This window comes from Felis catus, chromosome X (genome assembly GCF_018350175.1).
Source record: "Felis catus isolate Fca126 chromosome X, F.catus_Fca126_mat1.0, whole genome shotgun sequence".
Taxonomy (NCBI): Eukaryota; Metazoa; Chordata; class Mammalia; order Carnivora; family Felidae; genus Felis; species Felis catus.
The window spans coordinates 114,378,856-114,497,332 of NC_058386.1; the positions used below are offsets into that span (position 1 = coordinate 114,378,856).

Below are 118,477 nucleotides of genomic sequence, written 5' to 3' on the forward strand. Positions count from 1 at the left end.
AAGCAATGGCTTCTGGAACAGGGCCACAGCGTTTTCTCCACACCCTTACAGAACAACAGTAGGATTTCGAATGCCCTGCCAGATCGCTTCACTTCGGTAGGAGTTTTCCCAGTTGGTTGAGAGAAGGGTAGAAATAAGGACAGGGATATTCCTGATTCCAAAGACTTCTTTTCAAAAGGTTGCTTTGTTGCAATGTTAAATATGGGATCTTAATCTATAAAAATTTGCTGAAATAGCAAATCTCCTGGATGCTGTCATTCTTAAACTTTTAAAAATGCAGTCCTCTGTGACTTCTCCAGATCAGTAACTGGGAAGTGGCTTAAGCACCGACCTCATAACGATAAAGTGGTCCCGTGATTTATGCTGTCGAGGGGCTCAAACCCCACGAACCGTGAGATCATGCCCTATTTGTTTCTTAAAGAGACCCAGTTAACATTTACTAACCTACCAATGGGTGCAATCTAATTATTTGACTAAAAAGTCTTCATTTTTACAGTCCTGCTACTCAATTATTGCTGTAAGGGAGCACTAAATAATACTGTGAATTAAAATACAGAAGTTACTTAAGAAAGCATAATATTCACCGAGCTAGAAAGCCTAAAAAATCAGACCTTTAAAATTGTTCTCAGAGAGCAACAGGTACTTTATGTAGTCAAAGAAAACATAACGTTCCTTAAATGCAAATATTTCTCCTATATAACACATTCACACAGTGGTAAGTTGACAAAGGTTTATTCTGTGCTCGCTTTCTGCTGGTACGCTCGCTCACGGTAATTTGTACGATATTTACAAATGGAATAGAGTGGAAAAGAGTTCTTGACAGTTCTTGACAAAGAGAGTTCTCAGCCAGCATGTAAGATTTAAAATAATAATAATAATCCCTGGGGCGCCTGGGTGGCTCAGTCAGTTAAGCGTCTGACTTCAGCTCAGGTCATGATCTTGAGCTTCATGGGTTCACGCCCCACCTTGGGCTCTGTGCTGACAGCTCAGAGCCTGAAGCCTGGTTGGGATTCTGTGTCTGCCTCTCTGCCCCTCCCCCTGCTCATGCTCTTTCTCTCTCTCTCTCTCTCAAAAATAAACATTAATGAAAATTAAAAAAAAAATCTGCACAGGGATGTATGGAACAGAAGTTTGAGGCAGGGCTTCACTACATTTCAGTCATCAGGGGATAAGACATTATATTGCACTTTTTCAGTACTGAATTAAAGTGAGCGTAGTTTTCTACAGCATAAAATGTTTTGGATGCATAAAAATGTATAGAGAATAACATCATGAGCTCCCACGTATGAATACCCATCCATTCCTTCTCTGTCCCCGACCCTCAGCTACCAACCTTAATTTGATGTTCATCATCATCCAGCATATACTTTTACTTTAAATTACCCATTAAAAGTACACATATTTTAAAACTTTATACAAATGGTATCATATTTATCCTGCAGTTTCCTGTGAGATTCATTGATGACAGCATAGCTCTAGATCTTTTATTTTTTAATTTTTTTTAATGGGGGGGGACGTGCGGAGAGAAAGAAAGAGAGAGGGGGAGAGGGAGAATCTCAAGTAGGCTCCACACTCAATCCTACGACTGGGAGATCATGCCCTGAGCAGAAATCAGGGATCATGCCCTGGTCGGATGCTCAACCAACTGAGCCACACAGGTGCCCTGAGCTCTTATATATATATATATTTTAATTTTATTTTAGAGAGAGAGAGAGCATGCAAGTGGGGGGGAGGGGAGAGACAGGCAGAGGGAGGGGGAGAGAGAGAGACAGAGAGAGAGAGAGAGAATCCCAGGCAGGCTACACACAGTGCAGACCCCAACAAAGGGCTCAATCCCAACGCCCCTGATATCATGACCTGAGCTGAAATCAAGGGTCAGACGCTCAACCGACTGAGCCACCCAGGCGCCCCCTCTAGATCTTTCCTTTTAACCTCTACACAGTATTTTGTTGTAGAATATTCCACAATATTCCATTCTGTTCATGGTCATTCCTGTTGTCTCCAAATTTTGTACTGTGCTACTATGAACATTCTGGGACACATCTCGAGCACGCGTGTGTTTCTCTGGGGCAGATATTTAGGAACGGAACTGCTAAGTTATACAGTACTCATTTCAACTTTGCTTACTATTGGAAAATTGTTACCAACATGTTGCACCAGTTTATGCTCCCGGTAGCGCCGTGTCAGAATTCTTGCATCACGTCCCACCCCCTCCCCCGCCCCAGCACTTGGTGTTTTCAGAATCCAGGTAGATTTCTAAGGTACTAATTCCGGTATGTAAGATGGCTGTTTTGCACTGAATTCAGGTATTTTAAAACCAGTTGTAAATGTGCAGGGAGGTATAGCCCTATATCTTCCCCAGCTGCAGTAAAGAGATCATTTTAGCTTCTGAAGATAGATTCCAAGATGTCCACCATGGTGGAAAAGTTACGGTTCCGTTAGTCACTAACGTTTTATTTGTTCTCCTTTGATTTCTCATAGATTGTCATGGAAAAGAGCACATTCACTATCAAACTGCGAGTAAAAGTTAACTGAAGTAGGGGGCACCTGGGTGGCTCAGTGGGTTGAGGTCGAGCGCCCCCGACTTCCGCTCAGGTCATGATCTCACAGTCCGTGAGTTCGAGCCCCACATCGGGCTCACTGCTGTCAGCACAGAGCCCCCTTCAGATCCTCTGTCCCACCCCCGCTTGTGCTCTCCCAAAAAATAAATATTAAAAAAAAAAAAAGTTAATTGAAGTAATCCTAGGCACATCAAGCTCTTTTCATGCTTCAAATCTTTGACTTTCTCTTCTGCTCCATTATGATATTTTAATTGTTCTCCAGCCTGGTTGCATTTCTTTGCTTATTTTGATAGTAATCAAGTTAGTGAGTCTCTCTCACAAATATGCAGATGAAATGTATCTTCGAAATGGTTTATTATTTGATTTTGGTTGGGTTTATGCAAAGTTTCATTTAGCTGAAGGAATACATCTTCATGAAGTCCAATTTCACTGGCTGTTCTCAATACACGTTAATAGTCCTATCTGGAGGTCATATGCTGAAACCATCTCCCCAGAATTTAGTGCGCTAATTTGTACGTGTGAAAATGAGGTGATCAACAAACATCGGATAGGCGCTCGCTAAGTGCAAAGCAAAACTGAAGACCTAAATATATCATGCATGAGCTTTAATATATATAATACATTTTGAACTAAAAAGGAAAGCCTATTGTCACTTCTACTGATTTTCTTTTCAACAGTACAAAGGGTTTAAGTTTTCTCTTTAACACTGGTTCCTTTTTTTTTTTAATGTTTATTATTTATTTTTGAGAGAGAGACAGACAGACAGAGTGTGAGTCGGGGAGGAGCAGAGAGAGAGGGAGACACAGAATCCAAAGCAGGCTCCAGGCTCCGAGCTGTCAACACAGAGCGCAACACGGGCTCGAACCCACCAACTGTGAGATCATGACCTGAGCTGAAGTTCAACACCTAACGGACTGAGCCACCCAGGCGCCCCAACACTGGTTTGTTCCTAAGCGTTTTGCTGGCCTTGGGCAGGCCCCATGAAACCAATTGCAAACTGACCATTTCAAATCAATGTAGGGAAGTGTACCAAAATGTGATAAAAAATAACTTGCTTTGACAATTACTTGCTTGAGACTTGATTCGTTAAGCACTCTCGAGTTTACTGCTCCTAGGGGAAGCAGGTTCCTATGTTCTAATACCTATTAATAATGAGCATTTTTCTCAGAGAAAGTCTATTGAGTGAAACTGGATTGATTTCTGACCAAGCCCCAAACAGAATCACTAATTTCTCTTCCAGTGAAGCATTATACTCCCTTACATTTACAAAAATATACTCAGAAATGTCCTCGCTTCTTAAGAGAATACTAGAGCCCAGATGTCAGGATGGCTCTCATAACAACTCTATGAGATTCATACGCAATTTTGGAAATGTCACCAATAACGTTTACTCTTCAGCCAACATAGGAATAAAAACTGGAATACCCATTTTAATTTTCAAGGAGCTCTTTGGAGATTAGCTTCTTTCTAACTAGTTCACTGAAAGCACTTGCTCAAAAAAAACTCAAAGTAAATTTAAAGGCAAAAGAAATGTTTCATTGTGCGATGGGATGCTCACTGAGGCATCTGAAACATCTCTCAGTTTTTAAAAAACAGAAGATTCAGTTGAACCAACTTGATAGATTTTTGTTCCTTCTCTATATTAAGCCCAAAATTCTGGTTCCCTAGTGGGCTTTGGAAGAGGTGAAGTCTGGTGAACCCAACTAGGTGCCCTTTGCAAAAGCAATGGTTCAGAAAACCATCTCAGAGATCTAGCTGTCTTCCGGGTTTCCTTGGGCTCCATGATACGGAAGCAGATTTTTTTCAGAGTGTAGAAATATCCACTCACCAATGTGGCTATCCATCTAACCCCTGAAACCTCATTTACAGCTATCCTGGGGGAAGAAACTGTTTTTAAGTTTATTTAGTTTGAGAGAGTGACACATTGCAAGTGGGAGAGGGGCAGAGAGAGGGGGGAGACAGAGAGAATACCAAGCAGGCTCCACACCATCAGCACAGAGCCCGATGTGGGGCTCGAACTCATGAACCGTGAGACCACGACCCGAGCCGAAATCAAGAGTCAGACACTTAACCGACTGAGCCACCCAGGAGCCCTAGAAAAAAAAAAAGTCAGTTTTTCTTTATTTAAGTAATCTCTACACCCAACATGGGGCTTGAACTCACGATTCCGAGATCAAGAGTCACATGCTCTTCCGACTGAGCCAGCCAGGCGCCCCTGGATGAAGAAACTTTTTGAGCACAACATTTTATCCTAGTTCTAGTCAGATCTCTCCATCTCTGTCTCTCAGGGAATTATGAAGCAAGGCTCAAGGTAAACATCTATTTTTCCCAATTTTCTTAGCATCGTTTATTAAACAGTCCCCCATCTCCCCACATGCCATGCTACATCCAATAATACAGCAAATTCCATACGTGTAAGACCTTGTTTCTGGTTTCTCTTCTCTGTTCTATTGTATCTGGCTACCATGAGGCTAATTCTCACTGTTTTATTTATTACCGCATTATGACGAACCTGAAGGTCGACATTTAACTCAAAATACCTCTGGTATCTTTCGGGTGTCGCTAATAAAGGAGAGGAAAGGAGGGTTCAACATATAATTGATACTATACTAAACTGAAAAAAATACATGACTAAATTTAAGGTTGAATATTTTTAATGTGGAATTAACACAAGTACATTTACATTGTAAGTACATTTACAATGTAATTAAATTTTGAAGACTTAAAGGGAAATTGCTGCTATGTTTTATAGTAACACACATTTATAGCCCAATAAAATTAATACAGTGCATTTCCATGTACAAATACATATACAAATGTAGCATTCATTGTACAGTGATTAAGACATTAAAAGACTATAACTGTATGTTTGAAACTACAGAACTCAGTATCGTCTTCAAGGATTAAAATCGCTAGTTTAATACCATAAAAATGAAGACGTTTTGTGCAGAGGGGCATCATCAATCAAAAATTTTATCCCCTAGCTGTGTCTTCTAACCACAGGGTCAGCACTCAAGAGAAATGTACTTTAGTCTCATTTTGTTGTTGTTATTGTCATAGAAGCATTAAGCGAAACATCACATTTATGGACATTTTCATGAGCGAGTTATAAATCAATCATCATAAATTCGGCAAATTGGACATTCGAAGACTTATAATTTGCAGGTACCTTTGAATAAAATACAATCGGTTTGTCATACAAACTGTTACATCAAATGATACCACTGGCATTAACTATGATCTTAACATGACACATAAACCTACTTAAAAGATACATTTATGTCTAATATAGTCATTGTGGTGTTTATCGTAAAACCAATAATCAAAAACCATGCGCCTAATGTGCCAACTTGACAGGAAAACTCACAACCCGTGATTCAAAAGGCAGCAATTTCAAACCATTGTCTTCAGTGGTCCGTAAAAGAAAATACTCCAAGCATAAATTCAACACCGCATGCAAAAGCTGGCCCTGGGCTTTAAAGCAAGTGGTCACGCTTTTTACATATTTAGAAGAAAGACATCTCTACACGGATCACCAAAAAAAAAAAAAAAAACAAAAAAACAAAAAAACAAAAAAAAAAAAACCCCTAGGAAGAGACACAATATAACTTAAGAACACCTTTACCAGAACTGTTTTTTCTACAAAACGCAAAAGCAAGTGAAGACACTGGAAACGTAGAGCTTTGTAACAGGAACACCTCTTGTGCAAATAGGAGTCTTTCACTTAAAGCTGTGACACGTGTATCCAAGTTTCAATGCGTAAAATGTAAACTTCAACACATCCTAACTACCGGATTTTTGGCTTTGGATCTTTCCAGAGCCGTAAGACAGCTCTGTCAACCCTAATACCAGTCAAAGTGCAAAAGAGGTCCTTCAGAACACATCCCTTTGGTACGTTAGAGTCCCACAGGTAACAGAAGTAAATAATGAAATAAAACTATCAGCCCACAAAGGGGTTTAAACTCTCTGGTTCTCTCTCTTCTCTCTTTGGAATTTCGTTTTGTTTTGTTACTGAAAAGTTACCCCGAACATTACAGGGAAAGCGTTTTGCCTGGAAATGTTCCGAGTGACTGATCTCTGGGTTTTAGATGGAGTCCGAATGCGTGCCGTGGAAAACCCTACTTGGAAGCGAAGTAACCTGCACTTGTCACCTGAGGGTGGGGGGGGGGGGCGGAAGGTGTGAAGATGGTTCTTGCAAGAATGAGACAAACTGCGAATGACGAAGTCCTTCTCAGTCCTGAGGAAATTCTGTGAATGTCATGGGCAGCACAGATCATCCTGACTCTTGTGCTATGTATCTGTAACACTTTTAAGAAATATAATCTAGTTCACACCTCCAAAGGAAATCTTATTTCGAAAAGTCTATTCATTCTCCTTTCATTCAAGGGGAACTTAGTTTCCTTGTGTTACTCAGAGCAGCAGCTACAAAATAATGAAGAATGATCAACGTGAGGATTCAAAAGGCGCATCCTAAATCCAAAGGTGATGTCTCTTGCTTGTTTATTTCACTATGAAAGGTGTTATTCTGGTACAAGATTATTTCTTGAAGCCATCTAGTTTATGAATGGCATAACTTTACTGGCAGCAAAATAAACAGAATTCACATCTCCTACAACTGGATTTCATAAATATTATATGAGTTATGCTTGTGTGCATATAGATAACAGGAAACATGTTAAGCACGTAAGTATCAAAGAGATGTTTACCCTGTATTTGCCAGACTCCAAATAAGATAGCCTCGTATCTATCTTTAAACCTAAGTGCTGCCGACAGTTGCCTGTGTGGTCAACGGTAATTTCCTAACCCACTAACTGGCACACATTCAATTTTTGTAGGCCACAATACACTATTTTGCTCCATGCGGTGTCATGAGGGTAGATCTCAATCCAGACCACTTGATATTATAGCATTCAACACAAATCTACCAATGAGTATTAATGTGTCAAAGGACTTAAGTCATAAATGCACGTGATGGGAAAGGCATGCATGCTCTCAAAAGGTCTGAAGTCAGAACTTTCTAGAGAATAGGGACCAAGGGGACCTAGAGCCTTGATCCAGTAGCACACCGCGTTGAGGGCACTAAATGCTTTAAGTGCTGGCGATCTATCAATACATTACATTTCTACCCTCCCGATGGCATGAAACAAAGAAAAGGCTATTGGAAAACTATGCGTATGGTAGAAAATTAAAAGAACTAGAAAAGATAATGCGGTTTTTGCCAACTAAAGCGTACACGTTAACAAACACAGAGAAAGCCCTTTGCCGTCTGGGAAACAAGCACTGGCCCAAAGCCAACGTAAGCTGTTTGGCCACGTGCTTTCCAAAGGGTAGTGACGCACACTGAATCTACGGTGATTGGTTACAGTAATGGAATCACTTCAAATTAAAGCTAATCGAATATGTAATTTTACATGTCCCACAGTTCAGTTAGCTGAAATGTAACGTAATTAACTTTGTCCCGAATTAAGTATGAGGGCAATCTGGCTCTACATTTAAAATGATGATACAGATGATGGAAAACCTACCAAGTCTTCCTGTATTATATATATGGAAGCTACATGAACATACTTGGTGTTTTCAGTTTTGAATCTTGGAGACCGGAGCACAAGAAACGCCATTATTTTCCAATACACACATGGCTTTATTGGTTTTTGAACCGCTTCATAAAAAATGATTTATATACGTTACTTTCAACAGCTTCTCCAGCATGTACTTTCAGGGACTCCTGTATTTCTTCTCTCATGAATCATTTATTTTATTTTTTTGAGAGGTAGGGAGAGGGAGAGAGAATCCTAAGCAGGCTCGATCCCATGAACTGGGAGATCATGACCTGAGCCGAAATCAAGAGTCGGACGCTTAACCGACTGAGTGACCCAGGCGCCCCTGTCGTCATTTAAATAAGCATAAAGCAGTTAGCAGAAAGCTGGCCATGTTGATTTTCAAACTTTTCAATGTAGCAGATGGAATCAGTGAAATCTGGGGGGAAATGTGATTCGGCACAACTATCTGGCTTCTGAAAGTGTTTGCTTTAGTATCTTAGATTTTATCTTATTCTAACAGATACAAATTTTTAAAGTTGTATGTGCAACTTTCCATTCAGCATGTGCAAGGTTTCTATTTGACACTTTTCTTTTATAGTTAGTGCTTCTTCTGCCTCGTATAATGCAAGAAAGAAACGGTTAACTACTTGAAGTTATGAAGATATTGTCCTGTGCTTTCAGATTTCAGAAGCTTTTACTCTGGGTTTTATGTTCAGGTCTATGATCCAACTCAAACTGCTTTTTGTATACGGTATGAGATGTACGGATGAAGGTTCATTTCTTCTCCGATACAGATACCCAGTTGCTCAAGCACCGCTTGTTAAAACAACCTGCCTTTCCCCATCCGGCTGGCTCAGTACCTTGATTGAACATTTTTCGATTATGTGCATGTGGATCCATTTTAGAAATCTCTATATCTTTCTACATTTACATCAATACCACATCGCATTTGTTACTATAACCTTATAGTAAGTCCTGAAATCAGATATGTAAGTCCTCCAGAGTTTTGAGATTCTTTTGTTCTGGATTTTTTGCCTTTCCATATGCATTTTTTTTTTATTTGAGAGAGAGAGAGAGCATGAGTGGGGGAGGGGGGGGAGGGAGAAGGAGAGAAAATGAATCTTAACCAGTCTCCACGCTCAGTGTGGAGACTGATGCAGGGCTCGATCTTCGACCATGACATCATGACCTGAGACAAAATCAAGAATCAGACGCTTAACTGACCGAGCCACTCAGTCACCCATCCATATGCATTTTAGAATAAACCTGCATTTTTTTAATACTCAGATTTTGACTGCGTGAACCCTATAGGTCAATTGGGTGACGATGGATTTTTTTAAAGTTTATTTTGACAGAGTGAGAAAGCAAAAGTAGAATAGGGACAGAGAGAGAGAGAGAGAGAGAGAGAGAGAGAGGGAGAGAGAGAGGGAGGGAGAGAGGGAGGGAGAGAGGGAGGGAGAGAGGGAGGGAGAGAGGGAGGGAGAGAGGGAGGGAGGGAGAGGGAGGGAGGGAGAGAGGGAGGGAGGGAGAGGGAGAGGGGGAGGGGGGAAGGGGAGGGGGGAGGGGGAGGGGAGGGGGAGGGGGAGGGGGAGAGGGAGAGGGAGAGGGAGAGGGAGAGGGAGAGGGAGAGGGAGAGGGAGAGAATCCCAAGTAGGCTCTGCACTGTCAGAGCCCCAATGAGGGCTTGAACTCATGAACCGTGAGATTGTGACCTGAGCCAAAACTAAGAGTTGGACACTTAACTGATTGAGCCATGCAGGTGCCCCAGGGGACAATGGATTTCTTAACAACACTGAGATTTCTTAACAACACTGTGATTTCCAATCCTTAAACACGGTATCTCTCCCTCCCCCTTATTAAGTTCTCTTATACATATCTCAGCAGTGATTCGTGGTTGTCAGTATAGAAGGCTTAGACATCTGTTGTTAGATTTATCCCTATTTATTTTACATTTTATATTACTAATGTAAATGGTATTGTTTTTTGAAATCACAGTTTTTTCAATTCTCTATGGCTAGGATCGAGAATTACAGTTTATTTTGTATAATGATTTTGTACACTATGGCCTTATAAAATTTTATTACTTCTACTAGGGTCTTTCTGTGTAGAGGTTCCTCATGGTTTTGTACAAATATGTGATCTGCTCGGCGTGACGGCGCTGCCTCTTCCCTTCATTTTGTTCTCTCTTTATCTTGAGTTATGAAAATGGCTATAATAGAAATGGTGAGAGTGAATATCCTTGGCTTGTTCCCAATCTCAGGGCGAAGGCTTCCAATATTTCACCATTAAGTATGATGTTAGTTGTGGTTCTTCATGAGCGTACATGATCAGATTGAGGAAATTCCCTTTATTCGTCGGGTGAGAGTTTTTATCACGGATGAATATGGACTCTTGTCAGCTATTTAAAGGATGACATAATTTCCCCCTCTGTTACGTTCATATGGTGAATTGCGGTGACTTTTAAGTTTGTAATACAAGTATCTGAACATCCAATTTGAAATAGTTCTAAGTTCTCTTGTGCTCTCTTTTTTGTCCCACGTGTTCTTTGGAGGTGCGTTGCTTACCACCCAGAGATCCACGGACACCCATTTCTAATGCTTTTTAAGACTTTATATGATTACAGTCTTCTGAAATTTATTGGGACTTATTGTAATGACCCAGCATATGATCTATCTTGGTGAATGTTCCATGTACACTGAAAAATAATGGTGTATTCTACAGTCGTTGGGTGCAGGTTTTAAATAAATGTCAACTAGTTCAGATATGTCAGACTCTCCTGATTACTAATTACGTAAATCATTCAATAATTATCTAAATAATTCAACAACCGGTGAGGAAAAACTCTAAAAGGTGACCCAGATTTAGGGTACCTAAAAAAGCAAACAAGAAGTGACCTTTATTCATTTAATCTCTATACCATCTAATCTCTATCCCCAACGTGGGGCTTGAACTCACGACCTTGAGCTCAAGAGTCGCATGCTCTTCTAACTAAGCCAATACAGAATTCTAATACAAGTCCAAAACTAGGAATTCAAAGGAAATATGTGCATATGATAATAATGTTCACAAAAAGTCTGTGTTTTCGTGGGGTTTTTTTGGTGATACCTTTTGATAGATAGCTCAGTATTACTTAGGGGGAAAATGTAAAAGAATACTGGTTTATTTTCAAATACAGAAATTTTATGTATTAAGTGTAGGGTTAATAGAAGGGAATATTAGGTCAGCACTCATTACTTTATGCTACCTTCATATATTACGTCTTGGACACAGACACGAGCGTGTGTGTGTATGTGGCTGAAAGCTAACATAAGGAAACAACATACTCAGAACTGAGTGAAATATACTGGTAAAGCGTTCTTGGACAGTATAAGGCCGGTACTTTAAAAGCACATCATCAGTATTTAGTTCTGAAGGATCTCTTACAAGACACCTTGGTATCTGAGACTCTTCCATACCAGTCAACCTCGTAGGGAAAAGTGTAACATGTTTTAAAAATCTTTCTTCATTATTTTAAAGCTATGAAGGGAAAAAAATAAAATAAAATCCTAGCCAACATAATATGCTTGCAGCTCTATTTCTAAGTACAGAGAAGTTCTTGCCTATGTCGACTGCATCCTTGGTGAAGCTTTAAAACTGTTAGCCTTTAAACAAACAGTATACAGTCTGTTCATATTATACCTGTAACTTTGGCATTCCGAAACCTATAGTCACCAATTAAAATCTGCGAAGTATTCCCGGGAATGAGACCTTCTTTTCTTCTGTTTAGATTTTTCACCAACCTAAACGATAAATGAATTAGTAGCCAACAGTGGTAATATACGGTAACGACAACAACAAAAAACACATGTAATCCAATGACCTTCATGACACTGTGCTTGAGTCCTGTGAGTGACCTACAAGGGACTTAGGTTACTAGCAAAAATGCTGATTACTTTAATGATCCGTCATTACTTTTCACCCTGGCCTGTACTCGTCCACCTTTAGAGTCAAAGTACACACTCCATGTAGCCTTTCAGCTAAAGTCATGGGCACAGTGAAGACAACAATCATTTCATAGCAAAGTTCCAAAAGACTTATGGAAGTTTCGTTCACTCAGTCCTCTCCCAAACAAGATTTCCTTCCTGCTTTGGACTCTCTATAATTACACAGTATATTCGGCAGAACCATCTTGGCAATCGGTGCTAAGTGAAGTCAAATGCATTAGAGTAGAATGGTAGGACTAAAAAGTCAATATGCGAATTGACAAAGAGAAGGTGACTGTGTCGTAAAGTAGCAAAGCATGGTTCCTGGCACACACTGGTAGGCATTCATTAAAAATGAGATGAGTTAATGAGTGACTTCAACGACCAAATGTAGTGGGATCTGTAGCCATTACAAAGCCAGGTCTCTCAGTTGAAATGTCTGGGCCAAGGGTAAACCACAAAAGAGCATGCAGACTCATAGCATTTCATTCTTTCAAAGCATGTTTCACTCACCAAAGGTTAACATTCCTTTCAGTGAGCTATATAGGCATAGCTGAAGCAATGAAAATGAGATACTGATAAGAAATGTGATATTTCTGCTTCTTGGGACTGTATAACAAAGATACAAGTAAAGCGGAACATTTGATTAGATATGCATGTGCCCCCGGCAAAGGTCATCATAAGCACTGAGAACACACTTACCATTGACCTTCGGCATCTTCATGGAGAAACTGAAAGACATCTCCATTTCTGATCAGGAGGTCTTCTGGGCCTCTCTTCCTGCCATCTGCTAGGGCTTTGTAATTGCCTGGAGACTATAAGGTTGTTTTGAAAGATCACATTACAAATTTGACTATAAAACGGCCTGGGTAACTGCATGCACTATGACATAAAGAATTCACTCTTCAGTGGGAATAGTGGTGGCTACAGCAGCCCAGCGGGGATGAGCAAACACGGAACCGTTTGTGATGGGGGAAGAAAAAGCAGAACGTGGGCTTATGGAGCCTGAAGAATTCATTTTTATTTGCAACAAGGAGAAGTAGAGCACGAACTACACAGAAAATAACAGAGCACGATGACTTTAACTTCTATGAATTATAAGCACAAACCCACGGGGCACCTGGGTGGCTCCGTCGGTTAGGCGTCTGGCTCTTGATTTCGGCTCAGGTCGTGATGTCACAGTTTCGTGAGCTCAGGCCCCGCATCGGGCTCTGTGCTGTGAGCCCAGAGCCTGCTTGGGATTCTCTCTGTTCCTCTTTCTCTGCCCCTCCCCCCGCCTCTCTCTCAAAATAAATAAACTTTAAAAAAAAAAAAGCATAAACCCAGAAAAAAACCCAGTGTGAAACTAATTTTTCAATACGGTTACTTGTAAACTGCTCCCATGGAAAATTTATCTAGACACACACAAAAGGCAGCAGCCCTAAGCAAAGACTAACACCCTCAAAAGGATTTCTGAGATTTGTATCATTTTGCACAGGTAAAAGTAATGAACACAGACATTCTGGGTCCAATAAAACCATACCGTTGTGCTTAACTTGGCCTTAATCTTTTGACAGCTATCATGTGAGCTTGATTCATTAAGAAGCTAAATAAATTATCTAAGGCCCACTGATTGCACTTTGCTACAACGTAGAGAGAGACGAAATAATTTTCAAGTCCAGAAGTATTCTTTTTTTAAAGATTTTATTTTTAAGTAATCTCGGGGTGCCCGGGTGGCTCAGTTGGTTAAGCGCCCGACTCTCGATTTCAGCTCAGGTCATGATCTCGTGGTTCGTGGCATCGAGCCTCACGTCAGCGCAGAGCCTGCTTGGGGTTCTGTCTCTCCTCTCTCTCTCTGCTCCTCCCTCGGCTCGTGCTTGCTCTCTCAAAATAAATACATAAATAAATAAACTTACAAAGAAAAAAAAATAATTTATTTTCAAGTAATCTCTTGAATTTTAACCCAGTGCGGAGCTTGAACTCACAACCCCAAGATCAAGAGTCGCGTGCTCCACCGTCGGAGCCTGCCAGGCTCCCCAAGTCCAAAGGTGCCCTGAGATGAGGAATTTTCCAGCACAGCAGCTCACCCATTGAAGACGGGCATTTAAAAAGAGTACCGTAACTAAAAATCTTTTAAATGAAAGAGTCACGTGGTATCGATTCTTTGCACATGCCAAGGAATTAACCTGAAAACAATATCCACATCACTCGGGCCAAACATCTTTTGAGCAGTACTTTTCATCAGCCTAACAGAGCGGCTCATTGCAACCCATTTTACTTTTTGCTCTCTCGTATGTTCTCCTTAGCAGCGCAACTCAGGGAATACCGGCGAGGAGACAGAGCTTACAGGGTCTTCTCCATCCCCATCCCCTGTGATGAAAGTCACGCTGCCTACACGCTTCGTTTTCTGCCACCGTGGCTGGGAAAGCGCTTACTCAGCACCTTGATAGCTCCTGACGAGCCCTTCACAGAGCATCTGCAGAAAACATCTAAACCCGAACTGGCTTCCTCTGAATTTTTGCTCACGTCTGAACTCTCTCTCCCGTCCTCAGATAGTATTTAATTAAGGAAACTCCCGTCCAAATATGTATTACGGTCCCTGTTTCATTCAGAGAAAGACTACTGTTACTTTTTTTGAAGGTTTGATTTATTTTTGAGAGAGAGAGTGAGGCAGCACAGGGGAGACAGAGAGGGAGACAGAGGATCTGAAGCGGGCTCTGCACTGACAGGAGAGAGCCCGATGCGGGGCCCGGACCCACGAACGAGATCATGAGCTGGGCTGAAGTCAGATGCCTAGTCAACCGGGCCACCCAGGCGCCCCTAATTCTGTTACCTTTTTAAAGAAAGCATTCCAGGGTCGGCGCTACGCAGCTCTGTGACTATCCACACCACTAACTCCCTTAGCCCAACATGAGAACGGCCCAACTGCATTTGCTGCTCTGAAGGGCACCGAGGAGAGGTCCGCTCCACAGGAGTGTTCCCACCCTCCAAGCTGCTGACGTCGGAAAACTGTAGACAGAACCCTAAACAGTCCTAACTGCCCCTCTCCTAATAATCGGCTCGGATCCTAACCACAGCACACACTATTTCTTCCAGAAATTACTTTTACTCTAAAACAAACTTTTAGTTTTATGGGGTGCTCCCTTGCTCCGTCAGGCCGATGTGGCACCACTGACACATGTTTTGGCCACCCACAAAAATGTGCTCCCCAGATGTTATCAAAGAGTTTCATACGTGTAAAGTTTATTCCCTAGGTTTTCCAATCTGGAATCGAAACTGATCGTTAAAGTAGACGTGACTCTCTCCTGTGCTCTCTGATTTTATCTCCGCCGCTGCGATTGAAGACGGGGGTGAAGTTCAACGAGAGAGAAAACTGGTCCATGTACAGAGACGCGGAACTGACAGACCAGATGTCCCATCAACCTCAGCAAGAGCGCCACAGGGAGCTCAAACCGGTTCTACCGGCAGAGAGGAGTGCTTACTACTGAATGTTCACGGTAAGACTGGTTTCAAATCTTTTGGCTACGAAATACACCTAACGGCCTCGAGGATCTGGACGGAAGACTGCCCCCACGTGCCTCACTATTGCATCAGTAAAACTGCCCCAACCGTTTTTCTTTATTTATTTACTTGCATATGTCATTACTGACCATTAGGGGCCTTTCTTCTTCTTCATTGTCATCATAAGAAGAATAGAAATAGTTGCTTGACCACTCCTCAGGGTCTTCAGAAATTTCTGCCGGTGATGACATCTGGGTCCAAACTAGAAGAAAAACATGGAGGGGGGGCAGTTCCTTAATGGTGCTGGTCTAACACAGGGAGTGAAGTAAAACTAACTGCAGTCATCAAGGCTATAACCGTCAATGGCCCAGAACAGTATCTTTATATAATAACACCTCCAATTAGACTGTACTAGTTTAGAATTTCTGATATTTCAGAAAGGGCCTGGAATGTCATATACTTCTGTTACTTCCTAGGATGGTTGGTGGGAGAATTATTAAAACTAATAAGTTAAATAACATTCCAGAGAATATTGACCCTTTCAATATAGAGAATATTATAGAGAAGAGAATATAATCCCTGCCAAAGTTGTTTTCTATGGAATTGCTATTGGTCCTACTCAAACAGCACTTACAACATCCTACCTAATAATATTATCTCTGACCTGTCTTACTTCCTTACTAGGCAAAGACTGTGGGTCATACATTGTATATCCGTAAGAGTCCTGCGTGTAAGAGGTGCTTAATTCATAAAATATATCAGGGGCGCCTGGGTGGTGCAGTTGGTTAAGTGTCCGACTTCGGCTCAGGTCATGATCTCACGGTTCGTGAGTTCGAGCCCCGCGTCAGGCTCTGTGCTGACAGCTCGGAGCCTGGAGCGTGCTTCGGATTCTGTGTCTCCCTCTCTCTCTCTACCCCTCCCCCACTCATGAGCGCGCTCTGTCTCTCTCTCTTAAAAATAAATATACATTAAAAGAAAATCAAAGGGGCGCCTGGGTGGCTCAGTTGGTTAAGCATCCAACTTAGGCTCAGGTCATGATCTCGTGGTTTGTGAGTTCGAGCCCGCATCGGGCTCTGTGCTGACAGCATAGAGCCTGCTTCCGATCCTCTGTCCCTCTCTGTCTCCGCCCCTCCCCAGCTCTCACTGTCTCTCTCAAAAAAATAAAATAAATAAAAACATTAAAAAATAAAATAAAAATATATTGAATTGATACAGATTAAATAATCTCATACAGGCAGAGAACTAACAGAATCTCATCTTGGCCACACTAAACTATTCATGTTATCTTGGAAAAATCACGTCAAATTTCTCTAACTTGGTTTCCTCATCTGGCAAATAAAGGCAATGGTACCAGGCCCTCATCCTGACCGTTCAAGGGGCCGCAGCATACATGACCTGAAGGAAGTGACTTTCAGTTGAACAAGGCTGTCATTGCTTGTTTCTCTTCGACTAGGAGAGAACTCGTCCGGACTGAGGACCTTCTTATTTACGTATCAAGTATCAGACATTTGCTAAGCATTTCTCTTAAGCATTTTTCTAGAAAAGTCTATGCTGTTTATCCCAGAGTTGTGTAGATGACCCTGCCAGGTGCTTCTACAGCAATCTATTATATTTCTCTATTGTAACACAGTAATTGCTTCTTAAATGATCGTTCTACCCTCCTGGCTTCATAGGGATGGCAACTGAGTGTATCTTTTTGTTTGTTTGTTTTTTAAAGTAGGTTTCACACCCAGTGCAGGGCCCAGTGTGGGTCTTGAACTCACATCCCTGAGATCAAGACCTGAGCTGAGATCAAGAATCAGAGGCTTAACCGAATGAACTACCCGGGTGCCCCACAACTGAGTGCATCTTAAACAGACTGTATGCCCAAAGCTTTGCACAATTCCTGGCACACAGCCCGGGTTATAGTTGTTGAATTAACCAACTTGTTTGAAATCAGCTTAAATGACACAATTTGCAAAAAAATAAGTAAAGATTCTAGCTGTAAATGACTCTTCTCTATTCATTAAAGCTATGGTGAGTGAAGCATTCCTTGAAGCCAGGAGATGTTTCACTCATCCCTATACTCAGTGGGTTGGGTGGTGATCTTGCGGTTTGTGGGTTCGAGCCCCGCGTCGGGCTCTGTGCTGACGGCTCAGAGCCTGGAGCCTGCTTCCGATTCTGCGTCTCCCTCCCCTACTCGTGCTCTCTCTCTCTGTCTCCCTCTCTCTCAAAAATAAATACACATTCGAAAAAATTAAAAAAAAAAAAAGAAGAAGAACCACATAGAGAACGTGTTAAATCACACATGGCTGGGTCTCACTCCCAGAGTTTCTGACTAAGAAGGTCTGGGGCAGACCCAGAGAGTCTGTCTTCCTTAAAAGTTCCCACGTGATGCTGATGCTACTGGTCCAGGCACAGCTCTGACACCCAAGCGGCAGGGCCCGCCAGCGTTATCTTGCACGTGGAAAACAAAAGGACCTTATGAAAATGGGTTAATTTTGCTTTCTCTACACTAAGGTAGCCATGAGTCTTACCTTCCTACGGCCACTATGCATACCTGTGTTCGCTTCGGCCTGAACCAGGGGGACGGTCTCCCGGACATCCACCACAGCGCCGCTGTGTTCTGATTCAGTCTCCTCGGCACCCATAAAGGATCCGTGTTGCCTTCTGAGACAGTAAGTGTGTAAAAACAAGTGAGCTTTTATATGCTTTACGAGTCACAAGAAATTAAAGATGGACGTTTTCCCACTGATCTCGTGCGTTAGGAACATGCTCTAAGAATCATTCAAACCCAGCTGATCGCCCCCTGAATTTCAGCCCGTGGAATGATAGTAATATCAGAAAAGCTGATCCAAGCCAGCAGGATCTCTCTTTAACACAGAAGGAAAAATGTACTCCCTTCAGGGCCCACGACAGGTATATTGTTTAAAATTCTTATCATGTGCTGTATTATATGATTGAAATTTGCTGAGAGGTAGACCTTTTTTTTTTAATAATTTTTTTAAAGTTTATCTATTTATTTTGAGAGAGAGAGAGAGAGAAAGGTTGATTGATTGAGAATCCCCAGCAGGCTCCATGCCGCCAGCACAGAGCCTGACAACACGGGGCTCGAACTCAAGAACCGTGAGATCATGACCTGAGCCGAAATCAAGAGCAAGATGCCTAACCGACTGAGCCACCCAGGCACCCCTGCTAAGAGGTGGACTTTAATGCTCTCATGACACACACAAAAGGATGGTTGGGGTTAATATTTCACAACGTGTATGTATATCAAGCCAAGTTGTAAATATATATCGTTTTTAATTGTCGACTATAATTCAATACAGTTGGGAAAATGGAAACAAAAAAGTCCCATAAAGGGAGGAATTTATTGGCTCTTGTAACTGAAAGTCTAAGGATTAACACTGGACACATATGGATCCAGGAGCTTAAATAATGTCATCAGGAATCTTTCTATTTCAGCGTGGCTCTTCCTCTGTGCAGCAGTGACTGCCGGTCCTTCGTTACTCTTACAACTCTCTTTCTCCAATCAGATTGAAGGTGACCAAAAATATTTTGAACAGAAAGCCACGAGTGCGGCCATTGTTTGCCAACATGCTACTCCCTCCAGGATATACTGAGGACAAAGCATCTGTAATCATGTTTAAAAATTAGCCCAGGGGCATCTGCGTGCCTCCGTCAGTTAAGCATCTCACTCTTAATTTCGGCTCGGGTCACGATCTCGTGATCGTGGGATCAAGCCCTGCGTCGGCCTCTGTGCCGGGTGTGGAACCAGCCTGAGATTCTCCCTCTCTCTTCGTCTTCCCCTCCTGTGCTCGTGTGCGCACACACATTCTCTCTCTCAATAAACAAACAGGTAGATAGATAGATGAACATCCTGCCAATAAAGAGGTAGATGGATAGATGGAAAGAAGGAATAAAATAAAATAAAAATTAGCCCAAACTCCGGGGCGCCTGGGTGGCTCAGTCGGTTAAGCGTCCGACTTCGGCTCAGGTCATGATCTCACAGTTCGTGAGTTCGAACCCCACGTCGGGCTCTGTGCTGACAGCTCAGAGCCTGGAGCCTGCTTCAGATTCTGTCTGTCTGTCTCTCTCTCTCTCTCTCTCTCTGCTCCTCCCCCACTCATGCTTTCAATCTCTCTCTCCTTCAAAAATAAAGAAACATTTAAAACAATTAGCCCAAACTCTCAATTATTTTTAACATCCAGAGAAACAATAGGATAATATTAAGGACCATTAGGCTCCACGTATAAGGATAGAGCTGAGAAGATGATGTATTTGTGGAATTTGATGAGTTACTCCTAAAAGAGAGGGTAGTTTATGTCAGAGATACTTTATAATAACAGTGTCTCGTGGACATACAGAAAACAGAAGACGGCAGGAGTGATAATTTCTTAAAGAATAATCACTTACGCATCAATCTGCTGAGTAGGAAGCTGATCCTGTTGTGTTAACTGATTGTGTTGCTTTCGTTTTTTAACTGCGAAAGAAAACAAAGCTTATGGGAGCACCATTCACAAGCCGCACTTCTTCCATGAATCATGCACACACATGCACGTACATGTACACACACACACACACACTCCCCATTCCCATTAGAATTAACCTTCACAGACCGGAAATAACCAGGGGAAAAGGCCGGTCTGGATGTGAAATATGGAAAAGGACTGAACTACGTAGTATTTTATCAAGAAATTCAAGTTTATAACTGTAACCATCACCCTGCGAACATTACTTGAGGTCCCTGGCAGAGTTCACTCATGGGAAGGACTTAGAGTTAATACAGTTAGTTTGCTGTGTTACTTCTCAAGCAGTGGAGTTCACTTGCCAGTGTAAAGTTCATTCACCAAGAGAGTTCAAACAACCCCTTGAACCTTGGTCTTCTACTAATTAGTTTAACAAACCGTTTCACTATAAATAGTATAAAGTAAATATCAGCCCCATTCCCGGTACAAATGATCCCAAAACAGGAGTCAATGAGCTGTTACTGTAGTTCTTGTTCTGAAGAATGCAAGCTTGAAATTACCTGTCATAAGTTCCTGTTGCTTCAACAAAATACTTCTTATCTCTTTTAACCATGTCATTTTCACATCGACATTCGGAGCCTAAAGATTTTCAAAAGGGAGGAGGAGAGGACAGGTTTCCTTTGAAAAAGAACGCTTCGCGACAAAACAAATGTAACTAAGTATATCACACATGATCTACATCCCAAACCACCAAATTCAAACTCTACCATTTGATTCTTAAAACTTCTAAGAAGTAGGTAGCCATCAGATGAGATGAGATCGTCAAAACCCTTTTGAAACCGCCCTTAAAAAAATAATGCTCAGGCAAAAAAAAAAAAAAATGCTCAGAGAAAAAGCACAATACAACCTAACTTATTTTTCCTTTGTAGGAGGGTCCTTTTAAAAATATAAACGTTGACGGGAACCCTCTTGCCCTGTTGGTGGGAATGCAAACTGGTGCAGCCGCTCTGGAAAACAGTGTGGAGGTTCCTCAAAAAATTAAAAATAGAACTACCCTAGGACCCAGCAATAGCACTGCTAAGAATTTACCCAAGGGATCCAGGAGGGCTGATGCAGAGGGGCACTTGGACCCCAATGTTTATAGCAGCACTTTCAACAATGGCCAAATAAAGGAAAGAGCCTAAATGTCCATCAACCGATGAATAGGTAAAAAAGTTGTGGTTTATATATACAATGGAATACTACGTGGCAATGAGAAAGAATGAAATATGGCCTTTTGTCGCAACGTGGATGGGACTGGAGAGTGTTATGCTAAGTGAAATAAGTCATACAGAGAAAGACAGATACCATATGTTTTCACTCTTATGTGGATCCTGAGAACCCGAACAGAAGACCGTGGGGGAGGGGAAGGGGAAAAATAGTTTCAAACAGAGAGGGAGGGAGGCAAACCATAAGAGACTCTTAAATACAGAGAACAAACTAAGGGTAGATGGGGGGGTGGGGGAGGTGGGAAATTGGTAATGGGCATTGAGGAGGGCGCTTGTTGGGATGAGCACTGGGTGTTGTATGGAAGCGATGAATCATGGGAATCTACCCCCAAAACCAAGAGCACCCTGTACACACTGTATGTTAGCCAATTTGACAATAAATTATATTTATTAAATAAATAAAATTATATTTATATATACGTGTATATGTATATGTATGTATATGTATATATACACGTATATATAAACACTTTTATGTTTAATTTTGGTAAAAATGAAACAAGTTCTCCTGATTCTGAAAAGACAATCTACTGTAATCTTGATAACTTACAAGATACAATGCATACTAGGACATTAAAGTCTATGAATTCTTATCACCTAATATAGAACTAAAACGAAGAAAAACCACTGAGCAATTTCAACAAATAACAGCACATTCACAGGTCATAAGTCATATACAAATACTTCTCACGATGACAATATCCTCTTGAAATGCTCTCATTCGTCTCCCCTTCCCTGAAACAGGTTGGACCTTATAGTGCATCAGGCCAGGGCTTTAAGCGTATGTTTATTTTTTTCATCATGATAAGGGTAGTCTGAAGCAAATTTTTGAGAGACAATGATCAAATCTGAACTGTCATATCACTGTATCTCACAAATGAGAATACCAAGCCCAAGAAAAACTCATAACCATTCGAAATCTGTAACTCTAGATGCTTGACGGGGACAGAGAAGCCCTGCCAAGTTCTTGGCTATCAGCTCCGGTGGATAAGTATCCTTGTAGTTGTAAAACCTCAAAGCCCTAGAGGGCCACCCGGGTGGTTCAGTCGGCTAAGCGTCCAACTCTTGACCTTGGCTCAGGTCACAGTGCCACAGTTTGTGAGCTCGAGCCCCACGTCGGGCATCTGCACTGATGGCAAGGAGCCTGCTTGGGATTCTGTCTCTCCTTCTCTCTGCCCCTCCCTTGCTTGTGCTCTCTCTCTCTTTCACAATAAATAAACAAAGTTAAAAAAATTCATTTAAAAACTCAAAGCCCGAGAAAGCACCATAGACCCATCTCAAGTTAAAGAAAATATGTGCTACTGAAAAAATGCTTGGTTACACCACAAAAAATATGAAATAATATTTAAGCGACCTAAGTGAGAGGAATGAGAACTTTTATAATGGAACCAAAATTATTTTTGTTTGTTGCAGGTTATGGCTTCTAGAATAATTCTTAAAGGACCAACCTGGACAATATAAACTTCTTCCTTGCCAGCATACCAGATTTCAAACTTGCGGTTATCTCCTTTTACATATTCAGTGATGCCAACTTCATCCATCTAGAATATGTTAGTCAAAATTGTCATGAGGGTTTTATTTGGAATATGAAATTACATTAAATCTACACTCGTCATACTCTAAATGAAACAGAATTTCTCACTGGGCAAAATACACATTTTATATTCAAGAATATGAAATGATAAATACAACCACAGACCTGAGTATTTAAGTGTTTTCACTGAGCCATGCGCTTAGAGTATAGATTACATACTCCATTCCAGTGATGGAAACAAATGTTACAAATCTGAACCCCCAACTAGTCCCCATAAGATCGAATCCCATTACAATTAACTGCACACTATGAAAACAAATTATTGTGTCAAACGCAGAACTAAAAGTAATTAAACATCAATAAAAAAGCTCATCCCAAAGTAATTTAAATGGTTACTTTTAATAATCCTTTGTCAGATAAATTCATCTGACAGATTATTACTTATCTCTATGGAGGCCTTATAAGTGATAAACAACCAATTTATGGGGTGGGGGAAAACCAGCTAGGTACACAAGGGTCCCCTCTATTCCACCAACCTCTCAGCCTCTCTGGAAAACAAATTATCTGTCATAGCAGAGTGAGATCTTCCTGTAGCCAGTGAAATTGTTTTTTTAATGTTTATTTAGTTTTGAGAGAGCGAGAGAGAGAGCACGAGCAGGGTAGGGGCAGAGAGAGAGAGACCGAGAATCCCAAGCAGGCTCCATATTGTCAGTGCAGAGACATGGGGCTCGAACTCATGAATCGTGAGATCACGATCTGATCGAAATCAATTAACCAACAGAGCCACCCAGTCGCCCCAACCAGTGAAGTTTTTGTATGCAATATCCCTTCCTTACCACAATTTTTTCTTCCCTGTATGATTGTGCAAAGCACAAACTTTTCAATTTTCTTTCATCCTGTGCTAATAGCTTGGTTAATTCTATTTTGTGCCATTTCACTCCCTCACACACACATTCTCTTGTAGTTCTCTTCTGCCTTCTGTTTTTGTTCAATTCCCGTCTAATTATCTAAAGGAATATCTCATTCTTTGTTCCATTTATAAGTACCCCAAACAGCGCTGATTAGAGTTGCTAAGCATTAAAAGTACCCCTAGTGAGGTCACCATATCAAGGGAAAGAAAAGGGGGGCACCTGGGTGGCTTAGTTGGTTAAGCATCCGACTTCAGCTCAGGTCATGATCTCATGGTTTATGAGTGAATTCGAGCCCCATTCTCTCTCTCCCTCTCTCTCTGCCTCTCCCTTGTTTGTGCATGTGCTCTCTCTCTCTCTCTCTCTCTCTCTCTCTCTCTCAAAATAAACATACACTGAAAAAAGGGAAAGAAAGGGGATTATGCTTAGAAATGAGATGCATACATACAAGAGTCTCTGATGTCTACCCTGAACGTGGTCCCATGTTACTTCCAGAGTCTCCAAAAATACTTTTTAAGGTTCTTTTTTGAAAGTTTATTTATTTATTTTGAGAGAAAGAAAGAGAATCTCAAGCAGGCTCCATGCCGTCAGTGCTGAGCCTGGTGCGGGTCTTGATCTCACAAACCGTGAGATCATGATCTGAGCGGACATCAAGAGTTGGGATGCTTAACCAACTGAGCCACCCAGGCGCCCCTTCTTTTGAGAGAGAGAGACAGAGAGAGACAGAGAGCGAGCGAGCATGTGCACAAGCAGAGGTGAGGGGCGGAGGGAGAGAAACTTAAACACCGAGCGTGGAAAAATATCTTCATATTCCTACTCAAGCGCCCCAACTAAACGTACTTTGGCTGAAACATCGGGACTTAAGATAAATAATAACCTCGTGTTCAATCTCTATTTAAATTGATTGCATTTCAACACATACTTTTAATCGCTTAAGATGGATCACACCTGGGCTTTGGAGTCTGCGAGGCCCGGGTTGGAATTTCATCTCGTATTATTAAGAGCTATGTGTTCTGATGGAAGTTGCTTAACCTTTCTGAATGGCAGTTTCCTCAACTCTAAAACGGAAAGAATACCTTCTTCACAGGGTAGATTAAAGGATTAAATAGCATGCATTAAATGCTTAGATCGTATAATGAGCTTTTTAAAGTATGAGTTTGCTTTGTAAACTTTCCCTTGTTTGAATTGCAGTTTTGTTATTTTTCACTTCATACCTATAGCATACGTAGCATTACAGATTAAATGAGCTTTTTTTTTATTTGCCCTGGTAATCTAACACATCTCAGTGTGTCAAGTGTTGAGGGCTCCAACTTGTAACCTAATTTTTTGTCATCAAGGTAATGTAAAGATGTCAAATCTTTACATTGTTAAAAGTCATCCAGTGGGTCAAGAACTTGGCAACGATCACCAACAACTACCAAGCTGAAGACATTTATATGTATGGAATAGAATGTATTTACTTCTTGGGTTAGTATAATTTAAAATATTGAGGGCCACCTGGGTGGCTCAGTTCGTTAACCATCCGATTCTTGATATCGGCTCAGGTTGTGATCTCATGGTAGCAGGATCGAGCCCCGCGTGGGGCTCTGCACTGAGCCTGGAGCGTGCTCGGGATTCTCTCTCTCCATCTCTTTCTGTCCCTGACTCACTCGCGCTCTGTCTCTCAAAATTAAATAAGACAGACATTTGTTTTTAAAAAAATTATTTTATTTTTTAATGTTTATTTACCTTTGAGAGAGAGAGAGTGTGTGTGTGCGCACAAGCGGAGGAGGGGCAGAGAGAGGAGGACAGATAATCCAAAACGGGCTCTGTGCTGACAGCAGACAGCCCGACGTGGGGCTCGAACTCACAGACCGTGAGATCGGGCCCTGAGCTGAAGTTGGACACTGAACTGACTGAACCACCCAGGCACCTCAATAAAATAAACATTAAAAAAATTGATCTTGAATCACATTAACAAAAAATGTAGCTAAAATGTAAGTGCTATGAGGCAGGTACAAGGAAGATACTGGGTATAAAACGGTAACATGGCTGTATCTTAAAAACAGTTTCTGAGACCAAAAAGAAGAAGAAAGAAAAAAGAGAATTATAACGGATTATAAGTTATGCAAATTAAACTAGATGCGCACAGAACATCGACACACATTTACCAAAAACACGCAAACTGAAGGATATACATCAAATAAATCAGAATGGTTGCTACAGGGGTAGAGAGGAAATTAAGTGTGGAGAATAGGGAACGAAGGAAGGCATGAAAGAATGAACGAACAAAAAAACAAGGCCTTCCAGCATGGTGCGGTGATTAACAGCATGGACTCTGGAACCATCTACCTGGGTTTGAACCCGTGCTGTGCCGCTTACTAGCTATGTGCCCTTGACCAAATCAGTCGCCTCTCTGGAACTTGGCTTTCCCACCTTCAAAATGGGGCTCATCATAGTTCCTACTTCATCTAAAGTTGCCATCTGGGTTCAGTGAGTTAACAGTGCCATTTATAAACACTTAGATCAGCTTCTAGCAAATAGTAAGCGCTCCATGCAGGGTTATTAAATTAAAAAAAAAATTAGGTGATGATAATAAATGCAGGAACTGAGGAATCTGAACAACTCGAACCTCTCCGTCTGGCTGTGACCTGAGGGCCCTTCCTTTGTACAGAAGCGGCCGGCTTAAAATATAGCATGCAATTGTTAGGCCACGGGATTCTAGCTTGATAGGATGAACTCAAGACAACGGTCCGGGAAAGTGACAGGGAAGTGGCATTCTGCGTCCATCCATCCTCTCTACTAAAGAGAAAACTTGGAAACCGGTAACCCCAATCGTTACGTCACACACCGACTAGTACTGCTAGCGATGATTTAATCCCAGAATCTCACAATAGGAAAGCAAGAAGAAGTAAACAGAGTGAGGCTTGGGAAACAGCCAAACTTGGGGCGCCTGGGTGGCTCAGTCAGTTAAGAGTCTGGCTTTGCTTCAGGTCACGATCTCACAGTTCGTAGGTTTGAGCCCCACGCCAAGCTCTGTGCTGACAGTGCGGAGCCTGCTTGCGACTCTCTCTCTCTCCCTACCCCCCCCCCCCGATTTGTGCTTTCTCTCTCTCTCTCTCCAAATAAATAAACAGACATTAAAAGAAAGAAAGAAAAAAAGAAAGAAAGAAAGAGAGAGAGAGAGAGAGAGAGAAAGAAAGAAAGAAAGAGAAAAGAACTAGCCCAATTTCCATCTTTGTCTGTCAGTGCGATCACCATTTTCCTGGTACTCCTGGCCTAAACCTTTGCAGGCAGCACTGAATAATCTTTTTTATTAAAAATATTAGACATTATCGGGAAACCAAAGAAAAAGGAGACTGATTTTTTTTTTCCCTTCAAATGTCAGGTATTATTTCTTTCCTGTATCTAGTAAGTCACCAAGCCCGTCGGTCTCCTTCCACTGCAATGTTTCTTGCATCTAGCCGACCCTGTTTCCATGGTAACCATTAGAGTTTGAATTCTCATGACTTGGTTCCCGCATACCAGTCCCTCCTCACTCTAATGTACTTCAGAAACATTCTGTTGCCCACCACAGTGACAAATTCAAGTTAAAAAAAAAAAATCGATACAAATCAGAAATACAACATTAGGTACTGGCTAGGTCACTCTACAAATAAAAAGCTAACCAAACGCATTTGGGTCCAACACGCCTATGGAGAGAAAGTCTCATCCCCAGAAATAGGCACAGAGACAGCAAGAGATCTAAACGCCGGCTGAGGTCAACCATAAAATCTTGGTGCTCAATCGATGTTTGTTGGAGACATAAAGGAACACCGGAGATCTGGGGGACGTGGAGGCGGGCTGCTGATGTCAAAAGGGCAACTCGGTGCATTTGCTGTGAAAGCAGCCAGAGTTCAGGAAACTTGTGGCGCTGCTGAGGGTTCAGAGCAAAGCAGGGGAAACTCGACAGTAGGAAGAGGCCCGAATCGGGTCGTAACTCTGGGTAGGAACTCTGTTACCAACAGCCTGGGACTGTCGGCCTTGTGGGGAGAATCAAAAGCAGGGCCTGCTTATCTGGGAGACTCCAGACACAAAACACCTCGGGACACACCGCTTATCCTCTGTCCCTGCTGCTGAAAACGTCGTCAATTTTCAAATGGCTGACAACGAGAAAAGAACATGCTCATAAAAAATGACTCAAGTCAGGGTGGTTGGGGAGGTGAGGCAATAGTTTTCTCCATGTTCCAGTCTTCCCATAACAAATGTTATATTGCCTCTACAATTTTTTTTGAGATTTTATTTTTAAGGAATCTCTACACCCAACGTGGGGCTCGAACGTACAACCCCGAGGTCAAGAGTCACATGCCCCACCGTCTGAGCCAGCCAGGCGCCCCTGCTTGTACAATTTAAAACTTGAGGGGCACCTGGGTGGCTCAGTTACGCGACCAAGACGGTGCTGACAGCTCAGAGCCTGGAGCCTGCTTCAAATTCTGTGTCCCCCTCTCTCTCTCTTGCCCCTCCTCCGCTCATGCTCGCTTGCTCTCTCTCTCTCTCTCTCTCTCTCTGCCTCAAAAATAAGTAAACATTAGAAACAATTTTAAAAAAGACCTCTACTTAAGATTTTGAGGGTTGGGGGAGGACAAAACAGGCAAAGGGAGTTCAAGGGTACAAATTGCTAGTCAGAAAATAAGTAAGTCCTGGAAATGTCATGTACAGCCTGGTGACTGTGGTTAATAATACTCTATTGCACACGTGAAAGTTGCTAAGACAGAAGATGTTAAAAGTTCTTACCGTAAGAAAAAACTTACAACGGTGTGGTAATGGATGTTACCTAGGCTTATCACGATCATTTTGCAACATACACAAATATCACATCATTGTGTTTTACACCCGAAGCCGATATAATGTTATACGTCAATAACGCCTCAATAGAAAGATTTCATTTAAAAAAAGGGATGTGAGGGACACCTGGGGTAACTCACTTGGTCGAGCGTCTGACTCTTGATTTTGGCTCGAGTCATGATCCCAGGGTTGCGGGATCGAGCCCCATGTTGGGCTCCACACTGAGCGTGGGAGCCTGCTTGAGATTCTCTCTCCCTCTCCCTGTCTCTGTCTCTCTGTTCCCCTCCCCTGCTCGCATTCACGCTCAAATAAAAAATAATCAATCGATCAATCAATAAGTAGACAAATAAATAAAGGGATATGCATGTATAAAACCCACTCATTTCACTTGAAAAGGTGCCCAAGCTTTTTTACATATGAAATAATATGACGTTACACAATTTAAATTGTCTTACTTTCAAACAGTGCTTAAAGCTGTACGATGGGTATCTATCAGACCCTTCTCCGCTTTCAACGCGCCTCTTACAAAAGACAATGGCTTTTTCATACAAGAACAGATGCCGCTGCATTGGTTTGAATCTAGCAAAATCCTTCATTTTTGTAGCACCTTTCTTGTGTCCAGTCCAAACACTGAATGCTCCCTGCATTACCATCTTGCCCAGTTCATTCAAGTTTCCCTATGAAGGAAAATCAACACTCATCAGTACAAGGTGGAGCTACATTCGGGCCTCTGACATCAACGTCGTACTGTGTAGGTTGAGCTACTAAATTCCTGCAACACAATTTGTACGGTCTTTAAAATTTCATTCATCACAACTTTACATGAAAACGCGCCATGTGTCACACGGGTACATAATTAGGGCGGGGACAAGAGACAGAAGAAAGCTCCTTTTCGCTGGCTTCCTGTCTCCATGTGGATGTATCTAGGGGAGGCCCCCACCCCCACCCCACCCCCCGCCCATCTTCTCTTCAATCCTGATTGGCGATTGACATCTACCGGTCCTGGGATCCCCACTAGGCAGAGCTAAGTCTAAAGACTTGATTTTTTTTCTTCCGTATCTATCTGGGACTATGCGAGCAGCAGTTCCGGGACAATACATCTCCTTAGAAGACCGAAACATTCCTTCAAACAAGATCTCCCATTCTTCGGCTCTTTTTTATTTCTCAGTTGGTTCCGGGTGGCGACGAAGAAAGAGATCTTAACTTGCTTACCCACAAAACTGCGACAATCATTACAATTTACTTACAATATAGCCATTTATTGCGATCTGATGCATGGAGTCATTAACTGACTTCAGTAAATCCAGCATTGTGTCCAGAGCCTCCTTTAATTGTTCAATCCCTTGGCAGCCGTTGCTATATTTCAGCAGCTCCTGTGATTAGAAGTCAAAAATTAACATTGGGCAGGTATTAATAGCGGCAGAAAATGAATACATTTCTGGCTAACATACTTTCAAGGAGGAGTCCACAGATAATGTCATTTTGTGAGTAATACCTTTCATTTGCTATCCGTCCCATTAGTACTATATTTTAAAAACTGTGTCAAAATTTGGGAAGAAATGGAATAGTGACTAAACGGCATCGAGTCAAGGGCACTCGCCGCTCTTGAAGCTGCAGAAAAACAGCTATTAGGACCCACTAGAGATTTATGTTTAAAGTAATCACACTTTTCTGGCCTTCGACATACAACAATTTGTGTTATTCATTTTGCCTCGACCACAGAACACCGTGAAAACATACTGTCAAATAAGCTCGGTGCTTACACTTAACACAACATTTTTGTAACCTGAGTTTCAACGTGACACGAGGGGTGAGCCTCCTCCAATTTTCATCAAGAAGGCTCCTACGAAATACTGTCTCAAACTCTAAGAAATGTGTGTTTAGTTCTTCTCAACCATAGTAAAAAGATTGGGGCGCCTGGGTGGCTCAGTCAGTTAAGCGTCCAACTTCGGCTCAGGTCATGATCTCGCGGTCCGTGAGTTCGAGCCCCGCGTGGGGCTCTGTGCCGACAGCTCAGAGCCTGGAGTCTGCTTCGGATTCTGTCTCCCTCTCTCTCTCTCTGCCTCTCCCCTGCTCGCTTGATCTTGTGGTCGCTCGTGCTCTCTCTCGAAAATAAACATTAGGGGCACCTGGATGGCTCAGTCAGTTAAGTATCCAACCCTTGATCTCGGCTTGGGTCATGATCTCAAAGTTCATGGGTTTAAGCCCTGCATGGGGCTCTGAGCTGACAGCTCAGAGCCTGGAGCCTGCTTCACATTTTTTGTCTCCCTCTCTCTCTGCCCCTCCCCCGCTCATGCTCTGTCTGTCTCTTTCTCTCTCTCTCTCAAATAAATAAACATTAAAAAAACTGTTTTTAAATAGTAAAAGTTCGGCATTACACATACATCAACATAACTGGTATGGATAATTAACTCAGTATAAAGACTCCAGACAGCCTCAGATTACATCTATGCGTCGGGCACTTTAAGGGCCACAGTGAACCCAGGCCCTGAGCCTACCTATTCCTGGTGCTTCCTAGTCACCTGCTTCCTTTTTAATGGCTTTGATACATTTGACCCACAGAAGGAAGGAAGGAAGGAAGGAAGGAAGGAAGGAAGGAAGGAAGGAAGGAAGGAAGGAAAGAAAGAAAGAAAGAAAGAAAGAAAGAAAGAAAGAAAGAAAGAGAGAGAAAGAAAGGCTTTATGTAATTACCTTTAACAGTAACTGATACTTAGTGATTCGTTGCACGGGTTTGAGTAAATAGGAATCCAGACCAAGCCTGTGTTTTAATTTTCTTTGACATTCCTGTCATTAAAATATAATTATCAATGAATTTAAGACATGCACCCATGAAAATACCAAGCATTCACTGATTAGACCCAATGCATGCAGGTTTCTTACATCTCAAGGGAAATTTACCAGGAAAACCACTGTTACATACGGTGTGGAAATTATAAGCAGCGGTATACGTAAAAAAAACCACTGTAAATGTTGCCTTAAGGATTTGAGAGGTATAAAATGCCAAGATTTCAAATACTAATAAGTTTTTACATAAATTTTGCATTGATGTGGAATGCCTAAAAGATGAGAAAGCAATGAATGACCATAGATGAACATGATTAAACATGAAACATGACTAAAAAAATGTACGTAAGAAAATTTTTAAAGGGCTCAGCTGCACAGGTCAAGGCCAAGAAAAGAAACAGGTTGTACTGAATATAAATCAAACTGGGTATGAGGAGAGGTTTTTTGAACACCATAAGAAAAATGGAGACCTCATCAACTGGTGCTATATTTCATCTGATTATTGGCTCACTGCCACTATAAATATGAGGGTCATGCCTTTGGGTCCTGGGAACATTGTAGGGTCCCTAACTAGGGTGAGATGGGGCTGATTTGGATGAAATGTACATGTAAGCAGTACAGAACACAGAGAGAGTAGGAGAGGCTATATACGTGTAAGATCTGGGACCTGCCTCTGAATATAGATAAAAACCAATATACAATCTAATTCACACAGTTAGCAGCTTATGGTTAAAGATGATGGACCGATACATGCATTTAGCTCCCCTTACTCATGAAACCCAACTGAAATGATTAAAAAAGTAATTTTTACAAGGCAAAACCCAAAGTTACAAAGATGGGAGAGGAAAAACACATCAACCAAATATGGAAACTGAACGCCAAAGTGATAACGTTAGACAACTGTGCACGCTAGAGAAACGTGACTCTCAAGTTGGCAGAGTTTTCGGAAAAGCCAAGGAACAAGTCAGTTTATGTTATAGAACACCTTCCCCCTGCTTCCACAAAGACTCCAGAATTACAGACATCAAGGACCTCTGAAAGGGGGAAAATGAAGGTCAGGTTTCAAAAAATGTGGTTGTTGAAAGTCTGCTTAAGAAGTAAGTAGAGGGGCACCCGGGTGGCTCAGTCGGTTAAGCGTCCGACGCCTGATTTCTGCTCGGGTCATGATCTCACAGTTCGTGGGTTTGAGCCCTGCATCAGGCTGTGCACTGACAGTGCGGCTCCTGCTGGGGTTCTCTCTTTACCCGTCCCCTGCTTGCTCGTACTCTCTCAAAAATCAATAAACTTAAAAAAAAAAGTACATCGAGATACTGGGGTGCCTTAGTGACTCAGTCAGCTAAGCGTCCAAGCCTTGATTTGGGGCTCAGGTCATGACCCCAGATTCATGGGATCAAGCCCGGCATTGGGCTCTAGGCCAAGCATGGAGTCTCCTTAAGATTCTCTCTCACCTTCTACCCCTCCCGCTGCTCGCACATGCTCTAAAAAAAAAAAGCAAATAAATAAATAAATAAATCTATACCTTTAAAAAAAAAAAGTAGACACTAACACACATTGGTGCAAGTGTGCAGTGATCAGGACATCACACACTGCTGGCCGCGATGTAAAATGGTGCAGCAACTTGGAAAACAATCCAACAGTTCTTCAAAAAGCTAGAGAGAGTTACCAAATGACCCAGCAATTTCATACCCAGGTACATGGCCAAGAGAAATGAAAACATATGTCCACAGAAAAACTTGTACGTAAGAGGTGGAAAAGAACCAAATTACCATCAACTGATGAATGGGTACACTGAATGTGGAATACCCAGATAGTGGAGAGAAGAACTCATATCTGCCACCACATGGATGAACCCTGAAAACATCATGCCAAGTGAAATCAGCAAAACACAAAAGATCACATATTTTATGATTCCATTTATATGAAATGTTTAGAACAGGCAAATCTAGAAAGACAGAAAGTAGCTTACCAATCACAGCAGGCTGTTGGATGGGGGGGGTGGGGGGGGCGGGGAATGGGAGGTAATTACTAAAAAGGTATGGGTTTTTTTTTTTGTTTTTGGAGTCATGAAATTGTTCTTAAACTGATTGTAGCGATGGTTGCCCAACATTGTGGACACAGTAAAACTACTTAATTACACATTTGAAAAGGCTGAATTTTATGGAACTTTAATTACATCTCAATAAAGTGGTTACCCCCAAAATTAAATGAGCTGAAAAGTTAAAAAAAAAAAAAAAAAAAAAGGAGAGAAGGCTCAGAGAACCATGCCACCTTGCACAACTAGGTGGATGCCTGTCCCATCGCATAGCAGGAGAATGGATGTTTACCTGACAAAAGTAAAATGGAAGGCCTATGAACTAGGGAATATCTGATCCAGTTGAAGACAGAGTACCATATTGAAAGCAAAGAGATTACTTGACTATTTATGTACCAAATTAAATACTCTCAGCGTTTTCACCTAAGGTGGCTACCAGAATACTGGCAACCAGATCCTTATTCACCAGGTAGTAGACTTAGGAATCTAACCAGCTTGAGAAAGATACAGGTGTGGGGATCCCCTCAAGGAAACACCTTGACACAAATCACTCAATAGTGAGGACCATGGTCAATAAATCCACATATGTGCAGGAAAATTCCAGCGAGCTTTGCATTCTAGTGCTTACTCTCAAGGTAAGTGGCCAAACAAGTGTCACCAGACATTTGTGGGAAGTATCGAATATGAGTGACAGGAACAAAATGAAGAAAAAGAAAAAACAAAAGCAATCTGAAGACAGCAGAAATTATGCAAGGAGAAGAAAACTAGTTTTAAAAGGAAAATCTATTCTTATTACCCTCATAAAGATAAGTGAAGATACTGAATTCATGAAATGAAAACAGGGTTCTATTGAAAGGAACATTGAGGGAGCAAAAAAGGGTAGAGGCTCTACAAAATTAAAAATATAATGGCAGACACAAAACTCTCAATAAAAGGACTGAAAGACAAATTCCAAAAAATAGAGCAAGACAGCCAGAAAATAAAAAGAAAAGATCAGAGAATTAGAGGAATGGTCGAGAATGTCCAACATCTGTACAACAAAAATTCCAGAAAGACAGAATGGAAAAATTGTGCAGAGAAAATCAAAGAAAAAAATCCAAGTAAATTTGGACAAGAGGCTCCAAATTCAAAGGGATCGCCACAAGACTAACATAATGGATGAAAATAGTGCCAATGTCATGGCACTATTTGTGAAATTTCAGAACTCCAAAGATACAAATGTTCCCATAAAGCTTTCAGAGAGAAGACAAAAATAGGTTACACACAAAGGATGGAAAATCAAAATGGTGGGGCACCTGATAGCTCAGTCAGTTAAGCATCTGACTCTTGATTTCAGTTCAGGTCATAATATCATAGTCATGAGAGCGAGCTCTGCATGGGGCATGGAGCCCACTTAAGACTCTCTCTCTCTCCTTCTCCCTCTGCTGCTAGCCCACTTGTGCTCACTTGTGTGTGTGCATGCTCTCTCTCCCTCTCTCGCTCTCTCTCTCTCTCTCTCTCTCTCTCTCAAGAAAATCAATAAATAAAAATAGCATCAGATTTCTTAACAGCAACACTGGAAGCCAGAAAACAGTGTAGCAAATACCTTTAAAATTCTGAGGAAAATTATTTCTTTCTTACTGGGTATAGACTTCTATACCCAGCCAAGCTAGCAATTAAGTGTTAGGGTAGATACACTCAAGACATTTGTAGACATGCAAGTCCTCAAAACTTTTACCTCCCAGTAGACATACAAGCTCTCAAAACTTTTACCTCCCAGGCACACTTTCTCAGTAAAACTGCTGGAGGATATGTTCTACAAAACAAGTGAGTGAAACAAGGAAAAAATATGGCACCTAGGAAACAGGAGAGCCTATGCAAGAGACCATGAACAGAACCCCAAAAGTTATATTCAACAAGATCCCAGGTTGACAGCTGTGCAACAGGTCTAGTGAGCCTTGATGAGCAGATCAAAAAAGTCCAGGAGAGATTAATTCGAAATGAAATTCAGAGAAAAAAGAATATGTTTAAATGTACTAAGAAGAAATTTATGTAACTCTCTTAACTCGGACAGTCTATGGGTAGGTAGAATAGGGAAAAGTATCTAAAAAATTAAGGAAGTAAAAAAGACAATTGCAGGGGGAAAAAGGGGATGGAAATGTAACCATCTTATACCGGAGGATTCGTCTGAACATAGAATTACCTAGTCTTACTAATTTACCACTGTATCTATATAACTAAACTTATAACCATATTGGATGTTTTGGAGGAAAAGAAGTATGTGTATGTATCTGATGGTGAGGCAGGGGCAGTGAAAGAGGGCTAAAGTAGCGATATAAATGTTATTCGCCAACATGGAAGTAAATATCAAAGGAAGCGGCTGAAAGAACCGAAAGTGGTTGCCTCTGGGAAGCAGCATACAGATTTGTGCCCATGTGCGCACGCGTGTGCACGTACACATTGTGTGGCAGGGTCAAATTGTTCTTTGATCTATCTGTATTATATACAACTCACAGTAGGAATGGATTCATAAGTAAGAACTATCCCAGTGTCTTCCGGAAAGAGTATATCCAATACCTGAATAATTACTATACCTGGAAAAAGGCGCATTCTGAATACTTCTTCCAAATTGCCTCTGATCTGGGTTTATTCTGACAGTATTTTGCATACATCTGAAAATCATCTTTCTGTGATAAAAAGCACATTCAAACGTATTATCAATCTGTGAACATGTACTGTTCTTATCAAGAAAGGCTGAGCTAGAATGAGTAGAGCCAAGCATGACACGTGGCCTAAAGAGCCTGCCACACTGGCAGTAAGTCAGGATCCCTCTCTGGAATCCAAGAAAAACAGGCCCACCAGACTGAGCAGAGGAACACATAAGTATCTCAGTAATCTCCCCACCTCCACTTACCAAGTTGGAGAGCTAGGGAAAAGCCTTCTCCGACTGAACTATACAAATAGATGAATTGGTTCACAGCTGTAAGCCAAGAGGGTACCAAGGAACACACCGTCTCCATGCCACCAGCCTCTCAGTTCCCTAGTGAATGAACTTGCGGCTAACTTCCAAGTCCCTTGGCTTGTCACTGGGATATCATCATTGTACCATGACCCCGCTGGGTGTGTGACCATGCTATTCTCTCCCCCTGGAATCGTCTTTCCTGGACCCTCATCTAATGGGCTACCTCCTAGTCACTCTCTAACTCCCACCTCATGAGTCATCTCTTCTGGAAAGCCATCCTTTATACCTCCAATCTATGTCAGATGCCCTTCTTCTTGGCTCTTACGGGATCTTTCGTATATCCCCGATATAGCACAACTCACACTGTATACAATGATTTTCCCCCTGTTCTTCTCTGTGAATATAGTCTTGGTCAAATATAAAATCTCCAACGAGCAGCACAGACATTAAGTACTACATGAGCCCGAAGGAAAAAGACTGGTGTTGCTTAGGGAAGTCAGGGAAGAATCTGGCTACCATTTAAATATGTTTAAAGTCCGAATATATTGAGAGAGGTAAGGACAAACAGTTTTTTCTTAACCATATCATATTCTGAGTCCATTAACGCTTTCTGGGATAAGACATCTCTTTGGAAGCTTTCAATGATCACCGTTATCAAATTGACTCTCAAATCAAGATGGAACTGATTTTTCAGGAAGAGGAGGAAATAGATAAGTAGATAAGCAGAGAATATTCTAAGGAAAATTCTAATGGAGGAGAGTATGATTACAAAGCTTGGGAAGTCCATTGTGCTAAGTATTCTCTTGGGATGTGGAGAAATGAGCCTCCCTGAATGATCTCATAGAATAAAAAGAACAGACAGCCCTCTGTTTTGCAAAGTCCCCATGATAGATGCCCTGGTGTCTGAAAGCCAGACTACGCTTGATTCTAAGACTTTACATGCATTAGAGGGGAATACCAAGGCATCTCTTAGGCTAAAAATTAACCAATCCAAGAATGGTTGAGCTAAGATGATTCCTACTCTCACATCTTCATAGCCAGGCTGGTCCCTGGACTCCTGGGATCACCCAGAGGTCAGTGGGCACAAGCTGAGCCATTGAAGCGTCTGATTCCGTCAGTCTCTGTAACAAAACTGGGTTTACCATTAAATACCTGATGGAGTGATGGGTCTCCTCCCAAAACATAAAGACATAAAAAACAATACCTACTTTGTCTCTAAATCCGGTCCTATACAACGAGCTGCTATTTCAGTGGCCCATATTTATATATTTTTAAATAATAATAAACAAACCCTTTCGAGGAAACAAGGTCCCACTCTCTCTGGAGCGTCAACGCAATTTTCCAGACTGCTCAAGAAAATGCTGTGAAAATGTCAGAGGAAAAAAAAAAAACCACGATATAATTTTACATCAAATACAGTAAATTAGCCTACAGCCCTTTAAATAATACGATGCAAAAGAAACATTCAATTCGGCAATTACATACTCGTTATGGAATTCATAGATTTCTGCCATATTTCCAAAGAGGACATCCTTTTTATTTCTCAGGAGAGGTGGCATAAGATCAAACATCTCAGGATTATCCATCTCCGCTCTGTAGCCCTACCCAAAATAAATACATTTGTTCATTTAAAACACGTTCACGTTAATACTCGGTTGGGCCACCAAAGGGTATAGCTACAACAGAAATGTGTACAGCGAGACTCCTGGGTGAAAGCTGTTTGTAACTCCAACAATCAAATCTTCCAGTACCCGAAGTTACCCATTTACAAAAAATTGTTGTTTTCAGAAAGCCAGACAAGGAAATCATCGTTGCCCGCTTAGCGCGTAGAACAAAGTGACTCTCTTGGCCTTCGGGGTAGCTGATGGTATAGGAAACAAACTAGAAATCAAGCAGGAAAAACTGTATTACAGGTCATTAACCTCTCCTTAAGCTGCCAGTAAGTGTGTGGGTTTTTAGAGCAAATTAATATTATGACAGGTGTATCAAATGAATGGTTTTCTTTTACCTTTAACTCTTTCCAGCACCGTTTCTACACAGCACAATTCTCACTACTGAGGGAGAACCCGAATACGCACATTTAACGCACGGGCAGCCTCAAACAATGGGAGAGACACCTACTGCTGGCACGTGACAAGGAAGGAAAGAGACAGAGAAGACTGTCCTCAGTACTTCCTAATGAAAGTAGCAGGGAGAGCACTGGGGCGAAGGTGGGAAAATAGAATTTGAGTCACTTACCAACAAAACAGTAAACAGCTCGTGAACATAGACCCTCTCTGTCTGTATCAGCTCATTTAGGACGTGGCTAAAGCGAAAAGACAATATTTATCAGTTATTTTGTTGCCTTGGAATTATGATCTTTCAATCGTTATCATCATAAATTGTCTAAGGTAAAAATTGTTAACACCTAGGAACTACCAATGGTTTTGGCTTTATCATCAAAATACGGAGTGAATCGTATAGTCTCTAGAATAAATATCACCCACAAGACGCTTTAAAATATATTGAAAACAGAAAATAAAATATATTGAAAACAGGGGCGGGCACCTGGGTGGCTCAGTTGGTTAAGCTTCCAACTTCAGCTCAAGTAATAATCTCATAGTTCGGGAGTTCGAGCCCCGCATCGGGCTCGGTGCTGACCGATCAGAGCCTGGAGCCTGCTTTGGATAGTCTCCCTCTCTCTCTGTCCGTCCATCCATCTCTCTCTCTCTCTCTCTCTCTCTCTCTCCCCCCCGCCCAAATAAATAAACGTTAAAAAAATTAAAGAATAAAAATAAAATATATTTAAAACAAAGGAAAGGGGACTCAGGACTTATTTTTCAAAATGAAAAAAAAAAGCCCACTTTATTTCTATCTCACTAAGCTTAAGAATCAATTTATTAAAAACTCAAAAATCTATTCCTAAAACTTTGGTTTATTTTGTTGTGGGGGGATAGGGAAAAACACAGTTTCTCTTTCTCCCTCTCCAAAAACATAATGACATTAACATTTAATGCCCGATTTTCCCCTTTCCCAGTAATGTTCTGAAATTTTCCAAGACCTGAAATGGATTTATTTTACTGGTTTTCCTAAATATAGATCATATTTAAACCTTAGTAATTTTGATCTCTTTAAAATAAAATACATTCTTCTTCCAATGTGATTTCTAATTGACACTTTTTTTTTTAAGAGAGGGAGAGGGAGAGGGAGAGAGAGAGAGACAGACAGACAGACAGACAGACAGAGAATCCTAAGCAGGCTCTACACTCAGCAAGGAGTCCAACACAGGGCTTGACCCCAAAACCCTGGGATCATGATCTGAGCCGAAATTAAGAGCTGGACGCTCAACTGACTGAGCCACCCAGGCAACTCAATACCATATTTAAAATCCATTTCCTGGGGCCCCTGGGTGGCTCAGTTGGTTGAGCGTCCAACTTCAGCTCAGGTCATGACCTCCTGGTCCGTGAGTTCAAGCCCCGCATCGGGCTCTGTACAGACAGCTCAGAGCCCGGAGCCTGCTTCAGAATCTGTGTCTCTGTCTCTCACTGCTCCTCCTCTGCTCATGCTGTGTCTCTCTCTCTCACTTTCTCTCTCAAAAATAAATAAACATTAACAAAATAAAACATAAATAATAAATAAAATTCATTTCCTCACTCTCCAATACAGGTAACACATTTAACTTCTACCTTTGACTTTCTTTTATTTTTACATTTATAAGCATTATTTATCTGAATATGTATCGCCACACAACTCTAGGATATAAAATTTTAAAGGTGAATCTTCTTCTTTTGTTTTAATTTTTTTAACGTTTATTTATTTTTGAGAGAGAGAGAGAGAAACAGAGCACAAGGTGGGGAGGGGCACAGAGAGGGCGAGACACGGAATCAGAAGCAGGCTCCAGGCTCTAAGCTGTCCGCACAGAGCCCGATGCAGGGCTCGAACTCACAAACCGCGAGATCGTGATCTGAGCCAAAGTCGGATGCTCCAACCAACTGAGCCGCCCAGGCACCCCCCCAAAAGGTGAATATTCTTATGTCTAAAATAGTAACGTTATAAAAGTGAGCACGCTATTTTTAACATCTCTAAAATAACACTGTATATCTAAATAATCCTTGTAGTTTTTGAAACAGCGACTGTCCCGTTCCCTGTCATCTCTTTTACAATAGAGGAGATGAAGAATCTAGAAAACTCTGGCTAATTTTCAAGTCACACAAACAGAGCACATTCGCCTTGATCACTGAATCAGAGATTCCTACTGGTAGATGCGTATAGAAGTGTATGTCAATAAAGAAACGATACTTCTGTAAAATATCCAAGCTATTGTCATTGTCCAGACTGGAGGATTGACCAGAATTTCTCTGCTCCCGACAATCATGCACCACTTCGATCTGAAATGAAAAGAAGACTTAAATTAGCATCTATGTACGTATAGTTCCTCTTGAAGGAAATCTAGTTCAAACTAAGCTTTCTCTAGGTCCTAACTGTGTACATAACTTGAAAAATAACACTAGGATTTTTTTTTCAGATTTAAGATGCTAATTTGAATTTATTTTACACATTAATGTTTTATTTGGCACTTTGGGGAAGTGAGGTTAATTTATAAAACATTGAATTTCCAGATAACTCAAGTTTATTTACTGAAGAAAAAACCCAGCTTTTTAACCTTAATGATTTTTAATGGAAGCCTTTCTAGGAAATATTACATGAATCCTGGAGTCCTTTAATCAAGGATACACAACATCATTGACTCTCTTTCCAATGATCCAGTGGTATCATCAGGAACATGAATGATGTGATAAAATCCAAGGATAACACTCTGGGGCTAATAACACGTGGGTAACTATTCTTTCTTAAAATGGCCGTAACTTGTTTATTTCTGTCTCCGCTCTCTGCCACATGTCAGTTTTTGCTACAGGTGATTTCTCTGACCCTAAACAACGATCTTATTTCGAAGATTCTACAGTCCTTGAAGAATATCCGATGGAAAAAGAGACAATCTCTTTAACAAATGGCACTGGGAGAACTGGACAGCAACATGCAGAAGAATGAAGCTAGACCACTGTCTTACACCATTCACAAAAATAAACTCAAAATGGATGAAAGACCTGAATGGGAGACAGGAAACCATCAAAACCCTAGAGGAGAAAGCAGGAAAAAACCTCTCTGACCTCAGCCGCAGCAAATTTCTTACATGACACATCTCCAAAGGCAAGGGAATTAAAAGCAAAAATGAACTATTGGGACCTCATCAAGATAAAAAGCTTCTGCACTGCAAAGGAAACAATCCACAAAACTAAAAGGCAACTGACGGAATGGGAAAAGATATTTGCAAATGACATATCAGATAAAGGGTTAGTATCCAAAATCTATAAAGAACTCACCAAACTCCACACCCGAAAAACAAATAATCCAGTGAAGAGATGGGCAGAAGACATGAATAGACACTTCTCTAAAGAAGACATCCAGATGGCCAACAGGCACATGAAAAGATGCTCAACGTCGCTCCTCATCAGGGAAATACAAATCAAAACCACACTCAGATATCACCTCACGCCAGTCAGAGTGGCCAAAATGAACAAATCAGGAGACTATAGATGCTGGAGAGGATGTGGAGAAACGGGAACCCTCTTGCCCTGTTGGTGGGAACGCAAACTGGGGCAGCCGCTCTGGAAAACAGTGTGGAGGCTCCTCAAAAAATTAAAAACAGATCTACCCTATGACCCAGCAATAGCACTGCTAGGAATTTACACAAGAGATCCAGGAGTGCTGATGCAGAGGGGCACTTGTACCCCAATGTTTACAGCAGCACTTTCAACAATAGCCGAATTAGGGGAAGAACCTAAATGTCCATCACCTGATGAATGGATAAAGAAATTGTGGTTTATATACACAATGGAATACTACGTGGCAATGAGAAAGAATGAAATCTGGCTTTTGTAGCAATGTGGATGGGACTGGAGAGTGTTACACTAGGGAAATAAGTCATACAGAGAAAGACAGATACCATATGTTTTCACTCTTATGTGGATCCTGAGAAACCTAACAGGAGACCATGGGCGAGGGGAAGGAAAAAAAAAAAAAAACATTAGAGAGGGAGGGAGGCAAACCACAGAAACTGAGAATAAACTGAGGGTTGATGGGGGCTGGGAGGAAGGGGAAAGTGGGTGATGGGCATGGTAGAGGGCACCTGTGGGGATGGGCACTGGGTGTTGTATGGAGACCAATTTGACAATAAGCTTCTTATTAAAAAAAAAAAATCAATAAAAGTAATGTTAGTTTCAAAAAAAAAAAACCAACTCTACAGTCCTTGGACTGGCCCAGTGAGTCAACTACAGGAGCTCTGCGATGGCTATTTGTTCTTCAGAAGCATTAGAAGTATCTTCCAGGGATCCTGGCTGTACGGGACTTTTGAGCTTGCAAAAATCTCTGAACTCCACGTAAATGTAGCACTAGAACCCAAAAATGAAGTACAAGATCTAGCGGCTAAAAAGCATTTCCACAAAATATGACAAATCCATGTGGAAAGGAACAAACATCTATCGACTACTTCCTATATATTCCTATCTATTGTGCATATATTGTATCCATTCCCCGCCCCCAGCAATTTACCAAGCTACGGCACACTTATCCTCATTTTACATATGGGAAAACTGAGGCTCAGAGGTATAGCAACAGGGCCAAGGTCACATACCTAACAAGTGATGAAAGAGTCAAGCCTGTGATGTGTCACCATTATGCTCCCTCTTTAAGACTATGGTTTGATTTACTCTATCTGAATGTATTAACTGTTACCATTTTCATACACTAAGACTGAAAATACCATGTACGTCACTCATCAGATAGGTAAGCATCATTTACTCCTAACAGGTTTCTGTTCCAAGGTTGGAAAGTTTTGAAACGTAACTTTATACCTTTAAATGCCTAAGGATTGTGCAAAATGGCTAGAATTGGAAGAAGGTGTGCCTTCTGGAACTGGGTCCACCAGCTAGAAATCTCACCAAGAAAATGTACAGAGCCACAGCCTATTTATTCCCTGAGATATGCAAATAAAAAGATCCACATAGAGGAATGTTAAGGTGTCACGAGAGGAACGTGGAACCGTAAGACACGTAAGATGATGGAATTTGGCATTCAGTCCGTTTCTTTCTTGAAAACACAAGCCGTGACCACACAACGTGATAGCCAGGCATGGTATATCAGTATAGGCCATTCACTAGCCTAATAATGGCATCGGACACTTAGAACACTACCGTATGCCACGCATCATTGGAAATACTTCCCAAATATTGTCTCATTTTTACACTAACTCTATGATGAGGGTGTTCTATTATCCCCATTTTATAGATAAAAAACAGGAGTGTGAGAGCATTTACCCGAGGTCATACAGCCAGTGATTGTTGGAGTTGGGATGAAAACCCAGGTAGTCTCTACAATTGCTCAATAATCCGTATCACTGCTATACTGCCTCTCGGAGATAAATGTTCTTGTCCTTACTGACCATCAAGAAGACACAAGGAAAATGTAGGGCCCTACAGTTATGACGAGGCTACTCTCTGCAGGTACCAGAATATCATGGGTAACTGAGAAGGAATCTCGTCTCTATCAAGAAATGAACAGATGTGTGTTTTTTGAGCCCCGAGTATGGACCATTAGAACCTGTCCTCTGTCCGTGTTCCATACTTATGGGAATGTAATCAATTATGAAAGAAATCTTTTGTAGAAAGGTGCAATACTTATTTAAGTTTATTGAAGTGGCATGGGGGAAAGAAAAGCTGGGACTTATAGATGCCTTACAGAAACTAGTTCTGAACTTGAGCCAAGACTTAAGAAACCGCTCATACATCTGGGGATATGTCAGTACCGCAATTAGACACAATGCATCAGTAGCAGCTTTTTCTTTTAGATTAAAGAGGCTTTTGAGCACACAATATTGGTTTAGTGGATTAAAAATATGGTTTGAGCCTCCACACGGATTCTGCAACTACAGCAATAAAGCCAATGTTGAATTAATTAATGATATTTACTTTTAAGTTGCTCTGATTTTGTCTCCAACTCTTCTTCCCTGGTAGAAAAACATGAAAGAAGAATTTCAGACCAGAATGAAAATCAACACTTTTAATTAAAATACACGAATGTTTATTCAGCAATTAGAGACATGGGACTATTCCAACTTATTTATACGAGTACTTTTAAATCACGCTACACGAAACAGTTGACTGGTCAGATTTATCTGTAGGATTTCGACTTCTTCTTCAGCATCATCTTGCTATGTGTTCACCCATTCTCTGACTCATCAAGCATTCCCCTGATTGCCAAGTGACCACGAAGAGTTAGTAACATTTATTTGGCACTTACTGCATGCCAGGTACTGTTCTAAGCCCTACACGGCCATTTTGTTCTTTAATCCTCCAATCGACCCTACCCGAAAGGGACGATTTCTATCCCCACTTTGTAGATAAGTATGGTTAGTGTCTTGTCCAGGAAGCAGAGGTGGTATTCAAATGTGCATAGTCCGCCGTCAGAATATATGTTTCTAACAGCTACATAAAACAACAATTCTGAAGCACAGTAAGATGCTAAAACAACACAACTTTGTCAAAATCCGAGCTTTAATCTTTCTGCTCTTCCTGTTTAATCTCTCCTCTGTCCTCTTTTTAAACACGTTGAAAGGAAAGTCACCTGTATTTTTTTTTAAGTTCATTTCTTCGTTTTTAGTAATCTCTACACCCACCGTGGGGCTCAAACTTATGAGCAGAGATCAAGGGTCGTATGCTCTTCCAACTGAGCCAGCCAGGCTCCCCCCTCCTTTTCTTTCTGTTCTGTTTATGATGGGTAAGCCCCTATATTATTAAGCAAGGAGTCCAAACGTCCCTACAAAGCCCAGGGCACGGTCCAAGTGCAAGACTAGGTTGTTATTTGCAGCTAAAAAGGCTGCCACCCACACAGGCTTCATGGATCTCTTCTCTCTATGGAATATACTTTTTGTCCTTTCCTCCTCGGCAGAAACCACTGCAAGGCAACCTCGGGGAAAGGCCGTGCTGTTTTGTTCTCCAAATTTTATACTTCGCTTTCATTATTTAAAAATATATTTTAGGGGCGCCTGGCTGGCTCAGCTAGTAGAGCATGTGACTTGTGATCTCATGGTTGTGTGTTCAAGCCCCATGTTGAGCAGGGAGCCTACTTAAAATATATACAGATGTAGAATGACTGTGCTGTATGCCTGAAACTAAAGTAGCATTGTGTGTCAACTCTACTCAAATAAAAAAAAAAAATTTAAATATGTATTTTTTAGGGGCGCCTGGGTGGCGCAGTCGGTTAAGCGTCCGACTTCAGCCAGGTCACGATCTCGCAGTCTGTGAGTTCGAGCCCCGCGTCGGGCTCTGGGCTGATGGCTCAGAGCCTGGAGCCTGTTTCCTATTCTGTGTCTCCCTCTCTCTCTGCCCCTCGCCCGTTCATGCTCTGTCTCTCTCTGTCCCAAAAATAAATAAACGTTGAAAAAAAAATGTATTTTTTATATACAAGTTTTACATTTATAGCATCAGCTATATCAATATATAAGTTAGACGTAGTGGCACTTACCACATAAAATCAATTTCTCCATGAACACTGATGTCTACCATTTAAAAGACACCTGATCCACAGAGATCCGAACTTATTTATAAAGGTAACTTAGGGAGCCTCTCTAATTAGCTTTACTAATTGATTCCTTGCAACTGCACTAAGAGATGAAAAAGGAATATACAGAAAACTCATGAGGAATGCATCCTTTTTTCTGAAAAGCAAGGTGGACAAGTTCATTCTCGCAACAACGTAAACGTACGGTCATACCTTGGCTCGCGAGCACGATTCCTTCCAGAAACATGCTTGTCACCCAAAGCATTCATCTATCAGAGCGAATGTTAAGAACCACTGGCTCAGCTGTCACGCCGCGGTCGGCGTCACGTACTCCTCGTAACGGAGGACATCGCTCGGGCACGAAGGTAAAATTTACGGGAAATGTTTGCTCGTCCGGCAGAACACTCGCGGACTAAGTCACTCGCGATCCGAGGTTTTACTGTATCCCTAAAATTATGGAGCACCTAGGGTACGTGCTAGGTTCTGTGTTTGGTGCTGGGGATGCGAACGTGAACTGAGCACCGTCCCTGTCCTTACAGAGTTTACAGGCTGACAAGAGAGATCGAAAAGAGGCAATTACACAAAAGCTGTGAAGACCCAAAGTGGGGGGTTGTTAGCCCACAGCATGAACACCTAAGCGAACTGGGTGCGGGGCGGGGGGGTGGGGGAGGGAGAGAGGCAGGAAAGAAAAGCTTACCTGAAGAGAATGGACTAGAGACAGGAAATCGGCTAGAAGAAGAGGAGCTAGCAAAGGGGAAAGGGAGAGGGAAGGGACTAGCATCCCAGAGAGAGAAGAGTATTGTAAAATCCAACAGGCAAGACAGGTAGGGGCATCTGGGGAGGCAGGGAGACAGCTGCGGTTGTCAAGGCAACAGATGTTAGCCGGGATTAAGGACGCGGCAGTGAGGGCTAACAGTGGGGGTGGAAAGAAGGTTTGCATGTGGAATCTGACTTGCCTATAGGAAATTCAAGGAGGCGAATTGTAAATGCCACGTCCGAAGCGTGTAGACTAGAGCTACAGGTTTTGCAGCTCAAACCGCATGTCACCCCTCACAATGTTCTTCGCTAACTTGTACCCTTTGTAGTAAATCGTTAATTCAACAAACACTTATCGCGTCCTGCTAGGTGCCAGCACTGCGCTAGGTATGGGATCCTGTCTGACGCAAATTAATAAAAATAAACAAAAGCAAACCCCCCCAAAAAACCAGTTTGACGCACTGTATGAAAAACGAACACGACTTGATTGGACCAAATCTTGTATGTTTGGCGTAGCAATGCCCGCAACGTAAATAATGCTTTGATTTCATTTCGAAACCATGATAAATAATGGGTAAAATCACTTATCCATCCATATCATTTATTCGGTAAGCTGCCTTCTTCCTCATAAATACACGAGGCAGTCTTAAGTTGAAGCCGATCTAAGCTGCTCCCAACAGATAGCTGTACTGCGGACGACACCCGAGTCGCTAAAATGAAAGAAACCTTGATTTAACATCGCCGATTGGTTTCCCTGGTTTCTTTTTACGAGCGGTCATTCGATGAAATGGGAGTTTAGAGGCATCATCTACTTTTCATACAGTCGTTTTCCCAGCTAAGTTGAATGCTAAGAGAATAACGGATGCGTGTTATGAAAAACGGGAGAAAGTTAATTGCAGGCAACATTCAAGAATAAATTGCTGCTGGCTTTAGACGTCAAACTGGTTTTTCACGTGTGCACAAACTCAGAAAATGGACCGAAGTAATAAAGATGAGTACCTTTTGAAAAAAGTTTACATGCTTGAAAGAAAGAGTATCCAACTCCCACTGCAGGACAAAAAAAAAAAAAAAGTGTAATGGCATTAAATGAGAATATCAGAAAGAAAAAAATAAATAAAACAGAATGGAAGAGATTGTCTCGTTGCAACCCTTTGAAGGCAGCAGGCGTTATTGTTCCCGTTTTACATACAAGGAAACTGAGGCTGAAGAACGTTCAGCGAATGGCCCGAGGTCACACAGCCAGGAAACAGAGCCCGGAAGTCTAACTGAGGTCTGTCTTCTGCTAAGGAATATCAACGTATTCTATTTTTATTCTCCTAGCGGTAGATGCTTATGCCCTTATTGGTTTTTGGGGTTTTTTTGGGGGGGGGGTTTGTTTTGTTCTGTTTTTTTGCCCAGTATCTTCGTAGCCGACATTATTCATTTGTGAGTATATTTTTATATTTAATAACCATTAGCTACATAGCTTTCATCATCTTAGCTTAGTTACATGCCTACATCACCTCTTTCTCAGATGATCCATGCTGGGACTGCCCTGGGTTTTTATACTCCTTCAAGCTTTCTCTGCATTTCAAAGCATTTCGTACATATATTATTGAAATCTGTGATCCTCTCAGATTAGACAGACCGAATTTAGTCCCATGTTCACCCATTCAACTAACTTAGGGCCCCAAAGGCCAAATTATTCTCCCCAGAGGTCGCGCAAGGGCAGCTTTGGGCAATCGAATCATCTCACTTCCAGATTAGTTCAACACCACCGTCACGATAATTATTTTATCCCACAGAATGCAGAAAGGAAATGGATATTACATGGTTAAAACTCGTCTACAAATATTAAAACAAGAGAACGGACTCCAACAGTTCGTTTCTAGCAGAATCATTCTATTTATCTGCACTTACTTAGAAAAGGCAATCCATTCTGTTATCTGAGCCATTCACTTACTAGAAGCGAATAAGAACCAAGTAATAGTTTATCCATTTAAGTAGTAAATATGTGTGAGCGCGTGCACACGCTTGCGTGTGTAGACCAGATCCATATCCTTTCCTCCACCTGCTCAAGAAAGGGGTGAGTTTGGGACGCCTGGGTGGCGCAGTCGGTTAAGCCTCCGACTTCAGCCAGGTCACGATCTTGCGGTCCATGAGTTCGAGCCCCGTGTCAGGCTCTGGGCTGATGGCTCAGAGCCTGGAGCCTGTTTCTGATTCTGTGTCTCCCTCTCTCTCTGCCCCTCCCCCGTTCATGCTCTGTCTCTCTCTGTCCCAAAAATAAATAAACGTTGAAAAAAAAGAAAGGGGTGAGTCTGATGCTGGTAAAACGTTCATGCTCATTGCAAGGTTGGACTATTCAGTCCACATTTTCATCAGTCCCTACTACGCTGTATTCCTATGCTTTACTGTCGTATGATCCTCTCAGCCGTGACTCCTGCCCTGTGCAACAGAGTTTAAACGTGACCAAAGATGCTTACATAAAATCTCCATCTATCAGGATTGAAGAACGAACTCAGTGTTTACATCAAGAGTAACAAACGACAGCAGGAAAGGAAGAGATGAAAAAAGTGAATGCAAGATACTTTACCATGTTTCTGTGACAAAAAGGGTACTCCGGATCTGATCAAACTGTCAGAAGCAGGTACCACGAACTGGATTGGCTTCACACGCTTGTCCGTCAGGTTCCTGAACCCAGCTTGTTGGTTCTCAAATATACTCCGAATGTTTTCAAGCTTGAGTTGCACTGTCTGCATTTGCACCTACAGGTCGCGTAAGAATTCTATGAAGTGTTTTCTGAACTGGGCTCATTACAAATCTTATTACATTTCTCAGACTCAGTCAAAAAATTAATTTAGAGTTTAAAATGTAACTAGAAAAAATGAGGAAAGTAACAGAAAACAGATGAATGCAATGTCTTCACATGGTTATAAAACCTGAAGCTCTCAACCAAAACAACTTGAAAAAGCAATTTACTGGGGCTCCTGGGTGGCTCAGTCGGTTAAACACCCGACTCTTGATCTCAGCTCAGGTCATGATCTCATGGTTCGTGAGTTCGAGCTGGCAGCACGGAGCCTGCTTGGGATTCTCTCTCTCTGTTTCTCTCTCTGCCCCTCCCCCGCTCTCTCTCTCAAAATAAGTAAACAAACTTTAAAAAATTATTTAAAAAAAAGAGTATAATAAAACAAAGAAATTTATCAAGCAGTCATGAAATCGGTCACTGTATAAAGTGCTTTACCCTTCATGGCTGGAACAAAGCAACGGCTGGAAGAGAAGGCATGTTTAAGCACAAGAAAGCCACCAAGGTAAGCACTGTCTTAGAAGTTTGTTATGTTGTAGCCCGCGGGACATTCTATAGCTCTCTGTGTTGTAAAAAGCTCCTCCTTGACTCTCCTCGATGATCTGAGGCAGTTAGTTTCGCTTGGTGGCTTCCAGAGAAATCACTTGGTTATTGCTATAGGCACGTTTCTGATTTTCTGGGGCATCCCCTAAGATGTGCAGCTAAGCACGGTTTTAGATACTGTTCCAATGAAGAGTCAACTAGGCAGGGGCGCCGGGGTGGCTCAGTTAGGCGTCCGACTCTTGATCTCAGCTCAGGTCGTGATCTCACAGCTCGTGAGATCGAGTCCTACGCTGGGCTCTGCGCTGACGGCACGGAGCCTGCTTGGGATTTCTCTCCCTCTTTCTCTGCCCCTCTCCTGCTCGTGCTCACTTGCTATCTCTCAAAAGTAAACAGTTAAGCTTTAAGAAGTTAAAAAAATTTTTCTTTTAATTAAAAAAAAGATAAAAAAAAAAGGGGGTCGACTATAGTCTGGCCACAAATAGCATCACAAAAGCTCTGAGCTATAGTGTGGTGAGAGGGCTTCACGACATCTCCAACAGGGGGGGCACCGAGCTAATCCACAGGTCTCTGCCTCATTAATACCAACATCTGTTGGCACCCCCTCCCCAAGAAGCTGAGTAGAAGAGCCAGATCTGTGTCCACAGAGCACCCGATGGTGGTCACGGCAGCAGAAAGACAAGACGTTTGCCGTAGAATGCTCTCGACACGGACCCAGTGTTCTCCTAGGACAGCATTGGCCCCGTCTCCAAGGATGCACAAAACAATGGCACGTGAGAGCTCCTCACTCCTCACTCCTCATTACACAGCCAAGCATAAGCCTTTGGATTCTTTCCTTTTTTTAAAAAGTTTGTTTGTTTATTTATTTAAAGTAATCTCTGCGCCCAACATGGGGGTCAAACTCGTGACCCCAAGATCAAGAGTCACATGCTCTTCTGACCGAGCCAGCCAGGCTCCCCAAGCCTTTGGATTCTTTGATGCTTACCCGTGGGACTAAATATCACCCCTCCTCCTTCAGAGAGCCGTGTAACTACAATTTGAATAAAGTGAGCTGTGAACTTGACTGGAATCATAGTTTTTTAAAAATGCGTTTATTTGGGGGAAAAAAAATCACAACAGCCTCCTACCTTAAGCTCGGGTGATAAAATTACATCAAATTCATACTGTAGGGTATCAGGATCGTAATTGATAAAGGGCAGAGCCATTTCAAGAAAATTTTCAATGTCTTGGAGGGCTTTCTGAGCATCTTCTTTAGACTGAAACTTCTCTACTTCTTGGTTAGCTAGAAGGCATTCTCCTTCATCACAGCACTGACGAGCCTGGTGAGCAAAGCACACACGCACGCACACACACAAAACCATGAATGAATAAACAGAAATATGTTCGCCTTTTAGGAGTGTTTAGCAGCCTCTGTGAATCAGAGTTGCTTCCAGAGCTGTTACAAAATAAAGATACCTGGGTGCAGCCCCCAGAAATTCTGATTCAGTAGCTCTGGGCCCTAAGCCAGGCGTTCATAGCTCTGCAGAGCTCCACAGGTATTTCTGATGCACGCATAGCCAAGGCTGAGAAGCACGGTATTTTCTTTCACAACAAGGAATTCATTCTGCAGCGAAGAGTCTGACCATTCTCTCAGCGCTAACACGTCAGCTGCGTGCTATTTGCCCCAAATCAGCAAGTGAAATATGAAACACCTCGCAAAATACATAGTGCCCTATAAATGTGTAGTGACCTGCCAAGGACAAGGATGAAAGTTTCCTTGCCAAAGAAGGAGGGGGGACAGGTTAAACTGTCCATGCTCAGATGCGATGTCTGTAAGTGACACCCCTCGTTTACATTCCACTTCCGAGGCCAGATCTTCCTTTCGCTGCCTCTTTCTGAAAGGGGTCAGACCCACAAGCCAGGGAGGAGTATTTCCCAGTCCCTGTTTCATTTCTTATTGCGGTAACTATGAAATGTGGAAGGAGTTTCTGGCGTTAGCAAAATGCCGCTAGGGCTGTGAAAAGTGTTCCGACTGCAAATTATCACCAGAGGAGAGGATGCAGAGATGTACCCAAAATAGAAAGGAAGCCATCGCGACCGTGATCTCAATGTTCACACCAGAACCCGCAATGCTTACGATACTAGACCTGCCAGGAATACTGCAAAGGTACATGGATTAAGCAAACATCATCAAATTCAATCCTTCCACCCCTTGCACATTCAACTCCGAGGCTATACCAGACCCTCACCCTAGAACGCAAAAGCAAAAACAAACGGTCTTCTTCTGAAGAAATGTATCAGGTCTCACGACACTACCTGCTGCAGGAGTTTATGCATTTTGAAGATCCTGCTGAGCTGTATCCGTTTGGCTTTAATCTCATTAACCAAAATATCGGAAAGGTAACGGAGTTCATTGCACCTCTGGCAGATCAAATCAAGTGCATAATGGTGATTTGAAGCAAGTCTGTGTCCGTGTAATATCACAAAGCGGGCCTTCGCTAACAGATCCTAATTTTAAGAAAGAAGTAAAAAAAGCAGATGATCGCTGTTCAAATAGAGGAGGGGGCAAAAAGAAAGCAACTGAGAAGCAAATTGGCTTAAGCAGGGCGGACGGAGTGCCAAAAATGTGATTGGATGTCATACTTCTGCAGGCTGTCAGAAAGCTCGGGGTTACAAGTAATTAGCTACGGCAGTGACGTCATCAGAAGCCCACGTGTTTCTGGTAACAGAAACAGAAAATGAACCAGCCTGCTCAGAGTGTGGACGAGATTTGCTTCTCCCGGTATGTACAGATTTAGAACAGAACTGCATATGTCAGATGAGGGACACACCAGCCAAACGAAAGCGGACGGATTTCGGGCCATCTCAGCTCTGGAAATCTCGTGAGAGTCAGCACCTGCCCGCCTCCTGGACATCCTGAAGTGAACACCACGGGGCTCTCAAGTCCAAAGGGATCTTGGCGGCCTTGCCTCCACTCTACCAACGACTGGCATCCCGCCCCCCGCACCCTGGTCCCCCGCTTGCTCCCGACCTAGCAACTGAAAGAGCAGGAGGTCAGGAAATATTTGGCGAGGTAAAGTAAGGGGAACTGAAGCCCGGAACGATGAAGTGACTGGCCTACCTAGCCGGGGGGGAAACACAGGATTATAACACGGAGTTATTTTTCTAATGGGTACGGCTTCAGTTTTGCAAGATAAAAAAAGTTCTGGCAATCTGTGGCACCACAATGTGACTATAGTTAACGCTACCGAACCGTGTACTTAAAAATGGTTAAGATGGGGGCGGGGGCGCCCAGGCGGCTCAGTTGGTTAACTGTCCGGCTCTCAGTTTGGGCTCAGGTCATGCTCTCGCAGTTCATGGGTTTGAGCCCCGCGTGGGGCTCTGCGCTGGCAGCTCAGAGCCTGGAGCCTGCTTCGGATTCTGTGTCTCCCTCTCTCTCTCTCCCCCTCCCCGACTTGTGTTCTCTCTCTCTCTCTCTCTCTCTCTCAAAAATAAATAAACATTAAAAAAAAACTAAAAAAAAACCCACAAAAAACAAAAACCAATGGCCTTGCTCTCTCATACAAGACAGAAGAGCAAAGCTAGTTTGTTAACTGTTAAAGCCATGAGTCCAAGCTTTAAGACCAGCAAAGTGATCATCGTTTTGAGTACTTATTATACAACCACACTTCCCGGGTATTGTGCTAAGTGTTTTATCTACAACATCGAAAACAGTCCTCCCCTAATCATTCCGCAAAGTAGGCCACTTTAGCCCCAATTTATAGATGAAGACGTTGAGGCTTAGAACATTTAATCACTTTGCCCAGGGTCATGCAGCTAGTAAGACGAAGCAGATTTATCTGTCTGAATCCATATCTGGTTCAACTGCAGATACCACATGATGGGTATTTAAGAAATTATGCTCTTGTACATTTCTATTGTTCCCAAGTAGCATTCCTGAGAGACATTTTGCTGGCTTCTTCAGAATGCTTTAAGCTTCTGTTCCTATCGGTGGGCCTGAAACCGCTCACACGGTGACCTCAGAGACTGCCCGTTGCAACTACATGACGCGTCGGCAGGGTCACCTCTGGCCCACGTCGATTGGAAAAGAATACAGACCAGTGTTATTAAACCCATTACGTAGGCTGTTACCAGGAAAAGTGAACCGGGAGGGTTCATGCTCCTGAAAAGCATCACAATGAACTATTACAATAGTGACCGTCTGAGATGTCCTCTTACCTGAGAATTTTCATCTAAGTTTTCCAACTTTTTAATTTTTTGTTTTACTTGACCTAGGTTCCCGGTGACGTCTGCCAGCTCTGCTTGTTGGTTTAACAGATGTTCGACTTCACTCACGAGCTGCAAACAGGAAAAAACCAAGGTTTTAAACATACAAATTATTAAGCATTTTTCCTTTGATCATTTTTGTAGGCAGTGTTATTAAATAAGAACAGCGACATGGAAAAATTGCACATGTGGCAAACACTTCTGACATTTTATTCCCAGGAATCGATATAATCTATTAACGCCCAACCTACTAGATATCAGTGTATACTCATGATCTGTAAATATCTCTATGTACATGTGTTGGCATGTATATGTGGGCACGTATGGAAGTCCGTGTACGTACACATACTTGCATATATACTCGCTATGGCGAGTGGTCCCAGGAAAGAAGGTTCCCCCAGTACTAATTAGCAGCATACTTGGAACCCAGATCTTGGTCTTTCCTATCATATCCCAGAAAAAGAAACCAAGGCTCCTCAGGAAAATGGCTGGTTCCACGGCTAAAGCAGAGGAGGTACAAGATGGGCTTGGAACATCTCTTTATGCCAGAAAGTAAAGAAGTGATAACCCGAAAAAAGTCTGGATGTGTCACAAGGGCACAGTAGCCAGTCAGAAACACCAAAATAGTTAAGAACAGTAAAGAATCACAAACCATGAAGAACTTCTGATGAGCAGGAAGATATTTGCATGACCTTAAATTTTCTCCCCACATGTTTCCTACTAGTTACAAGTGGGGGAAAGTCATAGTGGAGAAACTCCACGGAAGCCTGACTGGGTAATCGAAATGCACATCAACGATGAGGGGCAGGTGGACTTCATTAACTCCCTCGGCTGGGGAGGAGAGAAAGATCTGGAAGGGCCAAGAACAATACCCTCGGCAGAACACATCGCTCATAGAGTATTCCTGCTGGTCATACAATGGTTAATCTAATCATAAGAAAACGTCAGACAGGGGTGCCTGGGTGGCTCAGTGGGTTAAGCGTCCGACTTCAGCTCAGGTCACGATCTCACAGTTCGTGGGATCGAGCCCCATGTCAGGCTTCTGTGCTGTGAGTGAGAAGCCTGCCTGGGATTCTCTAGCTCTCTCTCTGCTCCTACACACAGCCCCCCTCTCTCAATAAATAAATAAACTTTAAAAAAAAAAGAGAGAGAGAATGTCAGCCAAATGGAAAATGAGGAACATTTTATATTAAAAAGCACTGTGTTCTTCCGAAATGTCAGTGTCATAAGAGACACAGAAAGGCTATGGAAATGTTTGTTCTAGATTAAAGGTGACTAGACAGGACAACTTATCCAACACCCAACCCTCTAAGACTGAGTCCTGTACTGGAGGGGGGGGGAAATGACATAAATGGCACTATTGAGCCAATTGATAAAACTGGAATACCAATGGTAGGTGATATAAAAGGAATGCATTATTGTTAAATGTCCTAAATTCGATAACTGTCCTGTGATTATGCAAGAGAATATTCCTATCCTGTAGATTCAAAAATATCTCAAGTTTGAGAATATTCAAATTTTTCTGTACATCTGAATTTACGAATAAGACCTTTTTTAAGTGAAGTTCCTAAATACACAGAACCTATCGACAAATCACCATGAGATACAGATCACGTCAGTGAGGTTACGATCCAAGGAAAAGAACAATACCGATTAGAGGCAACAAGGATTTGAAGAAACAGAATATAACTCCAGGTCAAGAATGTAGTATGGATGCAAACTAACACCGGAGTGGAGGGACGACGGGGCACATTCAGGAAGAGTGTTATTCTTACGTGGATTCGGTTGGGGAGGAGGGAAAGATCTGGAAGGACCAAGAGCAACTTGGCCTATTCTTTCTTTAAGGAAGATTTCACAGAGAGCATGGCATTCCAAAATCTGTTTGAGTCACAGGAGAGAAAGGTCTGGCAATCCCGAGCCCTGTGTCCAGAATGCGGCACCCAAACCCAATTCTGCTCACACAGATGAAATACCAAGTAAGTAAGAAAGTCATGGGTAGAAAACAAGCCAGCCACATGTGAGAGAGAAAAGAGATGAGTTTTCTTCGGATCTCCTGGAAAAGTTCTATGAAAGAGACTGTGTTGCTTGACCAAGTGTGATGTATTTTCCAGAAGCATCCAACTAGAATGTACTTTTAGCCTTTCAAATAATGCATAATTGAACACGATTTCATTTCACCCATCAGGCTTTTCATAGAAATAAATTACTGGATCAGAAAAAAAAATGTTTTGGGGTGCCTGGGTGGAAGAGTCGGTTAAGCATCTGACTTCGGCTCAGGTCATGATCTCACGTCACGGTTCGTGGGTTCGAGCCCCACGTCGGGCTCTGAGAGCCCTCTCCCTTTCTCTCTGCCCCTCCCCCACCCATTCATTTTCTCTCTCTCTCTCTCTCTCTCTCTCTCTCTCTCAAAAATAAATAAACATTAAAAAAAAAAGAAAAATGTTTTTGTTAGGTCATATTAAATACGGTCAGTATAAGTATCTGGTATTAAAACAGCAACAACCACAAGAAGGAAGTGGGTATTATTTCCTTGGAAACCTAGTCCATAGCCTGAAAGCAATTTGTATGTAAAATGAGTTTCAAAGATAAACATCAGGGTGGACAGCAACTGAGTCCTCCTTACAAGTTCAGTGCTTTATCCTAGGAGATTAGTAAGCCAGAAAGACATCTTGGCAGGGTTCGCTCACATTTGCTCCCTTTCCATCTCGCTCTGGGTGTCAGTGGGCATCTCGTGAGACTGCACTTCTCATGATCAAGGAGCAAGTAAGAGCCGCTGGCAATAATGAAAAGCCCCGTATAAAGGAATGTTTTAACTGACCTCTTGAAAATCCTGCTCAAACTTCCATAGTTGCAGATACTGCTCCATTTTTAGTTGGTGTTTTTCCCAAAATCCATCAAAAGCTATTTCCATATCATGTACTTGAGTCAGCAATCTTAACAAAGAAAAGTCGTTAGAATTCCTTCACACCAGCAATTTGTTCTGTAGGGAAGTACATAAATCTGGCCTGGACATTAAGAATTATAAGGAGGGGCCCCTGGGTGGCTCAGTCAGTTGAGCGTCCGACTTCGGCTCAGGTCACGATCTCGCGGTTCGTGAGTTCGAGCCCCATGCCTGGCTCCGTGCTGACAGTTCAGAGTCTGGAGCCTGTTTCGGATTCTGCGTGTGTGTGTGTGTGCGTGTGTGTGTGTGTGTGTCTCTCTCTGCCCCTCCCCTGCTTGCGCGCGCTCTCTCTCTCTCTCACTCTCTCTCAAAAATAAATACTAAAAAAAATTTTTTTAAAAAGAACTATAAGGAAAGTCAGGGCACCTGGGTGGCTCAGTCAGTTAAGTGTCTGACTTCAGCTCAGGTCGTGATCTCAGGGTTCGTGAGTTCGAGCCCCACATCAGGCTCTCTGCTGTCACCACAGACCCCACTTTGCATCCTATCTCCCCGTCTCTCTCTGCCCTTCCCCCACTCACGTGTGCCTGCACACATGCGCTCGCTCTCTCTCTCTCTCTCAAAACTAAACATTAAAAAAAAAAGAATTATAAGCAAAGTCAGAGACCATGACACTTGGTCCACGAAGAGCCCATCAATGTCCACAGAACCTCTCCTACAAGCAAACTGATGTCTGTGAGACGAGGGAAGTTGTTCTCAGATTCCCAAAGGTCCAGAAATACTTGCACACTTAAGAGACTGAAGCAAAATTAGAATTCCCATTCAAAAGTGTAAGATAAGTAATTCCAAACCAAAAGGAGAGTACTCACTTATTAACGGTTTGCCAGTCACCATTGATTTGTGGCCGACGTTCAAGTCTTGAACTGACAACATCTTCAATGCTAGGCACTTCCAGACTTGTGAGGAGGATTCTTCCTTCTTTGGTTACAGCTGTAATATCATTCTGGAAAAAGGCACGGTGGGATGAATTAGCCTGCTAGCAACCCATCCCGCATGACTTCACGACAAGGAAGCATACACCTAGAGCACGCTATAGAAGAGAAACGGCAGTTCTAGAACGGCCTCTACTGAATCCAAAACCCGTGAGGATTTCCAAGAAGCCTCTGCCTACTGAGACGGGTGTTGCGATCGCTATTTTTATAAGATCTTTATAGGCAGCAGTCCCTTGTGGTCCAGATGTAGTCTCCTTCTCTTACTGGTAGAAAGTTCTAACTCATTCTACTCTACTAATATTTTTAACGTGCTCTAATAAAGCAGTCGTAGCGTCATGAAGTCTACCACATTGGAAAGCATGCAGTTAACATAATATTTAAAGCACATTCAGGGATAGGGAGGTTGTTATCAACCGCCGCCTGCCATATTATGTTACGTCACATTTGGGTTCATTAATTCCTCACAGAGCATACGCTGCTTTCTATTCAGAAGGTCTTAACCTTGGTGGGTAGATTCTTCGGGCATCTAAGAGTGAGCTATGACTCCCTTCAGGAAATCCAAGGGTCCTCTGAACTGTTAGGCAAAAATGTGGGTGTCCCTGTATTTGTCCGGGAACAGGTTCTAAGCCACCACCAATATAAATAAGAACATAATCACTGAGAACTAATATTTCCGGGGCGCCTGGGTGGCTCCGTCAGTGAAGCGTCCGACTTCGGCTCAGGTCATGATCTCACTGCCCGTAAGTTCGAGCCCCGCGTCGGGCTCTGTGCTGACAGCTCAGAGCCTGGGGCCCGCTTCAGATTCTGTCCCCGTCTCTCTGCCCCTCCCCTGTTCATGTTCTGTCTCTGTCCGTCTCTCTCTCAAATATAAAATAAAACGTTAAATTTTTTTAAAAAAAAGAGCTAATATTGGGGCGCCTGGGTGGCTCAGTCGGTTAGGCGTCCGACTTCGGTTCAGGTCATGATCTCGTGGTCCGTGAGTTTGAGCCCCGCATCGGGCTCTGTGATGACAGCTCAGAGCCTGGAGCCTGTTTCAGATTCTGTGTCTCCCTGTCTCTCTGACCCTCCCCTGTTCGTGCTCTGTCTCTCCCTGTCTCAAAAATAAATAAACGTTAAAAAAAAAATTTAAAAAAAAAGAGCTAATATTTATGAAATAGTGGCTATGTGCCAAACGTGGTTGTACATATATCACTTCCTCCATTTCATCCTCACAACAACCCTACAAGGTACACACATATCGGCATCAACCTCGCTGTGCACGTAGGGCAACCGCAACTCAGAGAGAGGAGGCAAACTGCCCGATCACACAGCTTATGAGGGTCAGAGCTTTCTCTCCTGGAACAGTTTTACTTTGAGATTATGATTCACGAGTTCAGTCTCTCTCCTCTTCATCTACAAACGTCCCCTCAAAAAGCAATTCAAACTAAAACACAGGTGTCGTCTCTACACAGAGCTCGTATCCGAGCGCCGCCTCCCCACCCCCACCCCCCCACCCCCCGCCCCAGAAGGACACGAGTGATAGAGCCTGGTGCTTCTTGAGATCATTCTTCAACTTTCGGGAGAACGTGCTTCTCAAAGTACTTGGTGATTGTCTGAACTGTGACTCAGAATCCTTCACAACCCAACACTCCAGACAACTGGGTAGGAGGGCAAAGTCAACTTGCCATCTAAGGTCTACGGTAGAAAACAACAAAAGCTAGTACTCTGGGGATGCCTGGCCGGCTCAGTCGGTGGAGCGCGTGACGCCTGGTCTCAGGGTCGTGAGCTCAAGCCCCGTGCTGGGCGTGGAGCCTACTTTCAAAAAAGGAAAAAATAAAACTAGCACTCTGTGCAAAAGAAAGCTTGTGATCAATTCAACAATGTTTGCCTTGGTCGCGGGCCCCCTGACTCCTCATCTGGTTCTCCTTCTCCACTTCCCGTCGCACCTGGGGTGGGCGTAAAACTAGAACACCCATCTGCCTTTTGATTCTCCAGCTTTCCAAACGAGGGGGCCTTTTGAAAAGGTAAAGAATCCGTGATAACAAAGAGGACTGTAGACTTCTTATTCTGGGGCAGCGTGGACTCTTCCACTAACAAATAAAGAACTTCTCAAGAGGATGCACCAGTTCCAAGGGGGCCACTTACGTTCAACAGATCCGGGCCGTTTTCCCCTTGTGGGTCCCCCACCCACCAGTCAGTGTGAAATGCACGTGCGCCGTAAAAGAGAGGCCATGGGTCATGGTTGTTTGTTGACGCTTTCAGACATACCTTTAACATGCGATACCTCTCGGCACGAAGCGCAAGGATTTCTTCTATTGAAGGAATATCATCTGGCAGTTCTGTCTCCGCCAGTTCAGTTCCAAAGGACTGTAACATCTGAGCCATTTCCTTCACTGTGAGAGCAAAATTTTCTATAGCCTGCAAAGACCCAGTGATCCTTTTAATTCCATGGAAACTGCCAGCACATCAATACCTAGATCAGTAACTGTACTCACTTTCATCTAGGTATGATAACAAGCACATATACTATGACCTCTCTTCTGCTAAGGAAAGTTGGCATTGCCCTTGGCAATCGACGCTACCTTTGTAGCTAAGCCTCTACGAAACTGACATGAGGTTAAAGAGTCTTCTTGAATGTCTTTTATCTAAACTTCTGTACTCATTTCTTGAACGCCAATGAGAACAATGTCTTTGTTTTAAAGTTTCTTTCTTTTTTTCTAGTAATCTCTACACCCAGCGTGGGGCTCGAACTCACGACCCCAAGACTCGAGAGTCGCGTGCTCCTCCGACGGAGCCAGCCAGGCGCCCCTGAAAACAATTTCTTAAAGATGCCGTGGACTGAGTCATTCGCTTTCTGACTTTGTTTAGGTCTATCCCATTAGACCCTGCAAATGTAAAATCACTTCATACTAACTTTACTTTGGAAGAGAACATCAAAGCCACCGGACATTTGTTATAACTTATGAGCAAGCATTAGCATTCCAACAAAGCAATGCACAAGGGTGATGGGGGAACAAACTGGCCACAACAATTCATTCAGGCACAAGACTTGAAATTGTGATTGCGAAGGTTCGGTCGCCCTCCAATGTCAAGTCGCGTTGCGCTGTTGATTGTTTCCAAAATCAACTGCTCAGGAAAAGAAAAGTTGGGGGGGGGGGCAACCCGTAGAGACCTTATACACCCTCTGCTTACCATGCAGCTCGAGGTGATCTGCTCTTTCGTTTGCAGTTTTAGAGGTTATGAAAGGCTAGACACTAATTTTGACGATACACTTTCGTACGAACAAAAAGAACTGCTGAATGACAAAGATGAGGAAAACAGAATCCTGATTGAATGAGAAATCATTTCCTTCAGAAGGGTTCCCTTATCGCTGGGATCTGGGACAAAGATTCTTCTAGTATAAACTCACATCTGCGAGGCACAGGGTCTTTGCCTATTTGCCAATTTCTAGGACCGAGCGAAACTCTACTGTAATCCTAACTGCCTCAGAAGCATCGCTAGGAACACATGAATCGTATTACTTGGCATGTTTTGAGGGCTTGTCATCTGTTAGGCACTGTGCCACGCGATTTACATTTGTTATCTCATTTAATCTTCCCAATATCCCTATGACGTAAAGTAGTATTATTCCCATTTTATAGTTGGGAAAACTGAGAGCCAGAGAGGCTGTATAGCGTGCACAAGGTTACACAGCTAAAAACCAGCAGTGCTGAGGTCTGAACCCAAAACGCTTTGTTTCTCCAAGTTACTACATGGCCACCGGAGGCAGTGGACAGAGCACGATCGCCTTACTCCCTAGGCCTCTCCTTCAATTGCCATCCTCAGTGCCTCTTCATCATTTCTAGATATTTCCTAGGGAAGAAAATCAAGATGTTGAATTATATGGGTTTGAAAAACAGGAGCCGCAGCAAGCTGTCTTTCCCAAAGAGGAGAACAATGCCGGAACTAGATTTTAAAGGCTAATATGAACTACAGGCTCTACAGTAAGAGCAAAGGCAACATACATTTCTGAAGATGATCCATTCACTGTTGGAGTACTGCAAGGTGCCGCCTAACTCAGGGGTTAACTGCTTGTCATCAATGTATGTCAGCAAATCACTAACTGAGCTCAGCATAACCACCTATATAAATAAGCAAGAGAGATACTGTTAACTGCCCTTCGCGGCATCCCTCCATTCAACTGTACAATGAACTTCAGCATTTCCTTAGCACAAAGTTACCTTTTGCAAATGGTTCTAATAGTTCTCTCCTGTACACCCTCCCCCGCCCACATCCGTCTGCACTACGTTCTTTGGTAATAACAGTTTTCACATACGAAACATTTCTCTGTAAAGCAAAGTTAATCTCCATAGAAACCCAAATCGCTGGTTCTCCCTGATCTAAAATTTTGCATTATTAATGGCCAACCTTCCGAAAGAATGTTATGCCTACAACGGAGGAAAAGGGCTTTCTGTAGTAAGTTATAACTTATCAGGAGGGGCTGATCTTCGCAAAAGTACCATAATTTACGAGACTCTCTCCCTAACCCTAAATAAACGTATAAAAATATATTTTAAAAAAAAGATCATGGTACTATGAACTAGCTCAGGATGCTAAGTTCATGGGAGTTCAAATACGTAAAACACATGCTCATTTTTTCCCTAAAAATAAAACGTCCTGATTTTATACACACACGCACACGTGCATATACACACACATAAATAACGTAGGTGACATATATCTCATTCAACAGGGATTGCTTTGTTACAAATTGACGAAACTCTTCCTTTAGTTTAACAATAGAAACAGAAGACTTTGGGGGATTTCAAGTTTGTAGTTTGGGAAGACAAATTCTATTTCTTTTCTTTCAGATGCTTTGTGAGCACGGGTAAAGCATCAACAGCATGGTACAAAGTCCTCACAAGAATTAAAGAGACAAAACATTTAAACAATATACTCTTACTGGTAACTTCAGCATGAAATCCTCCTGACTAAATCGAAATCCAATGTCCGTGAAAGTCCTTTGAAGAAAACTGCTGGGACGTAGAACCAACACCAAGTGCAAGTTCCCAGGAAAAGAAACCTACGGAAAGGAGAAACGCAGGAAAGGAAGAACAAATCGTCAAAACGTGCACTCGACTGAGCACGTATCAGAAAATACGTAATTAAAGGAAACCGTTTTTAAAGCAATAAAAGCCACTAGAAGGACAAAACTTTAAAAATGGATATTGATACAATCTAAAAACTTGGAAACAGAAACAGAAGTAATGTAAGGTCATCAGATCAGACCCTTGCAATGTTCATGGCGGAGAATTTTCTCACACAAAAGTAGATCCCAAGTTAAGAACAACTATACTTTTTTACAAAATAAATCTAGGTTTTTATTTTATTTATTACTTTTTAAGTTTATTTCTATTTTAGTCATCCCTACACCCAACATGGGTCTTGAATTCACAACCCCGAGATCAAGAGTCACACGCCCTATCGACTGAACCAGCCAGGCACCCCACGAACCATACCCTAAAACTTCATTTAAAAAAATGTTTTTAATGTTTACTTTTGAGGGGGAGGGGGACAGAGAGAGAGAGGAGACACAGAATCCAAAGCAGGATCCAGGCTCCGAAGTGTCAGCAGAGAGCCCGACGCGGGGCTCGAACCCATGAACCGTGAGATCGTGACCTGAGCCAAAGTCGGAGGCTTAACCGACTGAGCCACCCAGGTGCCCCTGAAACGTCATTTTAAAGTTAGTCATTTGTATTTGAATTGCATTTATTCCCTGTGAAACGGAATTAGAACGCAGGTTCCTAGGATAACCCCAAAAGTCAAAGGGAGCTTAAACATTATATACATGTGCTAAGCAATGGAAGAAACCTGTGATATGGAATCATATTTTTATTTTCATCCAAGCAACATTCACAGAGTCTCTTCTACATGTCCATTCCATGTACCTAAGCGAACGACTGTCGCGCACTGTTAGCAGTCGGTGTCCCCAAATTAATAAGATGTAGTCCCTACCCAGTTTGCAAGAAAATCAGTCTAATGGTGCAGTCCATTAGTAATCGTTAACTCTATAGCACAAGTTGATAAGTGAAACAAAGGAAGTAGAATAATCCGCAACAGACGGTCAAAACGGTCTGTTTGAAGCCTAAGAAAAAGGAATTACTTAGATCAGAATGTCATTCTGGTGCACCAATGTTTCCCCCGTTTCCAGAATACGGACATGTAGGTGGTCAAGAAATAGTTGCTGAAAGAAAGACAAGGAGGGTGGGCGCCTGGGTGGCTCAGTCAGTTGAGCGTCTGACTCCTGATTTTCGCTCAGGTCACGATCTCACAGTTCACGGGATCGAGCCCCGCATCAGGGTGTTCGGTGACAGCATAGAGCCTGCTTGGGATTCTCTCCTTCCTTCTCTGCCCCTTACCCACTTGTGCTCTATCTTAAAATAAATAAACATTTTTTAAAAAGATAAGGAGGGGACGATGGAAAATTAGCGAGAGACAGAACAGTATGGCCCAACGTTAATAATGAACTACCATATATCAAATGCTTACAAGGGGCGCCTGGGTGGCGCAGTCGGTTAAGCGTCCGACTTCAGCCAGGTCACGATCTCGCGGTCCGTGAGTTCGAGCCCCGCGTCGGGCTCTGGGCTGATGGCTCAGAGCCTGGAGCCTGTTTCCGATTCTGTGTCTCCCTCTCTCTCTGCCCCTCCCTGTTCATGCTCTGTCTCTCTCTGTCCCAAAAATAACTAAACGTTGAAAAAAAAAATTAAAAAAAAAATGCTTACTCTATGCCAAGTATTTTGCCAACATTATCATAGTTCCTCTTCATAATAACCGTGTGAGGTAGTTAAGCTAGCGTCTTTTACAAATAAAGCAAGCGGGGGCGCCTGGGTGGCTCAGTTGGTTGGGCGTCCAACTTCAGCTCAGGTCATGATCTCATGGTTGGTGAGTTCGATCCCCACATTGGGCTCTGTGCTATCAGCACAGAGCCTGCTTCAGATTCTCTGTCTCTGTCTCTCTTCTTCCCTCCCCTGCTCGCTCTCTCTCTCTCAAAAATAAATAAACATTAAAAAAAAAAAAAAGACAGAAAGAAACTGAGGCTCAGAGAGTTTAACTTGCCCCGGCTGGTGAGGTCTTAATCTATGCCTGCATCAGTGCTCTTTTTTTTTTTTAATGTTTGAGAGAGAGAGAGAGAGAGAGAGGCAAAGAGAGAGGGAGACAGAGAATCTGAAGTGGGCTCCTCACTGACAGAGGCACAGCCCAATATGGGGCTCCAACTCCCCAACCGCGAGATCACGACCTGAGCCGAAGTCGGACGCTTAACCCACTGAGCCACCCAGGTGCCCCGTAAGTCGGGGCTCTTAATCACTGTACGCTTCCCTATCTCTTCTAGACGTCCCGGTCAGGAAAGCTAGAGGAAAATGATGCTCGAGAGTGTAGCAATGGGAGACGGTGCTAGAAAGACAGGTAGATGCCAGATCAGGAAAGACCTTGGCTTTTTCGTGGAGGCAAGGGGAGGCTCTAAGAGGTTTTAGGCAGCAGAGCAACACGATCAGCATTTTAGAGGGATCACTTCAGCTTTAGGAAAGGACTAGATTTGGACAAGAGTGGAGGCAGACAGACGAGCTAGGAGGTGGGTATTAACAAAAAGAGGAACTTTCACTCAGGTTTAAGACCTAGACTCTTGGGAAATACACATTTAAAACTGGGGATACTTTAAATTCAGTTTGAGGGGTGGCTGGCTAGCTTAGTCAGTGGAGCGTGAGACACCTGACGTCGGGGTTGTGAGTTTGAGCCCCACGCTGGGTGTAGAGGTTACTTAAAAATAAAATCCAGGGGCGCCTGGGTGGCGCAGTCGGTTAAGCGTCCGACTTCAGCCAGGTCACGATCTCGCGGTCCGGGAGTTCGAGCCCCGCGTCGGGCTCTGGGCTGATGGCTCAGAGCCTGGAGCCTGTTTCCGATTCTGTGTCTCCTTCTCTCTCTGCCCCTCCCCCATTCATGCTCTGTCTCTCTCTGTCCCAAAAATAAATAAACGTTGAAAAATAAATAAATAAAATAAAATGAAATAAAATAAAATAAAATCCGTAAATACAACTTGAGACGGTGATAAAGCATCAACAGTTAAGTGAAAGAAAAGAAGTCAAAACGACATCAATAAATTAATCAATGATTATAAACAGACACAAATCGGGCTGGCTGTCCAACTCCGAACTCCCCCAGGTGGCCGTGCCTCTGCTACCCTCTCCCTTCAGGAGAGACTTCTTCCCCTCTCTCAGGTACTAAGTGGTTATGTCCCCCAAAGTCTGTGCTGAAACCCAGCCATCATAAGGGGACTAGTGCCCTCTTAAAAGAGACCCCAGAGAGACCCCCCCACCCCTCCTGGAGCCTGCTTCAGATTCTGTGTCTCCCTCTCTCTGCCACCCTCCCCCGCTCCCACCGTGTCTCTCTCAAAAATAAAGATTTAAAAAAAAAAAAAAAGAACTGTGATCTTCCTACATGACCTTGCCCTCCTAACACACAGCGATCAGTGGTGGGATGAAGTCCTGCCCTGGGATTTTTCACACCAGTGTTGAGGGAAGAACACTTTGAGGGTGCGGTTCCAGAGCTGCTGGTCGCCGTGAACCGCTGGAGAAAACTCACTTCAAAGCACACAGCTAACATGCGTATAGGACCAGAAGCAGAGACAGAGTCCCAACGATGCCTCTATGATGTACATAGTGTGTATTTTATGTTAAACATGGCACGTACTTCCTATAGTTATCATAAGAATTAAATTAAATAATGAACACAGAGGAACTTTGTTAAGCCCCCAAAAAAAAGAAGATAGGCTTTAAATTTTACCTTGCATTCTTGGATCTAAAGACAAGTAGGCTTAGGTAGAAAACTTCCAGGATATTGATAAAGGCTTGCTTTTTTTTTTTTTTAATTTGTTTCAATTCAAGTTAGTTAACATACATTTTCGTATTGGGTTCTTTTAAGTTTTTTTATTGACTTAGGGACAGAGGGAGAGAGAGAGAGAGAGCGCGCGCGCGCAGGGGAGGGGCAGAGAGAATCCCAATTCTCCCTCGATGCAGGGCTCGATCCCACGACCTTGGGATCCCAACCTGAACGGAAATCAAGAGTTGGATGCTTAACCGCCTGAGCCACCCAGGGGCTCTGATAAAGGCTTGCTTAAAGGGGAGACTCTGACAGAGCCTTGGGAGAACTCTGGACCTATTTTTAAATTTTTTTAATGTTTATTATTTTTGAGAGAGAGAGACACACACACAGAGCGTGAGCAGGCCAAGGGCAGAGAGGGAGACACAGACTCCAAAGCAGGCTCCGGGCTCCGAGCTGTCAGCACAGAGCCTGACGCAGGGCTTCAACTCACAGACCGTGAGATCATGACCTGAGCTGAAGTTAGTTAGTTGCTTAACCAACTGAGTCACCCAGGTGCCCCTCTGGGCCTATTTTTAGATAGAAAGCATAGATTCTACTTCGATGCCATTTGCTTTAGGAGTTAAGCCTCTCCTTCTTCACACGGGTAAGTTCCCAAAACCATTATACTTTCCTGCCTTGACCCAGCTGCCTTTCCACTTTTTTTTTCTCTTTCAGATGGAACTGAAAGCACCCGACCTCTGTCAACACTTATGGCAAAATGTGTTTTGTTCTTTCATGGACCCTAGGTTGATCTGGTCTCATCATCTTTTTCTCTCGGACTTTCCTTAACACCATAGTCTCTGGTATCACATAGGAAATCTTTAGGTGGCCCTAAGCCTGACCAACTTAAAGCCTGGCAACTCTCTGCCTGGGGTGAAGGCCCTGGTCTCTAGCCTGCCACGCCGGGGAGAGCAAGGTTGTCCCAGCACCTAGGTCCAAGGTCCATCACACGGCAGGGAACAAAGGAGAGAGGAGAGAAAAAGCAGAATCATGGTCTATAGAATCCACAGGGAAGCAAATCCAGGCAGGGTTTGGGGGTGCTCCGCTGCTTAAAAGTCAGGGATGTTATGTAGCTATTATTTTTAACATTTTAACCATCTCATTTAACTGTCTCGTTTACTTATTTACTTCTTCATCTATTTATTTATTTAAGTGATCTCTTACACCCAACGCGGGCCTTGAACTCACGACCCCGAGACCGAGAGTCGCACGCTCTTCCGACTGAGCCAGCCAGGCGCCCCGTTTACGGAATCAGTCATTGCCTATATTTGACAAAGTGGTTTGCCCCAAACATGGGCACCTGGAAAAAAAAATCCTTCTAAAGAGAGTTCTACATTCTAATCATATCATGCTTAAGGAAAACTTCCTGATTATTCTGCCATACGTTGTCCTTCCTTAATTCCTTCAAAATGTTTAGGGATTCACTTGTGGCCAAAAGCCCACAAAAAGTAGCATTTTTAAAGAAAATGCACCATCAAGGATGAAAACTTCAGTTATTGCCTGCATACTTGCATTTACAGTGTTTTTCATGATGGGATAGGTAGAGAATCTTTATTTCGCGACCACACAGATCGTCCTGGAACACACGGGCTCCGTTAAACTAACAGCTACTCTCAAATTTAAAAGCCATTTAGAGGAATAAATCCATCTGACTGGTCGGTTATTTATTTATTTTTTTTAGAAAACGAAATCACACCGTTCAGACCACGTATATGGTTTGTATCCCTCCCACCCATTGAATCCCCTGTGCCAATCGGATAGACTGGAGTTTTTGATCCCGGTCCCATTTACTTTCCCAACCTAAAAAGGTGCTTGCCATATTTGTCTAGTTACAGCAAATCCATAACCTCGCATGAATGACTCCGTTTCATAACTCTCTCGAGCAAACACTTACATACGTGCAGCGCAAAGAATTCCGAAAATGAGATTGTACAGCCTTGTAGGGTAACAGACGGTAGCTACCCTTGCCCCGAGCACAGAACTTATAGAAGCATCCAATCACTGTGTTGCACACCTGAAACTAACATGACACTGTGCGTCAACTATATTCGAACACAAACATTTTTAAACTTTTTTTAAAAGTTTATTTACTTATTTTGAGAGGAGGGGGAGGGGCAGAGAGAGAAGGAGAGAGAGGATCCCAAGCAGGCTCCCCGCTGTCAGCATAGAGGCCGATGCAAGGGCTCGAACTCACACGCCATGAGATCATGCCCTGAACCAATACCAAGAGTCAGACACTTAACCGACTGAGCCACCCAGGCGCCCCAAAACTTTTTAAAGTACACACACACGCACACACACACACACACACACACACACACACACACATATTTATGTATGTTTGGGACCTCTGAAGGCCTTATGGTAAGGGAAAGGAGACTGACTAGCTGGCCATGGGTGAGAATGTCGCTTTTTACTGAAAGCCTTTTACAGGAATCATGATCACCATGAGCATAATTACGATATTGTGCTGAGTGCATACATTAGATTCTATTCTTATCCTTATTTCACAACTGGAGAACTTGCCTGTGGTAGGCTGAATAATCACTCCCCAAAGATGCCCACATCTTAATCCCTGGAACTTGTAAATATATTACCTTATAAAGCAAAAGGGACTTTATAAATATGAGGAAGTTAAGGGTCTTGAGATGGGGAGATAATCCTGGACTCTTGCAGTGGGAACAAGGTAATCACAAAGATCCTTACTAGACGAAGAGGGAGGCAGGAGAGTCAGAGAAGATGTGACGTGAGAAGCCCAGGGCAGGGATGCAGGGCCGAGAGCCAAGGAAGGTGGGCGGTTCTAGAACCTGGAAAAGTCAAGGAAGTGGATTCCCCTCCAGAGTTTCCAGAAGGAACGCTGCCCTACGAACACCTTTCTTTTAGCCCAGTGAGACTCATTTTGGACTTCTGATCCCAGAACTGTTAACAGAATACATTTGTGTTGTTTCGAGCTGCTAAGTTTGTGGTAAGTTGTTACAGCAGCAAAAGGGAAGTAATACACTGAGGTTGTGGGAGGTTAGCAATTTTCCAAAAACTTCTAGCTTGTAAGTGGCAGAATGAAAACCCAGATTCACCTGGGGCACCTGGGTGGCTCAGTGGGTTAAGTGTCTGACTTCGGCTCAGGTCATGGTCTCACGGTCCGTGGGTTCAAGCCCCGCGTCGGCCTCTGTGCTGACAGCTCAGAGCCTGGAGCCTGCTTCGGATTCTGTGTCTCCCTCTCTCTCTGCCCCTTCCCTGTTCACACTCTGTCTCTCTCTGTCTCTCAAAAATAAACAAACATTAGAAATTTAAAAAAATTTAAAAAAAAGAAAAAAACAAACACATTCCCGACTCTTAAACAGGCTATGATTGAAAAATAAAAAGAGTATTTTCATTTCAGCTTTCCTTCCTCTGGAGAAACTCCTAATGGACAGAAAAAGGAGCAACAGGAGGAATCTGGGGAAGCGTGGCAACGATGGTACAAGGATCGGGTTCAAGGTCAAGAGTCTAAACCTGAAACCCAAAACAAAGGTGACCAATGTGAACGCCTACCATGTGTTAGGGGAAGAATGGAAACACGTGAAGTAGGCAGGGTTTCATCAAAACACAGCCTGAAGGAGGTGGAAAATGGCAAATCACACTCTTCCCAGATGATGAGTAGTCACCGGAAATGGGGGGGATTATGGTGAACTGGAGAGCATTGGGGGGGGGGGGAGGGGCACCACTAGTCAGTTTCAGCTAAATGTCAGGTGGAAAGGTGGGCTTTGCCAAATCTTCAATTTCTCAAAAGAAGCCAGAAATCCAGAGTTGTGTGAAACGTCAGGATCTTTAAAGATGGGAAACAAGTTCAAAGTTTGTTGAAACACTGTATGACCTAAACAGAACACATCTTTGGACTACCAGCTTGTGACCTGTGACCTAAAGCTTCATGTCATCTGAACACGGGTAGGTATCAATATATGCTCCTCTCTCTGTGATCGCTGGCTAGGAGAATCTCGACAGGACAGAGCACTCGAGAAATTTTAACCAGAAAGGCCATATGGATTTAAGACCAGGTTGCAGATGTTTGACTATGAGCATACACATAGGGAGAGAGACTGCTTTTTCTCTATACAGTATGCACACATTTGCCTAAAAGTTTCAAGATAATCCATTTTAAAACTATTGTTTATTTTTTAAGTTTATTTTATTTTCAGACAGGGAGCGAGCGCGCACAAGCGGGGGAGGGGCAGAGAGCGAGAGAATCCCAAGGAGGCTCTGCACTGTCAGTGCAGAGCCCGACTGCGGGGCTCAAACTCAGAAACCACAAGATCACGACCGGAGCTCAAATCAAGAGTCGGATGTTTCACTGAGCCCCCCTCCAGGTGCCCCAAAACTAGTGTTTAAATGAACAAACAGCATATCACCTATCACGACTAGTATCAGACGCACATATCTTACAGCAAAGATAACCCAAGACCATTGAGCTTTTCCATTTCTGTTTGGGGATACTACATTTCTAAATTCTTTGGTATGCTGCTTTAAGAATCCCTAATCTTTATGGTTATATAAACATGAAAAAGCACAATTTCTATTTTCTCCACAAACCCCAGATTGTAAAACTATAAATCGTGTTTGAGAGCCTGTCAAAAGAGCAAAGCGATGTGGCCAAAGGTCAGCCTTATTTTATTTTGTTTTTATTTTTATTAAAAAAAAAAAAAAAGCCAGCATGGGAGAGGAAACAGCATTGCTTTTAGCTTCTTGCGGGCATTTTTTTTTTTTTTTTGGAGTTTCAACATGTGACTGCTTAAAGGCACCTCAGTAGAATGAACATGCTGACATTTCTCCAGTCACTATGCGTGACACGCCCCCCTCCCCCCCACCCCCCGCCCCCGCAGCAGATCTCTCTGGTTCTTCCGGTTAATGGGCACAGAATTAGCTCGCTCTCTCTCTCACCTTTCCTTCCTAGAGAAGATCTGCTCCCTTCTCCTCACGCCTACCCTCAAATTCCACAGCTACACAGCCTTATAGCAGTAAGGACAGCAAGAACAACAAAAGGCATACACTTGGACGCATCATCTCGCTCCTGAAGTCTGGAAATCAACCTCGCCTAAATCCTTTGTGTAGTACCAAAGAGAGGCAATTCATACACCCTGTATACACTTGTCTGTGATTCTGTACTTATTTCTTTTAAAATGTTCAGGGGCGCCCGGGGGGGCTCATTCGGTTAAGTATCTGATTCTTGATTGTGGCTCAGGTCATGAACTCACGGTTTGTGGGCTCGAGCCCCGTGTAGGGCTCCACGATGACAGTGCAGAGCCTGCTTGGGATTCTTTCTCTCTCTCTCTCTCTCCTCTTTCCCCTCTCTCTCTTCTCTCTGCCCCTACCTCACTGGTGCTTGCTCTCTTTCTCCCTCTCTTAAATAAACTTGGGGAAAAAAAAATGTTTAAAGTGCGTTATACATCGCAAAAGTTTGGTTACGTTACGATAAAACAACTTCTATTCCTACAGACTTTCTCCGTTTTTTAATCTCTAAGGCAAAGCAACACAGTAACACTAAGACGGAACCCTTGACTGAAAGCCGATTACAGATGTGCGCGGCTTGGTACACACATTACCTGGTGAACCCCCATAACACTGCGGTCAAGTAGCTTTTACGGCCTTTTTTGGATGCACAAACCGAAGCACAGAGCAGTGCAGTAACTTGTCCAGGGTTCAGCCAGTGAGCAGGGGCACCCAGGCCCTGAATCCTCAGGGAGAGCTCTTTCTAAGACACAGAACACTTTTCAGTGTTACACAGGCTGAATGCACACTGACACCTGCTGCCTGGCGTTAAGGAATCACTTGACCCGAACATCTAACAGAATGGGACAAATATTAATGGTCAAAAGAAACTGGGGGAAAGAATCTGGCATCATGGAGCCCATTGAACAGAGGCTGCTCTAATCCAATAGCCTAACAGAATAGAACGCTCAGGCGTGGCCATGTGATTGACCTTGATACGGTCCAAACTACCTCTTCAGAATACACCGAGGACAATTTCATGACTTCAGGTACAGAGAAGAATTTCCAGCGTCATGAACGAATTCCACACTGTTCTCCCATACCGCGCCCTTACAGAGTACAGAAAGTAGGAGTGACTCTGCAGACCTCCAAGTAACTTGCCACATGACCTCAGGGGCAGAAGAGTCGTGGGCAGCAGTCCTTCCTTGACGTCTGTCCTTCTCGTCACTTATCTGTTATCATGCCCTCCCTCCCACTCGGCCACAGTCATTGTAATTTCCACCAAGTAACCCATTTAATCTTCTCTCTGGACTTTAAATCCACTGTCCCATCCTCTCAGGTGCTACTTATATCACAGTCTCCAAAATCAGCCCAACTCCAGAGATCCTGCAAGGTCAAACCGCTGTGTCACCGGTGAGTTTCACATTTTTTACCCTGGTCAAGCCAACCCATGTAAACAGAACAAATGCGACTTCCACTAGAGTTCTGGGCTTCCGACTTAATCCAATAAATTGCATTTCAAGACATTGATCCCTAGGGGCCACTTGAAAGAATTCATTTAAGAGAAGAATGGAGGAGAGAAACAAAGAAAGGTAATAGAAACCTACGTTCTTGCTTAAGGTCCAAACCAATATTCATTTCCTTCATGAAGCCATCCACCTGGAAGTTCTTTGGTAAGAGTTAGTTATGAACATGTCCTCCCTTCTCGAAATAGATTGAGAGCTCTTTCAGTGCAACAGTCACGCCATAGTTACCTTGGCGAAACCTATACTGTGTGTAACGCAGTAGTCTATTGGTCTACTACTAGGTATATGTAGTCAATGAGTGCGCGTGTCCTGAATTCACTTGTGTGTCTATTAACGTAGGTGCGTATACACGAAACTAAATTTGTCACCGACAAAATATCTGTGTACATAAAGGAATCGGGAACTTTCCGGAAGCTTAAGCCAGTTACTTTTGATAACAAAAGTACCGATGCCAGCTGCCCCCAATGCCACGAAGCACGTACAAAGGCATTTCTTGCACACTACAAATTGTTGGGTCTGAAACTATTTATTCCCAAAGTACAAAATCATGTGTAGAGCTAAAGATACACAATTTTGTCAAAATAGAAAGATTCATAACCTAAACTATAATTTAAACTACATCTTTCTGTGCTAAGACCTTGAGTAGAAAATAAAGCATTTACTCACCCATTGAAGTTAACACTCCTTCAACCACAATAAAACTCCTACTGGTTTAGTTTCCTTATCTTACTTTTGATTCCAGATGTCATTTTTTTTCCTAAGGCTGATTTTTACTTTCTCATGTTTGTGTGTGTTGTCTTGATTTTTTTCAACGAGCAAGGATTGTATTTTAAATCCTAACATCGATAACATTAACTTTTCAAAGAAAAAGAGTGACATTTAAAACCTTGTTGATGACCAGATATTAGTGTTATTTCACACACCCCCAAAATACATCTAAATGTCACTTAAGAAATTTGCTGGGAATTTAGTACACAAGTGAACCAATGAAGGGAAAAATTTACTTAGAAAAGTGTTTGAAACCTATTGAATGGAAAGATTTCTAAATTCTAGTCTATAATAAAAATCAAGTCACTTCTTTCCCTTAAAAAAAAAAGTTGTCAACAGACTAGAATTCTGCATCTTTAAAGTTTGAATTTGGAAGACAATTGCAATCAGAAAGATTTCAAGTCATCAGACTTTTAAAATTTTTCACTGGAACAGTAAGTAACACCCAGGAAGGGCTGCCTTTTCAAACGGCTGATGAAGTCAGCTCCAGACCTGTCCATGATATCACACTCTACTTGACCATGGTGAAAGGATGAATCCTTTTGTTAGATATTATCTTAACTCGCGATTTAAAGCTACTCTGCCAAACGATTCAAAACTGCTCACATGGCCTTCGACAAATAACACGCCTGACGATGTTTCCTCATAAACTTGATCACATTTAGATTTTGAAATTGCATTCAACCTCCTTGACTCCTTTACGTTTCCCTATGTCAAGATCACAGTGATCGCATCAATGCAATTCATGCAAACACAAGTCTCCATTCTCTCTCCATCTGTCCTTTAAAAGCCTCATTCGGCAGCAGTTTGTGCTATAGCACCATGCCGCAGCATCCCTGCACTTGAACTTGGGAATATAGGCTTTCCAGGACCGCAGGCAGAGCCCTTACCGCATTCCTTCTGAACCTCATCTTGCCTCTCGGGGGAGTTGCCTCTGCCATCTCGCCTATACACAATAACACTCTTCTTTTCCAGTTGTCAGTGCAACACGGATGAAATATGAGCTGCTTCTTGGGTAGTATTTAAAAACGGCAGCCAAAAATCTCTATCAAACAAAGCTACCGTAGCTGCTTCCATTACCAGCGTGGCAGCACAGCAAAAAACACCCACTCTTCCTGATTAGTCAGCTGACGAGCCTTCCCGGCTGCTCATTGTAATTCAGAGTTGACACATTCCCCCAATTACTTAGCCAGATTGAACCTCTTGGATTAGCTCCTGCCGGACCGCTGAAGATGAGGCATGTCCTAAGAGTGGAGAAAGGGGGAAAAAAAATGACTCTCTCCTAGGGGCTTGATGGGACTGGCTTTCTCCTCTACGCAGTTTGATTTTTAAGGTGGAATGCTGAGAATCTCTGTGAAGGTAGTATTAACGGATACCCTTATTCTTGTCCCACCCTGATCCGTAACTGAAAATTCACTCCAGGTTTGTTGTTGTTGTTGTTGTTATGGTTAAATGCTATTCTGAGTTTAAGCCTTGTGACAGGTTACCGGTTGGTGGAATGTTGTCTTGATGATAATCTAGAAAGAACACACAAACTTTCTAATAATGGATAGGCTTCTCTCCCAGACTGACATTTCCCCCAATTGTACAAACGGAAAATAATCTTGTTTCCCATCATTAAAAAGTATAACCTGACTGCAGTTTATTTTGGAATTTACAAATTAAGGTCTTCAAATTGAGTTGTGTAATTATTTCATAGATGTTTAAGGTAACATACCAAAGATAGTTACACCTTATCTTTTCAGTGGCAATTTTCGCCAGGAATCCTTTTTGCTGAATCCAACTTTTGCTCTCGAAATTAGCTTGTATTCAGTATTTATCTTTAATGCAAACAGTGCCCAATGGCTACTAATGGTTGGGATGTAATTAACGTGCTGGCTTTTTAAAAAATGTTTACTTATTTATTTTTGACAGGGACACTTGGGTGGCTCAGTCCGACTTTGGCTCAAGTCATGATCTCACAGTTCGTGAGTTCGAGCCCCGTGTCAGGCTCTGTGCTGACAGCTCAGAGCCGGGATCCTGCTTCGGATTCTGTGTCTCCCTCTCTCTCTGTCCCTCCCCCACTCATGCTCTATCTGTGTGTGTGTCTCTCTCTCTCTCAAAAATAAACATTAAAAAAAATATTTTTGAGAGAGAGACAGAGAGAGAGAGAAGGAGGGAGGGGCAGAGACAGGGAGACAGAAAATCCCAAGCAGTCTCTGTGCTGTCAGTGCAGACCCCGACATGGGGCTCGATCTCACAAATCATGAGATCACAACCTGAGCCTAAATCAAGAGCTGGAAGCTTAGCCGACTGAGCCACCCAAGCACCCCTGTAATGAATGTGCTCTTGAGTATGGGTGTAGAAACTATACCACAAGCAGAAACATTTAACCTGTTAAAAAGAAACAACACCTAAGGTAATCTATAGCTGGTTATACGTCTTCATCACCTGGGCCCCCAATCTTGCCCAGAGCCATCACTTTGGCAGTAAAGAGAATGAAGGAACCCTGCGTGCCAAGGTCTGTGCTGAACAGGGTTCACACTTCCCCACTGAAAGATCGTCCCTAGGAAAGCAGAAAGGGGAGCTACACCTCCCAAGAAACAAGTCATTCCTGGTCCGTTGACTTGCAACCAACAGCATGAAGACCAAATCTGATATTTCTCTTTTAGAAAAAAAAAAAAAAAAAAAAAAAACAACCCTCTGTTCCAAGTGGCCTATTTGATTAATAAAAATAAAACCTTAAAAAACTGATGCTATGTGCCAAACGGTCACTCAACGAAAATTAATTTAATCAAGCAGATTGTTTTGGCCAAAAGAAAAAAGCTGGGCTGGGTAATAAAAAGTGTTTTATTGTAACAAGTGCTATATTAAGTAGAAAAGAATTGTAAACTGAAATCTCGTCAACAAGCGCAAGGACAGATCCTAAAAGGCCAGAGCAAGGTCAACAGCTTTGACTTGACTTTGCCCCATTGACACGGCTCAATAGTATACACCAGGCAGATTTATGCTCTCCAAAGGAATTTTACCTTTAAAAAAACCCCAAAAAACAAAAAACTTAAGGGGCGCCTGGGTGGCTCTGTCAGTTAAGTGTCCGACTTGGGCTCATGTCATGATCTCACAGTTCATGGGTTCAAGGCCAGAGTTGGGCTCTGTGCTGTCAGCTCGGAGCCTGGAACCCGCTTGGGATTCTGTGTCTCCTTCGGTCTCTGCCCCTCCCCCTGTCGCGCTGTCTCTCTGTCTCTCAAAAATACACATTAAAAAAATTAAAAAAAAATTTTTTTTTGTCTATCCACAAGCCATCTGGAAAATGATAGAAAGCAGCAGGTGGAAAGTGCAACAACTGAAGTTCATGACAATTCAATTCTTGCTCTGCCTCTTTTAGTTACTTAGATATTTGACCTTGGATTTCACACAAAACCTTTCCTGAGTGTGTATATCGACGTAATTCCCTCAGCTATGAGACAATTATAATGATACCTGCCTGCAGTACTTAGTCAGGAAACAGAATGACCATTACTTAATAAATGTGAACACTTGAAAAAGCAAAAATATATTACATGAAGTCAAGGCTTTGCTATTTTATTTCAGTCACGTGTATGAATTTGGTATTCTTCTCTCCATTGCTTATAGTTAAACACTTCTGTTAAAGAAATAAACAAAAAAACCCACTTGGCTGATTGGCTCAAGATGAAGAATCATTCAAGCTGGGTATGAACAGAATCTCATGCATTTTACCATGTGAGTGCCGGTAGATTTCTTACGCTCATTGGCTAGGTTAGTACAGGAAAAGGTACACCGGTCAAGAAGTCCAACAACTTAGATCTCTGGCTTGCCTTCGCCACTAAATCAACTTCCTCCGGTGAGAGTGGCCTCCCATGTCAGTGGGGAGACGAAGATTTCCGACGATGGATGATGCTGGACTCTCAAAGAAAAGAATGTATTGGGGGCACCCGGGGAGCTCAGTCGGCTGGAGCATCCTCCGACTTCGGCTCAGGTCACGATCTCGCGGTTCGTGGGATCCAGCCCCATGTTGGGCTCTGTGCTCCGAGCGTGGAGCCTGCTTGGGATTCTGGGTCTCCCTCTGTCTCTGCCCCTCCCCCACTCATGCTCGGTCTCTCAATAATAAACATTAAATACACACACACACACACACACACACACACACACACACATTGATTCCCAGCTACTCTGGTCTGATAGAGGAGGTTAACCGCACGGTACTTCTACAGACAGCCCCAATCTTGCCAGCTAGGTAGTCTACGGGTCCCACACTGCCCTCCTCTTCTATGAAGAAGGGTCTGACAATGCCACCGCACCCACGTGAGCCTAGTGATGTGAAAGATCACCCAGGCTGTGAGCAGGACTGCAGCTCTCATGTTTTTCTCTTAGGGAAACTGTTTTCTCCACCTGGGTCTTGGGAAGGTAGGGGCTAGAATCCAACAGGGGAGCAAAGTTCTATTACTGTTGAGTCACTGCCCTACTCTATCCCAGGGGAGGAAATGTCTAGAAAGACACACATCGAAATGTTAAAAAGTGGGAGCACCTGGGTGGCTCAGCAGGTTAAGGATCTGACTCTTGATATCGGCTCAGGCTGTGATCTCAAGGTGGTGAGCTCAAGCCCCGCGTCGGGCTCGCCGTTGTCAGCACAGAGCCCACTTCACATCTTCTGTCCCCTTCTCTCTCTGCCCCTCTCCCGCTCGTGCTCGCTCTCAAAAATGAATAAAACATTAAAAAAAAAAGTATCTGCAGAATGCATTGGTACTTACTGAGGTTTTTTTTTTAATTTTTTAATGTTTATTTATTTTTGAGAGAGACAGAGACAGAGTGCAAGTGGGGGAGGGGCAGAGAAAGAAGGAGACATAGAATCCGAAGCAGGCTCCAGGCTCCGAGCTGTCAGCACAGAGCACAACGTGGGGCTCGAACTCACAAACTGTGAGATCACGACCTGAGCCAAAGTCGGACGCTCAACCGAACCAACCAGGCACCCCAGTACTTACTGAGATTTTCTGAAGAGAAATTTTGAGAGAAGACCATGTATCCAATCTTCGATCAAGAATAATGGTAAACCGGGAGTCTGATCCATTTTGCCTGCAAGATAAGAAGAAATCATGTTTTGCTTAGTAACTACCCAAATTTGCTAGGTATGTCCTTAATTCTGTTTCATTTACATTTGCCGTCTCAGCTAAAGATAAATTTATTTGGATTGGGAAAGCTATCACAAAGCGCTACACGGGAAAACCAGTTTAATTCCATGTTCCACCACTCAATATTGAAAATTTCTTTTTCGGCACTAATGTCATTCTTTTTTTTTTTTTTTTTTTTAGGTTTATTTTGAAAAGGAGAGAGAACGTACTATCAAGCACAGAGCCCAGTGCAAGGCTCAATCCCACAAACCGTGAGATTATGACCTGAGCCAAAATCAAGAGTTAGATGCTTAATTGACTAAGCCACCCAGGTGCCCCTAATGTCATTCTTTTAAATAGTCAAGGGATAGCATAATGCAAATAGGTCACTAGGATAAATTTGGCATAGCGCAATCCTGGGTGTGGGAAAACTTTATAGACAGCTGTCCTTCATTACATCAGATTTAACTTTTCATGGCAATCCATCAAGAGCCCATGGTCCATCCATCCATCCATCCATCCATCCATTCACTCACTCAGAAAAACACTGTTAAATACAGGTTTCTATCCAGTCTGTGCCTTTAGAGGAGGAAGTTTAACGAATATTTTATTTGCCCTAAAAAGACCATTTTTAGGCTTTAAGGGGTGCACTATAAATTTAGTTTTCGGGGTGCCTGGGTGGCTCGGTCAGTTAAGCATCCGACTTCGGCTCAGGTCACGATGTCACGGTCCATGAGTTCGAGCCCCGCGTCGGGCTCTGTGCTGACAGCTCAGAGTCTGGAGCCTGTTTCAGATTCTGTGTCTCCCTCTCTCTCTGCTCCTCCCCTGTTCATGCTCTGTCTCTCTCTGTCTCAAAAATAAATAAACGTGGGGCGCCTGGGTGGCGCAGTCGGTTAAGCGTCCGACTTCAACCAGGTCACGATCTCGCGGTCCGTGAGTTCGAGCCCCGCGTCAGGCTCTGGGCTGATGGCTCAGAGCCTGGAGCCTGTTTCCGATTCTGTGTCTCCCTCTCTCTCTGCCCCTCCCCCGTTCATGCTCTGTCTCTCTCTGTCCCAAAAATAAATAAACGTTGAAAAAAAGATTTAAAAAAAAAAAAATAAATAAATAAATAAATAAACGTTAAAAATTTTTAAAAAAATAAATAAAAATAAATTTAGTTTTCTGTGATTTTGACTTTTGTTCATGAGACTCTTCATATTTTTACCATTGTAGACTTGTGCCCTCTTAGTCTTCAGGGTTAATAAGTGGAAAATGTTTCCTTTAAAAATCTGTTTTTGGGGGAAAGTGGGTGATGGGCAGGGAGGAGGGCACCTGTTGGGACGAGCACTGGGTGTTGTATGGAAACCAACTTGACAATAAATTTCACATTTAAACAAACAAACAAACAAAATCTGTTTTGGGGGTACCTGGGTGGCTCAGTCGGTTAAGCGTCCGACTCAACTTCAGCTCGGGTCATAATCTCACAGTTCATGAGTTCAAGCCCCGCATCCAGCTCTGTGCTGACAGCACTGAACCTGCTTGGGATTCTCTCTCTCTCTCTTTCTCTCAAAGTACATAAATAAACTTTTAAAAAAATAAATAAAAATTTGTTTTCAACCTAAATACAATCTTTCAGGCAGCTTTGGAAACTTACCCTCACTCTTGGCCAGGAAGATTTCCTTCTAGGCAAATCGAAGGCTTTAAGTTTGATCATCGTTTTCAACGTATGCTTTTCTTCACGAAGGCAATTATTTCTAGACTCCCAATTTTGTTTTCCTAGATTCTCGTTATAATTTTTTTTTTTTACCAATTTAGGTGGCTGTCCGCTTCCCCTTAACGTTTTCTTTCTTATCTCCTCTGAAGGTGAGTCTTATAATCCACTTACAATAATAATTACAGCCACACTACAAAGGCATTTCCTGTCACATTCAAACGGGTACCTGATACACAACAAATTGAAAAAAATGTAACGAAACGCCATACCTTGCAATAGATGTCAAGTAAGTCAGCACTTTCGCTATCACTTCTTCTGGTATACATCTGAAATTACAATTTTCTGGAAAAGTAATGATCCAAGCATTATCCTTTCCCCGGCCACCTAAAACAGTATGAAAAAAAAAGAAATCAGCCGAATTAACAATTCATGTGACAACAATACAAGAAAGAGGATTCGAGAGGGGCGGTTAGAAGACAGTTTGGGGCCAATGTAACTTATATAAGGATGATGGTCTCCGCATAAATCAAAATGGCAACACGCTCCAAAGTGTAAGAAGCAGCCAAGTAGTTCTAAATGAAAACAATGCAAGAAAGAAGAGGGAGCGAGAGAGAAGGCAAAAGGAGTGATTAGAGTCAGAAGAAATTTTCATACAATGCATATAATAAATGTAGTCGAAACCACAGCTGAGCCCTCATATTGGACAGCCAAGAGTATTGGGGAATAACTGTTTCCATGCCAATGCTAAGGGCCTAAATCCCAACTGGTGACTGACAGCCTGACAGGAAATAGAAACCTTGATAGAATCAACCACTTACAGCTATGGTGAGCCTGAAAGAATACAGGATATAAACTACAGGAAATAAGCAATGTTCAAATGGATTTGTGGAAGAAACAGCATAAGCAGTAACGGCGACGATGATATAGAACTCTTACTGATGAATGCAAAGAAACAGCAAAGACCATAAATTCTTTGTGAGTTAAAATTCAGTGCGCACCCTACCCCAGAGCCCTCCACATAGCTCGGAAACTATGGAACATTCGGAATGAAAGCCATCTAAGTGCAGGGATGAGCCTTACACGTTTAAGGTCCTACTCTACAGCCTGCCCAACAACTGGGCACAGAGTAGGTGCTCAATAAATACTTAGTGCTAAATGGAAGTTGAAGGATTCTTTTAGGAGGAAAGTTATAGGGTGGCCTTCGAATTTAGCTTGCTAATGGAAATTTTTTGAGAAGTTTAGTTGTAATTCTTATTTGGCTGAATTCAAGTGAATAAAGATATCAGGATATAAAAAAAAAATTCAATGTGCAATGAAAATATGACAAGGGCAAGGCTCCTGGCTGGCCCAGTTGGAAGAGCATGCGATTCTTGATCTCAGGGTTGTGAGTTCAAGCCTCACGTTGGGTGTAGAGATTACTTAAAAAAATAAATAAACTTTTAAAAAACTATGACGATGGCAAAGGAGAGAAAATGGAGTAAAAATACTTAATGCAAAATAAAGCAAAACTGGAGCGAAAAAAACAAAGAACTAATGGGACAAGTAGAAAACAAATAGTAAAATGGTAGATTTAAACCCAGCCATATGAATAATCACATTAAATGAAAATAATCTTGACATCCCAGTTCAAAGTTAGAGATGATCAAGTTGGATTAAAAAAAAAAATCAAGACCCAATTATACACTACCTACAAGAAACACACTTTATTTTCAATTTAATTTTTGTTTAGAGTTTATTTATTTATTTTGAGAGAGAGAGAGCAGGGGAGGGGCAGAGACAGAGACAGAGACAGAGAGAATTCCAAGCCGGCTCCACGCTGTCAGCACAGAGCCTGACTCAGGGCTCAATCTCACAGTTTGTGAGATCATGACCTAAACTGAAATCAAGAGAGTCAGATGCTTAACTGACTGAACCACCCAGGTGCCCCTCAAATGATTTTCTTAATATCTAGTAACATTCCTGACTCTGAAATCTATTTTGTCTAAAATTAGATGGCTTTATTGGGTCCCTCACACTCAGCATGGAGCCCGCTTGGGATTCTCTCTCTCTCCCTGTCTCTGCTCTTCCTCCGTTCTTTTGTGCACACGCTCTCTTTCAAAATAAATAAACAGACTTTAAAAAGAAAAGAAAATCATTTGATAATCAAACAGTGGTAAATTCATCAAAAGAACATAATAATCCTAAATGCTTATGCACCTGATAACAGAGCTTCAAGATGCGTAAAACAAAAACTAATACAGCTACAAGGAGAAACCAACAAATCCACAACTTGAGTCCAAAAATTTCACCACCCCTCTCTCGACAACTGACAGAACTAGACAGGAAATTTGCAAGGATACAGTATACCTAAACAACAATCTTTTTTTTTTAATGCTTATTTATTTTTGATAGAGAGTGTGAGCAGGGAAGGGGCAGAGAGAGAGGGAGAGAGAGGATCCCAAACCAGCCCTGCGCGGACAGCAGCGAGCCCTATGTGGGGCTCGAACTCCTAAACCGTGAGATCACGGCCTGAGCCAAAGTCGGCTGTTTAACTGACTGAGCCATCTAGGCTCCCCCCTCCATGTTTATTTTTGAGAAAGAGAGAGAGACAGAGACAGAGAGAGATCATGACCGGAGCTGAAATCAAGAGTCAGATGCTTAACTAACTGAGCCACACAGATGTCCCAGAATATTATTCAGTCTTTAAAAAGGGAGGAAATTCTGACATATACTGACATATACAACTTGGATGGACCTTGAGGCTATCATGCCAAGTGAAAGAAGCCAGCCACAAAAAAGACAAATCCTGTATGATTCCACTTATATGAGGAACCTAGAGTAGTCAAATACCCAGAGACAGAAAGCAAAATGGTGGCAGCCAGGGGCTGGGGGGAGAAGGGGACAGGGAGTTATTTTTTACTGGGTACAGAGGTTCGCTTTTGCAAGATCAAGAGTTCTGGTGATGGACTGCGGGGATGGCTGTACAACAACGTGAATATACTTAATGCCACCAAACTATACATTTAGAAACGGTTAATGGGGCGCCTGGGTAGCTTAGGCGGTTAAGCGTCCAACGTCAGCTCAGGTCATGATATCGCGGTTCGTGAGTTCAAGCCCCACATCGGTCTCTCTGTTGTCAGCACAGAGTCTGCTTCGGATCCTCTCTATCCGTCTCTCTCTCTCAGCCCCTCCCTGCTCATGCACGCTTTCTCTCTCTCTCTCTCTCTCTCAAAAATAAATACATATTTAATAAAAAATGGTTAAGATGGCACCCTTGGGTCCTCACTTCCAAGATAACCAAGAAGAGAAGGAATAAGGGTCATGACACAAAGGGCTACGGCCACATGCAGCCTATTTGCTGTAGCAACTGCACTCATGGCATGCCCAAGGACAAGGCCATTAAGAAGTTCGTTATTCTGGGGGCGCCTGGGTGGCTCAGTTGGTTAAGGGGCTGACTTTGGCTCAGGTCATGATCTCGCGGTCTGTGAGTTCGAGCCCCGCGTCGGGCTCTGTACCGACAGCTCAGAGCCTGGAGCCTGTTTCAGATTCTGTGTCTCTCTCTCTCTCTCTCTCTGACCCTCCCCTGTTCATGCTCTGTCTCAAAAACATATAAACATTAAAAAAATAATAATAAGTTCGTTATTCGGCCGGGGGGTAAGGGGGTCCTGGCTGGCTCAGTCAGAAGAGCAGGTGACTCTTACCTCGGGGTGATGAGTTTGAGCCCCATGTGGGGTGTAGAGAATAGTTAAATAAAACTTTAAAAAAAAAGTTCATTATTCAAGAGGTACCTGGCTGGCTCACTTGGTAGAACATGTGACTCTTGATTTCAGAGTCATCAGTTCAAGCCCCATATTGGACTCCATGCTGGGCATGAAGCCTACTTTTAAGAAAATGAATACAATCTTAAAAAGAAGAAGAAGAAGAAGAATTTTGGTATTCAGACCACAGTAGAGGCCACTGCCCTCAGGGACATTTCCCAAGGTAGTGTCTTCAATGCCTATGTGCTTCCCAAGCCGTGTATGAGACTACATTTCTATGCAAGGTAGTCCGGAATCGCTCTCGTGAAGCCCCGAAGGACCGAACACCCCCACCCCGATCTAGACCCGTGGGTGCTGCCCCATGACCTTGACCAAAACCCATGTCAGGAGCTAAGACCTTGAGGACCGAAGAAAAACTGTTCTCTGGAAAAAGATAAAACGGAGATTATACTTTCTTTGAATGTTTCTTTCTTTTGAGAGAGGGAGCGAGAGAGAGCAGCAGAAGGGTAGAGAGAGGGAAAGAATCCCAAGCAGGCTCCATGCTGTCAGCACAGAGCCTGACACGGGGCTCGACCTCACAAGCTGTGAGATCATATCAGTGGAAACCAAGAGTCACATGCTTAACCCACTAAGCCAGCCAGGCACCCCAAATGCAGATTATACTTTTTAAAAAATTGTTAAGGCGGTCAATTTTACATTATGAGTATTTTATCACAATTTTCAAAACTACGTACAAATGCATATACATACACCAACGCATAGAACATATATGTGAAAAGTAAAACTTTCTCGTAAATGGAACTCTAAAAAAAATAACTTAGTACAAGCTGCTTAATTAGGGTCACTTGATGGCATTTGTAAGAAACATTTAAATAATCAGAGGGGTGCCTGGGTGGCTCCGTCGGTTAAGTGTCCGACTCTGGCTCAGGTCATGATCTCACGGCTCGGTTCGTGAGTTCGAGCCCCGCGTCAGGCTCTGGGCTGACAGCTCAGAGCCTGGAACCTGCTTCAGTTCTGTGTCTCCCTCTCTCTGCTCCTCTCCCACTCTCAGTCTGTCTCTCTCTCTCAAAAATAAGTAAACATTAAAAAAAATTTTTTTTAAATAATCAGAGCTACGGCAGAAGAGAAAATCTCCAGGAAGTCACCTCAGTTACCACCCTCTCTCTCAGAATTCTGCTTGCACCTATCACAGATTTCCAAAGGCGTGTCTGAAAGGCAAACGTACAAGGGTAGCAAGATTGTTTTCGTCACGAATTGAAACACACTTAAAACCTCTATTCTGTAAACATCTATTTGTTTAGCAACCATGTGCATAATGCATAAACGTTCATTAAAATAGTGCCTCTCAGCAAGCAACTCTCGATCTCGGGGTCATGTTGAGCCCCACGTCGTGTGCAGAGATTACTTAAATACATAAAAAGTTAAAAAAAAAATAAAACAGTGCTTCCCAAACTCCGCGTGCACCTATGTGTATGGCTACTTATATAATAAACGGGTGACCACACTCGTTTTGCTAAGAAATTCGTTCATTTGGGGCGCCTAGGTGGCTCACCCAGTTGGGCATCCAACTGTTGATTTTGGCTTAGGTCACGATCTCACAGTTCGTGGGTTCGGGTCCCACGCTGGGCTCTGCACTGACAACGAGGAGCCTGCTTGGGATTCTCTCTCTGCCCCTCCCCTGCTCGCTCTCGGTCTCTTAAAATAAATGAGTTAATTAAAAAAAAAAAAAAAAAACTACATGCGTTAGAGAGTGAGGAAATACATAATTTACAAAAAGAAATTCATACACCGTTCTAGTCTAAACATACGAAAAGTCTGCTTACCGGACAAGAAGGCGATATCTTGCATTAAGAAATGCCTGATGTCCTTCATACGGAGCAGCAGCTGGGTTTCTATGACAAACGAGAAAGGGAGAGAGATAACACCTGTGTTGGAGCTCGGCCGGAAGCATCCGCACGATTTCTCATCGTGCCGAAAAGAACCCCGGGGGTCCCGCACACACACCGCTGCCCTTCCCCCTCTACTCCTCTGGGCTACACCGCAAGGAAATCGCACTCTTGAAAATATCGCTGGGGAAGCGGGACCAGTGTCCCGGTTCTCAGAGTCTATACGTAGGGCATAAGCTACTCTCCCTCACCAGAAAGCCAGGGGCCAAGGTCCCAGCTCCAGGACGTCCCGATTTATTTAAAGGGTAGACTGTCACACAGAGACACCGTAGCGGACGGTCTTCTACTTCTGATCATGATAATGCCTTTCATTCTGCAAAGCTTATTAGCGATTACAGAGCACTTCTCGCATCTTTCAGCTTATTGGCGTTCAGGAAACGGTAACATATGAACTTGCCTTTGATTATTAGAGGCGGAACGACATCCAGGCATTGCTAAGTGGGTTTTAGTTGCCCCAGATCTTCAGTGCTAATTTCTCATGTCCCTTTCCAGTGAACTCTACAGGAGCCGAAAATCAAAGTCTACTACCTGCCTCTGGTCCATGGGCAAGGATAACTTTTTAAAGGAAACAGGTCATGAAACAGGGCTATTTTGGATGGCTGGTTTTAATGCCTGTGGCTCCACATCCCCTACAGAAGCCACGTTTTCCACGGCTCTCGGACACAAAGGGCCTTCAAAGACCGAGTAGATGGTGGTGTCAGGCTGATGGCACATTAGAAAGGACATTAGAAACCCAAGTTCTCGGTGGGTCCACCCTAGACAGCGTAATGGGTATCAGTCATGGAATGACCCACCCTCACATAAATCCTCCCGATGTAAAACATAAAAAAAAAAAAAAAAAAATCAGTGACGTATCATTTTCATAAAACGCGTGCCATTACAAATCTGCAATCTGTCAGGACATAACAGTCAATTCCCAAAAACGTCTTGTCATTAAAAAAGTAGGTTCCTTGGGGCGCCTGGGTGGCGCAGTCGGTTAAGCGTCCGACTTCAGCCAGGTCACGATCTCGCGGTCCGGGAGTTCAAGCCCCACGTCAGGCTCTGGGCTGATGGCTCGGAGCCTGGAGCCTGTTTCCGATTCTGTGTCTCCCTCTCTCTCTGCCCCTCCCCCGTTCATGCTCTGTCTCTCTCTGTCCCAAAAAATAAATAAAAACGTTGGAAAAAAAAATTTTTTAAAAAGTAGATTCCTGCTACGTCCCAGGCCCAGGCCCGTGCATTTCCATCTGTGAGCCTTCACATCCAGACTGCTGAACAGTTATTTGTTTAATGCTACAAGTTTCCTCACATCAAAGAATGTGTTTGTGGGGCCCCCTGAGTGGCTCGGTCGGTTAAGCACCCTACTCTTGACTTCAGCTCAGGTCATAACCTCACGGTTCATGGGTTCGAGCCCCACAGCGCGGAGCCTGCTTGGGATTCTCTCTCTTCTTCTCTGTCTGTCCCTCCCTCCCCCACTCCAAATAAATAAATAAACTTAAAATTTTTTTTATTTTGTTTTAATATTTATTCATCTTTGAGAGACTGAGACAGAGCATGAGTGGGGGCGGGGCAGAGAGAGGGAGAGACACAGAATCCGAAGCAGGCTCCGGGCTCCACGCTGTCTGCACAGAGCCCAATACGGGGCTCAAACCCATGAGCCGTGAGATCATGACCTGAGCTGAAATCAGATGCTTAACCGACTGAGCCACCCAGGCGTCCTTAGTCTACAATTCTTTAATCCGTTCATGTAGTAAGAGGCACCAGGGCGTAAAATAAAATTAGGCCAAGAGTTGCGAGTGGAAGGACGCAGGCCTAGCGCGGGCCGGGCCACGGAGCAGCGCTGCGATCCTGAGCAAGTTACTCCAGACCACCGGCCTCAGTGTCCCGGTTTCAGAAAACAAATGCTTTCTCGGTCCCCTTCCATTCTAGGAGATCCAAGAGCAGGTAAAATCCATAGTTACAAGAAAAACTGATGTTTCTATAGTAAAATATCACCCCCAATTGTGCCATAAAAGGAACATCTCCACACTAATGAAAAAGGGGGAAATAATGGGTGAAAGGGAACACGTCACTACTCTAAGAAATGATCACGGGGCGCCTGGGTGGCTCAGTCGGTGAAGCGTCCGACTTCGGCTCAGGTCACGATCTCGCAGTCCGTGAGTTCGAGCCCCGCGTCGGGCTCTGTGCTGACAGCTCGGGGCCTGGAGCCTGTTTCAGATTCTGTGTCTCCCTCTCTCTCTGACCTTCCCCCATTCATGCTCTGTCTCAAAAATGAATAAACGTTAAAAAAAATTAAAAAAAAAAAGAAATGATCACGTTCTGGATCGGAAATAGACTGAAGGGAGAGGAGCCAGAAAACACAGGGTTATCACTGAGCAGCCACAAAAGATGAGGGGAGACGGTTGCTGAGAAGAGAGAGAGAGAGAGAGACAGAGATCTGAGTTGGGGGGAAGCTGGCACTGAGTTACACCCAGCTTACTCACGAATGAAAAGCACACACTTGTCTTACTTGAGACTGGTTGCTAAACCGAAAAAAAGCTGATTACGAACACCATAAAAACACCCCGACGGAGCAGCCCTTCACTAAGAGCTCTGCAGGACGACGATGCACTTGAACCGTCTAACATAACCACGCACAACCTAAAAGCAAAAGACAGGTAAAGTGCTTGCCAATTCATTCATTCCATACATAGGACTAGGAAGCAAACGAGGACAAGTTTTTACTGCCTTGACCATAAATTATGAACCGATCATGAACGTTTCTTTTATAAAAGACAGTTGTGCAGGGGCGCCTGACTGGCTCAGTCGGCGGAACATGCAACTCTTGGTCTCAGGGTGGTGAGTGTGAGCCCCGCGTTGGACATAGAGATCACACACACACACACACACACACACACACACACACACACAAAAAGGTTTGTGCAAATGAGGAGATGAGCTCAGAATTCCAATCTGAAGAATTTAGGGGCTCTGTTAGTAGAGCACACAACTGTTAATCTCAGGGTTGTGAGTTCAAATCCCACAGTGGGCATGCAGTGCACTTTAAATTTTTTTTTCAGTGTTTGTTTATTTTTCAGAGACAGAGAGAGACAGAGCGTGAGCAAGGGAGGGGCAGAGACGGGGGGAGACACAGAATCCGAAGCAGGCTCCGGGCTCCGAGCCGTCGGCACAGAGCCCAACGTGGGGCTCGAACCCACGAACCGTGAGATCGTGACCTGAGCCAAAGTCAACCGACTGAGCCACCCAGGCGCCCCGCATGGAGCCTACTTTAAAAAAAAGTAACAGGGGCGCCTGGGTGGCTTGGTCGGTTAAGCGTCCGACTTCGGCTCAGGTCATGATCTCATGGTCTGTGAGTTCGAGCCCCGTGTCGGGCTCTGTGCTGACAGCTCAGAGCCTGGAGCCTGTTTCAGATTCTGTGTCTCCCTCTCTCTCTGCCCCTCCCCTGTTCATGCTCTGTCTCTCTCTGTCTCAAAAATAAATAAAAAAACGTTAAAAAAAATAAAAAAATAAACACACTATTTAAAAAAAAAAGTAACAAAAAATATACTTTAAAAAAAAAATTTTTTTTTTCAACGTTTATTTATTTTTGGGACAGAGAGAGACAGAGCATGAACGGGGGAGGGGCAGAGAGAGAGGGACACACAGAATTGGAAACAGGCTCCAGGCTCTGAGCCATCAGCCCAGAGCCCGACGAGGGGCTCGAACTCAGGGACCGCGAGATCGTGACCTGGCTGAAGTCGGACGCTTAACCGACTGCGCCACCCAGGCGCCCCAAAATATACTTTTTAAAGATCGATGTCGTATGCATTCGCTTTTTTAAACAAACATTTATCCAGTCCCTACTAGGTGTTACACACTGTTAAGTTCGGATAGATGTTCTGGGTGAAAGTAGAGGTTCATATTCACATTAGTTTGTGAAATCGTGAGTCTGAAGCAAACCGCAACATCCCCCAGCACATACACATACGCACCATGCAACTCCTTGGGCTATGTCTGCAGTATGCGTGCTATTTGATCACGTACTTTCAGTTTGTTGGTTGGCTGATCTCGCAGCTCGTGAGTTCGAGCCCCACGTCGGGCTCTGTGCTGACGGCTCAGAGCCTGGCGCCTGCTTCTGTGTCTCCCTCTCTTCCTGCCCCTCCCCCCGCCCATGCTCAGCCTCTCTTCCTCTCAAAACTAAACAAACATGAAAAAAAGTCGTTTTAATAAAGAAATAAAATAAATAAAAAATACAAGTCAGAATGCTCTGTAGATGAAATGACTGCCATGGGAGGTAGACAGAGCAGCCCTCCCCCGTCACAAATAGGGTTTGAACACAGGCCGAGCTGCTCTGTGGGAAGGAGGCTGGCGAGGACAACCAAGCATGCAGCTGGGTCGGAATAAATGCTCTCTCTCTCGTGTCCTACTTCTCCAAGAGTCCACGCCTCCATGACGTGAGTATGTATTTCCATTCCAAGGAACCACAACTCCACTGGGTTTATCAACCCCTAGAGGGAAAATGGTAGTTTAGAAAGTTGGGTAACTTGGCATCTACGAGCATTCTCATTTTTTTTTTTTTAAGATTTGTAAAAATAAATTTAACTAATCTCTAACAGAAAACCATGGAGGAGGGGAAGGGGGGAAAAAAGTTACAAACAGAGAGGGAGGGAGGCAAACCATAAGAGACTCTTAAAAACTGAGAACAATCTGAGGGTTGATGGGGGTGGGAGGGAGGGGAAAGCAGGTGATGGGCATGGAGGAGGGCACCCGTTGGGATGAGCACTGGGTGTTGTATGGAAGCCAATTGGACAATAAATTATATTTTTTTAAAAAAATTTTTAAGCAATCTCCACACCCAGGGCATCTGGTTGGCTCCGTGGGTAGAGCACGTGACTCTCGATCTCAAGGTTGTGAGTTCAAGCCTCACGTTGGGCACGAAACCTACTTTAAAAAAAAAAATAAGTAATGTCTACACCCAACGCGGGGCTTGAACTCACAGTCCTGAGATCAAGAGTCGCAGGCTCCACTGACGGAGCCAGCCAGGCGCCCTATAAGCATTCTCATTTTATAGAAAGCGTTTTTACTCTACATCCTGCTGTGTAACAGCAATAATTCCAACCCTTGAGCTTTGTTTCACAGTGACGCTCTCTCCCAGGGACATTTATCCTTTCTCCGGGGTTTCTGTCCCTAGACGATAGAAGAAAACGGAGTTCTGAACCGTGCTGCATACACACGCCATTCTGTCCGGGCGCGAAAGAACCACGGCAAACAAACTGCTTCAAAGGCCAAACACCACTATATCCTCAAGTTTTCCTAAAAATAAGAAGCAAAAACGGAGCTCAGATTAAAATAGAAGGGAAAACAACAGAACCGTCAACTGGAGGGATCCAGTCTCTTCCATGGCCACCGTCAGGATGAAAACAGACGGGAAAACTGTAGCATGTGATTAGCAGTACACGTCATTTGCCGAGCACATACTATGTGCCAGGCACAACACAGAGCATTTTGGATGCATTTTCTCTGGTCTCAACAACAATCTCCCAAGATGTGGATTAAAACCCTCACCTTCCAGATGAGGAAACAGGCTCGGAGAGGCTCCCATTCACACGTATTCATTCAAGAAATTCACACTGAACAACCACGAGGCAGCAAGCACTGCTCAGACCCGTGGTAGAATCCAGTAGATTTAGCAGAAGCTTTTACAGCCCTATCTCTTCGGTCCCCTAGCCTTCTTCAGACAGACGGTCTAAAATCTGCCCTCGGAAGAAAATACACAATTAGCTCTAATGCAAATTACTAACTAGGGAGGTCTCCATCACCTGCCATTTCCTTCCAGGAAGAGTTTCATTCCAAACTATACCAAGATTGTTTACCAACAATCTTTTGCAAGAGACACCATTATTTTTCCAGCCTGAAATTCTTAACAATGATGCTTACTTTTAGCCATCATCTCTTTGACAGTTCCCTGTTGCTGATGTGCAGAACTCAGATAAAATTAGGTCTTGAGTCCTAAATCCTGTCGCAAGGCACATGGGATTCTAGGGGTGTAATTTTTTCTCTTTCGATATGAGAGGCAGATACACTATCCATCTGTAAACAGCAATGACTTAGCACATGCAACACGCTGAACTTGTGTTATGCTTTAAAAAGTAGAATCAGGGGCGCCTGGGTGGCTCAGTCAGATAAGCGTCTGACTTGGGCTCAGATCATGATCTCACAGTTTGAGAGTTCGAGCCCCGCATCAGGCTCTGTGCTGATAGCTTGGAGCCTGGAGCCTGTTTCCGATTCTGTGTCTCCCTCTCTCTCTGCCCCTCCCCCACTCACACTCTGTCTGTATCTCTCAAAAATTGATAAATGTTAAAAAAAAATTTTTTTAAGTACTATCAACAAAAGGGTCATTCTGAAACCATCACAAAATGGGGGCGCCTGGGTAGCTCAGTCGGTTGAGCATCTGACTTCAGTTCAGGTCATGATCTCGTGGTTCACAAGTTTGAGCCCCACGTCGGGCTCTATACTGACAACTCAGAGCCTGGAGCCTGCTTCGGATTCTGTGTCTCCCCCCTCTCTGCCCCTCCCCCACTCATGCTCGCTCTCTCTCTCTCTCAAAATATAAACATTTAAAAAAATTTTTTTAAAGCTTAAAAATTAACAGAAGATACAACATATAAACAACCGGCCATAATATATAGTGCAGTATGTGCTATAATAGAAATATACAATATAGGATGTAAGGGGTGAGAATTATTACATCTAAATTGAGGAAGTGAGAAAAAAGGACAGTTTCAGAGATGATGTAACATCTGAGCTGGGCCCTGAAAACTGATCAGGGTTCAAATACGTGGACGGCGAACGGAGGACATTCCAGGTAAAAGAAACAAGGGGCCTGCGCAGGAGCAGGTGAAGGTATGGGAGACTCCATGTGGCCTGATATGGTTTGAGTTTAGAGTACGGGATAGTCTAGCCAAAGCCAGAAAGCACGACTAGAAGCAAAAAACGGAGAACTCTGCACGCCTCCAGGGAACAGGCTTCTGAGATGCCTCTGATCCAGGATCACTGACTTAGCATGAAGATATTTTCCAGGCAGGCAACTCCTGCAACACGACAACAGAACTGTAGAGACTGGTGGATTCCATGATCGGTTAGCTACCCACTTCCGGTATAACCTCGGGCAATTCACCGAAGGTTCCCGGAACTCGGGTAATTTCTAAGCACCTACACAACAAAGCGTGCAGGAAGGAAAAGGAAAGTGTGTGTTCCAAACTCCAGAAAAAACTTGATTTGAGTACTATTGTAAAATGCTCTTTTTTATTTTCCAATGTTAACATTTCTGAAATCTGGAGATACCTTAGATTCACCATCACATTTTATTCAGTTTTTCATTCATAACAAGGAAAAACAGGAAATTAAAAAATACATTCCCAATCGCTTTGTGGTTGAGATATATACACATACATATACATGTATACACACACACACGTAGACACACATACACACGTCATTAGATTTCACAACTGTCATTTGATTTGTATTTTTTTAAACAGGCTCCATACCCAACATGTGGCTTGAACTCACGACCCGGAGATCAAGAGTCACGGGCTCTACCAACTGAGCCAGCCAGGTGCCCCCACAGCTGTCATTTTAGATGTACCAGAGAGGTACAGGTTACAACTGAGGAAACCAAATTGACACATTATCAATTGATTTTTGACAAGGACAAGATAATTCAATGAGGAAAGAATAGTCTTTGCAACAAATGGTGATGGGACAACAGGATGTCCACATTCAAATGAATAACGTTGGGGAAAAAATAAAACTGGACCCTAGCTTACACCATATACAACAATTAACGCAAAGGAATCAAACATTGAAACAGAAGACCTACGGGTGCCTGGGTGGCTCAGTCAGTTAAACGTCTGACTGTTGATCTCGGCTCAGGTCATGATCTCATGGCCTGTGAGATTGAGCCACCTGTTGAGCTCTGTGCTGACAGCACGGAGCCTGCTTGGGATTCTCTCTCTCCCTCTCTGCCCTTCCCCCACAGTCACTCACGCTCTCTCTCTCAAAACATTTTTTTAGTTTATTTATTTTGAGAGAGGGAGAGCTGACAGCACGGAGCCCGATGCAGGACTCAAACTCACAAACTGTGGGATCATAACCTGAGCCAAAACTAAGAGTCGGACACTTAACCAACTGAGCCACCCAGGCACCCCAATAAATAAACATTAAAAAAAAAAGAAACACAAGATCTAAAAACAATAAAACTCTTAAAATATAGGAATAAATCTTCGGGACCCTGCGTTAAGCAAAACCTTCATATACATGACATCAAAAGCACAAGCAACAAAAGAAAAAATAGTTCATTTGACTTTGTCAAAATTTAAGCTCTTGTGCTTCGAAGGACACCAACAAGAAAGTGAAAACAATCCACAGAAAGGGGGAATATATTTGCAAATCATTTATCTGTTAAGGAATATGCATCTGGAATGCATAAACACTTACTAATCAATAATAAAAAGGCAAGGGGGCACGTGGGTGGCTCAGCTGGTTGAGCATCTATCTGACTCTTGATTTCAGCTCAGGTCATGATCCCACGGCCGTGGGATCAAGCCCCACATCGGGCTCTGTGCTGACAATGCAGAGCCTGTTTGGTATTCTCTCCCTCCCTCTCTGTGCTCCTTCCCCCCTCTACTCGCACTCTCTTTCTCTCAAAATAAATAAACATTTTTTAAAAAAGAAAGAAAGCTAAATAGAGAATTACCATATGGCCCACAATTCTAGTTCTAAGCATATACCTCCCCCAAAATGAAAACAGGGGTGCCTGGCTGGCTCAGTGGATGGAGTCTGTGACTCCTGATGTCGGGGCTATAAATTCGAGCCTCACGTTGGGTGTAGAGTTCATCTAAAAATAAATTCTTAAAAAAATGAAAATGTACATCCACACAAAAACATGCACAGAAATGTTAATAGCATTATTCCCAATAACCAAAAGGTAGAAACGATGCAAACGTCCATCAACTGAAGAATAAAGGTAGCACATCCATACAACGGAGCATTCGTTGGCAATAAAGTAATGAAGGGCTGATACATGCTACAACATGGATGGGTCTGGAAAATATTTTGCTAAGTGAAGGAAGCCACAGATTTTATTATTCCATTTACATGAAATAGCCAGAATAGGCATACGGAGAGAGACACCAAGCAGATTCGTGGTTGCTTAGGGCTAGGGAAATGGAGGAGTTGAGGGCATGTTGGCAGAAGGGTACAGTTTCTTTTAGGAAGGATGAAATGTTGGGGCACCCGGGTGGTTCAGTGGGTTGAGGGTCCGACTCTTGATTTACGCTCAGGTCATGATCTCACAGTTTGTGGGCTTGAGCCCTGCGTAGGGGTCTGTGCTGACAGTGAGGAACCTTCTTGGGATTCTCCGTCTCCATCTCTCTCTCCCCCTCTTTGCTCCTCCGCCACTCATCCTCTCTCTCTGAAAATAACTAAACTTTAAAAATTTTTTTTAAAAAAAGAAATGATGAGGGGTGCCTGGGTGGCGCAGTCGGTTAAGCGTCCGACTTCAGCTCAGGTCATGATCTCGCGGTCCATGAGTTCGAGCCCCGCGTCGGGCTCTGTGCTGACAGCTCAGAGTCTGGAGCCTGTTTCAGATTCTGTGTCTCCCTCTCTCTCTGACCCTCCCCCGTTCATGCTCTGTCTCTCTCTGTCTCAAAAATAAATAAACGTTAAAAAAAAATTTTTTTTTTAAATAAAAAAAAATAAAAAAAGAAATGATGAAATGTCTTAAAATTGATTGCAACAATGGTGCCACGATTCTGTAAATGTGCTAAAACAGTGAATTTTATACCTCAATTTATACCTCAAATGAACAATATCTCAACAAAACTTAGAAAAAAAAAAGAAAAAAAGAAAGAAATGAAGGGCAGAATTAGTGTTTGTAAGAAAAAAGTTCCTCGGAGCCAAGGATGCACCTTTTCTACTTCTCCTTCCTTGGGAAGTTAATCACGAAAAACCAACAGAAATAAGCTCAACTTTTGGAAATAAATGTTAAGGAAAAAAAAAAAGATGAAGGTTGTGCATAACGATTCAGCACAATGACATCACAGAAGCAATAGGTTAAAATGGTGGTCTTATTCTGGATTTTATCCTGGGTGATGTATACACACAAAATTCTGATTTTTGTGGGGGTCGCCTGGGTGGCTCTGTCGGTTCAGCGTCCGACTTTGGCTCAGGTCATGATCTCACGGTTCGTGAGTTCGGGCCCCACGTCGGGCTCCGGGCTGACAGCTCGGAGCCTGGCGCCTGCTTCCCATTCTGTGTCTCCCTCTCTCTCAGCCCCTAACCCACTCGCATTCTGTCTCTGTCTCTCTCAAAAATAAATAAACATTAAAACATTTTTTAAAAATTCTGATTTTTTTTTCACACAATTTCACACAAATAAATATTTCTTAGAGACGTCATATAGCACAGTGCTTTTGAGCACACGCTCCAGGGACAGATTGCCTGGATTCCAATTTCGCCCTCAGCGCTTGCAAGTTGCAGGACCTTGGACCCTAGACGACCTGCTAACACAGCCTGCGTCTCAGTTTCCTTTACTGGTCAAATGGGGACGGTGATAGGACCTATTTCACAGGGCTGCTATAATGAGCAAGTGCTCAATAACGTGAAATTGTTAAAGAATAAAGAAAAGTCACACTGTGACGTTAAAGGTTTAGCGTACCAGTGAGCAATCAGGCGGCAGATAAACATTTACTTATTTATTTTGAGAGAGACAGAGATCGTGGGGGAGTGGGGGAGGGGCGCACAGAGAGAGAAGACCCGAGAATCCCAAGCCGGCTCCACGGCACCAGCACAGAGCCGGATGCGGGGCTCGAACCCCCGAACTGTGAGATCGTGACCTGAGCCGAAACCAAGAAGATGCTTAACCAACGGAGCCACCCAGGCGCCCCTACTTCCATCTTTTGGTTCATCTGCAAACGGGGCAATAGGTTGTGGTTCCTTGTCCGTATCTCAGGTCTTGTATACTAGGAAAACTCTTAGAAGATCTCCTCTTTGACCATAACACTTGAACTTTCAAATGTATGGCTGAGCTGGAAAACCAAGGAAATCCTCAGAGGCCAAAACCATTACGGGGGTGCAGATCCTGAGAGACGGGCCAACTGAGAAGAGCAGTTGCCCTATTGGCACCTGCCAAATCCCAGGTGACTTAGAACTTGGTCTTCATGGTCACGCACTAGTAAAGATTCAAAGCCTCCGGCACTGGGAATCGGATCAGAGAAAATACAGGACACAAGCAGCCCAAAGCATAAAAGACTGATCATTTAGGCTACGTTAAATTTAAATTTTTCTTTCGTCAAAAGACATCATAAAGAAAATGACGAGATAAGCCACAAACCATGTGCGGGTGTTTGCGAAACACAGTGACAAATAGAATCAAGGGTATGTGAAAGATGTATGAAAGTCCATAAGAAAAAAAGACAAATAACCCCATAGAATAGTGAAAAAAAATAACACAAACGGGTATTTCACAAAGATGACAACACGTTTGAAAAGGTCCTTGGGGCGCCTGGGTGGCTCAGTCGGTTGAGCATCCGGCTTCGGCTCAGGTCATGATCTCACGGTTTGTGAGTTCGAGCCCCGTGTCGGGCTCTGTGCTGACGGCTCGGAGCCCGGAGCCTGCTTCGGATTCTGTGTCTCCCTCTCTCTCTGCTCCTCCCCTGCTTGTACTCTATTTCTCTCTCTCCCTCAAAATAAATAAACATAAAAAAAAAATTAAAAAAAGAAAAGGTCCTTGATTGCATTTGTACTGTGCGAAATGCAAATTTCAAGGACAATAAGATCATCTCTTCTACCAACCACTTAAGCAACAATTTTTAAAAACCAACATTAGCAAGCACCTGTACATACAACAACATAACCACAGGCATGCTTTGGTTTTGGCCTTGGCTGTTACTACAGATTTCTTTTTCCACGGGGCATCCAGTTCGAAAGAACCACCTTAAAAATTGTTTTAGCGATAACAGTAAGAAAATGTATCAGGTAGAGTTTCTACCCTGCTAGAGCTGAAGGATAAATACGGCGATTAACACGGTCTAAAATGGAAAATTAATCAGCTAGATGTGGCAACAAAGATCAAAGGAACTCTGCGGTCCCTTTAAAGACACGTATAACGTCAGGGGTGCCTGGGTGGCTCAGTGTGTTTAGCGTCCGACTTCGGCTCAGGTCATGATCTCGTGGTTCACAGGTTTGAGCTCTGCGTCGGGCTCTGTGCTGACAGCTCAGGGCCTGGAGCCTGCTTCGGATTCTGGGTCTCCCTCTCTCTCTGTCCCTTCCCAGCTCATGCTCTGTCTCTCTCTCAGAAATAAACAAACATTAATGAAAATAAAATAAAATAAAATAAAATAAAATAAAATAAAATAAAATAAAATAAAATAAAATAAAATAAAATAAAATAAAATAAAAATAAAACAAAATAAAGACACATATGACGTGAAATCACACATTGGGAAGTGTGGCCTGAGTACCTACTAATTCAGGGAAGAAAATCCACAGGTCTGGCTGTTCTCAGGTGCTCAACCTTTTAATTGTGCTTTGAAGGCAGGACCCGTGGGACGGTTTTACCCCAGCAGCACCGAGTGGAACTCTAGGGGAAGATGGGAAGTGGGAGGAAGAAATGAGAGGATGGAAGGAAAGAACAGGAAACACAAAACAGGAATCCACATTGCGACCCCACGTCACATACATGCCTCTCATTTATCGATCAGCCACATGAACCACTCACGTATTCCTTTCGACAAACCATCGTCAGACTCCCATCTCATGCCAGGCTCTGTGCGGTGCTGGAGACACAGAAAGCGCTTAAAACCTTGGCCTGGACCCCACAAGGCTCTCCGTCCGGGAGCAGGAGGCAGTAACCGCCCAGAGTGCGGAGTTAAAATAGCACTGAGCCCAGGATGCTGGGAGCACGGTGACAAAAGGACATCCAGCACTAAACCCACAAAACAGATAATGTAGAAAAACAAAACGAGAACAAAGAAATAGTTTGATGGCCTAACCTATGCCGAATCCCTCCTGGGACTCACTGGCAGCATCGAAGTTTCAGATCGTGACCGCACCTTACTCTAAGGTGACCTGCTTCCAACGAGGAGAGCGGCGAGCTTCCTCACCTTTCCACGGATCACACGTATTTGCGGGTGCCGCAAATGAAGGGGAAGCAGGCATTTCCGCAACTTCTGCAAACACCGATGTTTATGGGTTTGCGCACCGGTACGTAGCGCTCAGATAGGAAAATTTTTAGTATTGCCATCAGCCGTGTGGCGAGTCTGGAAAGTTCACTCCTCCGTCTTTAAGATCACTTGTAAAGTCAATACGCAATATGAAGAGGCTCACGGGGACAGGAAAAGGTAAAACCTGAAGTGTGGAGCCTTTTCTTACTCTTCACCCCAGCTCTGAAGCTCTTGGGTGACTTGAACGTGTTCATGAGTTCGAGCTCCGTGCCACCCGCGTGCAGCCCGCCTGGGATTCTCCCTCTCTTCCTCTCTCTCTCTCTCTCTCTCTCTCTGCCCCTCCCCCATTGTGCTCTCTCCCTCAAAATAAATTTTTAAAAAACTTGTAATAATTTTAATTTGCAGCCCCTTAGTCAACCACGGTCAAAAAAACAAAAAACAATGATAAAATAACATAAATTTACAGTCCCCCCCCCCACACACACACACAATTGATTAAATCTTTACTGATGCCAGAACTCTGGTAAAAGTACTTTTATTTTGCTTAAGTTTTATTTTTTTATTTTGAGAGAGACGGGGGAGGGGGGGTGGGGGAGAGGGACAGAGAGAATCCCAAGCAGGCTCCGTGCTGTCAGCGCAGAGCCTGACGCAGGGCTCGAACCCACGAACCGTTGAGATCATGACCCGAGCCAAAATCAAGAGTTGGACGCTTAACCAAATGAGCCACCCAGGCGCCCAAGTAAAAGTGCTTTTAAAAATGTATCCCCACCGGGGCGCCTGGGTGGCTCATTCGGTTGAGAGGCCAACTTTGGCTCAAGTCATGATCTCACGGTTCGTGGGTTCACAGTCAGCTGTGCTGATAGCTCGGAGCCTGTTTCCGATTCTGTGTCTCCCTCTCTCTCTGCCCCTCCCCCACTCATGCTCTGTCTCTGTCACAAAAATGAATAACCATTAAAAAAAATTCTTTTTAATGTATCCCCATCATCTTCAAGACTATACAACTTATGAAAATAAATGTCTTTGAAGGGCATTCTGGCTCACTCAGTAGAGTGACCTTGATATTGGGTTGTAACTTTGAGCCCCGTACTGGGTGTAGAGATTACTTTACAATGTTTGAAAACAAAATAATAAAATCTTTGAAAATAAATGTCTTTGAGAATTAGCTTCCTTGGGTGCTTCTGAAAGCACAGTTTAAAAAAACAAAAACAAAAACAAAAAAACAAGCCTCTTCGGGACGCCTGGGTGGTTCAGTGGGTCGAGCGTCAGACTTCAGCTCAGGTCATGATCTCACAGTCTGTGAGTTCGAGCCCCGCGTCGGGCTCTGTGCGGACAGCTCAGAGCCTGGAGCCTGCTGCGGATTCTCCGCCTCTCTTTCTGTCTGCCCCTCCCCTGCTGGCGCTCGGTCTGTCTTTCTCTCTCTCAAAAATAAACGTTAAAAAAATTTTTAAAAACCCTCTTCATCGCACAATTTTAAATGTTCCTACTCATTCCGTAACACAAGAAATTTGGGGAAAAGCCATGTAAATCAAAGGGGCATCATTTTATTCGTCCAAATCATCGCAATTCAGTGCCCACAGTACAGATGAGCAGGGACACGTTTGAACATGAGCTTAAAGACAAAATCACAGTACCCAACGACTACAGCCACCGCCACCACTAGATAATTCTGAACATACTAGCTTAGCAATAGGTAAACATTAACCTTAGCCTCTTCTTAAATCTTTAGTATAACTTCAGGCCTTTCGAGAGCAGCTATTTAAAGCACGAGCTATAAAAGTACACAAGACGGACCCACTAATGTCAGAACTCACGGTATCCACGCAGCCCCACAACTACCTGCCGCATCTCCTATTCCGTGCCCATCCGCCTCTTCTCGGGTTCAGAAAACCTAATTTTGAAATACCCAGCATCTGCAATGGTAAATCCAATGAAAATGACTTACTTTATTTCGCTTATAAGGCATGTGAAAGACACACGTCATCTGTTTGTGGTCCCTGGAATGTGTTAACTAAGGAAGCAACCGTGACCCTCTTTTGTAAACTGTCAAGTGCAAAATGGCAATAAAAACCAGGGCTGGCTGCTGCATTTTGCTGTGATTAGTCACATCATCTGGCTTGCGACTGCAAACTCAGAGATGCCCCTCAAAAACACACACGTTACTTTTAAGTGTTATCCACGAGTCTAAGGATATCTCATCATACCATTTCGATTCGGTCGGTCGGTCGTTTGTTTATCAACATTTAGTTTTGAGAGACACAGAGAGAGCGAGCGAGCTTGAGCAGGGAAGGGGCAGAGAGAGAGGGAGACCCAGAATCCGAAACAGGCTCTGGGCTCCAAGCCGTCAGCCCGTGAGATCATGACCTGAGCCAAAGTCGGACGCTTAACCCACTGAGGCACCCGGGCATCCCCCATCTCAGTTTAAACAGAGGAAATGTTATTTAAAATCATCCCCTGTGGTTTTTCTGATCAGACTATACATTAAACAGCTAATGCTTCACCTTAACTGTGGGCCGCGAGTGCAAATGAAGGCTTGAGAGACAGAAAACCCAGTGTCCCCGAATGACAACTCTCCTGGCTGACATCACCCGCAGACCTTGACCCAACCAAAGTAGATTTGGAGAGGCAACTCAACCACTGCCAGACCAGACTTTCTGGCCACGAAGTTATTTAAAATTAATATTCTAGTAGCATCTACAAGCTTTCTTCTGCCTGCAGGCTTTACAAAGAAGAGTCATTAGCAACTTACTAAAAATGAAATCAGCATATAATTATATATATGTGAAATACATATACAACATATATACACATATACATACACATATTTTATGTGTGTGTGTGTGTGTGTAAAACTTGATTTTAAATCTTATTTCCAGTGTGAAAATGTCATGGAACGGTTTTGGGGGATGGGAAGTGATAACTTGATTTTTTAAGGTTCAAACTTCTAGGGGCACCAGGGTGGCTCAGTCAGTGAAGCGTCCCGACTCTTGACTGCGGCTCCGGTCACGATCTCGTGGTTCGTGGGTTTGAGCCCCGAGTCGGGTTCTGTGCTGACAGCTCAGAGCCCGGGGCTTGCTTTGGATTCTGTGTCTCCCTCTCTCTCTGCTCTTTCCCCACGTGTGCTCTGTCTCTCTCTCTCTCAAAAATATATAAACATTCAAAAAAAAATAAAGTTCAAACTTCTACTTCTAAGAGATCATTTGAATAACAATAAATTAATAACAGTGACACTGAAATTATATCTTCAAGCCATTGGCCGTATACATCCATAAACACATAGCAGACAAATGAGGATCGGTTTCTTCAATAATGTCTCTATTAGAATCTCTTGTTGAAAAACAAGAAAAAATCTCCTGTTCATCTTAACTAATTTCCTAAGTAGCTGGAGGTGGTCTCAATATGAAATTGGTCCCGTCTAGATCAAGGAAATACAGAAAGATTCAATAAAATTTTATCTACTTCAGACAGAAGCAGTGTGGATAACTGGGTAAAGAATGCATCCTTCTCAAGTACGACAGCTTCTCCCTGGGTTTATTTCAACCCCCGGCCCACTAAGACAAAACTGGACAAATGCTTTTTTTGTGCTGAAAAGATGGAGTAGCCTTTGTGCTCTACGGAAGGAAAACGCTCGAGTAACCCAGCAGAATGATTTCAAAGCATGTATTTTGTTTCTTGAAAATTATGAAATCTGGCTCTTGGTTTCGGCTCAGGTCATGGTCTCATGGTTTGTGGGTTCGAGTCTTGCATCAGGCTCCACATTGCCAGTGCAGAGCCTGCTTGGGATTCTCTCTCTCTCTCTCTCTCTCTCTCTCTCTCTCCTCTCTCTGCCCCTCAGGCGCTCTCTCTCTCTCTCTCTCTCTCTGCCCCTCAGGCGCTCTCTCTCTCTCTCTCTCTGCCCCTCAGGCGCTCTCTCTCTCTTTCTAAGATGAATAAACGTAAAAAAGTTTCCACAGTGAAATCATTTAAAAATAAACACATTCACGTGTAAGCCACAGATCAACACATGGGGTATGATCCCACTTCGGTAAAACACCTAGATACGGGTGGATTCTTAAATTGTCGTCCTCACCGGTTAGAAATAAGCTCCCTGAGGGCAGGGATTTGTGTCTGTTTTGTTCAGCGAAACGTGCCAACAGTGTCTAGCACGTAGAAGGTGATCAACAAATATTCACTGAACTATCTATGCCCACAGAAAATTCCCTATGGCCAAACTGTTAGCGTTTTCCTCCAGAGAGCAGGACTGGGCTAGGCAGAAGGGTGACTTTCAACTCGTTAGTTTATGGGCATATGCGGTTTAGATGTTTGACAAACATCATATAGACATGATTTAAGCACATGAGAAACTGGAAAAATAAAAGATACTTCCTCCCTGCACGCAAACAAAGAAACACACGACACACACAGGAAAAAAAGGAGTATCTAAGGCGCCAGGCAAGGAGGTGAGAGCTACACAGAAGAAACCGTGAAGAGAAAGCAATGAAAGGGCCAGAAAGTACCTGAGGAAAATGAGGTACAGCAGGTGGGAAGGGACGACCTCTACCCCAGGGCTTGGTGTCCCAGATTGCCCGGCCTCGCCCATGTCTGCAGTAGGTTTAATTAGGAGCACGGCTCTGGGGGCGCCCGGGGGGCTCAGTCGGTTGGGCGTCCGACTCTTGGTTTTCTTGGTTTCGGCTCAGGTCACCATCTCACAGTTCATGGGTTCGAGCCCCACGTCAGGCTCCACGCTGACAATGCAAGCCTGCTTGGGATTCTCCCTCGCTCTCAATCTCTCTCTCTCTCTCTCTCTCTCCGCCCTTCCCCCCCCCAAAAAAAATAAATAAATAAACTTAAAAAAAAAAGAGCATAGCTATGGAAAGGTTTTCCTCCCTCCCCCCTTCAGATTAAAAGCCACCCAATGGGGACAGCAGGTTTTCCTAACTACAGGCAGGTACATTTTGAGAGGGACTGAACCATTTTCATAAAGAACTCCATATGTGATGATTTACTGGAAGGAAAACTAGGGATAAATAACTGGGTTTTTTTCCTCCTTAAAGCAACAGCAGGGCTGACCTAAGCTTACCCGTCTAGGCTTTGCAATCTATTTTCCTAAAAGACCTCTCCAGCCAGCCGCCGGGATGGGGATGCGGCTGGCACATTTGACTGACAAAAGGTCTTGCCCTGGAAAGGTCTTTGCAGATTCCTGGTCAATATAGTATCAAAACACGTGCCTCTCATTTTCTCTAGATTATCCCACCCCGCTCCCACACAGATTTGCACAACAAAGGCTGAGTCACGACCACTGAGGCAATGGAGTTAGTGACTATTTCGCTGTCTGTGTCTTTGCTTGTGCTTTTGTTTTTCCTTGGAAAAATTCTTGTGGATATTTTTTTTCTTTTTTTGCCTCTTAAGCTTCCGGCAGGGGCTCGAGAACAATTCCCACAAGGGGAATGAGTCCGTATATTGTAACCTTCCTAAACTCATGAAAAACTACAGACGAATAACCATCCAAAATGAGCACCGACTGACGGGCCAGAATGCATCATAGTTCCTAATTTCCAAATACTTTAAATGTGACCACCCCAAATTTAGGGAAACCTCATAAAAATGAAGTTCAGGCATTCCTAAAGTTGATCCACAAATTCAACGCAAAATTCCTAGCAAAATCCTGGCTAGTTTTTTTTAATGCAGAAATTGACAAGCTGATCCTAAAATTCATATGGAAATGCAAGGGTCCCAGAATAGCCAAAACAATCTTGAAACAGAAGAACGAAGTTGAAAAATTCACGCTTTCTGATTTCAAATTTTCGTACACAGCTGCCATAACCAAGACAGACAGACTTGTGGATAGATCAGTGGAATTAAACCGAGAGTCCAGAAATAAACACTTACATTATGGTCAAGTCATTTTAAACCAGGGTACTCAGACATTTCGGCGGGAACGAATATTCTTTCAACAAATGATGCTAGGAACACCTGGACACATGTGCGTGCAAAACAACGAACTTGGACCCCTAACTCACATAATGCACAAAAATCAACTCAAAAAGGATCAGACCTAAATGTAAGGGCTAAAACTCTAAAACTCAGGGGCGTCTGGGTGGCTCAGTTGGTTAAGCTTCCAACTCTTGGTTTCGGCTCAGGTCGTGATCTCACAGTTCATGAGATCGAGCCCCGTGACAGGCTCTGCGCTCATAGCCTGGAGCCTGCTTGAGACTCTCTCTCTCTCTTTCTGTACTTCCCCTGCTTGTGCACGCTTGTGTGCATTCTCTCTCTCTCTCAAAATAAATAAGTAAATAAATAAACATTAAAAAAAAAACCTAAAACACATATGAAAACATAGGTGTGATTTTGTGATCTTGGATTAGGCCAGGTTTTCTCTTTTTTTAATGTTTATTTTGAGAGAGGGGCGCCTGGGTGGCGCAGTCGGTTGAGCGTCCGACTTCAGCCAGGTCACGATCTCGCAGTCCGTGAGTTCGAGCCCCGCGTCAGGCTCTGGGCTGATGGCTCGGAGCCTGGAGCCTGTTTCCGATTCTGTGTCTCCCTCTCTCTCTGCCCCTCCCCCGTTCATGCTCTGTCTCTCTCTGTCCCAAAAATAAATAAACGTTGAAAAAAAAATTTAATAAAAAAAAATGTTTATTTTGAGAGAGAGCAAGAACATACATGGGTGTAAGCGGGGGAGGGGCAGAGCGAGGGAGAGCAAGTATCCCAAGCCGGCTCCTCGCTCGGCACAAACTCACGGGCTCGAACTCATGACCGCGAGATCATGCCCTGAGCCGATATCAAGATATCAAGAGTCGGCTGCTTCACTCAACTGAGCCACCCAGGTGCCCCAGGCCAGCTTTTCTCATATGGGACACCAAAGGCAGAGGATGCCAGAGAAAAAATAGGCCAAGAAGTACATTAAAAGGTGCTTAAACAATTACCCAGTTATCAGGGAAATGCGAACCAAAACACAGTGAGCTATGACCTCACACCAGTCAGGATGGGCGTCACCAAAAAGAGAATAACAACTGCTGGGGAGGATGCGGAGAAAAAGACGCTCCTCGTGGGCTATGGGGTGGGAATGCAAATTGGTGCAGCCGCTTTGAAAAACAATACGGAGGTTCCTCAAAAAATTAAAGACAGAACTACTAGAAGATCCAGCAATCCCACTTCTGGGTAGCTACCCAAAGAAGACAAAACACTAACTCAAAAAACCATCTGCCCCCCACCCCGCCCACATTCATTGTAACATTATTCAGGATAGCCAAGATATGGAAGCAATGAAGTGTCCATCCATAGATGAATGGATGAAGAAAACTGGTGGGTGTGTGTGTGTGTGTGTGTGTGTGTGTGTATAATGGAATAAATTCAGCCATAAAAAGGAAATGTTGCCTTTTGTAACAACATGGATGGACCTTGAGGGCATTATGGATGATCTCACTTACATGCAGAATCTTTAAAAAAAAAAAAAAAAAAGCAAGCTCAAAGATACAGAGAACAGACTGGTGGTTGTGGGGTGTGGGGGCAGGGCCGGGGAGAGGGAGGTAGTGCCTGGTTTAACAAGGGTCAACATGTACAAACTTCCAGTTGCAAAATAAGTCAGTCCGGGGGACCTAATGTACAGCACTAATAATTCTGTATTGCTAAAAAGTTGCTAAGAGAGTAAATTTTTAAAGTTCTCATTATAATAAATATATTTTGTAAACTATGCATGGTGACAGATGTCACCTAGAGTGAATGTGATCGTTTTGCAGTATATGCAAACATCGAATGCTGTAGATCTGAAACGTTTGACATAAAAAATATGTATTATTTAAAAAAGGGGGACACCTGGGTGGCTCAGTCGGCTGAGCGTCTGACTTTGGTCCAGGTGGTGATCTCACGGTTTGTGGGTTCAAGCCCCCAATCGAGCTCACTGTTGTCAGCATGGAGCCCGCTTCGGGTCCTCTGTCCCCACCCTTCTGCCCCTCCCCCACAGCGCCCTGGCTCTACCTTGGCAGTGTGGAGACTGCTAGGGATTCCCTCTCTCTCTCTGCCCCTCCCTTGCTCATGCTGTCTTTGTCTCTCTCAAAATAAATAAACTTAAAAAAAATCGTTTTAAAGAGAGAAATGAAAACATACATCCACACAAAAATTTGTCTAAGAACGTCCACAGCAATATTACTCACAGTTACCAAAAAGGTTTAGGGGCGCCTGGGTGGCGCAGTCGGTTAAGCGTCCGACTTCGGCCAGGTCACGATCTCGCGGTCCGTGAGTTCGAGCCCCGCGTCAGGCTCTGGGCTGATGGCTCGGAGCCTGGAGCCTGTTTCCGATTCTGTGTCTCCCTCTCTCTCTGCCCCTCCCCCGTTCATGCTCTGTCTCTCTCTGTCCCAAAAATAAATAAACGTTGAAAAAAAAAATTTATAAAAAAAAAAAGGTTTAAACAACTCAAATGTCCATCAACCAAATAGACCATTAAAATATGGTAGATCTTCATACAACAGCAGTAGTATTCAGCCACATGAAAGAATGAATGCTGATACATGCTACAACATGGATGAACCTTTAAATGCTATGCTAACCGCAGCCAGCCCCAAGACATCACATATTATATGATTCTATTTACCTGAAATGCCCGGGATAGATACATCTAGGAAGGTAGAAAGCACTGTATAATATCGGCCATCAGGGGTTGGCGGGATGAGCGGTGGGCAGGTTTGTTTCTGGGGTGACAGGGATATTCTGAACTTCTGGTAATGACTGTACAACTCTGTGATTATCCTAAAAACCACTGAAATGTATACTTTAAATGGGTTAATTGCATGGTATGTGAATTATATCTCAACAAAGCAGTTTAAAAAAAAACCTTGAGGGCCGCCTGGGTGGCTCAGTCAGTTAAGTGTCTGACTTCGGCTCAGGTCACGATCTCATGGTTGTGAGTTCGAGCCCTGCATCGGGCTCTGTGCTGACAGCTCAGAGCCTGGACCCTGCTTCGGGTTCTGTGTCTCCTGCTCTATCTCTGCCCCTCCCCCCCCAAAATATAAACAAACATTAACAAAATTTTTTCAAAAACCTCTTTCCTCCTCCTCCTTGCTTTCCCTTTTCAAAATAATGCAAAAAACAAAATGATGCAAAAAATTATCTGAAAAGAGAGTAGATGTATCTCCATACAGGTGCTAGCACATAATTTTCAAGAGACAGAATACACATATGTAAATTTTAAGTACTGCGATAAAACCCAGCATCTGCAGGGTTAACAGCCAACATAACCTCTTCATGACAGAGATGAGAATATCATTACTAGATATTTGAAAGTCAGAGAGAAGATAATCTATTTTTAAGAGTAAATTTCAGTATATTAAAACGTCACTATACTTGCTATCTGGGGTACCTTGGAAAACCACGACTCAACTATTTGATAAGCCCCAAACTTAATTCTTAATTGTGAGTGTACCATGGTCCTTCTTTCCAATATGCCATCAGCTTTTGGTTTTTCCATTAAGATATAATTTTTTTTAGAAAATTATACCATGGGGGGGGGGGGCACCTGGGTGGCTTAGTCAGTTCAGCATCCAGACTCTCGATTTCAGCTCAGGTCATGATCCCAGGGTCGTGGGATCTGAGCGTGGAGCCCACTTGGGATTCATTCTCTCTCTATCTCTCTCTCCCTCCCCTCCCCCTCTCTGCCCCTCCCGTCCCACACTATCTCTATCTGCCCCTCTCCTCCACACGCATGCGCGCGCTCTCTCTCTCTCTCTCTCTCTCAAATAAAAAAAATTTAAGTGCAATGGTTTAAAAAAAAAAAGAAAATTATACCAGGTATTGAAAACGATAGGAAATAAATGAATAAAGTTCTCAACTGGAAAGCAATAACGGCTGCTTAATATTTCGACTGAAGTTAGAATAAGATGGGAAAGGATTCCTCTCCGGCATGAATTTAAACCATAAAAGAGTAAACTAGATGGGGCGCCTGGGTGGCGCAGTCGGTTAAGCGTCCGACTTCAGCCAGGTCACGATCTCGCGGTCCGTGAGTTCGAGCCCCGCGTCGGGCTCTGGGCTGATGGCTCAGAGCCTGGAGCCTGTTTCCGATTCTGTGTCTCCCTCTCTCTCTGCCCCTCGCCCGTTCATGCTCTGTCTCTCTCTGTCCCAAAAATAAATAAACGTTGAAAAAAAAAATTTAAAAAAAAAAAGAGTAAACTAGAGAATCTGTAAAAAGAAAAAGAAAAAAAAAAAAAAGGAGGGGGTTGTGTAATAAACTACCGATCTCGTGTCCCCAGTAAAGTAGGATCAGTTACCGTTAAAGCTGTAGCTTCTCTCATTGGACAGCTCTGAGCACAGACCTCTTCTCCACCCCCAGGCATAGATTACACCGGTTCCAGACTGTGAGCAAAGGAACACGATGAGTCCAAGGGACCCGGGAGCCAATCCGACAGCACGAACGTTTGAGCAACAAATCCCAGCAACGCTTTGTCTTTTTGGAGCAGTGCTTCCACTCTGCGCCCTCGTTCCTCCTCAAGTACATTTTGCTTTGGGACACAAACAACGGTCTCTCGTGACTGACCTCTTCTCCATCTATGCTCGCGCATCCAGGCTTTAAACACCACCTAGAAGCCTGATGGCGCCCAAACCTACATCCCCGTCCGAGGCCCCTTCCTCGAATGCCAGGTCCCCACGTCCCATCGCCTACTGGACACCTCCACGAGGACAGCACATAGGCGCCTCCGAGTTAACAGGTGCCAAACCAGACCCCCGCCCTCCCGATTCTTCTCACAGACCCGCTCCCCCTGCACACATGTCCGTCTCGACCGATGACAATCCCTCCTCTTTCTCTCGGACCTTGTAACCGAAGCATTTTGGCAAACGCTTTTTGGCTCCACCTTCAAGAGATCCAGAATCTGAGCACTGCTCACCACCTCTGTCACCACCGCGCTGGTTCGAGCCACCATCACCAATCCTAATGGTCTCCTTTTTTTTTTTTTTTGGCAGTTTATTCATTTATTTATTTTTCTGTCTCTCTCTCTCTCTCTCTCTCTCTCTCACACACACACACACACACACACACACACACACAAATGCAAAACACACTGCTTCAGCCACACGCGTCCCTGTCCTGTGGCTTGAACTTGTCAGTATTCTCTCGTGTCAGGGCCTTTTAACACCCATGGTCCCCTCTGCCTGGAACACCCCCCGAGTCGTAAGGTGTTTGTTCCACGTCACCTTCCTAGTGCTGGAGTCGCCAGCTGGTCAGATCCTTACGTGTGTCATACACATACAACGTGGGGATGCTTTGGGTGAAAACTAAGTAGGAGAAAGTGCTGTGACACTGGCCTCTTGCCAGGAGCGAGCTGCCTCCGGGACAAGACCTTGGCGGCAACAGAGAGGGGAGACTCACCTTGACCGCAGCCAGATCGGGGGCATCTCGCCCTCCGGGGCTGACCCGCTTCCGCCCTGGGGCAGGTGAGGGGCAGTTCTGTCACCCCAGAGGGTGCCTGTTACAGAAGACGCTGTAATAGGGATGTTTGCTTTCCTTGGGGGGGGGGGGGGCGACGTCTAAGACTGAGGTGCCTCCTGGGGCCCGAGAAATGCAATGGAAAAAAGAAACCTTGACTTTCTGACAGATCTTGAACAAACGCATTCGTCTGTTTTCCAAGAAACTAAAATATTACTACCCCACGTGACAGGAGAACACGGGCTTTTCCGGATAACTTACTTAACATCACCAACCCTCCAAAACACAACCAGCAACGAGAAAAACAGAAAATAAAAGGCTTTTAAGCAATCAGAACTGACAGCACAGAGTCCAAGAGTGAAAGTTCACATACATTCATGGAAGTAGACTCCCCGAGGCCCCACTCATAATTTACTTACTCCTATTTTGCAGACAATTCTAACGGGTTTCGTCACCTGCATGCCTGCTCAGAGCAGCACGTTAGAAGAAGCCAATGGCAGAGGAACCAGAGGACTAGACACGGACTGCTGGTTGGTAGAAAGTTGTGGGGGTTTGTTAAATGGTTTTATTTTTTATTTTTGAGAGAAAGACAGAGACAGAGACAGCACGCGCGGGGGGAGAGGCAGAGAGAGAGGGAGACACAGAATCCGAAGCAGGCTCCGGGCTCCGAGCTGGCAGCACAGAACCCCACGCGGGGCTCGAACTCACAAACCACCCCAGAAACAGTTTAAAACGACAGCAGTAGGGGCGTCTGGGTGGCTCGGGGGGGGGGGTGAGCATTCACCTTCGGCTCAGGTCACGATCTGGCGGTTTGTGACTTTGAGCTCCCGCTTGGGCTGTCTGTCCTGGGCAGGGAGCCGACTTCAGATCCTCTGTCGCCGCCCCCCCCCCCCCTCTCTCTCTCTCTCTCTCTCTCTCTCTCTCTCTGTCCCTCCCCTGCTGGCTTTCTCTCCCTCAAGTATAAATAAAACATTTTAAAAAAATAACAGCAGCAAAAAATGAGACCTAACAGACAGGGGCTATATGAAAAGATTAGAAAAGCGGGCATTACAAATTAAGAGGCAGAACTATCTGTACCCAGTCTAATGGAGGGACAAACAACCCTCCAGACTTTAGGAGCCCCTGAGACAACACTATATACAGCACTTTAAAATAACTAATGCTATTATAAGGATAATCTTGAGTCGTCAAAAAAAAAAAAAAAGATGCAGTTATCACCAGGTTCAGGAGTTAGGAGACTAAATCATCTTTCCGAAAGGCTTTCCACCCAAAATGTGACAGATTTGGGGACAACGGGGGAGAGGGGGATGTATCAAGCACCAAAAGTGCTAAACCTCATTTACCCAGAAACATTCGGTCATGTGGAACACGTGTTGATTTTGTAAGGGTGTAGCTCCAGAAGATGTGTGGATGACAACACAAGTTAATTACTCAGTATGCGACGTGTACGCCCTCACAAAATAAACCTTCCAGCGAGCAGGTGCTCACAACTACTTATCTGAGTTATCCGAGGTATAGTTTGCATTCTTTTGTCCTGTAAGGAATGTAAAACATTACTTTCTTTTTTCCTCTTTCTTTCCATCCTCGGGTAAGGAAGGTGTGGCTGGGGGGGGGGGGGCAGCATTTATTTGAGGACAAGTTCAAAAGGTAATTTTATAATAAACTATAGGCTACTTTTTTTTCATTTGAGAGAGAGAGAGACGGAGAGAGCACTGGAGGGGGGGGGGGAGAGGGGGAGAGGGAGAGAGGGAGAGGGAGAGAGGGAGAGGGAGAGGGAGAGGGAGAGGGAGAGGGAGAGGGAGAGGGAGAGGGAGAGAAAGAGAGAGAAAGAGAGAGAAAGAGAGAGAAAGAGAGAGAAAGAGAGAGAAAGAGAGAGAAAGAGAGAGAAAGAGAGAGAGAGAGAGAGGCTCTTAGGCAGGCTCCACCCTCAGAGCAGAGCCCAACACAAGCCTTGACCCCACAACCCTGGGATCATGACCTGAGCTGAAATCAAGAGTCAGATGCTCAACCGACGGGGCCACCCAGGCACCCCAAGTGTGGGCTACTTCTGTGCTAGACTTCCTGAGTTATCGAGATAACCCGTGTAAGCAGTTAAGCACCTGACTCTTGATTTAGGCTCAGGTCATGATCTCACGGGTTCCTGGGATCTAGCTCCGCATCTGGCTCCGTGCAGACGGTGCGGAGCCTGCTTGGGATGGTCTCTCCTATTTCTCTGTTCCTCCCCGTACTTGTGTGTTCTCTCTCAAAATAAATACATAAATTAAAAAAAAAAAAAATTTGCTTCTTCCCAGCTCAAGACCTACTGGTCAGCTCTCTCTGAATCTTCCACAGAAACCACACCCCCAAAACTGAACCCAAAACGTGCTCTTCCTCCTCCACCCAGTCACCCTAAGCAGAAATCTGGAATTAATGGGTCTCCTTCCCTGTCCCTCAAACCTCACGACCAGTCACCGAGTCAAATCACTTGTACCCTCTCAATTCTCCAAGCTTGCCCCAGGTCCCAGAACGGACTCAGTCCAGGACTTAGTGCACGCTTGCTCGGCTTTCTACAAATGCCTTCTAACTGGCCACCCTACCTCACGGCTTCCTCTCTACTGCGTTGTCCGCACACTGTGTCCTCCACACAAATGCCAGGGTGAGATCTGTAAAAACAAGAAGCCCCACCATGCGCTGCCACTGTTGATCACCGTGCACACCACGCACTGTGCAGTCCTAGCGAGGGCATTGTTCATGGTGCAGTCAATGTGAATGGAGCCCCTAAGGGTTGTGCAGTGCACAAGCTGTACAACCATATGCAGCAACCTTGCTGTATTCCTCTCCATTGGCTCCCCCATTGCCCTACAAATGAAGTAAAGACCTTTAGTATGCATTACAAGGCTCTGCCTGATCCAGTCCCGGCCTACCTCTCCAAATTTCTCTCTCCTGTACTTTCCACACTTTGCACTCCAATCATTAAAAAACAATTCCCCAAACCTACTATGCTGCCCCTTTTCTGCTTATTTTTGCAAATCTTAGTTCCTTTGCCTAGAATACCGTTCTCCCTACCTATCCCCACCACTCTATCCCCCGCCCCCAGTGCACTTGCAAACTGTCCACCCTGAAGACTCAAATAGAGGCAACCATTCCCTCTCTGGCTGGCCCCCAGCAGATACTGCACAAGCACGTGTAATTTAGCTTATTACACGGTACCATGCTCCTGGTAGTGAGCAGTTTATAAACGATCATTAGTGAAACCATCTTTCAGGAAGTTCTGCCCCACAATGAAAATCACTGTAAACACATTTTTTAAATACATTAGCATTCTTAAAATATATGAAATACACATGAAATCCTCTTTCACGCGTGAAATCCTGGTACCATGGCCTGTGTTCTAACAGCACGGGTACGCACCACTTCCAGGACACTTTGTTGATCCACAAGGTGAAAGGCATTCCTGCCAAAAATGCTGAAAGGCAGAAAACTACCGCAAGCCCCTGTAAAGACAGCACAGCAACTGGTATTATTTAGGTGCCGTGCTCTGTCATGATGCCAAGGCCACAGGGACCTGCCCACGTGCAGGAGCCTTCCACAATACCGGAAGATGAAACTTCACAATATAGAAATAAGGGAAATCACCAGCGGTAGAAACGTCAGCTTGGATTTCACAGCAGCGCTAACTTAATATCTGCGTCCGTCACCACATTGCCCCCTAATGATTTATGACATATAGAAATCACTGCTGACCGCCTCAAAACCCAAACGGACAAGACCAACAAGTTCTGTGTTCCGAAGGTGCACAGATGGCCGTCCCGATCTACTCTGGTCTAAGTAAAGGGGTTTGTGTGGCGGCCTCCTCTGGACTCGCGGATGACCCTGAATAAGGAGGAATCTTTGGAACGTGTGTTGTGACCCCCTGATGCGCAGAAAATTGCCAACTCTTTTTTTTTTTTCCGGATGCCCAAACTCCCACTGCAAGGCTGAGCACCTGCTGAACCAAAACCACAACCTGGGCGGACCGCGGTGCCTCGCAGATCTGTCCCGAAAGCCTCGGCTGAACTTAAGGTCCCAGAGTTGCACCCCGTCCTCGGGGTGTCCCCACGCCCCGGTCTGCCCGGTCCCGCGGGGAACCCGGCACCTCCGACTAGGTGAACGTGCACGCGCCCCGCGGCTGGCAAGTGGCCAAGGCCACGTTACGCCGCTCACTCCCCTTTTCCAAAACGCGGCGGCGGCCCCGAAAGTTGTGTGAGTCGGGGGGGGCGATTTTGTCTGTCCGTCCTGTCACACACCAAAACTTCTGCCATCGGAGTGAGGACCCCAGGAGGCAGGAGGCTCGCGGGCCGGCTGGGGACGTGCACCGCTCCAGGGGGAGGGGGGCGGGAGGGAAGCCCCGGCGGCGGCCGCACCGTCTCTCTACCCCTCCTCCAACTGCGGCTCGCGGATCCCAGCGCCTTTTTGGACTAGGTTTCCCCGGCACGTGTTACTCGCCACCCCCCCCACCCCCCACCCCCCACTCTCCCGGCATTCAGGGACCAGCAGAAGGGAAGCGCGGCCCGGGGGAGGCCTGTCTCGGGTCCGCGGGATGCGGACCGGGAAGAAGCCGTCCGGCCCCACCTCTCCCGTGACACGCGGCAGCGGAGACCTCCCCGCACCGCCCGCCCGCCGCGCCGCGCCCGGCCCGGGGAACAACGGGCGCCCCCCGCAGTGGGGAAGGGTGCGCGGGGTGCGAGCTCAAACAAAGTGTGCGCGCCGGCCGGCCGCGCCGGGGAGGGAGCGGGGAGCCGAGGCGGCCGGGCGGCGGGCGCGGGGAGGGAACTCACCTGCCACGAAGACCGCATGCAGGAGGCAGAGGTAGCTCTTGCAGTGCTTCTCGGATATCCTCACGCGCTGCGGGGCCATGGCCATGTCCACCTGCCCAGGGACGGCCTGGGCGGCCGGCACGATCGTGCAGCCGTCCCGGTTCGGGGGCAGGCCCGGGGTCCCGCCGCACAGCGCGGGGGGCCGGGGCGCCGAGCCCAGGCGCGCGGACCGGGCCGGCGGCGTGGACGCGCCCGGGTGGGGCCCGGAGCCGGCCGCCGCCACCCCCGCCTCGGGGTCCGGGCCGCGACCCCCGAATTCCGCCACGCGTCCGCCCAGGCGAATCTGGGCAGGACCGGAGGGGGCCCACCACCGGCTCCGCAGCCCGGGCGCGCGCGCGCGCGTCCCCGGAGCCCGGGAACTTGCTCGGAGTTTGGGGCCCCCGCGCACTGCCTCGGACGGCTGCCGCAGCGAGAGCGGCCGCTCCGGGGAGCGCACACACGCCCCCTCCCAGCTGCGCGGAGGAAGGAGAGTGGAGGCGGAGGAGGCGGAGGAGGGACTCAAGACGCCCGCGGGGAGGACCCCTGCAGAGACGCCTATTGTCAGGGGCGGGAAGGCCGGGCCCGGCGAGCACGCGTGGTGGGAGGGGACGGTCGGCCTCGCACTCCCCTGGCAACTCCTGCAGGTCTCGACGGTTCCGCAGCATCCCCGCCCGCAGCGGCCAGGCGGGGATCCGCCGCGCGGGGGCGTCGCTCAGTGAGCGCACGGGCGGGTGGCCCCAGCGGGACCGCAGTCCCAGCTGGCGCCCAGAGACTGGCCCTGGATGGTCTGAAAAGGGTCTGTGCTGCAGCCGGAAGATGCCCTCCCCGCCCCCAACGCAAACACACACACACACACACACACACCAGTCGGATCTCTTGGGGATGCTAAGCCCCTTGCCTTCCAGATCCCCGATTCTCAAAACGCCGGGGTCCTAGGAAGCACGCGGTACAGACACCTGGGCTGCCGTCCCTCAGCGACTTGGGGATCTTCGCAGGTCTTAGAGCACAGGAGTATAGAGGCCACAAGAAAACCGAAAGGCGAGAGGAGGCGACCCCCCTGAAGAAGCCAAGTGGGAAATGGGGCAGAGGAGAGATGGGGTTCCGCAGTGCCTGCGATGAGCAGGACCCGCGGGAGCCCTCCCCGGGAACCCGCGGCCTGCTGAGGAGAGGCCAGGGAATGTCAGTATTAACACGGCACAAGTCTGAAACCGACTCAATGCCACCGGGATTCGCCCCCAAGTTTGCTTCAATGCTAGAAGTCTTTGTGGGAATTGCAAGGGCCAGTTCTCTCTTTAATCCTTATCCTTTTTCAAAGGTTTCTGTCCGGAAGAGTGGTCTGATGTTATACAGGCCAGTCCTTCCATGTGGATCTTGTAAACACTCTGTGGGGAGCCCCTGATTTATACCCGAGGAAAGTGGGTGCGGGCAAGTTCCAAAGTAAGGGGGGAAAGCGCGCTCCCGCACACGCTCACGCACCTCTCCCTCTGGCCAGGGTACGCCCTCTGAATGTGTTAAGTCAACAGGCACACTGTTTTCCAGCCCTTCTCTGGAATATGTGCTGAGGGCAGAGGAGGAAAGGTTTCTCATTGTCCCCTCCGTTGTGGAGAAGATGGTATTAAGAATTCCACCAGCGCTACACTTGTTGATCTTTAACGATTTTAAGTTAAAAACCGGGGCACCTGGGTGGCTCAGTCCAGTTAAGCGTCTGACTCTCGATCTCAGCTGAGGTCATGATCTCAAGGTCAGGTCATGATCTCAGGTTCCTTAGATCCAGCCCTGGGTTGGGCTCTGTGCTGACAGTGTGGAGCCTACTTGGGATTCTCTCTCTCTCTCTCTCTCTCTCTCTCTCTCTCAAAAAGAAAGATAAAGAAGTACGAACAGCAGTCCATAAAAGTATTGGATGACTGAATAGGAGGCTATCTTTATAATCATGGGGTAGAGAAGGCTCTACTTAGCATAATAAAAAAAAAAAGTATGTGATTGATCCACAGATGGAAAAATGCCCTGCTGTATTGTCTAGTGAAAAAAGATGCAAAACAGTATTTATAGTTTGATCTCCCTTTTCATTTTTTTAGCCCACTTTTTAAACACTACACATATGTATGTGCGTAGAAAATGGTCGAGAAGGATACAGACCGCTAACAGTGGTGATCTCTGGAGGGTGAAATTGGGAGTCACTTGGTTAAGGGGGAGCTCTTGCTTTTTGCTCTATAAGAAATTATGGCAGGGGTGCGTGGATGGCTCAATCAAGCATCTCTTGGTCTTGGGGTTGTGAGTTCAAGCCCTATGTTGAGTGCAGAGATGAAAAATAAAATCTTGGGGGGCGCCTGGGTGGCTCAGTCGGTTAAGTGTCCTACTTCTGCTCAGGTAATGATCTCCCTGTACATGGGTTCGAGCCCCACATCAGGCTCTCTGCTGTCAATGCAGAGCCCGCTTC

The 118,477-nt window shown here is 44.0% G+C and overlaps 1 protein-coding gene and 1 pseudogene across 4 annotated transcripts; one reads left to right on the forward strand and one right to left on the reverse strand.

Moving 5' to 3' along the window:
- Window positions 1-5,197: 5,197 nt before the first annotated feature.
- MCF2 (MCF.2 cell line derived transforming sequence) lies at window positions 5,198-116,556 on the reverse strand. 4 transcript variants are annotated; one of them, XM_045050764.1, is made up of 31 exons: window positions 116,023-116,552; window positions 86,537-86,605; window positions 81,246-81,360; window positions 79,158-79,248; window positions 62,970-63,089; window positions 62,032-62,148; window positions 60,296-60,445; window positions 57,926-58,059; window positions 56,997-57,111; window positions 54,131-54,250; window positions 52,229-52,420; window positions 51,061-51,252; window positions 49,184-49,355; window positions 47,611-47,658; window positions 44,265-44,302; window positions 40,540-40,628; window positions 38,500-38,566; window positions 37,747-37,862; window positions 37,553-37,622; window positions 35,894-35,986; window positions 31,196-31,288; window positions 29,752-29,877; window positions 28,960-29,181; window positions 22,708-22,800; window positions 20,552-20,630; window positions 19,939-20,005; window positions 18,083-18,192; window positions 15,693-15,805; window positions 12,766-12,878; window positions 11,780-11,880; window positions 5,198-6,983 (listed from the first exon to the last, which is right to left on the reverse strand). In XM_045050764.1, exons 1-31 carry the CDS (start codon window positions 116,105-116,107, stop codon window positions 6,943-6,945), a joined length of 3,351 nt encoding a protein of 1,116 aa, XP_044906699.1. In that variant the 5' UTR covers window positions 116,108-116,552; the 3' UTR covers window positions 5,198-6,942. The 4 variants fall into 4 exon arrangements, with proteins under 4 accessions (XP_044906699.1, XP_044906701.1, XP_044906700.1 ...); XM_045050766.1 differs by lacking the exon at window positions 116,023-116,552 and adding an exon at window positions 99,143-99,164; XM_045050765.1 differs by lacking the exon at window positions 47,611-47,658 and having other exon boundaries at window positions 116,023-116,556.
- On the forward strand, window positions 83,931-85,150 carry LOC102900208 (annotated as a pseudogene).
- Window positions 116,557-118,477: the final 1,921 nt, after the last annotated feature.

What these genes read in the sequence shown, in the direction of transcription:
- MCF2 (XM_045050764.1), bottom strand. Translation starts at nt 116,107, where the DNA reads ATGGCCATGGCCCCGCAGCGCGTGAGGATATCCGAGAAGCACTGCAAG. An exon ending in ATTTCATGCTGAAGTTACCA is followed by an intron (nt 62,149 to 62,969) that starts GTAAGAGTATAT and finishes TTATTTATATAG; the next exon opens with GTGGTTATGCTGAGCTCAGT. An exon ending in ATCTATGAATTCCATAACGA is followed by an intron (nt 37,623 to 37,746) that starts GTATGTAATTGC and finishes ACATTTTCACAG; the next exon opens with CATTTTCTTGAGCAGTCTGG.